We start from the raw sequence: 140,762 nt of genomic DNA on the forward strand, positions 1-140,762 counted from the left end.
CAATGTGGCTGTTAAGGGATAAAGATGTTATAATAAATAAATAAATAAATTACAAGTGTAATCCCCCAAAACATCCCATCAAATGTACAAACAGAGGCATTTTTATAGGTATTTTAAAAAAAATAATAATTTAATCTTTAATTTTCTTAAGTTGATCAGCATGTCCAGGACTGTTATTGACCAAATCCGTCACATTTTATTTCTGCGTGACATAAACACGCTGTGACACACAACCACTCTTAACAAAGGGGAAGAAAGGAGAACAAGAAGTTGTTTGCCTTCACAAGTGAAGTGTGATAATGAAGATTAAAAAAAAAGTCTCCTCACGATCAGAGAACTCACTAAAACCGCAAAGTCTTACTAGCTGCGACAGCAGATTACAAACCAGTCCAAAGTGAGAAGGACGCAAATTCACAGCAATGATGTGCAAGGAGCTAAAATTAGATCAGAATGCAGACGACTGGGACGTAAATATAATAAACGCCTTTCATCAGTGTTAATGGGAGGCAGAAACCATTACACATTCCTTTGTGCATGGCCTTGACAGAAGACACTGTGTTGTCGCGTTACGGTTTCCTCGGGGTTGACGCCCGATTCTCGGTACAAGTCGAAGTTTCCACCAAACCTGTTGGGGTGACTGTGCATGAAAAACACAGTGGAGACATTTGACTTTCTAACAAGTTTAGAGAGGAAACGAGTTAAACCCCACGCAAGCTTTTTCAGCACAAAGTATTGGTTACGTTCCTAATAACGTCAAGAGAAGCTGGACAAAGAAGGGATTCCTGAATGCAGTGGTTGGGAACACGCAGCCGATAGAGGGAGTAACTGCAAAGAGCTGCAAAGGTAGCAGTCAGGACAAGAGGAAGAAAACCCTAAACACTAAACCCTGAAAAAAAGGAATAAATGAAGGTGTCAGATATTGTGAGCGGTCCTAAGAGTGCAACTGCAGAGCCAACACTGTGTCCACTCCCGTCTTTATCTACAGTACAGCGACTCCTGAAGAAGCTCGGGGAGCTCAGGTTCAAACATCACATTCACCATTGGGAACCGAAGCGTCCCTGAGACAATTGAGTTAAATGACAACCCTGCATGAGAATTAAGGCCTTCCTTCCTAAAACAGAACACATTGACCGTTTAGGGACACTGACACAGTGGAATAAAGCTTTTTTTTTTTTTTTCCCCCCCAAACACATGAAGTGCTCAGCACCGCTCAGTGATTTTCTTTGAATAGTTAAAAGCCATTCGTTAAATAGGAGCAAATACAAAATCATCGTTAAGACATGAATGACTTTAGTTTCTGTCAAATCAACAAATACAATGAAGTTTACTTGGTGGCCTGAGTTACTGAAATACTAAACAATATATAGAATTGACAATAACATTGAGTTTAATTGAATATGACTGTAAAATGTGTACCACATACACCTTTATATAACTTCAGTCATATTCAATAAATTAGAATATATATATATATATTTATAGTTCTTCTGGGGTCTTTAGACACATTTCTCACTAGTTTTCTTTCCAGAGTTGTAGAAGTCTTTGGTTTTCTACCTCTGCCAGACTTGTCCTCTGTTCTGTGGCTCTCTTTCATTTTCTTGCTCATATTTCTCACTCCACTTTTTTTTACACTTGGAACAGCCGTTGACGACTTTGTGTATCGTCGTTCTCCCGATTTGTGAGCATCAGCAATTCCTTTTCTTAAGTCTAAACCGAATTGTTTCTTATATCTCTTTGTTGTTTCTTTGGCACGATGCTCTGTCAAGTGACGGCTCAAACCCATGCTGAGGATTTTGGACTGCGTTTAGCTTCTTACACGCTTTTCTTGCTTCCTTTTCCATTGCCTCCTGTTCGTGTCTTGTGTAAAGCCCTTTGTGCTCCACTTGTTTAGAAAAATAACAAGGGATTGATTGATCTGGCACTGCGCATGATACTTTAATCCTTCATCATTTCTAAAAAAAAAAAAAAAGAAAGAAAAATCTGACAAGCATGTCAAACTTCATTTGTAATCTTTGAAAGTCTAAAACTTTTGACTCTTTGTTTGCACACAGAATGAAACTCGGACCTGTCAGAGAATCCCAGGCAGATCCTAACTTGCTGCTTCCTTTGCCTTCCTCTTGTCTCTTGTGCAGTGTGTTCAAGAACCGGACTCAGACGTTCATCTAAACGGTTACATTATGGGCAGGCTTATAGCGAACGCCTGTAGACTGGCATTCGGTTTCGGAACAGAATGTAAATGAAAGCACAAAAAACCCAAAAACGTTTCCATCATGACACACCTGGTTATATCAACGTTTGAGAGAGGCTCTCCTCGCTTTTGATCTGAAATAGTTTTTGGTGCAATAAGAAGAAAAGCAAGATAACAACAAAAACAACATGTTTCCCGTCTGTGTGAAGAAAGGCCGGCTTAAATAATTATTTCAGTCTGGGTGCCACGGCAACTAGACGCAGTTAGTTAGCGCGGCGCCGTACAGTGGAGCTAGTCGCAATAGTGTTCTGGAAAAAAAAAAGAGAAGGAGCTTCTGTTGCTGAAAGTATTCCTGCAGACACTGAGACGGCCAGTCCAGTCTGTTTTCAGTTTGGTGTCATGTCAGACAAATCTCCTAAGTCAGTTAGAAGAATAAGGCCGTGAAATACCAAAATAAACCTGCTCCACCCATTTTATACACAGAGAAGCTCCTTAATGCTACTTTTTGTCTTGTCACATAATGACAAAAAAAATAAAAAAATAAACCTCTGTGTACAACTGCTCCGCTTGGTAGACTACCGCACTCTAATATTTATCTTTTGTAATATTTGCTTTAAAGGGTTTCCTAATGAAACACTTATTCAAATTTGACTTTTGTGTTTATTTAGTAATGTTTTACATAGCGTTTGTTTTTTAAGTATCGTATAAGAATAATTCAATCTGGAGAGACTCAGACGGCGATAGGAAGACAATTAGAAGAGTTTATTGACAAACAGAATTTAAAGTCTTTGGCGCTCGGGCCCCGGCTGGGGATAACGGTTATCGCAGCGTTAGCGATAGGCTTCAGATGAGCATCCCCGATGCTGTTAGGAACGTCATCCCCCAGGGCCCGGCACTGGTGGTGGAGGTTGAAGAAGGGTGCGGGCCTCAGGACCGGGCGAATGGAGGAGAAGGGGTGGTGGTGGGTTGACCTCGGCTGGAGAGCGAAGGACACGATGAATGAAGGTCCTTATCAGCTGGGACTTGGTCGATGATTGGACGTGACGTGGCTTGGTCTGGCGTTGATAGGTCGACGATTGTGGGCAGGTCCCTTCAATTAACGGGTCCCGATGGGGATAAAAGAGTCTTCCAGTTTGAATTTGCGCCTAGGCTTCATTTGTCTACAGCACTGTTGGCTCTGTATGTACTTCCGCCATTTTCTCACAGTCAACCACTATGGACCTTACCACAGGGGCCGCTTTTCATTGGCTGATGCCCATTCTACGTGGTCACGTGCGAGGCCGTCTCACAAACACACTTAGCTTCCCGTTAGCTAAGTGCAGCATAATGGCAGAACTGATACAACTTCTACACCTTGAAGCCTGTCTGCTACACAGTCTTACGTTAGCTGAACAGATCAATATGCAATGTGTCTGTATCTGTCATACACTAAAGATTTTATTTTAGCAGAAAAGGCTTTGGACTAAACTGTTACTCGTGTTAGCCACGTTAGCACCAAGTACAGCTAGTCAATCAACCATCGCTGTGTTCAGGGAAGCGCTGATTAAAAATCTAGAAATAAATATCAAGCCTGGAAACTTGATATCCTAACGGACTGAATGTTTTGTTTTTAACTAATCTTTGCTCGTCTTGCAGGGAGCAGGCAGTTGCCACGGTAACAGGTGTGCTTAAACTACAAAGAGAGAGAGAGAGAGTAAAAAGGTACGAGTGGTTTTGAGTTGATCACCTGTTCAGGTTATTTTACCTTTGTTTACCTTTGCTGTGGCGCATTACAGCCGCTGTAGTTTCTAAATGTTGGACTAATTACCTCGTTCGTTTGTGAGTTTAGGTCATTCACAACAAACATCAAATAGAACAAATATACTTCATACAATTTTAACAAACAAATGGCTTCTACCGTGGTAATTATGTGAAATTAAATGAATTATATCCCAACTTCAGAAGATTTGCCTTTACCTTTCCAGAGCTCTTTGGTTCCTCCTATCAGTCTGTAGCTTCTCATATTGAGGTCAAAGTTCAGATCTACCATAACTGACTGACACCTGCTGGCCTCAGGTTTGCAACCAGCTTGTGACTGAGAAACCAGTAACCTCCTCCCAGTTGATGACATGAACTTGTTAGTTCCTCTGTCCATTTAGTAGCTGATATATTGTGAAAATCCGGTAGAAATGATGCACTAATCTAGTCATGTTTATGTAGAAACAACGCGCCGCAAGGCTTTGCTTGTGAGACTTGCGGTCACGTGGTTCGGTTGTGGGCGGAGCTTGGTAAGGACCATCGGCGTCGTCGCCGAACTTGGCAGGAACCGTCTGTGTGAACACGCCGACCGATCAGACACGAGCCACGGAGTCACGCGGCGTCAGCGCCCGTGATCTCCTTTGTGAAGTTGTGACACCGGCTCCACTCAAAGAAAGAAGATGACTTCGAAATCAATCTTGAGATCATTTAATGTTCCCTCTTAGAAAGAGGGAATAAATGCAACAAAACAAAACAAAAGGAATGAAGCGATTAATCGTCATTGTTTATTGAAGTAATCGCCAGCTGGTTTAGTAATGAGTTAATTGTTTAACTGGAGTAGACGGACTCAAGAAAGGCAATTGTGCCAAAATTGCACAAAAATTACAAACATTTTGCAAAGAAAATTACAAAAAAACTTTTTTGTTTGTAAATATGTTTTATCCAGAATTTCTCATCTGGTCCTTTGCTGTTGAGTTATTAATTATTAATCGGTTAATCAAATAAATAAATAAATAGATCAGTCAAGATATTCTTGCTAGCCTCTTGTAATATTCTAATCTTGAATGTTGTGTTTTACTAAGCTGTAAATCGTCAAGGTAACAGAAAGGATTCAAAAATCCCATTTTGAGTGATTAATACAAATACGGCAAGTTAGTGAAATTTGATTTAGTGTCAAACACGACTTGGCTATAAAAGGCTTGTATCATCATCATAAAAAAAAAAAAAACTTCAATTAAATATAAAACTAAACAAATTGGAATTTTTGAACAAAAGAGATCACGACTCAAGTAGCCTAATAACACCCAGAAATATTCCACGGTGAGACACTGTTCACAATGGTAAGCTTGCACAAACGGAGGCGTTGCACAGAGATATGTACAATATGTACTGGATATAAAGAAAAGGTGTGAGCTGTGCAGCCTGTTTAGTGCGGCGGGAGCAGGCGATGACAGAACCAAACCCAAAAGGTAAATGGAGGAAAATTGACTTAACATGTGATATAATTATTAGATTCATTCTGTCTTTCTATAAATCAGAAAGTTTTATCTAATTTCTTGTGTATAAGAAAAAAACCATTTATCAGCTTTTATTTTTAAAAACTGCTTCTGTGTAGTTTGAGAAAACAATGATGGTCGGATAACTGAGGAAACCTCTCTGTCTCTTGGCTTGTGATCTTTTAAAAAATAATAATAACAATTTAAGTTAATTTTTTATTTATTTTTTATTTACTTTTTTTAATTTAAATATCTGTTAAGCCACGCTCAGGCTTCACTTTACTGTATGTCAACGTTTGGATGCTTCTGAAAAGATACAATCGAACTAGCTACATTTATATATTATTATATTTATTTATTATTTATATATTATATTATATTATATTTCCCCCCAGGTTGAACTGCTTTGTTGTTTCTGTCATTTCTGAAATACCTGGGAAAGCTACTGTGACTGAAAAGAGTTTAAAGAAACTGCAGCAGTATAATCAAAAGAGTGATTTGAAAACACACATGAATCCAAACATAAAGCAGAAATGTGTCAAAGTCTTCTGTGGTTTAGGTCTTATTCTGTTTTTTTTTTTTTGTTTTTTTTGCAGCATTTAATGGTTAAAAATTAAATATATTTGCAGTCTCACGGTGTCAGAACACAATAGACTTTTGTTCTGACGAGACCAAAGGATGAAATCAATTTAGCCTTACAGAAAGAAAGACAAACAATCCTAAAGTACAAACTGTCAAAACTCCCTCTAGTATCACACACAATATCATTCCTCTATTATTGACTTAAGTACCGTCTACATCGGTTCTTTAGTACTTAAGAACACAGGGCCGGTCCCTTTGCTCGTCATCCTGACCTGTGTTTACTGAGTCTTGCATAAATTGATCTATGGTCATTTTCCCACAGTACCAGTCAAAATGTCACCATGCCAAACGTCAGGTCCTGGAATCCAACCCGACTTGTTTAATGAGCCTCTTGCATTAAAGGCGTCGAGTTTGTGATGCATTTTTGTCTAATTTTTTTTTGTCTGAATATTAGAGATGTGCAGATGCCGCGCTGGCACTAAAAATACTTTCTGAACATCACAGGTTGACAGGGCGGAGATCATTTTCACCGGAGAAAAGTTCCCCATTCCCAGCTAACAGAAATGACTCAGCAATGACACCATTTTTGTGTGTGCTTTTTTTTTTGGTTGTTTTCTTTCTTTCTTTCTTTTTAAGGAGAGTCATAATCTTTTTTTTTTTTTTTTTTTTTTAATTATTTAATCATTCATCAACAACAGGTCATTGACCACAGGAGCAAAGCAAACATGGCATTTTTTTTTTGTTTGTTCCTACATCTCCCCATCCATCCATACCTTGCTGCAAACAATAGAAACAACAAAATAAAAAAATATATAAAAGGGTAAAAAAAAAAACACACGATAAAAAGAACAATAATTATACAGCTGAAAAAGAAAAAAAAAAACCCCGACAAAACACAAGTATGAAAATCCAAAAGACCGAGACGGAACTCAAAAACGTGGAGTGGACAGCCTGTAATGAGCACACAAACCAAGACAGGGCCTGGATATTTAACACTACACAGGTTGACAATCACTGTCAATAGCCAGAACCACAAGTAACCGCCGAAGCTGCCGGGCCGGGGGCACACACAAACACACACACACACACACACCCACACAGCAGAGCCAGCTCCTGTACAACTTTCAGGCTTTAGGGAGGGCATCCAGTCTCTCAAAATAAAATAATAGAGGGGCCCAAGTTTTATAACATTTTTGGATCGAACCTCTAACACAAAATTCAATCTTCTCTAACTTAAGGAACAGGGACAGATCTTTCAACCAAAGAGAAGCCTTGGGTGGGTGTTCTGATTTCCACGCTAATAGTATTCTTCTTCGGGCGAGGAGAGTTGAAAAAGCCAGTACATTTTTAAAATCATGTGTTAATGATATACCCTCCCCTGGGATTCCAAATATTGCCAGTTCAGCTCTGGGTTGGAAACCTATTTCAAAAGCTTCAGATAGGATTTGAAACGTTGTAGACCAGAAGTTGCACAGTTTGTTACAGGACCAGAACATGTGAGATAAATTTGCCTTAGCTATATGGCAACGGATACACCGACTGTAGAATAGATCCTTGAGAGTCTGACTCTACTGTAATGAATCCTATGAAGGATCTTGAACTGAATTAGTCCAAGTCGAGCGCATGATGTTGACCCATTTAGTCCACGTAATGCGTGATTCCAGGTCTCATCAGAAATGTGTATTCCAAGTTCTTCTGACCATTCTGCCCTGATCTCATTGAGCTCTGCTGTATTGAGTGATGAGATGCCATTATAAATTTTGGAGATGAGACCTCTACATTGTGTTGGAGTTTGCAAAATTATGTCCATTCCTCCCTTTGGGGGTAAATTGGGAAAGCAAGGACTAATGTTACGAACAAAGTCACGAATCTGGAGATATCGAAATGGTGAGGAACGCTGTTGATGGGTTTATTTTAGGTCCTAACCTGCAAAGAATCAACCAGAGACAAATTACTTTTCTGCAGAAGAGGAGAGCAGAAACCCAGACGCGGAGAGCCGCCGTCAAACACTGTCTGGGATCAACTCTGCCAGCTCTTTGTCTGCACTGCTCTTTATTAGAAAAAAACAAGGAAGGAGGTTGGGCTTTTTCACACAGTCACACAAAGAATTTGACCAATGACCTTTACTACAGGATGTTCTGGAACCTTCTGTGGACATGCCCTTACAAGGGCATGAGGCTGACCGCAACCAATCAGCCCCACAGAAAGCTGTTAACACAGGAATGTGCAAACTTCTCTAGCCCCCAGGCAAACATCCTAAAAATAGTTAATAGTGTATCACAGAAGAAAAGGAGTGTTGCTTGGGAGAGAGGGGAAGCTTTGAGGTAATTAATGCAGGGAAAGATGATGGCTTACATGCATTCAGTTCTAATTGGTACCAGTCAACATCTGGTTGTTGGAGCAAACAGACTACTTTTTGTAGGTTTGCTGCCCAGTAATAATACAGCAGGTTAGGTAGAGCCATGGCCCCTCTTCCTTGTGTCTCTGAAGGAAACGCCTATTGATTCTAGAGTGTTTATTACTCCACATGAACGAGGTCAGCTGTTTATCAATGAGTCTGAAGAATGATTTTGGGAGAAAAACTGCAATACTCTGAAAAAGATACATAAATCTTGGCAAGATGTTCATTTTAATACATGCTACTTTGTCAGTTAGATATAAATTTAGGACACTCCACCTTTGGAGGTCACGTTTAAGATTATTAAGCAGAGGGGAGAAAATTTTTTCAAACAGATCAGAAAAAGAACGCATCACATTGATTCCCGGTAGCTATTCAGAGGTTCACATGAAAATCATAGATTTTAATGTTATCTGAACTTTTTTTTAATGTATGTCAATGTCATATTAATCTCATTCATGCATTACATTAGATCTAAAACTTGAGAATCCAATCTGGGGCTGAAGTTGAAATGAAATGAAAATTAAATAAAATCTTTTTTTTTCTTTTCAATTCACTGAAATGAAACTCGCGACACGATACGTTTATTTCCGCTCTTAATTGAACTGATTGGAACTTCATGCTCCACCGGCACTTTGGGGCAAACAGAATTATTAAGGAAGGGAAATATTATCCCAGAAAAAAACTTCTTTTACTTATTTTGAAGTCACAAAAAAGAGAAAAACAAAACATTTCCTATCAGTACATAAGTGTTTTTTTTTATTTTATTTAGTCTTTTAACGCAGGGCCAGTCATCATGGAAGGCCAGACGTCCAGAAAACGTTTTCCTCTGAGGTACGGTTGGATCTTCCTGTTCTTGGCCTGCCTTGCTTCATGGGTCATGTTTTACAGTGAAAACATCACTGATCACATAACCTGCGGGTTATCGGAGGTGAGTACTTGTCATCTTTAAAATGCTGACTCCAACAGCGTGCGCATCGTATGAGGCTGATAAAAATACAGTAACGTTCTGGCCGTACGACCATCATCCCTCCAGATAGTGCAGTTGTGGATTTAGCCTCATGCATAAAATAGATTGAGAAAGACGGCAAAGATAATATCAGGGTAAGATTATCAGCCTTGCTTAAGGGGCTGAAGCACACATCAAAATATCACCAACCATATTTTCTGTTGTTCAGCAGATAATACTTATTTACCTTACAATCAAAAGTAATCAAACAGGCATACGCTACTGAACCACAATGTGGTGGAAATAAGAAATGCGTTTTCAACCTGAAATAAGTGCACTCTCATCCTTGACAAATATAACATCATGTGAAAGTAAATTTGTACTGTAAATCAGTATTTTGTATGAAACTGTATTTCATACAAAACACATACATAAACTGTATTTTTAATTGATGAATACAACTGTATTTATCAATCATTTACTTTGATTGGTCTCTAAACTTTCCTCTAGCTAAAGATGAGCGTTCTCACCTCTAAGGCTCCAACACCCAACGCCACAACGTCAAAACGTCCCACTGAGCCTCCAGAGCCAGCCAACATCTGCTCCTTCCACTCTGTGTTACCAGAAGACGTTCTGGAGGCAGAACTGTTGAAGGAGTCCATCGCCTGGCCTGAAACTCCTTCTCTCCTGCCTAACTTCTCTCTGAATGACACCAGTGGTTCAGCTCACAGCACCTTCACCATTCTGCCAAGAAACGGCGGAGGAAGTTGGAGAGTTGGGGATCAGCTGGAGGTCCTGATACAAATCGCCGACTTCCACGGCCGCCGCAAGTCGTCAGGAGGAGATGTTCTGCTCGCTCGGCTGCACAACCCGACTCTTTTTGCAGGCGTTGCAGGGCGAGTGTTGGATCATCGCAATGGCTCTTACACTGCTGCATTCTCTTTACTCTGGGAAGGAAGCGCACAGGTTGAGGTGAGACTAAAACATTTCTTGATGAGAGTACCAGTAATGTGTCCTAACTCTCAACAAAATGAACCTTTTTAATGATTTGTGATAAGAGGAAACAGACAATCTCATGTTTGGGTGACTTTATTTCCAAACTATAACATGTTAGGATCAGAGGGAATAACAAACATAGGGAGAGACGACAAAACACAAGAGAAGCACCAGAGGAGGACAAACGTGTCTCTCCATCATATAATGCAGACTATACTTGGGGGGTCATGTGCTATTTTTTATTCTCCAGCAGCCATTGGGCGAGAGCTACCTAAATCAAAAACACCAGATTGTACTTACAAGTATTGCAGATACTTCATTCTATGTCATAGGACTTTTTTCCGGCTCTTTTCAAAAAGGTGACCCTGGTCCATCCCAGCGAGGCGGTCACTGTGCTGGAAAGAATCACCCAGCAGAACCCTGACAGAGTTTCGTTAAAAGGCAACTTCCGCGCTGGCTCAGTCACTGAAGCTACTTCTTGCAACGTATGCCTCAAGGCGCCACCGGAAAAACTGTGCAACTTCACCGACATCCGCACCGGTGAGCCCTGGTTCTGCTACAAGCCAAAGAAACTCAAATGTGAACACTGGCTCATTCACTCATTTGGAGGATTCGGTCTGAAACTAAAGCCAATGGAGGAAAAGCTCTTTCAAAGGTAATGTTAGTTGCAAAATATATTTTTTTTTTTTTACAAATTGACTGGCAGTAATAGTGAATATTATATTATTAAATACATGATGTACATGATGTTGCTAAACACATTTTCTGTTGTGTGCTGTAGGGGTGTCAACATGAAAGTCTTCATTCAATCATCAGGGCCTTCAAACATCACTATTTTACCCAAACTGAAAGGTAAAGGTTTACAACACGGCAATGGATTGCTTGACAAATTACAGGACGGAAAATAAAAATTTATTCCATTTGATACATTATTTTGGCTTTCTCATAGCACCTTATATGATCTGGATGTTATTGTCTCTACTTGGAATCGACTCTATGGCTAACTGTGTTTGATACATTTAGATTTGAGTTTAACCCGTTTACCTTGTTGCCAGATGTTCCTAGATATCGTTAGTCGGGACTCAAAGCTCCCACTGGAGTCTCAACCGAACTTGTTCTGTTTGTAGTTATAGAGACATATTTGTGTTTTTCTTAATTTTCCATAAACATGTATTTATTCTGAGCCATAACAACTGTAGAATAGTTTTAAGCTGAAATAATAATAATAATAATGAAGTCACTAAATTTTCAAAAATAATTTTCTTCCAGTTCTGAATGAAACAGTTTCAACAAACACATCAGGTAAATTTGATCTAATTGTGCAAAAATACTATAACAAAGTGTCTTTAAAAATATTGTTTTTGACCTTGATTTTCTTCTTAAAATGTTTATCTTTTTAATCTTCTTTCTGACTTTAGGACGAGGTGTGATCACTCAACCTGCTGGTTATTATTACCAGGGTATTTGGCGAGCCCTAGATGGCTCCACAGTTCAACAGCTTACTAACAACTCAGCAATTAGCCAGTGTTTGAGTGGCAAGGTGCTCCACCTGTATGGAGACTCCACCATCAGGCAGTGGTTTGAATATTTAATCTCAGCAGCACCAGGTAGACGCCCAACAGAAATGTCTAGTAACAACTGAAATTGGTTCATGCTACTGTCTAATCTGCTCTTTTTCACGGTTTCAGATCTAAAGAAGTTTGACCTGAAAAGTCTAACGCAGACAGGACCTTTCATGGCCTTGAATTACGCAAAGAACACCTTAGTGACGTTCCGCTGCCACGCTCCTCCCATCCGTTTCGGTCACTTGCCGATCAGTCAGATACGATACATTGCCAACGAACTGGATGGTGTGGTTGGAGGTGAAAACACGGTAGTAGTTATCGGAGTTTGGTCGCACTTCAGCACTTTCCCCGTTGAGGTCTACATCCGGCGCCTGCTGACCATACGGAGGGCAGTGGAGCGGCTGTTGACCAGAGCTCCAGGTACGCTGGTCATCATCAGGACCGCGAACCCCAAAGCGCTGTCCCTCTACGAGACTCTGACCAACAGTGACTGGTTTTCAATTCAACGTGACAAAATACTCAGGACAATATTTAAAGGGGTCAATGTCCGATTTGTGGATGCCTGGGAGATGACCTTGGCCCACCACCTGCCGCACAACCTCCACCCACAGCTTCCCATAATTAGAAACATGCTAAATGTTGTTTTATCCCACATATGTTCTCCAGCAGGAAACTTTAAAAAAGCAACAAAGTTGTAGCATAGGACCTTTAATTGGGTAACTTCTGGTGATTGGTGACACTTCATCTATATCACATTAAAGGAATATCAACCAGCAGTTACAAAGACGGAATAAAAATGAGCAACACAGAAGTAGGTGAAGGAAATTTGGTGCTGGGATGAAATGGCCTCCAAGGTTTGAAGAAGTGCAGATTTTCAAGAAGTCTGTCATGAGTTGTAGGTGGTGAGGTAGACGCCTTGGAGCCAGGTTTGTAGAATGAATCATGATTTGCACATCAAGGCAAAAATGTTCAAATTAACAGAGACAACATTCCATCAAACTGAATAAGTTTTACAGAAACCTTTTACAACAGTGTTCACCATCGATTGCTCACACCAAATCCAAAGTCCACATGGCCCAAGTTATAAAGATGTTATTGTCTACCGTAAATTTAACAATGTTCTGGGTTCGGCTTCTGGGCTGAAGGCTCAACTAAATCAGCCACGTGCCGCAGCTGTTTGCAGTGAGTTCACAGCCAATACAATGGGGCGCGATTGCAGAGCAAATTCCTCTTTTGTTCAGTAAACCAACAACGCTTTGCTCTGGTGATCCTGTAAAGCGAGGCAGCGGGCGATGACATCGCTGATAAGCATGTCCACAAATGGTTTACTTTAGTTTCTTAAATACTTTTATTTGTTCAACATAAAGATAAGATAAGATAAGATAAGATAGCATTTATTGTCATTGAACAGGATCCAACGAAATTTCTATTGCAGCTCCCGTGCAAAAAGTCACATATATACAATAAATAAAATAAACAAACACACAATAATAATAATAACAATATATACAACTAAAATCAACTAAAAAGCACTCAACCACATGATGTGTGTGGGAGGGGGCGGCGGCAGGGAGTAATGGCTCTGACGGCTGTGGGGAAGAAACTGTTTCTCAGTCTGTTTGTTGTAGTCCGTATATTCCTGTACCGCTTGCCTGATGGCAGCGGCACAAACAGTCTGTGGCCCGGGTGGCTGGAATCCATGGCTATGGATCCAGCTCTCTTCTTGACCCGGCCTGTGTAAATGGAGTCCAGGTCTGGGAGGGGGCATCCCACAATGCCTTGTGCTGTTCTCACCACCCGTGTCAGTCGTTTCCTCTCCAGTGCTGTGCAGCTGCCATACCACACAGTCATGTTGAGGCAGAGGATGCTCTCGATCGTCGCTCTGTAAAAGTTCACGAGCAGCCGTGAGGAAAGTCCAGCCCGTCTGTTTCCTGAGGAAGAAGAGATCAAAAGAGTAAAGGAAAACACGTCTGTGAGTGGAATACTTGACAAAAAAAAAAAGAATCTGTTGATGACAGGGAGATGTAAAGATGAAAGTAGGAAAAAAAACAACAAGAAAATGAATGCAGTTCTGGGGAAACTTTGGAGGACGGATCAAAAACATTCCTGACAATTTATTTGTCCTGTCATAAAAATTGAGACCGGAGTCCGTCCGGTCTCACAGACTGGGGCTATACCTAGCTGTGGGTCACTTTTTTTTTTTTTGCTTGTTACAGAAGCGCCATCACAATCGGACACAATGTGATGAGAGAGACATGAACAAGTCAGAAATAACGTTCAAATTCACAACTTCAATATTCAAAACAAGAAAATTTGAACAAAGACGGAACAATTCACTCTTGTTTAGTAGGAGCCTGATTTATTTCTTTAAAAAAATAACTGTGATCTGTGACAAAGTGGCTCAGTTTGTGTTCACCAATTGTCCCTTATTCTTATTTCTGATTCCTAATGCTTAAACGTAAACATTGGTTTGCAACTTTGCTTCACTAACTATCCGGTTGTTAGCATTATGCTGCAGTTTCCATCTATTGTACATGCATATGTTTAGGCTAAAGCTACTACATCTGGGCTATTGGTTGAACTTGTTCATTTTGTTTCAAAGTATATTCATGGTATTTCTTTTCCTTTTTACTCACCATTGTTTGCCCCTTGTAGATCTGCAGCAGGGCAGTGGGAGGGGCCGGCCCAGCATTTCCTGCTTAAATGGCCGGATGATGTCACCGATCACCTTGCTGGGTTCTACCAATTAGAGGGTTTTCTTTGGAGTATTGCTTTGTTTGTTTTTCTTTACAGTAACTTTTTGAGTTATCTTGTATTACGTGGTTTATTTTTCAGACTCTTACGTTATGTAGATGAGGTTACAAATTAGATTAATTTATTCTTGTTTCTCTGTTTAGACTTTGTTTTTCGTTTTGTTGTTTTTTTACCTGTTAATTGTGGCTTGGTCCACTCAAGTCCAGGTCTGTTGCCAATTGGCCATAAAAACAGAGAGTTCTTGGAAGCTCGGGGAGAATCTGATAGCCGTCAAGAGCTTTTAGATGAAGTTGGTTATTTGATATATGGTATAAAGCAACAAACGATAAGTGTTCAATTCATGTGGGTTCCAGCACATAAAGGAATTGCAGGTAATGAAAAAGTAGACAAGTTGCCTAAAGAAGCAGTTAAGGCAAGAGAAATTGAATATCATGTCCCACTAAGTAGAGCAGAAATAAAAGTAATTATTAAAGATAAAATAAATAATATATGGCAGGAGAGATGGAATTTAGAAGAAAGAGGAAGGCATTTACATAAAATACAGAAGGAGGTAATCATAAGAAATAATAGCATAATGAATAGGAGAGAGGAAATATGGATAAACAGGTTGAGGATTGGGCATACTAGTTTAAATAGTGGTTTAAAAATAATAGGGAAACATCCATCAGGTGATTGTTGTTATTACAGAAGGAGTAGAACATGTGTTGATTTATTGTAGGAAATATATAAAAGAGAGGAAAGAACTGGAAGAGGTAATAGGAAATTCAGTAATTATTGGTAATTTATTGGGGAAGCATCGATCACATGACATAATTCAAGCACTTATTAAATATTTAAAAGATACAAAATTAGCTGAGAGGATTTAGTATGTATGTGTGTGTGTGAGTGTATAAGCATGAATATAATTTAGTTTTTTTTTATTTTATTTGGAGGTGTATAGTAAATTAATTTCTGAAGTTACATCTCCGTCCAGTTGATGGCGGTAATGCACAAAGTCTGTAAACTGCCATAAAATGCAACAGAAGAAGAAGCTCGGGGTGGGGAGGGGTTGGGGGGGGAGGAGTCAAAAGTCACAAATGAAAGTCATCGGAAGAATCTGGAACTGGTGGCTGATGGTGTTTTTTGTGTTCACCTTGTTGATCCTTGACCTCACAGTTCACACAATGACTTGGGTAGATCATAAATTATGAAAACTATATCAAATGAATGATAAAGCACTTTGCAAAACAGAAAGCCATCTTAATAGATTCCAAACAAAATATTTTTGCTCAAGACAAAAAAAAAAAGAGAAAAACAAAATCAATCCCCTGTCCCGATTTCAGTCATGTGGCGTTGGGCAAAAGCAAAGCGCAAACTCATTTAGAACAAGAAGCGGCCTTTGGGCGAAGCTGAGGCCGAGCTCAGAGAAGCTGCTCCATCTGTGAGACGATTGATGGAGAGAATAAGAAAGAAATGCATTGATTGTCAGATTTTGGCAGAACTGGTTCAACATGTTTGTTTGTCGCGACTCAAGCAGTGAAATAAAGACCATCAGTGTCGAAGGGAGAGGCTGTTCAGCAGCTTAGTTTATTCTATGATATGATATGAGCAAATAGTCAAGTTATGAAACCGCAGAGAATTGATTGATGCAAGTCCAAATGGATTTTCAGTTTTTCTCATTTTTTTAAAATAAATATATATATACATATTCCAAAATATAACATATTTAAATAATAATAATGTAATGAAATTTCAAACAAAGGGATTAAACCACTGTAACTTGATAAACACAACTCATAACATTTGACTTACAATAAGATGAGCAGCATTATTATTCTAAAGGGAATATTTCTGTGGCTACAAGTCAAGAGATTAATCTTGAATGATTGTTTCAAGATGTCTTATATTTTATATAAAAATGAAAAGGAATTGGGCAAGTTCCAGGCAAAAGCTGATGTTGGCTGTTTGAGTTCTTAGTATAAAAAAGTCTTTTTAATTTAGACATGCCAGTGTTAAATGTTCTTAGTCTACTTCTGTTTGGTTAATGAATTAGTCCATCATCTGAACTGTTGGTTGGCATTTCTTCTGTGCTCCAGATCGCACTGGAAATAGACTTTGACTGCATAGTTGTCTTTTTATGAGGTCCTTCCCTGCTTTTCAATTTTTTTTCCCCGACTGTTTGATTTAAAACTCTCAGCAGGGAGGCAACAACATCAATCATATTCTTTATTATGGGAGGCTGTGGGTGGAGGCTGTGTGGCAGGTGGTGGGCCAAGGTCATCTCCCAGGTATCCACCAGTTTCACATTCATCCCTTTAAATATTGTTCTGAGTATTTTGTCATGCTGTAAGGAAAACCAGTCACTGTTGGTCAGAGTCTCGTAGAGGGACAGCGCTTTGGGGTTCCTGGTCCTGATGATGACCAGCGTACCTGGAGCTCTGGTCAACAGCTGCTCCACTGCCCTCTGTATGGTCAGCAGCAGCCGGATGTAGACCTCAACGGGGAAAGTGCTGAAATGCGACCAGATGCCGATAACTACAACAGTGTTCGTTCCGCCAACCAAACCTTTCAGTTCACTGGTAATATAACGCATCTGACTGACTAACAGGTTAGTGAAACGAATGGGAGGGCCGTGGCACTGGACCGTCACTAAGATGTTGTTTTTATAATCCAAGGCCAGGAAAGGTTCCGTTTGCTTTGGACTTTTCAAGTCAAACATCTTGAGATCTGAACGTTTGCACAGAACAGATTAGGCTGCAGCATGAAGCAGTTTCAGTTGTTGCTGGACATTCCTGTTGTGCGTCTACCTGGTGTTGTTGAGATCAAATATTCAAACCACTGCCTGGCGGTGGAGCCTCCATACAGGTGGAGCACCTTCCCTTTCAGACACTGGCTGATTGCCGTGGCCTTGTTAAACTGACGGACTGTGGCGCCATCTAGTGTTCGCCACACACCCTGGTAGTAATAACCAGCAGGACCAGCAGGGCTTCATGTTTTCATTGGTTCCACCTGGAATGTAAATGGGGAGATAAAATATTTAGGAAGGAACAGATAAAAAGAACAACAGAATAAAGAACAGAATAAATAGGTAAACATGGTAGAATGTTGATGCCGGAATGGAGACTTTCATATTGACGCCGCTACAGCAGAGCAAAGCAAATTGAAGGCAGACTGTCATGGAATACTAAATCTTTGTTTTATCCACATTCTGTAGCAAATGTCACTTTTTCTGTCCCCCTGCTTTTCCTGCTCCATGTTGGGGTTTGTTGTGCCCTCAATATCCAGAGACACTGTGATTTCTGAGGCATTAGCACCAGGATGGGTCTCCTATTACAAATACTCAGGGTCAGAGGATCGACTCTTCTTAAAGACATGATGTACTATAAAGGTGCTGGAAAGAGTCTATATCCAGCACCACGTGTCACTTCTACAGCACGGAGAAAGACAGAATTACTCCTTGTTTCTGCTGAGTTTTTTGTTTGTTTGTTTTGTATTTTTAGGTCTTTCAGATGATCAAGAAAAAATTTATGAAAACCTAAGATAAAACATTTCAAACCATGTTTTCATTTATGAAGAGAAGGAATCAATCTGATCCCAGCAATCTGATCCACCCTGTCTGGTTCATGAACCTAACAGGGTGGAACTTTTCTAACTAATCTACCTGCAGCTCTTTATGTGGTCAACATTTAGCTAGCTAACCTTCAACAGAATAACGAACCTTTAATGACTAAATCGAATTTAATGTTTTTTAAATTCTACTGAACAGACATTTTCCACGATCTATCTTAACAGGGTGGAACTTTAAGGTTTACTCATACATGTTTAACATATTTAAGATAAATAAAAAAAGTAAGGAGATGGTATCAGTTGAAGCTTACCTTGCTTTCCATGATTGAGTTCACTTCAAAACCAATTGATGTCACTTCCATTAAATGACTTTTATGGATTTTTAGTCTTTTTGAAGGCAAAAAGGAAAAAAGAATCACCCAATAATGAAGTTAAATAATAATTACATTTTAAAGTAAACAATAGTTTTCAATGAAAAGTGTCATTATTTCAGGGAACTTGGTTGCTGACTAATTTAGAACAAAAGTGGTCAAAATATAAACACTTCAACTCTTAGATGACTGTCGAGTAAAAGGGAGGAAGACTAAAAATAATGTAACTTTTCTGTTTGGTTGTTTGGTTTACCTTTGTATTTTTCTCCATCGTCGTCCTCACTTTGTCCAATCCCCACAGCTGTTTGCAGATTGGTGTGTGTGGGCGTGGAGGGGTGGGCGTGTGTGTGTGTCTCCCTGCCTCTCTCTTCTCACAGGGTGTAACCAAGGAATGACTTGGACTTTGACTAGGCTGGGCTAACAACAAATTGATCACCACCTGGCACAGGTGTTCCACTACTTTAATAAAGACTCTACAACACACCATTCAAATTACGCGACATAAATGTTTACACACTTGGTGTACTGTTAGAGATAGTGGGGTTTTTTTTATGTGACGGTAAGGGGAAGAAAACTGATACGTTTAAATTAATTACAAATATAAATACTTTATGTCTGTTTGCTTCTGGAATTTGTTCCTTGTGAGAGATGCTTGCAGGAAGACATCTAAACGTGTCAAATTGGAAGCTGACACCAGATGGTCTGCAGCAAGAGTGATGACTGACGTGGCAGAATAAACAAACTGTACATGAGACCACGGATGCACCAGACATCTCATTGTTCTATGGGTTCATCAGTTCCTGCATCATACATTACGGCAGCTTGTAGGTGCAACACACCTGTGACTCAAGAGAACAGAAGAAGCAGCTACGCTATGTGATTAACTCAATATAACCAAATAGGCTATGTAATTAGGACCACCCTAAGGAAATAAAAAGAAAGGGTCTGGGAGGAGCTGCTTTAGAGTGGGTAGGAGACTGTAACTAAAGAACGCTCCTGTCCATTCTCCTTGCAAGTAAATCGAAGACTCGCTTGTCTCTCTCTTCTTTTTCACTTTAAGAATGATTAGGTAGATGAACCCGACAAAAACCTTTGAACTGTTACTGTGATATAAAATAATGTAAGGACTCTTCCTCTAAACTCAATCTGAATAAACAAAATGATTGAATGGATAAAAAAAAAAGGTTTTATGTTTTACAACTAAGGCTAGGCAAGTTGCTATGATTTTTTTCCATAAGCCTAATTTTCTTTGGTGTCCTGTGCGCAGTGTGTGATGCATGTGGCCGGTTTCAGATACAACTTGCAGTAATTTGCTTTTTCTTTAACAAACTTAACTGATGCATTTCTTGGTGGGACAAAAAAAAAACACATCACGAGACTAGATGACTTCAGACCCCGACGCCAGCGTGTGGTCATGAAATCCCTTCAATAACCGGTGTTGAACTGTCTAAAGGACACTACAGACACTTCATGTTGCTTTCTGGACAAACGGCGGCAGATGACACCTGAATCTCCTCAGCAGTTTGCCATGCACCCTTGCAGAGGCCTCATGACGAGCCGTTCATTTCACTCAGGTGTGTTGGAGAAACGGTGGATCGAAAAGTAGCAGGATAGAGGACAGGATCTGGGGACTCTACCGCTCTACCGATACATGATCTCACTCTGACTCTGTCGCTCTGCACGGTTTGGCCATGTGAGAGAACACCCCACCACATCAACATTCCGTAATACCATCTGGTGTGCTGAAAGAACCAAATTCACCTGCTCCTCCAGTTTTTATTATTTTAGCTCTGTAATGCCACACAGTTGGGTGTTGTGTTAGCAGCTGACTACTTGCTTGACATATTTTCTTCTTTTGTTTCTTTGTTTTTGGAAACAAGCAGTACGTTAGTGCCAAAGCCACACAGTCTTTGAAAGTATCTCTGCTGTAGTCTTGAGAGCAAAAAGTTACCCGGGTTTTCCAACGACACACTGTCCGTCTGAATACCAAGGTAGTTATAGAGGCACACTTGTTGAAATGCAAACGTTCTCTCTCTTTGATAGAAACCTCTCCCCTTGTACTTAATCTTTGGACTCTAGCAATCAGTTTCCTCGTTCCGCGGGGCTTTCCAGAACTCGTCACAAGACTTCGAATCTCTTCGCTGCTTGTCTGGTTGCCGTCACGGTTACGAACTCTTCCCCTGAGTGGTCACTGCTCACTTGCCGGTTCCCGCCACACTGCAAGATGAACGTGGAGGGAACCAAACTTTTTACACCCAAAGGTTCTGCCAACCTGTGTTTATACACACCTAATCCTAGAGCTACTTCTCATCTGTCACCAGCTCCATTTCAGATTGTCCAATTATCACTCATTATCTGTTTCAGACCAGAACCACTTGCGTCTCCTCCCAGCAGTGAAACAAACAGCCTTTTTTTTTTTTTGCAAAGACAGAAACTGACAACAGAATGAAACGGCAATAACTGTGCCAAGCTAAAAGCCACTTGAAAGCCTTTGTATTGTGCTTTATGTAAAGCAGGGGGGTCAAACTCCAGTCCTCAAGGGCCGGTGTCCTGCAACATTTAGATGTGCCTCTGCTGAACCACACCTGAATAGAATAATTAGGTCATTAAGGCTCTGGAGAACTGATCTACACAAGGAGGAGGTCATTAAGCCATTTCATTCCAGTGTTTTGTACCTGCGCCACATCTAAAAACTGCAGGACAGCGGCCCTTTAGCACTGGAGTTTGACACCTGTGATGTAAAGTGTCAGAGAGTACAGTCTATCACTGATCCTTTCAATGCCATAGGAATTCCATGCTATGGGGTTGATCGCTGCACCATTCAAAAAAAATAGGAGGAACAACAAACTTGAGTGGCCTGATCTGACAAACTAAATAACTCATGATGTTTTTCACCTGTCTGAGGCAGCTTTCTGTTTGTTTCAGTAATGAAAATGATGGGGGGGTTTGTTGTCTACAACAGTAAAATAATTTCAGATTACATTTCTGCTTCTTCAATTTCTGTTTCTTCCGCCTCAACTGCTACTGATCAGCATTCGACTGCTCTTAGCAATGCAAGATGAGCAGAAAGCAGGAGGTGCAGCGGACAGAAGAGGTACAGAGTTCAAGTCACATAAAACCATCATGCCACTCTCTCTTTTTTTCCATCTCTCTTTCAAGCATCTGACCTTTTTGACGCCATGTTCATTCACAGGTCTTTGCGAGTCTCCAGATTGAGGCATAATGCAATGGACCAATGGGAAGTAGGGGAAGGGAAACCAATGTTTTAACACAAAGAGGGGAAGGGGGGGGCGTATATCTGCCAACTAACACTGAATGTAACCAGTACAATTACTTTTAACGGGTTTAGATTATTTTCATTACTACATTTCTGATAGAAAATGAGACAGGAGTGGCTGAAAAGATTAAAGATACACATTTTAAAAAAATAAATGTTTTTATTTACATCTAAATTTCAATATAAATATAGACTTCTTAAACATGAAAGAAGGTTTTCTTCAAAGCCTTCTTGGAGGCCATTTCATCCCAGCATCAAATTTCCTTCACCTACTTCTGTGTTGCTCATTTTTATTCCATCTTTGTAACTGCTGGTTGATATTCCTTTAATGTGATATAGATGAAGTGTCACCAATCACCAGAAGTTACCCAATTAAAGGTGCTATGCTACAACTTTGTTGCTTTTTTAAAGTTTCCTGCTGGAGAACATATGTGGGATAAAACAACATTTAGCATGTTTCTAATTATGGGAAGCTGTGGGTGGAGGTTGTGCGGCAGGTGGTGGGCCAAGGTCATCTCCCAGGCATCCACAAATCGGACATTGACCCCTTTAAATATTGTCCTGAGTATTTTGTCACGTTGAATTGAAAACCAGTCACTGTTGGTCAGAGAATCGTAGAGGGACAGAGCTTTGGGGTTCGCGGTCCTGATGATGACCAGCGTACCTGGAGCTCTGGTCAACAGCCGCTCCACTGCCCTCCGTATGGTCAGCAGGCGCCGGATGTAGACCTCAACGGGGAAAGTGCTGAAGTGCGACCAGATGCCGATAACTACAGCCGTGTTTTCACCTCCATCCACACCATCCAGTTCGTTGGCAATGTATCGTATCTGACTGATCCCCAATTTACCAAAGCGGATGGGAGGAGCGTGGCAGCGGAACGTCACTAAGATGTTCTTTGGGTAATTCAAGGCCATAAAAGGTCCTGCCTGCGTTAGACTTTTCAGGTCAAACTTCTTTAGATCTGAAACCGTGAAAAAGAGCAGATTAGACAGTAGCATGAACCAATTTCAGCTGTTACTAGACATTTCTGTTGGGCATCTACCTGGTGCTGCTGAGATTAAATATTCAAACCACTGCCTGATGGTGGAGTCTCCATACAGGTGGAGCACCTTGCCACTCAAACACTGGCTAATTGCTGAGTTGTTAGTAAGCTGTTGAACTGTGGAGCCATCTAGGGCTCGCCAAATACCCTGGTAATAATAACCAGCAGGTTGAGTGATCACACCTCGTCCTAAAGTCAGAAAGAAGATTAAAAAGATAAACATTTTAAGAAGAAAATCAAGGTCAAAAACAATATTTTTAAAGACACTTTGTTATAGTATTTTTATTTATACTATTACACAATTAGAGCAAATTTACCTGATGTGTTTATTGAAACGGTTTCATTCAGAACTGGAAGAAAATTATTTTTGAAAATTTAGTGATTTCACTATTATTATTATTATTATTATTATTATTATTATTTCAGCTTAAAACTATTTTACAGTTGTTATGGCTCAGAATAAATACATGTTTATGGAAAATTAAGAAAAACACAAATATGTCTCAATAACTACAAACAGAACAAGTCCGGTTGAGACGCAGGTTGAGCCTCCAGCCCCGACTAAAGATATCTAAGAAGATCTTGCAACAAGGTAAACATGTTAAACTCAAATCTAAATTTATCAAACACAGTCAGCCATAGAGTGGATTCCAAGTAGAGACAATAACATCTCTACTTTACATGTTATTCAACATGTGAATGATGAAATAACAGATCATATAAGGTGCTATGAGAAAGCCAGAATAATGTATCAAATGGAAAAAATTCTTATTTCCCATCCTGTAATTTGTCAAGCAATCCATTGCCGTGTTGTAAACCTTTACCTTTCAGTTTGGGTAAAATAGTGATGTTTGAAGGCCCTGATGATTGAATTAAGACTTTCAAGTTGACACCCCTACAGCACACAACAGAAAATGTGTTTAGCAACATCATGTACATCATGTATTTAATAATATAATATTCACTATTACTGCCAGTCAATTTGTAAAATATATATATATATATATATATATATATTTTGCAAATAATTGAGTTGAAACCCGGTACTAACATTACCTTTGAAAGAGTTTTTCCTCCATTGGCTTTAGTTTCAGACTGAATCCTCCAGATGAGTGAATGAGCCAGTGTTCACATTTGAGTTTCTTTGGCTTGTAGCAGAACCAGGGCTCACCGGTGCGGATGTCGGTGAAGTTGCACAGTTTTTCCGGTGGCGCCTTGAGGCACACGTTGCAAGAAGTAGCTTCAGTGACTGAGCCAGCGCGGAAGTTGCCTTTTAAATAAATTCTGCCAGGGTTCTGCTGGGTGATTCTTTCCAGCACAGTGACCGCCTCGCTGGGATGCACCAGGGTCACCTTTTTGAAAAGAGCCAGAAAAAAGTCCTATGACATAGAATGAAGTATCTGCAATACTTGTAAGTACAATCTGGTGTTTCTGGTTTAGGTACGTAGAATTGTCCTTGTGGTCTGCCACAAGGACAGAGACCCCAGCTCTCGCCCAATGGCTGCTGGAGAATAAAAAATAGCACATGACCCCCCAAGTATAGTCTGCTTTATATGATGGAGAGACACGTTTGTCCTCCTCTGGTGCTTCTCTTGTGTTTTGTCGTCTCTCCCTATGTTTGTTATTCCCTCTGATCCTAACATGTTATAGTTTGGAAATAAAGTCACCCAAACATGAGATTGTCTGTTTCCTCTTATCACAAATCATTAAAAAGGTTCATTTTGTTGAGAGTTAGGACACATTACTGGTACGCTCATCAAGAAATGTTTTAGTCTCACCTCAACCTGTGCGCTTCCTTCCCAGAGTAAAGAGAATGCAGCAGTGTAAGAGCCATTGCGATGATCCAACACTCGCCCTGCAACGCCTGCAAAAAGAGTCGGGTTGTGCAGCCGAGCGAGCAGAACATCTCCTCCTGACGACTTGCGGCGGCCGTGGAAGTCGGCGATTTGTATCAGGACCTCCAGCTGATCCCCAACTCGCCAACTTCCTCCGCCGTTTCTTGGCAGAATGGTGAAGGTGCTGTGAGCTGAACCACTGGTGTCATTCAGAGAGAAGTTAGGCAGGAGAGAAGGAGTTTCAGGCCAGGCGATGGACTCCTTCAACAGTTCTGCCTCCAGAACGTCTTCTGGTAACACAGAGTGGAAGGAGCAGATGTTGGCTGGCTCTGGAGGCTCAGTGGGACGTTTTGACGTTGTGGCGTTGGGTGTTGGAGCCTTAGTGGTGAGAACGCTCATCTTTAGCTAGAGGGAAGTTTAGAGACCAAAGGTTTTTCAAGAGTAATGAAGAAATTGCTTGACTTATCTTAGTGTGATTCACTTTTTGAGTAAAACACTGGCAGCTGTGTTTGCCAGAATTTTATTGTAAAAGTACAGTAAAATCCATATTTCTACAGTAAAACTGCTGCCTGTATTTTACTGTAAATTAAAGACTTTTTTAACAACGTTTAATACGAGATGATTGTTTACTTGTTCATACAATCTTTCCATTGTATGAAAAGTTGTATCTTATCAGTCATATATCCGTAAGCAGTTGGAGTCAGCATTTTAAAGATGACAAGTACTCACCTCTGATAACCTGCAGGTTATATGATCAGTGATGTTTTCACTGTAAAACATGACCCATAAAACAAGGCAGGCCAAGAACAGGAAGATCCAACTGTACTTCAGAGGAAAACGTTTTCTGAACGTCTGGCCTTCCATGACAAATGACGACTTGCCCTGTGTTAAAAGACAAAATAAATAAAAAAAAAACACTGAGGTTTCTGATTGTCAGTTCTGAGTTTTTTTAATTAAATGAACGATTTTATCTTTCTTTTATTCATCATTTGAGAATAAATGAAAGAAGCTTTTTGGGGATGACGTTTACCTTTATCCTTTCCAGTTGCCTCAAACTGCTAGTATGAAGTTATATCGGGTTTAATTAAATACCAAAACAACCCGCTCGTCACAAGTTTAATGTCAGCAAAAAATGTACAAATGTTTATTTCATTTACTTTTTGTTGTGTCTATTTTAACCACGAGAGGAATGGCGTTTTCAGTAGATGAAAAGGGGGGTGGAGGAGATTTATATTACATTGCTGTACATCAAAAAGTTCAGATAGAATCAAAAGTGATGTTTTCCATGTGAACTTCTGTGCTACTGATGAGCTAAGTAATAAGCAAGACAAAACTCTTACAAATCTATAACTTACATAATCCTCAGTTAATAGTAATTGTACATCTGAAAGACTAAAAGATTCAATTTTAGGCAGTTTTATATGATAAGTATAGTAACTGACAGTTTAAAGTGGATTACTGTGGGTCTCGTTTACGATAATGCCGGCAGGATTTTTTTAACACCACGGAAAAATTGTTTGGTTTTTTGCAATATCAAATGATGACTTAATTTAATCGAGTCTGACCTGCGCTGCACGAAGTAGTGTACAAATGGAAATGAAATGAAAAAAAGTAGCTGGTCAACTGCTCAACAGTCTTTACTTGACTGAATTTCACAGAATCAGCCCATCTCTGCGAGAAGGGAAGGATATACAGTATATAGTCTCTGCGGTGGTTTTACCGCTGCAGCTTCCGTACCCGTTTTCTGACTTCCCGGACCTCAGCTACGGAAAAGCCGTGACACATTGCGGTCATCGTCCGGTTCGACCTGAAACAGACCCGCCCCTGTTGACTAATGATTTTTAAGACTTCATGTAAATTTTGGGAACTATTTATTTCTGCTAATGGATCTATACAGAAATGGTTTTAATTTGAAATGTAATCAGATAGGCAGTGTCTGTTTCCTTTGGAACAAAGTTTTTATTATTTTTATGAGCTTTATAAATAAAGCGCTTCCATTGTTCACAGTGATAGCAAGAATCTTAATCAAAAGTGGTCTAACATAACATCTTTGGAAATAAATGTAAGATTTTTTTTCCATTATTTTGATGCTCTAATCCTAAATATTTAACCCTTTTGGTTGTTTACTGCATCTTCCTTGCATTTTGCTACCAATAAGGACATTCAAAGTTGACTGTTTTTTATATATATTTAGCTAACAAAAAATTTCTAGAAAAGATAGTTTGACAGAAATCATGAATACTGTAAAAATGGTTAAGTAGTTTTAATCCAATAAAGTGTCATTTCTGCTCTGGGGGACGTTGCGCTTGGCGTGATCTGTTTGCTCCCTAAATCAGTATTTTCTAGAAAATGGAGACACTTTTGTTCAAGGTTTTTGTCCGTCTCATATCAGATGAACGACAAAAGCGAAAGCTGTTGGTTTCATCTGTTTGAGTCATAATGAAAACAAAACATTTAAACCGGAATACATTTAAACATTTTTCCTTAAAAGATATTCTTCTATAAATGTAGTTATCACAGTGAACTTGATTTAACTTCGGTAGAAAGTTATTGACCAGGCGACACATATCTCGAATGTGCCACAAAAGACGACGTCTGCGAGGAGAAAGAGGCGGATCTGGCAGCTGATTCTGACCATTTTCACGGCGCTTCTGATCGATTTCTCGGTAAAAAAAACAAACAAAAAAACAAGTTGTATAATCATGTCAAGGTTGTAAAGTTCAGTTTAATTGGCAGCTGGTGTTTACAAAATTGTAAAAAATAATAATAATAATAATAATAAAAAGTCAATAAATAAACAAGGTCTTCTTACGCTGTTTTGTGTTGTTATTTTAAACGCCAAGAGAATCGGTCTTTTTTCCAACTTTTGTCACTTCAGTGACAAAAGTTCTTCTCTTCTGGAAGGATTACCAACCGTCCCTGCAAGGCCAACAACCCCCGAAAGCTGCACCACATCTCTCTCTTCTCAGGACTTTATCAATCTGTTTAATTTCTGATCTCTGCAACACACACACACACACACACACACACACACACACACACACACGTGGGTGTGTGCGCGCGTGTGTGTGTGTGTGTGTGTGTGTGTGTGTGAGTGTGCGTTTGTTTCTATTACCTTGTGGGGACCATATTCCTGACATACGTTGTGGGGACACTGCTCCTCATGGGGACCGAAGCCTGGTCCCCACAAGGGGAAACGCTGTTTTGGGGTCAGGGGTCAGATTTAGGACTAATGTGTGAATTGAGTTTTAGTTAGGGTTAGGTATGTAATGGATAGGGTTAGGGTAAAGGTAAGGGTAAGGTTTAGGCTGTAGAAATGAATGGAAGTCAATGGAAAGTCCCCGCAAAGATAGCTGCGCAAACACACACTCTCCTACTTCTTCAGAAAACTCCAGAAGTACGGACTGGACTGTACATACTGTTCTTGTATAGATTTTTTTTGCTTGTTTTTTTCTGCCCTGGAGAACATTGCTGGAAAAACAAAAGTTGGAAAAAAGACCGATTCTCTTGGCGTTTAAAATAACAACACAAAACAGCGTAAGAAGACCTCGTTTATTTATTGATTTTTACAATTTTGTAAACAACAGCTGCCGATTAAACTGAACGTTACAACCTTGACATGATTATATGAGTAGTTTTTTTGTTGTTGTTTTTTTTTTAAAATCGATCAGAAGCGCCGTGAAAACGATCAGATCCGCCAGATCTTCCTCTCTGGCTGCAATGTGCGCCTGTCAATCAATTCGGTGGGTTTTTTTTTTTTTTTTGGTCTCAATTCGTCCCGAAGTAAACAGTAAACATCCGTTACCTAGAGGACGTTTTTTAGGGTCTACCATGCGCTGCGGTCTGGCTTAGGTTTGATGATTGTCTGCTATTAAATGCGCTGCGGTCATAAAGATTTGGTGGAAAATAATCTGGAAAAAACCAAAAATGTTAAAAGTTGTCAGTGGGGAACATGTGCAGAAGGCAGCTTTGCACAGAGCAATCAGAGGGCGGAATGGACTTTATTCCATTTTCCAAACTGGAGTCTGGAAAAATGTAAACGGGGATAAATGTCTGCAGCCGATCAGAGAACAGCTGAAGACAGAGAGACGGTATTAAAACACCGAGTTTGTGTGAAGGTTTAATCATCATGACGTCATTGGTGTGAACTCATCAGTAGCGGGTGACCCGTCAGCTCTTCAGTTCGCGCACGCGCACCCCACCCCACACACACACACACAAAGCTCATAAACCTGCGGCCCTCCAGAACCGCGCACACGGTAAAAAAAAAAAAAAAAGCTCTGGCAGGATCCAAGCGACCGCTCTGAGCACTACGGGAGGATTCATTCCTTCATTTTTAGCTTACAGAAAAAGCGCCAAGCCGCCAAATTTACAAAAACTAAACTGACCAATGAGATTTTACGCAACTCCACGGACTCACACAGACTCGCTTACTAGACGTTTTGACACAATACATCTTTTTTTTTTTCTTTCTCCTAAATGTTAATAGTAAAGAGGGTTAGATAATAATAATAGTAAAAAAAAAATAAAAATGATTCTTTTATGTTTTACTTAAAGGAAAAGCTCAAGGTAAACACAGTGCGTACAGCTGCGGGCAGGGCAGGGCTGTAAATTGGGGGTGGGGGACACTGCCCCCCGCCCACCAAACATTAACACCAAACAAAACGTAATCCAAAATGTCATCCAAGATATACACAAGATATGTGTTTTCTACAAAAAGAATATTTATTTAAGCAAGCACGTTCTTATCATTGTCTGTTTTAGGTCATTAAAAAAAAGAAAAAACCTTTAAATGTGACCAGGGCTGTTGCAAGACTTTATGAGGCCTTAAGTAGAATATAATTTAGCTGCCGCTTCCTGTGAGTTCCCCTACAGCAGGGCGCTAGATCTCTCTTTCAATAAATCCAGAAAAATAAAATGCTCTCAGTCAGGTTGCAAACCGTGCCATCAAAACACAGCACTAGAGTTGTAATTTAACTTGTAAAATGTGAATATAGTGACAGTATTTTTTTTTGTTTTTTTTTTAAACGCAGAGTTAGAAATTGGCATAATTAAAACCATGTTGTTGTTCTACTGGTTTCCAGTGGTGTCCAGTAGACATGCTGGGAGTGAAACATCACACGCACAAACACACAGAATTATGGCCGTATAATACGCACAGAAACTCCACGTACGTCTCTAAGAGTCTTGCAGTACACACCCTGCAGTACGACACACACTGCATACATTTCTCATTCGCATATTCACACAGCTACGTTTCAAACGCCCAGATATTTATTCACTAAAATGAACAAATCAGAAGGTTATGCATTCTGTATGCATTTTCACCGACAGTCATGTTTAAAAATATTTCTTCTTGTATTCTCATTGTACCCCACATGTCAATATTTAAATATGTCAATATTTTTAAAATAATGTGTTTTAGAGGGTTTTTATGCTAAAAAAAAAAAAAAAGCAGTCTTTTTGTAGCGCCAGTGCTATAAGCTGGAAAATGTAACTAGGCAGATTTTAAAAACTTCAAATTTGAGATGATTGACGTTGTGGGTCCAAAGAGCAGAAGAAAACGACCAGCTAAGAATAATAACTTTTCTCCTCTTTTTTTTTTTTTCGTTTACCTTTGTATTTTTCTCCATCGTCGTCCTCACTTGGCGAAATCCGCAGAGCTGTGTGGAGATGTGTGTGTGTGTGTGTGAGGGGGAGGGGGGGGGTGTTTTCCTGCCTCTCTCTTCTCACAAGGTGTAACCAGGAATGGACTGCAGCTATAAAAAAAAAAAAAAACTTGGACTTTGACTCAACTGGACCAACAACTAAAAATGTATCAACACATGGCACAGGTGTTCCACTACTTTAATCATGACTCTACCACACACACCATTCAAATTAAGTGGCACATTTCTGTGCTTAAACACTCCTGGTGCTTTTAGGGATATTGTCTTTTTCTGAGGGTGGTACAAAAATAAAAGACGGTTTGTGCTGTAAGATTAAGACGGCGTGATCTAAGGCTCAGGCAATAATTTTTATGTTTCATCTTTATGTTTCATAGGGGGAGTATTATGTAAAATCAAAAGCATACCTGATGTCGTTGCCTTTATTCTTTAAAGCATATTTGAGAAATCCTTTAATCGCCTCCCTGATCCATGTGAAGTTCCATCATGAGGTATTTGTTTGTTCCACCTGCTGCCAAAGTTCAATAGCCTATGGCATAAACTTAATCCGAGTTTGTTAACGTGTTTGATTAAGGCTGGGTCTGGGTAAAGCAAAAAGGAGAGGGAACAAAGAAAAGGTGTAACTTGGCCATTAACAGATTTTGGAAAAGTTCTGCTGTTTTAAACAGCAGACACAGCTGGTTGAAGTTCAGACGTTACGGGGGAACTTGTTATGGATGTCCTTCTGCCTGAAGTAAATCATAACACCTTTTTCTGACATAAGGTTCAGTAGCCTACCTTATTTGCATGCATTCAAAGTAGGCTAAAGTTCATGGCTACCTAGAATAGGCATGAATTTCAGGTGTGTACTTGGTGAATACACCTGAAAACAACAGGTATCCAAGTGTATGTTATGAAGTAAGCGGAGCAGCGCCTTGGTTTATAACAATGCTTCTGAATTTCATGCCTTACATGTTTTAGTTGTTTCCCTTTCTGCCAATCAAACACAACAACAAAGGAGAGTGAATACTGACACCCTTGTTGATTTCTTCACCCAGGATAAAGGGCAAATTCTACATCTTGAGGTGAGTTTAAAAACTAACACTGGCCAGAAAATGATAAATAACTTAAGTGGGTTTTTTTGTTGTTGTTTTTTTTACTCAATATTTCTGCATTACTTTGTATCCATTTACAGGCGGCCATCGCAGGAAATGTTTCGTCTCCTTGGGCAGCGTCAAAGGACGGGGGGTCGACATCTTCGTTAAAGACGATGAGCAGCTGGTGTCCAGACCCCAATCTGTACCTGGAGATCAATGACTTATATCAAGAACAACTGTCAGCTGTCCAGCCAGAATAATACCAACACTCTTGATGGTAACAGAAACAGACTGTCAATTCAGAAGGTGCTTAGTGACATTTGACCAAATATTAGTCTGCATTTATGTATGTATTTGTGTATAATTTTAACAATGAACAAATTCCACCCACCTGTCTAAACTGGTTTATCCCAACAGGGTTGCTGGTGCCTGTTTTTTGCGGCCACCAGGCAATGTCCACCCTGGACAGGTTGTCTAGCGATCACAGGACAACACAAAGACCTAGCATTGTTTTTTATATACTTTTGACTGTGTGAGGAAGTCAGAGTACCTGGAAAGTTCCCTCAATGACTGTGTAGAAAGACCGCAGGCCAGAATTATTAAACCCGAGTCCTTCTTGCTGTGAGGCAACAGGGCTAACAACTCTACTACTTTGCAGCCCAGATTAGAAAATAAATCTACAAATTGTTCAAAATTGTGCCAGCAGTCCTTGTCAAAAATAATAACAGTTGTGTGATAGTTACACTCCCCAAAAAACTTGATTCAAATCATGAAATGTCTATTATATTAATGTGGCATTTGTACTAATAATGAATACCTGTAAATTTATGAACAAAACTGTAGGTGTGAAATTTTCTATAATTTTACATTCCACCCTTTAACTTATTGCCTCAGCGTCAATAACTTAATAAGTGAAATTAAATGTAGAAATTCAAAAGATTTCTGATGGTGATGGACACTTTAATTACCAATACTTCAGTGTAATCTCAATTTAAGCTAATATTGTTTCTAGTGACTTAAGTTAGATTTTATTAGTCGGCTTGGGAAATGTTTTTTCATAGAACTGTATCCGTTCACAGACAATGTTCACCAGAGAAGACAACAGAAAACACATTCAAGAAAGTCCAAACTGCCTTAGTTCTTTATAAATTCTCAGTTTTGGGGCATATGTAAGACAAAACAACAGCTATCATGTTCTTAACTATGGGAGGTTGTGGGTGGAGGCTGTGCGGCAGGTGGTGGGCTATAGACATCTCCCAGGCGTCCACTAGTTTGACTTTTACTCTTTTAAATATTGCCCTGAGGACCTTGTCACGCTGTAGCGAATACCAGTCGCTGTTGGTCAGAGTCTCGTACAGCGTCAGCGCTTTGGGGTTCGCGGTCCTGATGATGACTAGAGTATCTGGAGACCTGCTCAACAGCCGCACCACCGCTTTCCGAATGTTCAGCAGACGTCGGATGTAGACCTCAATGGGGAAAGTGCTGAAGTGAGACCAGATGCCGATAACGACAACCGTATTGGTTCCCCCAACCACGCGGTCCAGTTCGTTGGCAATATAATGGAGATTACTGATAGGGATGATGCGAAAACGGATAGGAGGGCCGTGGCTGCGGAACGTCAATAAAATGTTGTTTGCGTAATCCAAAGCCAGGAACGGTCCGGTTTGACTGGAACTCCGCAGGTCAAACTCCTTGAGATCTGAGGCAAAGAGAACAGAAGAGGCAGCAATGTGAATCAGTTTAAACCCTAATGTCAGACATTTGTAACGGACACATACCTGGTAGCGATTGGTTTAAATATTCAAACCACTGTCTAATGGTGGAGTCTCCATACAGGTGAAGTGCTTTGTTTTTCAGACACTGGCTGATTGCTGTGATGGTGTTAAACTGGTGAACTGTGGTGCCATCTAGTGACCGCCAAGCACCCTGGTAGTAATAACCAGAGGGGCTAGACTGCATAGTTTGTTTTACTCCACCAGAAAAGTCCCAAGGGAAGTTGAAATCTAAATAAATAGAAGGCAAAAAAAAAGAATAATTATAAACATGATTTAAAAATTCCTACATGTCAAATTGTCAGAAGACTGGATGTTTGCAAGCATTCCTTCTTATAACCTTACCTGATCTGTAAAAGTAATCAAATTGACTCCGAACTGGAAGAAGAAGAAAGAATTGGAAGTAGGTAGATTAATTAGTTTTTGATTGCAGATTAATACTCATTATGGACAATCTGCAGACAGACGAGTTCACCTAACTTTTTTTTCCTCATGCCATGCCTGCCATGTATTCAGCAGTACTGACAATTACGAAGGTGGCGGTAAAAATGTTCTACCTTGGATGTGTGCAGGTCCTGAAGCCGGAATGAAGACCTTCAGGTTGACGGCACTAACACAAAGATGAACGACATGTCAACACATTCAGCGAAATAAACAAAAACTATTTGTTTAACTTTAGAAAAGTCAAACAAATGTTTACTAAATGTTTTTTTGTACGAGTCAGACTGAACTAGACGGCAGTTGCCCAAACTGGCAAAATTGTCCTGAACGTTAAGACTATTAGGTTTCATTTATGTTTGAGCTTTGATCACTTCCATGTTATTTATTATTATAATTATGTCTTACTGTGTGTAGATTCATTAATACTATTTTAAAGGTTTTGGGGTATCTGTTTATTCCTTTGAGTTTAGATTTACTTATTTATTCTTTCTTTCTGTTTCTTGTGTTTTTTGAATATAAAGCTTATTTGTCAGGGGTTTTAATTTGGTGCCAAATCCTCTGACTCCCTGTTCGTTCCCTACGGTGTTGATTCATCATCCATCATTTGTCTCTGCCTGTTTTGCCTTCTTCTCACAGCTGCATGTGTCCAATTAAAGCACTTATAAAGTATTTAAAGGACACGAAGTTGGCCGGGAGAATTTTATTCATTTATTTATTTACAATAAACAAGGGTATTTAAAATAGGGTGAGTTAAACTTGTAGTTACACCTCAGTCCAGTTGGTGGCAGTAATACACAAAGCTTGTAAGCTGCCAATAAAGTACTGCAGAAGAAGAAGAAGATTGTTTTTCATTGGATCCTCTAGTTACTACGTCGGTCACCTGCCTAGTTCTCAATCTCAGCTTCTTGTCCTGTTTTCTGCCGGTAAGTTGTTTTATTGTTCTTCATATTTTTTTCGGTGAAGCTTGTCAGCCTACCGAGGTCTTGTTTGCATTTTTGGTCCAGTTTTAAACCCGCATTTTATGGCATAAATTACGCCAGACTAAATGCATTTCCATTCCAACCGGACTCTGAACTTTGCTAATAGTCCGCTAATGTAAAAAAAATAAAATAAAATAAAATAAACAAATCACAATTGCGGCGTAGAAGTGCGCGCGCCACCATCTCCTACCACTTCTTTTTCGTGGTTTGTGCCAAGGACAACATCCGGGTTTTTTTTTATTAAGTGACTCGCGTCACTTTTCGGCTCGTCCAGAAAAAAAAACAAAAACAACATCTAATCGTAGCGGCAACGCTTTTTAAATTTTTTTTAAAAATTTTTTTAATCAAAGAACAAGTTCGAAATAGCCGGGCCTTCATTAAGCAAATTTATTTTCGAAATGTCAAATTGTGCAATTATAATGGAAACGCACCTATTGTCTGTAAAATCATGTATTATCGGATAACGTCAGTTTGTGAAGCTCACTGCATTTCTCTTAATAGACGTATGTTGAGTCAAGAAGAACATGACTGAACATACGTGAAATAACATGAAAATAATAATAAAATAAAAACTACATTTCTACATTTTGTAATTTATATTTGTGTGTGTATAAACGTAACATTTCGCTTACCTTTGAAAGAGCTTTTCCTCCACTGGCCTGAGATATACTCTGAATCCTGCTTTGGCGTGGCTGATCCTGGCATCACAGCTCAAATTCTTTGGCTTGTAGCAGAACCAGGGCTCACCTGTGCTGAGATCCGTGTAGTTGCACAGCCTCTGACTTGAACGGAGGCATATGTTGCAGGTCGTCATTTCGTGCGCTGAACCCAGTCGGAAAAGACTGCGGAAATAGATTCGGTCAGGTTGCTCCTGGGTCAGCTTTTCCAGCACGGCGACTCCCTCACTGGGGTGGACCAAGGTCACCTTGCAGAAATGAGAGGAAACATTAGCAAAAGCGTTTAGGGTTATTTATCAGAAACACAAAACAAATTGATTCAGTTCCAGAAGACTTAAACATTTCCGCACATTAAAGTACAACACAATTGCTTAATCTCATACAGAGAATGCAGCAAGTTTTCAATGTGTTCTTTCAAATTTGACATAAAAACTGAGCTGGTAGAGTGTTTTTAAATCCTGCCCAACACACATACTATCTATGCTAATAGCTGCTTTGGAGGATTAAAAGACTATATGAAAACACATTTCCTAGTTTGTTAAGCTAGTCCTGTTTTAACAGTAGCACAACACAAGATATTTATGTTGAAAAATCTGTTGTGTCAAAAAAAAAAACTAGATTTTAGCCATTTTAAGCTCTATATTATATACTTTGCTATTTAGTTTGTCCTCCAATTATCAGTAGTAATTTAGAAGATAACTCTATACGTCCATATTAAAAAAAACCCAAAACATGTCGTGTGCATCTAAACGTGAGGAAATTAATTAGATTTTTTTGTGACATGAACTCCAGTCAAGTCTTTGAAACTTCTGAGTCTCCCATTGTGAAGAGTCAACTTTTTTGGGGAGGGACGGGGGGGTGAAAGGAGTGCAGTTTACTTAGATGGTTTGGACTTGTTTAGAGAAGAGTCAATGATTATATGGGTCGACGGATGCTGAGGTTGGAGCCACAGGGCAGGAAGACCAAAGGGACATTTATGGATGTAGCAAAAAAGGACATGAAGTTAGTTGGTGTGAGGTAGGACTACATGGAGACAGATGAATCGCATTTCCCTGTAGGGAAACGGTGGAAGAGAAGTCTTCCTACATTATTAAACGACGGTTTACCATACAACTTAGTCTCACCTCAACGTGTGCGCTTCCTTCCCAGAGTAAAGGGAATACAGCAGTGTAGGAGCCATTGCGATGATCGAAAACTCGCCCCGCCACGCCTGCGTTAAGGGTAGGGTTGTGCAGCCGAGCGAGCAGGAAGTCTCCGCCAGACGTTTTGGGCCGACCGTGGAAGTCGGACATTTTTATCAAAACCTCCAGCTGACCCCCTACAAACCAACTTCCCCGTTCGTTTGGGAGAACGGTGAAGGTGCTGTGAGCGGGATCACTGGTGTCACTCAAGGAGAGGTGAGGTGGCAAAGAAAGCGTTTCGGGCCAGGCAATTAAGCGTTTCAGAGAATTTGCCACTTGTGCCTCCTTTGGTGATAGTGAATGGAAGGAGCAGCTGGTTTTAGCAATACTGTTGGTGAGTTTTGCCTGAAAAAAACAAAACAGCAAAACAAATTAGCTGGCATAGTCACACAGAATTAAAATCTACCAGTTATTTGTTTTGCGGTATGAAGATTTCTGTTTCTAGGTTAATTGTTCAGCTGTAGCTTCTCGAAGACTCATTTACAGAAAGGAGTTTCTACACCCAAGCATCTGTATCCATGCCTTAAATCACCATGTGCAATTCAAAGCTTTGTTACACCAAGAAAAACTTTGCACCCACCAACTCCTGGCATTATTTCTGTACACATGCTCAAACACTGACATACTTGAACACAACATACTTGCAAGTACGTTAAAGCCTCTGCACATATGTGCGCAAACACCAAAAGGAGATCTTTGAGGGTTTTTTTTTCATACTTCTGCACAAGGATCAGATTTCAGGATTTACAAACTTGTTGCTACTGTTACAAGTTGAGTTGTGCAACAGGCTTTGTCTCTTTTCTTGGTCAAGAGAATAATTTCGGTATCGGTAAAATGTCCCCCTATACGTCTGGAGACGTGACAAATCTTGCCAAACACATCCAACCTTTAATACACCTTCACATTATGTACAGCTAATCTCTGCAAGTCAAATCCCTCATAAGACTCACAGACTCACCTTGGTTACTTCACATGTTCTTAAATAATTGTCTCCGTACAGCAGCAGAATAATGACATTCAGAGTCAAGAGGAGGTAGATAACTCTGAACTTCAGACAGCAAAAGGCTCTCCAGGCTGGTGGTCTCATCATCAGTGATGTCTTTGTTGGATCCCAGGTTAAAATGCAAAATCTGAAAAAAAAAAAAGCAAATGTGTCATTAGGAATCATTCTCATGTGTTTTTGTTTTCCATTTTATTCTGTTTTGTATATTAGTTGTTTCCTTAAAATCTGTTTTGTTGCTGTTTTATGTTGAAAACAAGTCAAATGTAGATTTCTCCAAAGAATCTTTCTCAGCACATTTCCTTTATCTGCTATTGCTATTAAATTGCTTTTTTTATTATTATTATTTTACATTTTGGGTAAAAATCTTAAATGTTTATTTATAATAGTGCCGACTTCAAGCAGAAACTTTTTTGCTCTGTAGATGTGTTGAGTTTGACCTCTAACCTATTAGTGTCCAGACAATTTAAGTTCTCTATTAAATGAGTTTGAGATCAGAGTCACAAATACGAGTCCTCTATTTTTTTTTTATTGAGACCAGCAGGGGGCACTGTAGATACTTTAAAAAGAATGTCTTTGCATCTGACACTTTCCAAAGTGGAGGGTTGCAAATGGCAAGTGGATGAAAAAAATCTTGCATCACTGCAAGTTAGACCAGCCACACATGACGGCAGATTGACAGCTGTCCTGTGAAGGTAAGTTGTTTCTCTAACATTAACGCATTTATCAGAGCATACGTGGGCATGACTGACAGCGCTAAGACCCGCCTCCTGGTTTTGACTGGTTGTTTTTGACCTTTTTTTTCAGACCACACTGAGATGGAGGAGGCAGAGGAACTTGATTCTCCCCCCGACAGATTATCTTATCTCATACTGTCGCAACATGATGAATGTTTTAACAAATATGTTAATAGAAAAAAAACAAATTTTTTTGGAAAACCATTTAACGCTTAAGGTCCTTGAACCTGTAATTCTGTGAACTTATTCTAACTGAATGACATAACTGAACATCTAGAATCGTCTTTTCTGGCAGTGGTTCATCATTACTGAATCTCTACATTACTGAAGCAAAAAAAAAAAAAAAAACCCCAGGAGAAAATAGTTTGAGATCCTTAAAACATTATATACACGCGCAGCCTGAAATGACTGAACAGCCAAACGCAGCTCAGCCAACACCCTGACATGAGGCTGGACCACGCAGCGCCTCCAAATGTGGAGCATTGTAAAGGATGGCTGCAGCTGCAGATCTGGGTTATTTCCCCTGAGCTGAAGGTTCTTCCTCAAGGTGAAGAGTTTTTTTTCCCCAGCAGTTTTCCGCCAGAGATTTAGACTCTGCTTTCGTGGTGGGTGGGGGGAAATCTGTCTTCGCTTGTTTTAGTTTGACCTTGGAACTGTGAGAAGGGGGTTGGGACGTTGGCGCCTCATCATGACTTTAAAAAAAAAAAAATTCATCACATCACCTTTTTTTTTTAAATTATTGTTTATGCTTCAACACTTTAAAAAAGTATTGTAAATAACTAAAATAATTATGCAACGTTAAGACATCAGTTGGGATTAGACTACTGCTAAAGGGAAATTATGGATTAATCATTCTAAGCATTACTTTATATGAGATTTGTGGTTCATTAGTTTTCAGTTCTTTGTTTTGCAGACTTTCCTCCAAATGCTTCTTTAAAGCTATTTAAGTTCAGCCAATCTGTTTGTAATATGTTGAAATGATCACTTTGTTAGGTTATACAACCCTAAGATTAGCCTCAGAAACCAAAAAATAAACATCTTTTATGGATGTTTTTGTTTGACCTTTCAGTAACTTCAGAGGGGCCCAAAGTGGGACCTGTGGGTGACTAAAAGACTGTGGGATGATTTGTTTGTGTCTGCAACTCAAGAACGGTCCAGTCAGTCTGAAACTTTGAATTATACTGAGAATAATGTGGAAAATTTAGATTTTTGTTGATTTATGAATTTAAAACTCAAAGATAAGAACTCTCAAAGTGAGTGAGCGACTTTGATTTACCAAAAAAAAAAAAAACTGGCTTCCCCTTATAATTTAATCATTATTATAGGAACCAAAATCTTTTGTTGTTGTTGCTGTTTCAGAAAATAGAGAAATGGTGACTTACGAACTTCTGTGTTGCTTAACAGTTTCAAATGTGATTTCCAACAAACTGGACACAAATCCCAGCGTGTTCACATTACCGAAACTGCGTGAAGCAGCCACGCCCGCGGCCACGCGCAAAAGACCAGCATTTATCGTCCAGCGCGTGGAAAAAGCTGAGCGCGAGCTCAGATGGAAGCGAGGGGGAGTTGAGGTGAGCGCGTGAGCTGAGCTGCGTCCCCACGTGCTGTGCGCGTCGCAGTGGGGAGGGGTCCAAAGCGAAAGGCGGTGCGGGGAGCGTCGCCTCGCCCGGCGGAGCCGCGCGTAATGCTGTGCGGGCTCCGCGGAGGAGGATGCTGGATCATGAAGCGGCGGCCGACGTGCGGCTGGTCCAGCAGATCGGCGCGAGCATGAAGATCCAGGGCGGCGGCGGCGGCGAGCACGTCGGTTGCAGCAAGGTCGGAGACGGCCAGGTCGTGTGCTTGCAATGCCAGGATGAGGTGGTGCGGGTCTGCCCGGGCAGCCCGCGCAGTCCCCGCCGCGCCTTCACCACGCGCCTCTCCTCCGGGTCCGCAGGTATTAAAAAAAAAAAAAAAAAAAAGGCATCCTGTGCAGCATCCAGACTTTGATATGATGTTTTACAAGTGTTACCTTCACTGAAGATCTAAAGCAGAGGTTCAAAAGTAGTGGGACACTTTAGTCCAACTCAGGTTTATACTCAGCTACACGTTCAATAATAATAATAATAATAATAATAATTATCTAGAGTTTGGCTGTTCTCACTGAGCATTTTTGCTGTGATGTTGGTCATTCATTATGTGATGAATTATGGATGATAGGGTTTCCCGCTGACTTCCAACAGCTTTGGAAATAAATTACGTCTGCAGGGTCTCTGTAAAAATGGAGTCAATTGTAATTGCTTCAGCTGGAAGAAGAAAAAAAAAAAAAAAAGAGCCAGTCAGTGATAAACAGAACCTCAGTGCCGCTGCGGTTCTGTTTGGATGCAGCTGTTGGTGTAAGATTAGAGAATTAGAACAGGAAGTGATTTTGAGAGGAACTTTTTATTGATCTTTTTAATAAGCAGATGCATCTGTTGATGACTTTGTCCCAAGCAGAAATGTAAGGAAGCATCTGAAATATTCTGCGGTTCGTAAAGAACAAAGTCATTTGATTTATTTTTATGGGTTATTCCAGGAAACGTATATCGACCAATCCGCCTATGGGCAGATGTAACGTCATGATTATTGGATTATTGGTTGAGTGACATTTAGCCTATTTCTAGGCCATCACAAAGCCATTGGCCATTGTAGATAGAATGTGTACATTTCCTCCAAAAACTCAGAAAACCTTGATTGATTTAAGACATTTACTAGAAATTTTCTAAAAAGATTTTGTTTTTAAATGTTTGATTTCTGGGAATTTTCGTAGTGTGAAAAGTTTCAAAACTCAGAAAATTCCAAGTTTTTTTTCTTGAAAATTTCTGAGATACATAAAAAAAAAAAGTTTTTTTTACCAGAAAATTTTCAAATGTTGAAACTCACAAATTTCCACGTTTCTTATACAACATTTCCTAGATTGATCCTAAACATCTCTGGCTTTTTTTCTCACAAATTTTGGGCTTTTGAAACTCTGAAATTTCAACATTTTTTCTTAAAAAATTGTGAGATTGGTCTCAAAATTTCAGATTTTTTTCTTGCCCGTTTTCAGCTTCTTAAACTCAGAAATTTTCTATTGTGTTTTTTGGGGGGTTTTTTGTGAAAATTCCTGAGATTAATCTCAAAATGTACGATGGCCATAACACGCCGTCATAACACAGGGCATGATGGAAAACCTTAATAAAGCAGCATTAAATTCAAAAACACACCTTATGTTGTCATTTTGATTTGATGTTTTGTATTTAACAAAGTTTAGGCAATTACTAATCTCTATAAATTTATTAGTCTTACTTGAGATTCCCACATACTTTCTCCAATTTCCAGAATAAATTCAGCCTTGTTGTCTTTTTAAGGGAGCAGGTTATTGACATGAATGTAGTGAAGACGAATGAGATGGTAGAAATGAAGATGATGAACTTCAAGAACAGTTGTCAGGACAAACTGAGACTGATAAAGATGGACGCACGAATCAGGATGAGAATCAGGGCAGTGAAGGCGAAGGAAAAGATCTCTGCTATGGAATATACAGTAAATAATCTGATTTCTACCTTCCTATTTTTGACCTTATCATTAAGACGTCTGTCCTAGCAGCGTAAACCCAACATCTGGGTTAAGGGAAATAATCCAGCAGGTTTGTGGTTTGGTTTTTCTTGCGCCGAGACAGATTAATGATCACTGCAGTCTCCCCTGAAAGCTGGCGTTCCACATCAGGGCCGTAGTTTTCGGTGTGGAGGTCGTTTTGTTTGTTAACCATAGGATAAATGAATAATGGAATCGTTCTGTTTATTCCTTTAAGTCCACAATAAAAAAAGGAATCATTTAGATGTTATCCATCAAAATGGCTGCCATTGTCATTAGGCGCGTACGGGAATTTAAAACTCCCAAGATGATCCAAGATATTGAGTTCAGAGTGAGACGGGGTGAGATTTTAATTTTACTTTTAAAGAAAACGTCAAAGATTAAATTTATGCAGCAGAAATGCCTTTATGCTGCATTTTTTTAAAATAAATTTGACCAAAGCCTTTACTGGTGTTTTTTCTTATTTCTTAAATTTTTTCAGACCATAGCATAGCGCTTCAGCTATGCCTGGTCTGTTGTACATTTCCCATTTCAGAGTTGCTGTTGATGGCGTGCACTGTGATTCTGACGAAACTCAACATACCCGTAAACGTCCTCAACCCGTAATCCCCTAAATTAACCGATAAATGTCCAGCCATTTTATTAGCAATGCTTTCCGCCTGCTTCATTGTCTGTGCAGTGACGACGTTGCTTTGTTGCCATTTACGGTTCTCACTGGAAACCCAAAGAACTGCAAAGGAAATGATGTAGAGCAGTTGGGGCAACTTTTAGTAGTCTTTCGTCTTTGAGAAAGACGAGAACGGGCGACCCCTAGTGACGGGGCGGTGAGCAGCGCTGCACCCCGCGCTGACTAACTGCATCTTAACACCTAAAATAAAATACTTTTTTGAGTCGAGCTTTCATTGGGCTGATAGAAAAAAAAATGCAACTCAAGTCTATTTTTCCTTTTATTATTCTTTTAAATTACAAATAGTCCAAATATGTTATTAAAGTGCAAAACATTTGTAGTAAAGAACAGCTGCTTTTTATTATTATTTCTGTGTGTTTGACGTCATTGGAAAGCTTTGAATCCACACTTTTCTTTCAGAATCTATAAATGACTCAAAGCAGTGGCAGAGAGATTTTACTGGTGGCTAAAAAAAATAAATAATGTGAAATAAAAGCAAAAAAAGTAATACCTTTCAAAAAGCAATTATACTGCAGAGACAAAAAGAATAGAGAAAAAGCAAGTATATGTGAAATTTAATGAGCGATTAGAAACTGAAGATTAAATAATTAGCCTGATGTCCTGAGCAAAATATGTAAGCATTTTAATTTCTTTTATTTACTGTTTACTCAGCGTTGTCAGCTTTCAGAAGTTTGTTCATAATTAGTTTTAGAAAATAGTGGCAGTAGAACTTGACACCCTCCTTGTGGTGGCTTTGAGATATAACACCCGAATAGGAGCTTCGCCCTTAAATATAACGCACCAGCAACAAATTCTGCGTATAGTGGTGATGCTGCTGAAACGTGTCGCTGAACGCAGCACAAATGTATAGATGATGAAAAAAAAGGCACCAAATCCTTATGTAAATGTTCATGAATCCGCTTGTGCGGCACAGCTTTCTGCCGTAGCAAGTTAGAAAGGCAACATTAGATCAAGAATAATAAAAAAAACATACTTTTTTCACATTGATTTATTATTTCCCTGTGTCTCTCTTTAGTAGTATTGTTGAAGCTATTAAAAACTGTTTTGATAGCCAACATGGTTCTTTGATCTATTGTCAATGTCTTCATAGGACAGTCGCACAAGCGGCTTCTGTTTTCAGATGTCATCCCGATGACTTTGAAAGCCCTAATCTCTATTCCTCCATCGCCTCCAAGGTTAAGAATTGTTACACTCAGTGTGGCCTGACATTGTTCAGGGTGCTAACACTGCAGGATTAGAGTTTCATTCTCGTAACCTTGCAGGTTCAGGAGTTTTCTCCACCTCCCCCCCGCTGGAGCAACACAACACCCAGGGGTTGCTTGACATACTTGAAACTGCGAGACAAAAATATTTCCCCTTACCTTCGGACTACAGAAACTTTTAATTGCAAAAGCATTGATTGTAAAAAAAAACCCAACCGATGCTAGCCTCGCGCTGAGGAAATCAATATCTTTTTTCTTCCCTCCCGCTGCAAGTTACTTTGGATAACACGCCGCCTTATTTATGTGTCCCACAGACCGTGAACCCAGCAGCAGCAGCTACAACGTGTCTTCAGGAACATTTTACAGCTGCGTCAGTCAGATCACCATCGGTAAGTCTCACAGGAACTCAATTATTGGTTAGAGGAGGGGGGAATGCTTTAAATATTTTGCCGTTCATGTGCACAGGATGGTTTTGCTGTGTGGTGGTATTAAGTATTGCGTAGAACACTTTTCAAGCTGCCAAAACCAAAAGGGCTCTACAGCAGTGGTCATTGCCTCACACAAAAGGTCAATTTCAGATAGATTTTCAAGAAGACTGAGGTTGTTTTAGCCTGATGGAACAAGAGCTGTGATTTCCAGACCTGGCACACACACACACACACACACACACACACACACACACACACACACACACACACACACACACACACACACACACACACACACACAATCTACTGTTATATCTAAAAATCCATTTTGACTAGACAAGACTATATTGGACTATCCGGAAAGGTAATTTAAAGGTAATCTGCATTTACATTCTTACTAGTAGGAGTAATAATTCAAGATATCTTCAGTTACATTTTGACGGATCAAAATCCCCCTTCCAGACATCTCAAACGACGTCACCGGATCTGCAGTTTATGACATCTCGCATGTAAACATTACATTTTCAGATATCTGAATTAAGAGTTGCGTGGAAGGCCGACATGTGCTCTCACTGAGCTGTCCAAACAGCTGCCTTCAGAATTTTAGGTTCCCCAGCACAAACTTGTCAGAAAATGTCACAAAGTCGAAAGAGCTCAGCAGTGTGGCCTGTAAGGAAAATGCTAAATTTCATCAGCTTGAAGACTGCTTCAGAAATCTGCAATTTATTTTCCTCCTATTTATTCATTTCCGACAAACACAACTCACTTAAAAACATCTTTGAAACTCTGAACGTTCTACTGTCAACCCATTCCCAAATTCCCTAATTTACTTTATGACTCGACATAATTTAATTGTAGACGTCTGAAATTAAATCCTCCATACAACTCAGTGGTAAAGCTGACATAGTTTATACTCGTCAGTAGTCAGAATGTAATTAGAAATATCTTAATTTACTAATACGTCTACGTCCTCTAGTCATAAACTAATTTAAGCTATCTTAAATTAGTGCGGTGAAACCGATTTTATGTTATGACGGCCTGCCATACACGCCCTGATTACGCCTGGACTCACCCACCTGTTTGTAAAGATGGTCCGGGACACAGCAGCAGCAACTTCCTGTGCTTCCTTGGCGAACTTCTGTTCCTATAGCTACATCTATCGTTGGATCGATAAAAAAAAAAAAAAATCCAATAGAGTAAAAAACGTCCGCTTCCTGTGCTCCAGACGCTCCGTCGTATCAACACGGAAGTTCTGGAAGCAGGTGACGTCATCGCGTCTAAGGTTGCTCCTGAAAGTTTAACCCTCTTATAACCATATGTCGGCGTATTAGGACCGTTATATGAAAGAAAAGAGTACATTTTCGCCAAAAATCTCAGAAATGTTTTGGTTAACCTAAGAAATTTTCTACAAAAACGTGGAAATTCCTGAGTTTGAAAAGCTGAAAAAATGCTGGAAAAAAAGTTCCAGAATAATCAGAGAATTTTTCTAGAAAAGAAAAAAAATAGGGAAACTGATTTCCTGTCCCTATCGGTTTAACGATGGGGCCAAATTTATTGGAATAGGGTTTTTTTTTTCTTTCTCCCTTTAGAAAAATAAATAAAAAAATAGTTTAAAAAAACTACTTTTTGAAATTGCGTTTTAATTTTTTTCTAATTAGTTCGGAAACAACAAAATTTGATAAAAGAACAAAGCAGGAGAAATCTCTATGGAGTATTCTTGTATACAGCACTGTTGGCTCTGTATGTACTTCCGCCATTTTCTCACAGTCAACCACTATGGACCTTACCACAGGGGCCGCTTTTCATTGGCTGATGCCCATTCTACGTGGTCACGTGCGAGGCCGTCTCACAAACACACTTAGCTTCCCGTTAGCTAAGTACAGCATAATGGCAGAACTGATACAACTTCTACACCTTGAAGTCTGTCTGCTACACAGTCTTACGTTAGCTAAACAGATCAATATGCAATGTGTCTGTATCTGTCATACACTAAAGATTTTATTTTAGCAGAAAAGGCTTTGGACTAAACTGTTACTCGTGTTAGCCACGTTAGCACCAAGTACAGCTAGTCAATCAACCGTCGCTGTGTTCAGGGAAGCGCTGATTAATAACATAATCTGTAGCATAAAATAAATGTCGATCAAACTGTTGCTTCAACCAATCAGATTTTGAGTTGGCGACACCAAGGTCCTCTAGCAGGCGTACGGAAACGTCAGCGTATTCACACGCTCTGATTGGATAGTCAAAGAGTGTACTAGCCAGAGCTAGCAAACTGCATCTGTAGCGAGCTGCGCAAGCAAAGATATTGTTGTGTTGATTTAATAGCTGGTTTTTCAACCCACAATGGGTGAAGGAGGAGAAGAAATGGATTTGGTTGGAGATTTACTGTCAAAGCCATTTTCAAGACGGACTTTTCAAGAAAAGCTGGACATTGTTAAGCAAGGTCGGGTAACTCCGAAGCTAGCGAGCCTGTCACAACCGGGAAAAGGATTTGTCCGCCATTTTCAGTGTACTAACTAAAACTTATGCCAGAAATAGGATCGGGCAGGCTGGACTTTCAGCATTAGCTTTGATGGCGATAGAAAAGGACTTCTTCATGGAACTGAAACGCACGGATAATCTGCACAACAGAGTAATTGAAATCTTCTTAAGGAAAGAAAGGAGGATGGATTTTGTGTACAAATAATCAGGATTTTTGGTGAGTAAAATGTTGCTATATTCCTAAATAATATTGGAATTTTATCAGGTTATTTTTGATGCTTTTTTTTATGTGTGTCGCAACTGTAGACGTTTTATAGCCATAAAATAGTTATTGAGGGTTGGATTGATTCAGACTGAGCACTACTGAAGGCCTAGGTGTGAAATGCACGACCCGCCACTGCATTCACAACAAACATCAAATGGAACAAAAATATATTTCATACAATTTTAACAAACAAATGGCTTCTACCGCGATAATTATGTGAAATTAAATGAATTATATCCCAACTTCAGAAGATTTGCCTTTACCTTTCCAGAGCTCTTTGGTTCCTCCTATCAGTCTGTAGCTTCTCATATTGAGGTCAAAGTTCAGATCTACCATAACTGACTGACACCTGCTGGCCTCAGGTTTGCAACCAACTTGTGACTGAGAAACCAGTAACCTCCTCCCAGTTGATGACATGAACTTGTTAGTTCCTCTGTCCATTTAGTAGCTGATATATTGTGAAAATCCGGTAGAAATGATGCACTAATCAGACATGTTTATGTAGAAACAACGCGCCGCGAGGCTTTCTTTGTGAGACTTGAGGTCATGTGGGTCGGTTGTGGGCGGAGCTTGGTAAGGACCATAGCCACTACTACTGGAACCACATGAGAAAATAGACACATTTCAGCACCAAATTAAGAAAACAGCTTCCATCTAGCAGTTTGCATGGTCTCTTCCTCCTCTCTTCTTCTTTAAAGCCTAATGACTGACAGCTTTGGAGCGTTGAGCTACACTCTATTGGGTTTTTCAAAGACAGCCTGCTCTCTGACATCAAAAAGAGCCGGCTGTTATTTAAACGCCGCTGCTTTTGTCTTAAAGAAAAGAACCGGTCAGCATCACTGTAGGTTCTTAAAAGTTCTAATCGATCCTAATCCTGCGGGTTCTTTATTGTCGTTGGGATTTACTGCAGTCCAGCAACTCAGAGTCAGTGTTCCCCTTTGGGCAAAGATTTGGTGAAGGGCGATATATAAAAATGATTTACATTACGCTGCTGACATGTTGGCAGCACTTTACACTCAGACGGACTTCAGTTTAGACTGATCTTTGTCAACTTTACTATGTGGATTTCTGTGCGGATTGCAAGTGGACTTTTGTCTGATGTTTTTCTTTGTTGCAAAAAGGAAAAAGAAAGAAAAAACTTCAACGAATCACATTCTGTCTCTGTAAAGCCAGCGTCACTTTTGCCCCAACTAATTCCAGGGCGGCTACTTCCTTTCACTTTACTGGTGAACATGCTCCAATCATTCCATGTTTAATAAGTTTATAACTCTGCGAAGGCCTCAGAGGTTTGTTAAAAATTAATCATTCACTCCAGGAAGTTGAGATGCCAGCCATTAATGCGAATTCACTCATCACTGCTGTTCCGCAAATCTCACCAATGACTTAAACACATTTTTTTTAGCTCATATTTTATTAGTTTACTTGAGTCAAATTTGTTGCTGTTTGTAATTTTGCTTTGTTTGTGTTATCAAAACAGGCCTCTTATTTTAAACGAGAGAAAACCTGTCTGAATAAAGTTCAAATAAATTTTTTTTAAAAGTCCTTCTCTGACCAATCAGTGCGACTCGGCTGAATTCTGACCAATCCCTTGGTCAGAATTCATGTTTAAGAAGTTCATGTTAGCTTGACGAATCAAGATGGAATTCTTTTGCACTTTGAAAACTCTTTAGGACATGATTTACTGTTATTATTATTATTATTATTATTATTATTATTATTATTATTAAGGGTGATATTTCAAGAATTCACTCGAAAATGTTATTTGTACTTTATCTTTTTTGCAAAGGCTTTATGCAGCAATTTAAACTTTTTTGCATAATCAAAAGCTTGGAAACTTTTGAAAGAGGTGATAACGAGCAGATTTCATAAAAAAAATCATTGTTGAGCAGGTTTTAAAAAAAAGAAATGACAAACTTATATTTGCATTTTTAATTTAAGGAATTTTGTGGTGCCACCAGGAGTTTAAATTAGCCATCTTTGCTGCAAAAAGTTTGGACACCAGTGACCTAAAGCTTAAAACCAAATGCTGACAGATGCTCTTTGTCTAATCCGAGTTAGTTTGTCACTGACAAGATCAGAGTTGGTTTAAGCACAAGGCTAAACTTGTTTCTCCATACTTTTGGCTCTGAATACAAATGCAACACATGAAAAAAGTGATAGAAATGATTATGCAAAGCACTTCACTAAAGAGTAATTTAGTGAAGAGAAATGTTTGTGTTTTTGAGGGGCTTTTGTTATGCGTCAGACCTTATTATCATATTGATCTGCAGACGTTCCCCTCAGCAGTCTCTCCAGCCCAGGTTCTGGGCGCCCCACATACCTGCACCTGTGTTTGGTGTGTTTGCTGCGTTAGGCTCTGAGGATGTGAGGAACGTATCTGGGCCTCGCTGTCCTCTTAGAGCCAGGAGGGCACTTTTTCGTTTTTTTTTTTTTTTTGTTTCCTACTGCAACACAGATATTGCTTAGAACACACCACGTCCACGCTTTGCAAGTTTTGGAGGTCGTTGGGATACGTGCCAGGTGTAGGTTACAGCCGCGCCTCCTTCCTCACTGCTGTTTCCAGTGACTATGGTGCTTTTTTTTTTTCCTTTCGAATCAGCGGCTCACACTGCTCATTAGTGACATTGAAAAATCTGATCTTAACTGAATCAATGGCCGTTTTCCAGTTACGTTGCAGAATGCTCAAGGCATATTGTTGCAACTGTTCTATGGGAGAGAGTGTTTGGTAAAATAGAAAACAGTAATAATTACGTTTCAGACTTTGAAACTTCCCTTTTACAGTGTTGCGGCGAATGCACCACCAGCTGCTTCAAAGCTGGACTGAAACCAAAGGGTTGTCTGTGTCGGAATCACGTGCTTCTCCAGTTTTAGTTTTCCAGAGTTCACAATAATTTTTGGATAGTTTGTAACATTTTAAGACTGCAATATGATTATAGAATGGGAAAAGACATTAATTCACAATGGATGGATGAATTAATGGCTAAACGGATATCTGGTTGGATGGCTTGATGACTAAATGGATGGATGGATGGATAAACAATAGATGGAGGATGGATGGGCTGATTGATAGTTGGATGATGGATGGATGGATGGATGGAAGGATGGATGGATGGATGATGGATGAATGAATGAATGGATGGATGATGGATGGATGGATACTTGTCCAGACCTGTAGACACTCGAATCAGATTGCAGAATGTTCCATAGTTTAACGCTAGCTGGTTCAATCTGAACTCAACTACATTTTCACACATAATGACAACTAACATGTTTTACTAAATGGTAAGTCGTCCATAGAACAGCAGAACCTCAGACTCTGCATCAGTAACTGATCCAGCTGTACATCTGAGGCCAGGGTATCATTTATCCAGCCATCCCTGCTCCTTGCCTCTCCTGTCCACAGAGGGCGGTAATACGAGCTGTGGATGAAAATCGCCCTTTTATCTGTACATTTTGAACTCTAGAACTGCAGAGTAAGCAGAAAACAAAAGGTTTTCTTGTGCTATTTTTAACTCACTGAATTCATTGGCACCTCTGGCATGATGATTTGTAAAAAGGCTTGAAATAAATCCAGCTTTTATTGCATCAACATATGATGCAAAAAATAAGTTCAAATCTATCCTCATTTGATTAGTTGTATTATGTTTGGTGAAAAAAAAAATCTCATACCATGAAATACCTTTTTAAATGAAATCAGCCCTGATGTTAGTACTTCTCATAACCTCTATTTGCCCCGACTGGACGGCACTTAGTCTCCTATTACCTTTCACGAGGTTGGAATATCTAGAAAGACAGATCTTTGATCTTTTTTCTTTGTTCAATAGAGATTAGGACTGTGGGGTTACCTGATACACTACCAGAATGAGAACTTCTACAAGCCAAACAAGCCAAGTCAACAAAACACACACAGATGAAGTGATGTGATTCACTCAAAAGATGCTTCAACAATCCAAGGATGTGCAAACAACTGCATTATTGCACATGGCGTATCACCATAAATTCCATGGTGGCATATTAGTGCTATTGTAGACAGAAAAATAGTAAATCTGACCCACAAAACCTGAAATATTGAAATTAAGCTCAGAAATGTTCTAGAAAATGCTGGAAAATTTCAGGATTTTTTCTAGCATTTCTTTTTTTCTTGTGGTCTTTAGAAATTTCCCTGTGTTTTCTAGAAAATGTCTGAGATTAACTTCAAAATTTCTGAGTTTTTTTTTAGCAAATATCTGAGATTAATCTCAAAATTTCAGAGTTTTTGCGTGGAAATTTACTCCTATTGTATATATCTGCATTGTCCATAATACACCATTGTTAAGAATCCTCCTTCTATCCGCCTGATTGTTTTTCACTTGAATTGTTCAGATTGTACTGTGTGGGTCATTAAAAGTGATTTATCATGTTCAGAGGGGCTGTGTAGACCATTGAGAACCGCTGGGTATGACCCATATGTCTGTCCTTGGAATAAATCCCTGTGGTAAACGTAGAGCCAAGTTGTGATCTGAGAGGCTCAGGGACTACCAGGCATCCCACTCCTCTATTGATTAGGAAGTGTGTAGTTGTTCCAAAATCTGCTGGGATTTCTGTTTTACATAAACACACATATAAACCCTATGTGTGTGTGTGTGAACCAGGTTTTTATATCCTTGTGGGGATCTATTTCTGTCAACAATGTGGGGTTGTGGGGACCACTGCTTCTTGTAGGGACAAATCCTGGTCCCCATGTTGTTTTTGGGCTAGGGGTTAGGTATGTGATGGTTAGGGTTGGTGTAAGGATTACCCTTACCCTAGGATTACCCCATTCATTTAAAAGAATTAGTGGAAGTCAATGTAAAGTCCCCACAATAAACAAAAACACCACGGTGTGTGTGTGGGTACTTGTTTAGCTATTCTTCTAAAGACCATTGCTATCACATTTACCGACCTCCTGAAGACCGATGGGCCTTATGGGGACCAAAGCCTGAACATTATACAGTGGACCCCCTTGTTTAGGGTCAGGGGTCAGCTTTAGAGGTAAAGTGTGAATTAAGTTTTGATTAAGGTTAGAAATATACTAGTAATGCTTAGCATTAAGTGTTACTAGTAGGAGTGGGCGATGTGAACTCTATCACGATATTTTGTGGTACTGTTGCTATAACAATGATACCACAAAATATTATTGTGGTATTAAATGTAGTTCTCATCTGTCATCTTTGTGCAGTGCTAATCCAAAATTCTAAACAATTTTATATTTAATACAGCACTTTTAGAAAATCGTACAGAAACAAAGCAAGACAAAAACCTGAGGACATATTTTCATCTCCAAAACCATCTAAAAGGTTCCACTTTTCTTTATGTCCAAGTTTTCCAGGGATAAAGAAGCAGTTGGAAATTGCTCCCGTTAACTCCGCATTGCGATGTCTAAACTTGAAGGGAAAATTATGGAGTCTGTTAAAAAAAAAAGCATTATACAGCGTCGTTGGATCCGTTGTTTGGTTTGTCCTTTCAGAGCTGCTGTAGAACATCGATGATGCACAATATAGTGCAGATTCAGTGTAATAGAAGGAACTGTGTCCTTAGAGATAAGTTACCAAGACAACAAGATTATTATTCTCATGTTACTCAAAACAACTACATCTGTCATGGGATGGATGAAAAGACACATAACATCTTTTTGTCACAATCAGAAATGAAATCATGATAAACTTAGGCTGTTGTTGGTCTCTTAGGATGACCAGAATGACCCATATTCAGAAAATGGGTTAAAATATGGACACAGTAAGAATATTTTGATTTAAATTAAGAAGTTTGCATACATTTCCTTCATAGAATTGCTTAAGGATAGCAATTGGCTTTGTTATCCTTAAGCCTGTTTGTTACTAACTTGCTGGTATCATTTACATTGTTGGACTGTAAACCAAACTACAACTGGTTCACCAGACCATAGCCTGGCACAAATGATAATACTAGTTAGCATAGCCACTGATGTCGGCCACTGATTTCTGTAACAATATGTTGTTTTTCCACCATTAACACATTGAGCATTGTACAGGAGGATGATTGACAGCGCTAAGACCCTCCTCCTGGCTCTGATTGTTTTTGACAGGTAGTTAGCAGACCTTGATAATAGCTCTGGGAGTAGGTGGAGGAGTTAGATTTTTTTTTCATGGATTAACTGTCTTATCCCATACTGTCATGACATGGTGACAGTTATGAAGAACACATATTTTTGTAAAAGTTATGTACTGCGTCTTTAAGGGGTATAATATGCATTCTTTTTTATATATATGACTCAAAATGGAGCAGTAACTAGCTAATTTATTTCAAAACCAAAATATGGTCGTTCTGAAAATGTTTAGAGGCACAGTAATTGTTTTGTGTGAAAACATTTGAATTTAAATAAAGTAGTCACAAATCATAGTACCATTTAGCAAAGATAAATAATTCTGGAAATAAAACCGGAAGTTTATAGCTAAGAAAGTGTCTTGTCAGCGTTTCTTGTTTAGAGTGAATTTTTGTGCATCTCCTTTCCTCCTGCATAAAACGGGTAAATGCACAGTAAATACAATAGTACGCTGTTGCATTCAGTCTAATGGGCAACTACTCTGGATGTCCACTTTATTGTTCTGTATTGCTAAAATACTTTTAGCAGCAGGTACCTCTCTCTTTCGGCTGTCTGCTTGTGTTTTTGCTGTCATAAAAGGACGAGAGGTTCATGTTGGACCCTCTAAAAGACGGATCTGAAGTGGCTGGCAGCAGAAAGCCCAGCTGCTCCAGGTCACCGCTCTTAGAGACCTTGTAAAAGTGAAGGAAAAGCCTGCAGAGGGGAAATCGAAGGCCGGAGGCGAGCCGAGCTGGATCAGCAGTCTGCCCGTCTTCACAAAGCGGGGAGGGCAGCAGATAAAAAGGCTGGCTGGCAGAGGCTTCCAGCCTTTCACTCTGATGAACCAGCACTTGACCATCTGCTGTTAATGATTAGTCATTCGGAATGCAGTTAAAATAATTATTTCCACATATCTGTACTTAGAAAAAATTGTCTTACTTCTTCATTTTTGCTTTGGAGTGTGTAACTTGACATTGAAGCAGAAAAGACAAGGCTCAGATGGGCACGTTACTTTCTGACACCACTAGATGGCAGTGTTGTTTTACTAAAACTCTCTTCACGGACGTTCTCATTCTGTGTGCTGATTGTTTTTTTGTTTGTTTGTTTGCTATTGTTTTTTGACAGGGTTTGACCTTGGGGGTCAGGTGGCGATTGGCTTTACCCATTGGAAGAGTCCCGTCCAATCGAGCAGCCGGAATCTCCACAGTCCGGATGGCGTTCGCTCCGAGGCTTCGGCGGCCCCACCCATCGGCGAGCATGCGGAGCCGATGTCCTGCCCGGCGTCGCTCTCCGTCAACCCGCTGCCCACCTGCAGCGCCAGTCAGGAGACGCTGTGCGACAGCAGCACAAGTAGGTTAGACTGCGTGGTGGATGAGATGCCTAAAATCCGGTCTAGTTGAGTCCAAAACCGCCGTCTCTACCTTAGCTGACAGGCTGTACACTTGAGAGATCTGGTCTTTATGGAAGACCAGAACTTTGTTCAAAGTTCTAAAAACTCCCATTCAAAGTTTGACACAAACCATGTAGGAAACACAGCAAACATGTAGGAGACGTTGCTATTTTTACATAAAACCAAGACTAAGACTTCTGCCTACATTCAGAATGCTTAATCCAATGAGAAACACAAAAACTGGACAAAAAAATTAATATACCTTCACTATCTTAACATTTGGTGTGGGGATTTTTTTTTCAGTTTGGACAAGAATGGTTTTCAGATTAGAGAAAAATGGAAGGAGCCAAGTTCTGGGCAATTGTTTATCAATCATTTATTGGGGCCTGCCCATAGCAACGCATAAGAAGAGCAGTGACTGACTTACGACGCTAATCAGTACTGCCTCCATGCATTGCATGGCAGGCACCTATTATTCTACACCCAATAGAACGTCTCTTTATTTATTTATGTATTTATTTATTTTTCTTCCATCAACCGGAATGCGGCAGAGCAAAGCAGTTCATTAGCATTAGCCTTTTAGCTTAAATAAGCTACTAGTTATTTTCCTGACTTATTAGCCATGTCTAGTATACTGAATGGAGGAAGTCAATTATAGAGAACATCCTAGTGATGTCCCACATGCCACTGATAGCAATCACACTAACATTAGCATTTTCGCTAATTTTAGCTGATACACTTACTTTATCATACTGAATGGTGCATGTCCATGTTAGTCAACATTCTTGTGGTTCTCCTCATACTATTGCAGCTTTCTTTAGCATTGATTCTAATTTTTAGCATCAGAACGCTGGGTCCAAACCGACGGGCACACTTTGGCAGGCCCCGGTTCAATTTCTTCAGGGATTTTCTAGTATTGTGTCCAATGTTTGCATTTCCGCAGCGTACAGAACAAATGTGTTGGAGATGGTTGTTTACAACCCATCAAATATGGAGCCGCAGCATCATTTCTTTAGGCTCATTCTTTATTTTTTGTATTTATGTAAAATTATTAAACCAAAATTATTTCTTTGTAGCTCTTCTCCAAGCAGGCAAAGGTTCTTGTCACATTTTACAACAACAGCAGCAGCAAATGCCTGTAAGTTACATTTAATTTTACTTGTAAGATATTTTTAAGTCAAGTATGATTCAAACGTTTAAGCCTGATAGAATGATAAAAAAACCTACTTAAATTAATGGTTTTAATATACCATTGTCAATCTAAACTTAATATTTAACTATTAAAATCCGTTTTAATCCCCAGCCTCCTGAAATATAAACTTCCGATGTCCGTCATGATTAATCATTCGCCTCAAATGATTAAGTGACGCAGTTGCAAAGGGTTAATAGTTTGAGTCATGCAGAAATTGATCTGACCGTTTCCATAGCAACGATCAGAAGCAAGACATTCTCCCAGAACTACAGTGAGCTCATTGTAGCTATGACGACCTCTATGACATAGATCTATGTCATAGATCAAAGAACATCTGAGTTTATGAATGCTTGCATCTCAAAGCATCAGGTATTCTACAAGCAACTCTTTGACTCTCAGAACAGTGATTTTCAACGATTTTTAAGATGGAAGGAGTTTTGGCTAGCATGTTTTTCCCCCTGACTTTTGGGGCCGGATATTTGATCACGACAGGAGTGACGAAAGCTTTTAACAAACTGCTTCCGGGAATCACATTTGAAACGAGCAGCTATCGGGACGAATGCACGGAGTATGATGATTTTGATAAGTTTCTTTTCAACCCTTCCCCGGCTGGGGACGTTTGCTCGCTTAGCTCTCAGGACGAGAGCAGTATCGTCTCTGAGTACAATATTTTTGATTCTTCTCCAACTAGAGAGCAGCAAACTTCCCTGCCTGAGGACATCAGCTGTGAGATGATAGCAGATGATAATATCCTTGATGTCCTTGAAGAGGATATTGTCGGAGGGAACGATTCCTCCGTCTCCTCCATTTCCTCTAAGTCCTCCGATTCCTCCAATTCCTCTAACTCCTCTGATTCATCTAACTCCTCCGATTCCTCTGATTCATCTAATTTTCATGATCAGGACTTCTCCTTGTCAGGCTCCAGTGAGAGTTATCATGTATTTCCGCCTGGAAAGATGCCTCCTGCTTTCAGAAAGAATGCTTTACAAGATAATAGCCACGTAGAGACCGCGCTCCTGGGGAAAGATTTCCCAAATCTTTCTAAAAAGCAAACTTCTCCGGCTGGAGAAGACCGGACCAATAAAAAAAGATCCGTCCCAAGAGATGATTTCCCCCATCTTCGCCAATCTCGACAAAGACCAATGTTACCTGGATGCAACATCTGCAAAGAAGATCAAAGACATCTCCCTGAAATTGACAAACGACCACGCAGACGTCAGGCTAGATCTTCTTGCTGTTCCTTATTTTGATTTTTAATATGCCAGAGATCTTTGTCAGCGTCCTATTGTCGTGATCTGTGTTTTGCTGTGTGTTTATTTTGAGTTCCCTGTGTATCTGTGTCTCCGTGTTGTCCTGTTCTCCCCTTGATTAGTTCCCAGGTGTTTCTTGTTCCCTGATTACCCCCAGTGTATTTAGTGCAGTGCTTCTCAATTCCAGTCCTCAGGTCCCCCTGCTCTGCATGTTTTAGATGTACCCCTATCTCAGAACAGCTGATCCAAATGATTGCATTACCTGTTCTGCAGCCATTAAGTACTGCAGAAGCCTGTTAATCAATCATAGATTCAATCCAGGTGTGTGGCAGCAAGGAAACACCTAAAACATGCAGGGCAGGGGGGCCTGAGGACCGGAATTGAGAAGCACTGATTTAGTGTCACTTGTGTGCCTGTTCTTCGTCGGGTCCTCGTCTAATGTGCGTTCAGTACTTCGTGTCGTCCAGTCGTTTTAACGGTTGCTACCGGCGTCGAGCCCTGGCTTCCGCTCGGCCGTGCTGCCCGTTGCTGGACTGTATTTTCATCATTAAAAGATATGGATATGGAAGCCACTTTACCTTAACTCTACAGGGCTTTAGAAGTTGCTTTGGGTTCTTTGAGACCTCCTTGATCAATCCTTGATGCACCCTGAATTACTCTCAAAGTAATGACCTAAATTATTTTTGAGATTCCATTACGTAGAGTCGGGGTTAGGGCAGAATTACCTTCGAAGGCTACAAAGTTACTTTGGTAGGTAACTGTGTTATTGCTTTTTGAGTGTCTAGTCTACTTGATGTCTATGGCAGGTCGTACATTAGGGATTTTGTGATAATCCTGTCCTATTGAGGCATAAGGGAGACCCAGGTGCAGAGGAATTTGTAGAGCAGGAAGTATAATGAAAATAATCAAAACAACTGACAGCAAAAACTAACAGGAGACACAAAAACTGGAGCAACGACTGGAATGCAGGCAGTGTGGTGCATAGTAATGGAAGTGAAGAACAATGTAACTGGAAAGCTTAAATATACTGAGACGGGAGTGGAAATGACAGAGAAGCTAATTACAGGTGAGTGGATGCAGCTGGGGAATGGAGCAGGCAAGCTGATAGTGAGGTGGAAAATAATCAAAGCTAAAAGAATCAGAAGAGGGAAAGAAACCTGAAACTGATAAAACAGTAAACAGAAATACTAATACAAATCCAGAACACAAATAATGGGACTCATTGGACTGACACAAGGAATTAACAAAAATGGCAAAAATATAGGGAAACTATAAAGAAATGATCAAGACAGAAAATAACGGAAGCTAAAAGTCCAAACATTAACGCTTCATAACAACTACAGATCTGGCAATATTTAAAACTCCTTATATATGATGTACATTTATGTAATATGATGGGGGCTGATAGGAAAAAAGAAGAAATCAGCAGTAATACGGCAATAACATTATCTCATCTTTTAATTTTTATTAACATTTTTAACGTTGACCCGGCCCCTAGTTTCCGTGGCGATGTGTGCCCTTGAGGCTCCATGGAAGCTACCTGCTGACACTGTAATCGGTGCCAACTGTCATTGTGCTGTGCTGCCGCAACACTGCCAGCACTCTCTTCCGATTGGCCCGTTGTCAGAGCAAGCCTGACGTCTGATTGGCTGGCGTTGAAGAAGCCGATGAGCGCCACACACACGCTCGCGCACACACCCCCTCGCTCCATCTCCTCCTCTCTCTCCCCGACACTGTAAACATCCTGCTCATGCTTGCGCGTTCCTTCTCCTTTCTTTGAGGATCTTTTGAATGCCAGCCTCTCCAGTCCAGAGCGCGTGCATGCGTCCCTGCGTGTCTGGGATGTTGACTTGGTCGCTACGGTGATGGGGTAAAAAGTGTGTGGGGCCGAGGGGAGATGCTGCTTTCCCTCGTGGGACGCCGTGTTTGTTTGTTTGTGTCCCTCTGCGAGGCCGTTCGTTGGCGCTGGAGGGAAAACGCGGGCTGACCGAGTGTGCGTGCAAGCGTGCGTGTTTGCATGTTTGTATGTGGAGGAGTCCTTCTGGGTGTTTTGACATTTGCTTCAGCTCAGCTGGGAACCCCCCCATTCCGTCCCCAGCCCCGCTGTCCCCTCTCTCCTCCGCTCTGAGGGGTGAAGCTGCCTCTGTCTCTGCCCACCTCCACACGGTGAGTGTTATCAAGTTGTCTTGAAGCGAAGGCAGCTTGTTCTTCCGAGTGCTGCAGTGCTCTCCTTCATGCATTGCCATGTCCTCCTCCTCTCACTCACCTTTACCCCCGGCTCATTCCTCACACTCGGCTCCCCCGTGACCATGCAAGCATATATGACCTTCAGTCGCTGTGGCGGTGAACTCTTTTTTTTTTTTTTTTTTTTTTTCCATACACTTCTCCATCATGCATGATGCATTGCTCTGAACACACTCAGAAAGGTCGTGTCATTGACGCCGGAGAGTGTGAGTGAGCGTCCTGCTGGATGTGCGGCGATGGAAACTCCATCATTCCCTGACGGGAAATAAAAGACACATCCAAGGACAATGATGGGCGCATCCAGATGGAGGGAACGGTTTTCCTGACACTGATCTGCGAACCACACACGCACACCATCGTCTCCTGTTCTCCTCTGTGACATAGAAGATCTAAAAGCGGCCGTAGAACGGATACAACCATTTTCTCCAAAAATATACAGTTCTTTGAATAAAAATGCAACACATATCTTCTTTTTTTGTGTTTTGTTTAATGTTATACATAAAGGGGACATATTACTCAAAGTTCATAATTTGCACTTTCTTGTACTTCCATTTGGGTTTCCGTTGCTTCTAAAAACAGCCAAACTGCTTTAAAAACTCAAAAAGATGTTTTTTTTGGACAATATGTCAATGTTTTTTGGTGTCTGAAAAATGTGTCCTTTCAAAAAACTCAAGAATGTAATGTCACAAATCAACAAATCAAATCAACAGACACAAATCAACAGGCACCGTCCCTCACCTAGCCCATCACCTAGCAACCAAGCGGAGTTCCAGCACGTTTGGTCAGCTGGTCTCTTCATAAAAATCCTTATTCCCATCATGTTTTAGTGTGTCTGTCCATTTGTTTTGTAACTTATGGAATTCTATACTAATATTTGCTAGTACCCTCATGCCATAATGTTCCCTCCTCCAAACACACTGTTGGTATGTTGTGTTTGGGGTGTTGTGCAGTTCAACTATTCCTCTAAACATGCAGCGTGAAATGGAATTGAAACCACTCACTGATGTTTCCAATAGAGTTCAGCTCTTTTCTTGACCTTCTATGCCTACTTTACCTCCTTCTTGTAAAGTTTTTAAAATGCATAGTATATTTCCTCTTTATTACGCTTAATTTTTTATTTATTTGGGTGGATATTTTTGTCTTTATTGAATATTTGGACTGTTCATCCCTATTTTCCTCACTAATATTTAGGCAGGACCACTGTCTTAAAGTGGAACAAGACATGAGGGATCTGTAAATAAAAATAAACCTGTGCAATATCATTTTAAACTGAAACAAAAGATAAATTGTGTTTGATGTAGCATTAATGAGGCGTCTTGAGCTGCCTAACTCCCACACAGGAATGTTTATGAGTATTAATACCTTATATTGCCTGAGAGGGCAGAAACACTGGCACGGCCTCAAAACTGGAAAAGCACCATAAAATATCATACACTTTGACTATTTCTTGATCCTAGTGTCTCGAAAACTAATGTTTTGGTTTGGAGTGGTCAGTGTCTATCAGAAACATCCTAAGGAATTAGCAACAGTGAACTGGTAACATGGTTGAGCAAGAGACTGATCTGATGAAGCAAGTTTTCTTATAAATTCTCTTGTATATTATGGCCTGATGGTGTATGCGTTGTTTGAAGAAGGCAAGCCAATGGAGGCGGTATGAGGCTTCTGGTAAAGTTCTGTTGAGAAACTATAGGTCCTTCCATCTGTTGGGATGCTACTTTGACCCCTCTCCATCTAGCATACCGTGCGTCCACTGTCATGGAAACATTGTTCCCTATAGGTTACAGCATCTTTCAGCCAGATATTGCACCTTGTCACTGAGAACACTGAGTACTTGAGCTTTTGGACGTTGGCTAGCCTTCCAAATTCCTGGATATGGCTACTGAGGTAAAGAAATCTGATCCATGGAGATGCCCCTTTGCAACGTCCTGCTGTTCAGAGTCTGTTGTGTCTGCTGCTAACATACTGGAGACAGATACCACAGCCCACATCGATGTGTCAGGAGGACTCCAAGCCTCTACAGGTTGTCTTGTGGCTTATTGGTGTAGATTTATCTTAGAATTTAGTCTTCAGACAGAATGTATTTGCCATGTCAAATACAAATCTATTCTTCTACTTACAAGGTACAGTATGCCAGTTGGACGTATCCCAAGAGTCACATCTTAGACTCTAAAAGCCTCTGTTAGCTTGAGAAATGCTGAAGTTTATGCCAGAAATGTTAGCAAAAAAAACAAAAATCTGAATGATTGCTCATGTGGAGGCGTTGCCAAGAAAAAGGTTTGCAAAGATGCATCTGGGTGAAACCCAAGGCTCATGGAAAAATGTATTCTGGACAGATGAGACCAAAGTAGAGATTTTAGCTATGATTCACACTGCCACAGTTAGCTAATGCCCAGCACAGGCTGTAGGACTGGCAGATAAAATATCTATGGACTCAGCTCATGTGTTGGGAGGGTGAATTTGAACTTCTGCCATCTGGGAGGCGATTCAGAATGCTTTGTCACAGAAGGAACAGGTACAAGAACTCCTTTGTGCTGTATTCCATCAAACTCCAAAACCAGAGGAAGAATAAATGAATTCACCAGACACAGGTTAGGACCAAACAACCTCTGCATGGCAAGGAAACAACTCCTGCATTCCCAGAAAGTAACCGTTAGGTTCCAGGAATGTACTATCTATTACATGTAGTTCTATAAAACATTCTCATTTTCACTTCTCTTTTATGAGTTTTCAGTTGATGCTGTGATCAAAATGTGTTTGAACTACCTACACCTTTCCCTATTAGGTTTCAACCCTGGGATATGACAATCAATTTGTTTTGAAATTCATTCTGAGAGTATATAAAAAAATAATCCAAGAACCAGCAATTATTTCAGCACAACAGTGTGAAAACATTGCTTCATGGTTGTTATTTTCTGTTTTTTCACCTTGGAAGACACTAATCGTGTGAGAAATGATTGAGTGGAATCAGTGAAAGCAGCCGATGCTCATTCTGTTGCTTTACTGGTGCCTGTCTGTCAATGACTCTCACCAGCAGTCTAAATATTTCAGCCTTGTGTGAATAAATGCATTTTGACCGGTTGGAATGCTTTGGAGATATAAAAGGGTGAAAGCAATAGCCAGATGAAAGGGTATCTGATGAAACGGAGATCTGACGATGAGGTCAGTTTCTCTTTTCTTTTATGTGCGCTCCCATCAGTTCACCATGCGATCTCAGATGTAGCTTGTGTTACACAGGCACCGTTAATGTTTCATAGATGCATTGTTTAACCCGTTACAGTGTGACCCGTCGGAGCAGCAGCACGACGTAAGCCAGGGGTGTCCAAAGTCAGTCCTGGAGGGCCGGCGTCCTGCATCCTTAGTTCTCACCCTGGTTTAACGCACCTGGATCCAATGATGTCTCGTTAGAAGGCCTAAGAAGAGCATTGACATGCTCAGAAGGTTGTTGGTACCACCAGGGAGAGAACTACAACATGCAGAACGCCGGCCCTCGAGGACCCACTTTGGGCACCCCTGACGTAAACTAATCTGTAACATCCTAGTCCCCAGACAGCTAACATTTATAGTAAGCAATTCTAATTTCCACTAATGAGAGCAGGGTTGACGTTCTGTAGCGACCAAGGAAATGGGGTCGCTAATGCATTAAATACTGGAAGTGGAGTCAAAAAGCTAAAACAGTGGAGCACTTCTGATATTTTTATGTAATTGTTACATAATTGCACACAAAATCAACAAATGTGGGTAAAAGATAACAGAAAAGCACCAATTAAGACAACAGTGCCAAATAAAAGGAGTGAACGTTTTCTAAAGCATTAAAGTTTGATGTTTCAGGCCCAACTTGTCTATTCATGATCTATTATGAATTAGTTCTGTGCAGGTTCTCCAAATAAACTAATATGCATCTTTATGAGTTAGGGTTAGGGTTGTAGGTTGAAACTGGATTATCCAGAGAAAACACAGAACAAGGCGATAGGTATTTATTCAGATGAAAATAAAAAACTAGAAATCTTTTTTTCCAGACCTGTTGTCTGGTTGATTGAGCTATTTATTTGATAACTTATCCACACCCTCCATCCCGATATACATGCACTATTCACAGTGGCTTTGACCTCAAAGACCTTCATTTCCTCATACTAAGACAACATAGCATTATGTTTTTCTATCTGTCAACATACAAGAAACGTGAGCTGCATTGTCACTGACGCAAATTGGAATTATGAAAATAAATTTGCCAATTAAAAAAAAACGTCGCTAAAAAGACTTTGCGCTCGGATGAGGTGGATTTTTTCGGTCGATTCGACAGTGTTTCGGTGGAAACACTTTGTTTGCGTCACACGAGTCGCATGACCAACAACCAGATGTTACTGCTGACGAAAAAGACGGAGAAGTCAACAGGAAGTGGTGGAAGATGACAACGTGTTTTCACTGATGACTTATTCATCGATGGAAACGCAGCAGCTGAGAAATTATGTTGTTTTTTTTGTTTGATTTTTTTTTTTTGTTTGATTTTTTTTACGGAATATAGATAATATAATATGCGGAATATAGATGATATTTTGCACACATTTGTAATGGAAATGCAGCTAGTACGACAGTAGCTTTTTATTATCCATTTTATTAACTTAAGCCCACTATAGAGGAACCCTTCAAGGATGACTGGCTGAGCAGTAATTTTGCTTGTTGGGAGTTTGATCTCTTACCGCTCTCTGCATCCAGGGGCTCCGGTGTTCCACAGCATCAGCAGCTGATTAAAAGCTGCTTCCCCCAACTTCTGTCTCTCTCTCTCTTCCTCTCTCTCTCTCTTTCTTACTATCCCTCAGCAGAAAAATTCAGCTGAGTCACATTTGCTGTCACAAACGAAGGCAGTCATTAAGGACTGAAGGTTAAAAAAAAGAGAGAAATAGATAGTTGGATTGAGTATAATTAATCTTTTTGGCTAAACTGAGGAAATTTTATCAATCCGGGATTCAATCCAGTTGAGAAAAATTTCCAGTTATCTTGTGGTTTTATTGACCGGTGTAGATTTTCAGTGTTAAGCCTTATAAATGATCACAAATGACACACTGCCTCCTGTTTCCATTTTTTTATTTTTTTATTTTTTTCAAATTATGGTGACAAACAGGTCAGGACCAGCAGTCCCGCATAATGTTATGGGACACCTCATCCCAACACTAGCTGTGTTTTCATTACTAATGTGTGCAAAACTTTGCCAATATTCCCGTAAAGTAAAAAAAAAAAAAAAAACGAAACATAATTTTGTAATTGTGTTGTTTCCATTAACTAAGAAGTACAATTAAAATCACACACGAATAACATTGTCCATGTGATAGTTCATAAAAAAAATATGTCATACCATCATTCTCCTGACACTTCTTGTTGACTTTGTAATTTTCGTCAGTAGTAACATCTGGCTGTTGATCACGTGACTCGTGATGTGAAAAAAAGTGTTTCTATCGCTGCTTTTGCGAAAGACACAAACTTCGATACAGCTGGGTAACCCCCCTCCTCCAAGAAACTTTAGGGCAGTTTTTTGTAATTGCCGTGTTTCCATTGAGCAATGTTTTTTTTTTTTTTTTGTAATTCCATTTTGCAACCTTTCATGGTCAATGGAAGTGCTGCTAGTGTTTGTGGAATTATATTGCGGAAAATCTTAGGGATTCTGAAACCTGGACTGTTTCAAATCCATTCATGCAAACATTAGCATGAAGTCGAGCAGCTAAAGGATTCCCTCTGAATACATCTCCCAGAATGCCATGCAGTCCTGGCTCAGAGTTCAGTCTTATTATCTATTGATATCGATCACGTGTCAATCGCGATATACAGTATACTGTTATTGATTTATTGACCAATCTTATATTAGATCAGAGAACTATCCTCTTGTATTAGGACAGTACAACCTAAAGCAGAAATAACTCTAAACCTCTTTACATCAACAGAGGAAGCACATAACCCTCCAAAACAAAAGTCCGTTTCAGTTTGGTACTGCATCTCAGAGTGGACATGCTGCTTTTGCATCACCGCGAAGTGTGCAAAGACACAACTCACGAGTGAGTCTCCCTGCGTTTCTGCAGATGTGAGTTTATCTCTACATGGATCTGAGCCCAAGCAGCAGAGCCCGCACCGACACAGAGAGCTGCAGCGGCCCTCGGCCTCTGGCTACCAGCCAGCCGGCAGACCCCTTGCTTTCCGGTACCGAGAGAGGGACGGCGTCATGGAGGAGTCGTCGGCCGAAACCCTGGACTCCAGCACTCAGGGCGACGTGCCTCCACTGGGTGGGACTTTTGAAGGCGTATCTAGTTTTATTTTATTTTATTTTATTTTTTCTCTCTTTCTCTCTCTCCAGATAACTTAGTTTATTTTCTCATTCGTCTTTGCGTTAGCCGTGAAGGACGTCCAGGTGGTGCTGCAGAAAGAAAGGTCAGACGGCATCAGCACCCCGTCCAGAGACGACGACTCCACCCTCCAGAACCCGGGAACTCACAGCAGCATCCTGGATGACACCAGCAAGTCGCAGTCAGCCGTCCCGCAGGTAGACTAAGAAAAAGATAAACCTGGAAAACACAAAAAAGCAGTATTCTAATTGATGATTTCATTTTATAAAAGAAAAATACTATCCAACTTCTCTCTGACTGTTTGTCCACAGAGGAGGAACAAATCGACTGGTCTTTGCTTCGGCGACGGAAAAAGTCTCATAGACTACATCCTGGTTTACAGGAAGTCCAGCTCCCAGTCCGAGAAGAGGGAGATGTTTGAAAGGAACATCCGCGCCGAGGGGCTACACATGGAAAAGGAGGTAAGGAAAGACGAAAAACATATGTGCCACGTGACTAGAGCCTAACAAGTTGTGTCTTTTTTGTAAATATTTAGCTTGCTAATAGGTGTTAAGGATGAGGTTGTGGTCATAGTGGGATATTTATAAAACCCTTGTTCAAAACTGGAAGTGCCCTGGATTCACCTTTACTGATGTAGGCTGTGACAATAATACGGAAGAAGGATGGCCCAAAAACACGTTCTCCCGGATGTGCTATGGCAGGTAAAGTTTAAGCACTTATTTGGCATGGTGGCGAAACATGAAACTGTTGCTGCGCAAGTTACTCAACAGGTTGTTGCTTGGTAACCAAAGAGTGAGTTAGTTACTAGACGCCACCAACCTAGCTTCGCTCGCTATCAGAGATATTAAGAATGTTGTGAATATTGAATATTCTATCAGACATACTGTATACTGTATTGATATTGATCACGTGTCTTACCGCGATATATATTGTTATTGATTTATTATCCAGCCCTAGATCCTATAGTGCAAAAACCTTAATAGACTCACAAGCTCCTATACCAAGACACAGGAGCTTGTTTTAAGTCAAGAAATGTTTTCGAATATTGTAAGTTAAAATGTCTGGTGGCAGAATATTTCACTTATAAGTAGTGCTTTTTCATCAATATTACAGAATTAATGACTTGCATATCATGCTGAAAAGTTACTCATAAGTTAGTTTTGTTTTATTTCAAGATATTTGCTTCAGAAAGTAGATCAAAAATACTTGATAAGATTTTGTGTTTTTAGAGCGTGGTTACTCTTTGCCAGACAAAATGATTTTTATAGTAACTGAGTAGCAGTTTATGAAGGATCTTTGTCTGTTTTATGACATAGAGAGGAACGTTAGCCTGTTCCTCTCTTCAGCTCTTAGTATAGAGGGACAGGGTGCTATCTCCGCCTACACACCCAGAATCTTATTAAGGTCTTATAAAATTGTGTTCTGTCTTAATTTGGTTTCATAACACATTCAGTCTTACCAATGTAAATCTTAAAACGCTCAGTGCTTTAGTGCCAGCTTTGAAATCGTAGGATAAGAACTCTACTCCTACCTCAAAATCAAGAGATTTGATAATGCTGTTGTGAAATCGTCTCTTGGAATTGTGAAATTTCTGGATCATCTCTGATCTTTCAACCCCGTCTTTGATGTAGCAGCGCCCGCGTCCTGATTGGAGCATCTAGAGAACGATCAATGAAACTCTTTCAGCTCTCGGCCGTGGGAGTTTCTTTCACGGAGTCATTCGGTTATTTTTAGATCTCCTACTAGTCGTTTGCAGATCATGGGTGTTTTTAAACGAAACACCCACGCTGCTGGAGCGTACGGAGAGTTAAGGATGCTGATGCCAAGCGGCCTGAGGAAAGTAGTGGTCCGCGGTTACTGAACCTGTTTTGCTTTGTGTGTGTTTGTGTGTTTGCTGTTCTGCGCAGGCCTCTTTAACAAACAGCGATGTGATCTTCCTGAAGCTGCATGCGCCGTGGGATGTTCTCTGCCGCTATGCGGAGCTGATGAACATCCGCATGCCATTCAGGTGAGAGTTTTCAGACTTATGCAGTCATTCGTCTGTGAAAAACGACAGCATTTGGACATGGCTTACATCTTCACTGGGGCATCCATATTAATGTGATAAACTATAACAGTTCTTTGATCCTGATTTTTTATTTCTGTTATTTTTTTCACAATGATTGTAAATCTAAATGTTTGCCCTGAAAATCTTGTTTTGGGGTTTTTAATGGAACTTAGAACTCATCTTGTTCAAGTCGATTTTTCTGGTTACAAAACATACTGAGTCAGGTTTTTAGGCCTCCTTGTTCACATGTTTTCAAATCTGTCCCCAAAGTTTCTATTAGCCTAATATTTGGGCTGATGGTGGCTCCAAAATTTGACTTTGTTCTCCTTAAGCTACTTGGTATCGAATTGGGTGGTCCAGCAAAACACCCAGACAACATAAAACTGCCACTCCTACAGTACTCAATCTGGTTAGCTTCTTCCTTTTCTTGCTAGCTTCTTTCTTTTCTTGCCAGCATCTTATTTTTCTTGCTAGCTTCTTCCTTTTCTTGCTAGCTTCTTTCTTTTCTTGCCAGCATCTTATTTTTCTTGCTAGCTTCTTCCTTTTCTTGCTAGCAACTTATTATTCTTGCTAGCTTTTTATTTTTCTTGCTAGCATCTTATTATTCTTGCTAGCTTCTTATTATTCTTGCTAGCTTCTTCCTTTTTTTGCTAGCATCTTATTTTTCTTGCTAGCTTCTTCCTTTTCTTGCTAGCATCTTATTATTTTTGCTAGCTTCTTATTTTTCTTGCTAGCTTCTTCCTTTTCTTGCTAGCATCTTATTATTCTTGCTAGCTTCTTCCTTTTTTTGCTAGCGTCTTATTTTTCTTGCTAGCTTCTTCCTTTTCTTGCTAGCATCTTATTATTCTTGCTAGCTTCTTATTTTTCTTGCTAGCTTCTTCCTTTTCTTGCTAGCATCTTATTTTTCTTGCTAGCTTCTTCCTCTTCTTGCTCGCATCTTATTTTTCTTGCCAGCTTCTTTCTTTTATTGATAGCATCTTTTTTAGTATTACTAAATCTCAATAAGGAAAAAAAAGAGGTTGTATGCTTTTTTCATACACATCATCAGTCACATACCGTAGCGGTATGCGTCCATAATTACAGAACTTAATACCATTGTTTCCCTGAGCTCAACGTTTTCTAAACCTTTGATCGTCAATCTTTGCCAGGAGGAAGGTCTTTTACATGCACAGACGACACAAGTTTTTGAGCAGGTTAGTGTGGAAGTTTTCAGAATCTGCCCGCAAACTTCCAACTCAATAAGTCTGGTTGTTTTAAACAAAACTTCTCTTCCAGGATGGAGAAGCGCATCAACAAGTTTCGGGGATGGCTCCCCCGCAAGCCTATGAAGTTTGACAACGACACTCTGCCCTACTTGGAGGAGAACGAAAGCTTCACGGCTCCCTTCAGTCGATCGAGGATCCATCAGTGAGATTTTTCATTTCAACTTCATCTCTTCTCTTGTGGTTTTGAAATCTTTTACATGTGCTTCTCACTCCCCCTTTTCCTTCCAGTTTCATCATCCACAACAAAGACACGTTTTTCAACAACGCCACCAGAAGCCGGGTCGTCCACCACATCCTTCAACGGGTCAAATATGAGGAGGGGAAAAACAAGATGGGTGAGTTTTCTCTGGATATTCAAAAGTCAACATTTTTTTTCTACTTTTAAAACTCGGGAAATTTTCCAAAGTCAAAAGTTTTCACTTTTGAAACTTAGAAATTTTTTCTAGAATTTTTTTTAGGTGGGAATTTGTTCTTCATCCTAAGTTTCCGTGGATATGAGGCCTAACTTAACGTCCTTACCAACTGTTTTCTCTCACGTTGCAGGACTGAATCGTCTTCTGACCAACAACTCGTACGAGGCAGCATTCCCTATTCACGAGGTAATCACATCCGCCTTCCTTTGCGGCTCTTGTTGTCGCTCTCTTCCACCGCCTGTTTCCAGGTCTTTGCTGCTCGCTCCGTTCAGCATGTTCAGGATTTTCTTGTGTTTGAACCGCACCAGGGTAGCTACCACAGCAAAAACTCCATCCGGACCCACGGAGCAGAGAACCAGAGGCACCTCCTGTATGAATGCTGGGCCTGGTGGGGGGTCTGGTACAAGTACCAGCCGCTGGACCTCATCAGGTGAGCAGACAGCTACAGTATGTTTCATATTGCGTTTAAAAGAAAGAGATGCAACAATACAGTGCAACCCATATTTGGGCTAATTTTCGATCTTAACCCCAGGTCTGTGCAACAACTGAAATTTGATGAAACCCAAACAATACTTTAGTACGATGGTGTATTTGGGACATTCTATATAAGCCTAATACAGGAGGAATCAATTTGCTGGAAAGAAATGTACATTCGTTTTAGATTCATCTCTGAAATTTTGTAGAAAAAAACTTGGAAATTTTTGAGTTTGAAAAATCCAAAAGATAGTTTTGAAAAACAAAAAACCCATCAGAAATGTGAGATTCTTGGAAGTTTTGTAGAAAAAACTTGAAAATGTCTGAGTTTCAAAAGTCGAACATTTTTGACTTTTGGGAGTTTTCTGGATTACAATAGGATTTTTTTTTTCACTTTTAAAACTCAAAAAGGAAAGAAAAAAAATCCATGTTTTTTCTAAACACATTTCTGAGGTTTTTTTGAAGCAAATTTTCAACTTTTCAAACTCAGAAAATGCCTTGCTGTTTCACAATCCCTGAGATTTTAGACAGAAATTTCCATCTTATTCTTTCTTTTTGATCTGCTGTGGCCCTAATGCACCGTCGTACTTCTTAACGTCCTCTGCTGTTGCTTCAGGAGGTATTTTGGCGAGAAGATCGGTCTTTACTTCGCTTGGCTCGGCTGGTACACGGGGATGCTGTTCCCTGCGGCCGTGGTCGGGCTCTTTGTGTTTCTCTACGGGGTTTTCACACTGGAGCACTGCTCGGTCAGGTAAACACTCAAATGCTGCTCTTTTCTTTCTATGAACAATGCCTTGTAAGTGGTTTACATTTTTGTTGGTAGACCAAGACAAAGTAACTCTTCATGGAAAACCTATTTTTTGACATTTTCGTGCAAATAAAACCTTAAAAGCGTGGCTCACATGGATTCTTCCTGAGTTTAAACTTTATAGAGTCACTTGCAGCTCCAGCTGTATGTCTACTTTTTACGTACATTTTTAGCCCCTCCTATTCCCATGTGTGACATAAAGACTTTGTAAAGGACAAGGTTAATTTGGTGTTTGCTTTTCTCCAGTAAAGAAATCTGCCAGGCCACCGACACCATCATGTGTCCCATATGCGACCAGTACTGCCCCTACCTGAGGCTGTCAGACAGCTGCATCTACGCAAAGGTACGCCCACTGCAGAGCGCTTCCTGCAGCAACCTGCACAACAACCAGGGGAATAAATGTGGTACTTTAACTAGGCCTGTCGCAATAAGCAATAAACCAGTTGATCACATGAGAAATTGAAATGAACTCAATCATTTGCACGATTTATCGTTTTTCCTTTTTTTTTCTCTCCCTATTTCTACCAAATAGTGATTCTTTTTTTTACCACTTTTTGAACTTGTAAAAACAGATTAAGTTAACTTTCGTTTTCATCTAAGTTGTAAGAAAGTTTGAGTTATTGTTGTGTCTATAAGCCGTAATGCTCCACTTCTGAAAAAAAAAATCTGTTACCTTGTAACTCAATCAATTATTCAGGTTTTTCAGCCATCCGATTGGTGCAAAGTGTGATTCTACCCATTCAGCTTTCAAGTGCTTCAGGAAGAACTGATCATTCATGCATTTGTTTGACAGTAAAACAAAGCCCTGTCTGTATTTTTAGGTCACCCATCTCTTTGACAATGGAGCGACTGTTTTCTTTGCCGTATTCATGGCGGTGTGGGGTGAGTCCCTGTTAAACTGCTCCCCAACATTCCCAGTGTCTTGTGTTCTCGTCTTGTCACCCGGGTTTAGCGTCACCATCACGCTAACGACTCAGTTAAAGATGAAATTCAAAACTTCAAGCTGAACTGCAGTGTTAGTGTTAGGGAAATGCGTTGTCCGCCTTCCAGGGTTTTTTTTTTTTTTTTTGTGATGCGGATATGTTTCAGTACATCAGACAAAGAACACCTGCGTAAATACACGGAGCTGTTTTTCTCAATAAGATGGTTTCATTCATTTAGGAAAAGAGGCTATCTGGGCAAAATTTGCCACAGGAGCTTTGTGTTGCAGTCTCGATTGTAACGTTTTCCGTGAAACTGAGATGGAAACAATTTCATCGCCGTCACCCCGAAACGTGACTAGTCGTGGCTGTTCCGTCTTAAATTGACGTGCGATACGGTGTCAGTCCAAATCTATCTTAAGGTGAGGATTATACGCTTAAGCCGCAGCTCAAAAGAGACGCCGTTTACCTCAAGTCGCACGTTAGGTTTCTCATTGGTCGAGAGTCCAGTCTTGTATCTCCTCTGCCCAAACAGACGTTGTTGTTTTTTGTTTGTTTTTAAAAAAATCTTGTTCACTGTTGGAATGTGAAACACAGCAAGGTTTGGGACGAGGATATTGTCTCCACTCACAGAGGAGACAGTTGGACAGAGACTGGGATCAACATGATGTGAGATTAAATCAAAATGCTGGTTTTGAATGGCAGAAAACTAATATTAGGCTACAAGATTGTGAAAAATGATGAAAAAATTAAAATATAAAAATGAATCTTAATAACTGTTCATTTTAGTCTCTATTACCTTTTTGGTTACCTGGAAATAATCCTGTAGATTGCAGGACAGGAAACATGCATTCTGAATCCGTTTTTCATCAATCCATATTTTTTTTTTCTCAGTTATTTCCTACACTGGTCATTAATGACATGTTCTTTGCATCGAAAGCATGCATCACCATAAAATACCTCAGCAAATCCCATCTTTTGGATGTAAAATAAGAACACAGACACATATTTATGAGCAAAATTGCAGCAAAGAAGTAAAAAAGGATAAGATTAAGTCATGTTTAATACTTTGCATAGTATGGGTAAATTATAATAAGCATCTAATACTCACTCTGTGATTAAAAAAATAAATAAAAATCTGACTAAATTCTTGTCTGTACTTTTTTTGTCAAAATCTTAAAAAAAATGTAAGCATTCTTTGAATAATGCTTCTACGACCTTGTAGACTTTATTTCAGTTTGTGAAAGTTGGCAACGCTAGCTGCTAGCTCTGGCTAGCGGTTAGCTAACCGCAGCCTGTTTACAGTGGTTGAAAGTCATTTATATCAATTCCGTCATTGTTTTTGTTGTTGTTGTTGTTGTTGTTGTGTTTTTATTTCTGCAGGGCACAAAATCGATGAAACCAGGTTTTCACAATTAGCCAAAAACATTTTTATTAGCTAATTCTTCCAACATGACAGGCTAAGAGGCTCTTCAAAATAAGAGCCATGATAAATCATGTCGCGATGTAAAGAATCGTAACAATTTCTACCATTAATTTCGCCAGATGAAGTCACATGAAAAATGTTGTAGTGTTTTAATATTTATGGACAATTTAAATCATTTTTAGCTTTAATCATGTTTAACCCTCTTTAAAAGACTTGTTTGTTGTTTGAAATGCCACTTTGTGTCGATTTTTTTAATATATATACAATGCATATTTGCGTCAGTCGCATATCAAAAGAAGACAGAATGATTAAATCACAGCAAATTGAAATGTAAAAAAAAAAGAAGAAGTTATTTCATAACTGCTGTACAAGGTCCCAGGGTATAGATGGTGAGTGTGCAAAATCCTCTGGATCTTTGTAGTTTTCTATTGCGCGGGGTGTGCAATGTGATGTACCATCAGAAGAATCATTGTAGAGCAAATAGGAGTTCTGTTCATAACCCTCAGGGTAATAGTGTGGGAGCCCTAAAGGGACACAAATAAGAAAAGTTAGTTTTATATCCTGAAAAAGTGCAAATGAAAACTGACTGCAGACGAATAAATACAAGATTTTTATATCTGTCCTCTAAGAAGTGCTGAGTAATTTAAGAAAAAAATAGACTAATTATAAGTCAGAAAAACATTCACATATGGTTCATACACAAAGATTTCAATATACTTTAATGGGTTTTTTTGTGGCAGACCTACGGAAAATAGTAGGTTTCAGAATAAGAGTGACTGAATAAAAATAAATGCTAGATTCTATATTGGAAGCAATTATGTATCACAATTAGGTCTGTCACAAAAGAAATCCCAACAAAATGTGGTCGGTTGCTTTCTATCTACTTTCTATCTATCTACTCAGGATGAGCGTCTGGCGTCTGTCTGCAGCCCTTCTGTGTGCATGTTGGATCAAACACGGAACCACTGCAGCAAAATCACTCACCGCTGAGCTTGTGAACAGAGTCTGGTTGTTGGAGAGCCTCCTGAACTCTTCGCTCGAGCCTCCAACATCTCAGCATGAAGAGCAGGACGCAGCACAGCTGCAGGGCAAAGGTCAACGCGCCCAGCGCTATGATGGTGCTGTTGCCTGTTGAGGGGGAGGAGCAGAGAACAGGCAGACGGATTTACACTGCACACCATTTTCAGTATTTTCGGGACATACATGTGATACGTTGCTGTGGCAACTGTGTCCTAATAATTTACGCATGCGGACGTTGTCCTCGTCCCAAAGGAATGCCTGGCTCTCAGTTCTCATTCATCCCAAAGCCGTTCTGTGGAGATAAAATCTGGATTTTCCCACACCAAACTCGTAAATCCATGTCTCTGTTGACCTTGTGCTTTGCTGCGCAGCCTTGTTGGAACATTGGCATCACCAAAGTGAACCCGACTCCTGAAAAACGGCCAAACACCACAGTGACTTACACTTGACACAATAGAGGGGGAGACAAGTGCTGTTCCCCTGGCAACGGCCTGACAAAGACATCGAACACGTCTCTGCTCTTTGCGTCACAGCGTCGGACGCTTTGCATGAGAATCAGAGATTAAAAGGTTTGGAGTCGGCTGCTGGGCCATGGAAACCCATTCCATGAAGCTCTCTATTCGCTGTTCTTGAGCTAATCTGAAGGCAACACCACATTTTTGAGGTCTGCTGAAGGTACCCGACCACCTCTCTGGGATTTTACATAGCCTACAATAGGGGTTCCCATATCTTCCATGCCGCGGCGCCCCAAAGAGCATGAACCAATGGCAATGCTAACCACAGATAATGCTACAATGTAAAGAACCATCAACTTTTAGAATGCTTATTTTTAAATTCACTATTTAATAATAATTGCATTCCTTTAGCATAAATGCTGCCTCATACCTGAATACAGATCCTGTTGAACACGTTTGTGATTTGAACAAAAACAATGAGAAGAAATGACTTGTATCCCGTCTGTATCTTGGTCTTATGAACCCATAAGTTGGATGTGTTACTTTAAACCAAGAGTAAAATTATCCACTTCCAGTAGAGGTGATCAAATGTGATCCAGACTCATTATAAGGTGTAAAATAGCCCTTTAGCACCAACTAGGTCCAACATTAGCATTAGTGGCTAACAAGTTACCAGTCCTGGTGTTCTCACAGAGCTTAGAAATTATTATAATCTTGTCCATTCTTCTTTTTCTGTGGTTACTACAACTGTGACCATCGAAAGAAACAGAACAGCTCAAAAACGACTTCCCTCTGACTTAAAAACAAGAGTCAAATATAGATGGAGGTCACCATCAGATTCTGGGCCCTTAAAAAATAACATGCACTTACAGTCGAGACATTCCATTTTAATCTCACCAGGTTCTAGATGTGACTGCTACGCTAGTCAAACAGTAAAACAAGATATTCAGCTTTTAGGAGATGATTGAAAATGGTCCAGTACCGACTGATGATGCAGCGACTTCCCTGAAAGCGATGTCTGTCTGTACGACGGCTAGCGTCAGGTTCTGGTTCTGAATGAATCCCATCCCGCCACTTCCCGTCTGCTCCAATGGCCGACCTGATGCCAAAAAAAAATCATGTTTACATAGCTAAAAGTTTATTTTATTTGAAATTTAATTTACCAAAATATCTATCAATAGCAAACCTGTGAAGTTCTGCAATACTATGAGCTGCTAGGTCAGAGGTCAGAAAACTATACATTTTTACTCTTATTCATGATAAATCAAATTTGTCTAGAGCTGTAAAAACCTGCATGACCCTTTGTGAACTATAGTCAAGTTAAAGAACTCAAACTTTATTACTGATTTTTGGCTTTAGAACAAAGAAATAAGCTTTTAGAAGAAGACAAAACTACATCCTTGACTGAAACATTTCAAATTTGTAGCAATCTCGCGAGGATGGAAGCAGATCGATGCTGGCTAAGAAGTTCCGAAAAACAATCATTAATCTGAGCGACAGGCAGAGAACGGCTTCTGCAAACAAGTAGGTTTTGGTTCCATTGTGCAGAATACATTTGGATCCAAACAATTGCTGCCATCTTACAGGGAGATGAGTTTAAAGTAAAAAAGAACAATTCCAAACTGCAACTCACAGATACTATGCGCAGACTCAAAACGTCTGATGAATCTGAGATGAGAGAAGTTGTGCAGCAGCTCTTTTAAGGGAAAACTCAGACGGGAAAGCGTGCCGACCTCGCAGCTCTTCTGCTGTCCCGACGGATGTAGTTTGGGTTCACTAGCGACGGAGAATGCGCTCAAATCCCTTCATTATGGCCCTCCGGTATGGGCTCCCTGCCGGCTCCCAGTGGAGAGCTGGGCCCTTCCCAGACAGCTGAGCCTTTCACTTTCAAAACATCCCACTCCTCTGAGGGCTGATCGCGGACCTGGACGTGGCAGAGGGACAGAGCAGACGAGAGGAGGGTAGAGACTGTGAGAATAAAGGGCAGTGATTAGAGCAGAGGAGAAGGTAAACATGTTCAATGAGTAAGCTATCCACAGGACTTTGATCAGAGACACACCACCCAACCTCTGTCTCAGGACTTTCTCTGGGAATGACCTCCACTTTATAGTTTAAATGATTTAATCAGGCTTTTAAAATGCAAACCTAATCATGTTCTTCAGGATTGGTTTAAGGTGAACTGAGTAGACCCAGATCTCGCTAAACTTGCCGTGGGCAGGAAATTCCCAGGTTCGGTTTTGAAAGTTTGCTGCTTTGCTGAAAAAAGGAGCAGCTGAGTGCAGAAATGTTGCCTCGGAGTTTTGCACATGACCTCCGAGTCCGTGAGGTCGGGAAAACCTCCACGCCGGTTCCAAGTCCGGTTTCAAGTCTGGACCTGAGCGGTTAACATGTCCCTCACTCTGAAGAAACATACTGGAAAAAACGGTACATTTGTAGCACAGTTGATGTGAAACAACAATAGAAGATTTTCTGAAATAAAGACTGAATTAATATTTACTGTGTTGACCATTGAGCACGCCAATCACCAGGCAGTTTCATTAGTCGCGCTTGTTTCCATTTCAATTGCCCAAAAATTTACCAGCAATCATAATTAAAGCTGTACATACAAGTAGAACATTTTTAGACATTTGTCACCTATAAAGAAATAAATATGGTTGTAGGATAAAAGAATTGTTATTTGCTTACTTTTTGTTGATGGGTCGGGTTGCTGCAGCAGAATTGAACTGTAGATCGCATGAGGTCCTGGTTTCAAAGCAGATGAGGTGCAACAATAATGAAGAGACAAAAATTAAATAAAAGGGGAAAAAATGCAGAAGAAACAACCAGAACCACAGTAATCTTGACCAATACATTGATTATCACTTTAAAAAGAGAAGGCAATTAAATAAATTTGCCTGCTTTGCTCATTTATTTATTCCTAAAAAAATTACAAAGAAAAACACGCAACGAGAATAATGAACTAAACGATTTTTTTCTCTCCCTCCAGCAACAGTCTTCCTGGAGTTCTGGAAAAGACGAAGAGCTGTCTTGGCGTACGACTGGGACCTCATAGACTGGGAGGAGGAAGAGGTAAAGGATTTTACTCCCGTCTTTGTCCTCTGGGTTGACTTGCTGCGCGTCTAAAGACTCTCGCTATGCGGTTTCTGCGTTCTTGTTGTGCGTGAAGTGGTGCGCGAACTCCCCTGTTTCTGGTCATTCAGGATGAAATCAGACCCCAGTTTGAGGCCAAATACTCCAAGAAGGAGCGGATGAACCCCATATCTGGAAAGCCCGAGCCCTACCAGGCCTTCACCGACAAGTACAGCCGCCTTCTCGTCTCGTCGTCTGGAATATTCTTCATGGTGGGTCTATAAGACGTCGATTAAATGTGAATATAAGTTGAACTCCTTAATTTTCCCACTTGTTTATTCAAATGTTTCAGACACAGGCTCTCCGTCACCTAATTTATATGTATATTTTTAAATCTCTTTTAGTTTTCGTAAAAGTACCTTCTCATTTGTTAAATGTAATCTTTAAAATTGTACTAAATACGTCTTCTTTTTACAAGTAATTTCATATTTTAAGCTAACATTTGGACAGTAAACAACTTTTGCTTCTGAATTCGGAAAGAAAGCTGGAGCAATTAATTATCATAACATCACGACAATGTTGAAAGAGCCAAACAGAAGCAGCTGCTACATCAGTGAACATACATTATTATTCACTGGATATTTTTCCTCCATTTTGAGAGAAATCTGCATCTACATGTCAAAAATGCCTGTAATGCTGAAGCATCGTTGGGCTAAAAGCCGCGTCTCCATGGGAACTGTTTACCATTTCCTCCCAGTTATTACCTTCTATGTGTTACATTTATGTTTGTTATTTATGTTTATGTTATTGTTGTGAACAATAAACAGTGTGTGAAAGTGGGTCAGCACCTGCATGCTTTTCAATATTCTACAATTGTGCAGTAGGCATGCAGTTTCCTTAAATACTGCTCCTTTTCTTCTAAAGGAGAAGCCTTATGTAAAGCTTTAGGTCATGCTCCAATATTATTCCCTCATCAAAACATACCTTCATTCTTTCATGTATGTTTGAAAAAAAAAAATCCTCTCGTCTCCTATGGCAACCATTCAGCTGTGCAAAACGCCTGGGTGGACATAGCCCCGCCCTCCGAGACGAAGCTCCTGCAGTTTAGGAGCTTGCAGCTCATAGAGCAGCCGTCCCCTGTGACTAAATGGAGCTAACAGTCGGTCTCTTTGTATTCAGAGGTTGTATTTTTAGTGTTTAGCTGGAGTTCCAAGTGAGAAAGTTGGAGCTTGCGAAGCAGCCAAAGGTTTAGCATCCAAAATCCGTCTTTTTTTCCTGCTGTAGCTTAGTAAAAAAACTTAGCAGCTTTTCTCTCACACAGCATGTTTTTGTGTCCCGCCGATCTCCCAGATACTGGTGGTGATCGCAGCCGTGTTTGGCATCGTGATCTACCGCGTGATCACGGTCAGCACCTTCGCCGCCTTCGGCTGGGCGCTCATCAGGAACAACTCTCAGGTGGCAACTACAGGCACGGCAGTCTGCATCAACTTCTGCGTCATCATGCTCCTCAACGTGGTGAGTCAGTCGCTCGCCGCTAACTTTCTGCAGACAAGAAGCAAAACGTTTTGTCTGCTTGATGGAACCCTTTCTGATTACAGTGTTCTGCAAAAGCACTCATAGCCAGTAATCTTTTTACATTTTTTGTCACATATGTTAGGTGACAGACAGACTGATGTACTGAGTTCCTATTTTTTTCACAGCTTTATGAAAAAGTTGCCCTTTTCCTCACAAATTTAGGTGAGTGGACTTTAAGACATGTTTAAGTCTTACAATGTCATTAACACAGCACCTTTTCTGTACATTTCAAATGTACAGTTGAGTGACAATAAAATCTGTCTGGGTCTGTAAACTTGTCCATGAGTTGTTGGCGTTCCTGAAATCAGGAACATAAATAAACTGCACTTTATTTGTTTCTCGTGTGGCTACAGAGCAGCCAAGGACGGAGTCAGAGTGGGAGAACAGTTTCACCTTCAAGATGTTCCTCTTTCAGTTCGTCAATCTCAACAGCTCGACTTTCTACATCGCCTTCTTTTTGGGAAGGTGAGGAGGTTTAGCATTACGCTTCTTACATACAACAGGACTGCAGTAAATGTAAAAACAGCCACGTAGTGTGAAACTAATAGTTCTATACGGCAAAAAAAAACTAACTTATGAACGGAGATAGAGTCCGAAAAATAAGGAGAAAATTATTTGTAAATGTTGAAATAAAAAAAAAGTTGAAATAGAAGTGTTATTGATGTTACAAAAGAGCAATGCTACTTTTGTAATAAATCTGGGTAGCTAACTGTATATAATTTCAAATGTACAGCAAAACACCCATTGCCATATGTTTTTGAAATAAACCAATGATAAGGCCACAGCCCTGCTTTGGTGGCTGAGGGAGCCAGCGGCTTTATTTAACAATAACTTTCTGCTGATAACATTAGAAAGTGAGCACACTGCTTTCTTTTAAGCTGAGATGCTAACAGGTCATTAGCAGGAGAACTGTGAAAGAGGAAAACGTAAGCAATCTAAATGATAGCATTAGCTCTACCGCTATGCTAGCTGCTAGAGAAAGTTAAAAAATAGCGCTTTATAACTCCTACTAAACACTTTTAACAACAAAACTGAACAAAACCAAAACCCCATCTGCCCAACTTCAAGAAATATCTATAAAAATAGAACCAAGTCGTAGAAATATGGATGCTGGTCATTTTAGCACATTGCTAGCACTTGTGAATGTGCTACCAACACATTGCTTGTTTTTGTGAAAGACTTGCTTGTGAAATAAGCAAGTTACTTATTTCTCAGTCATTTGATGTTAGCAATTTGCTAATAAGCTAATTTTCTTGAACAGGCTAGCACATATGTGGATACTTGAGTTACATACAGGTATTAATGGTGTTAAAAAAATCCTTTAGTGATGTTCCTCTGACGTGAAATAATAGTTTCTCTGTATCGAACTCACCTTTCCAGCCCTTTGTTGATCACTTACTGAGTCAGTACAAATGTTTGACTGTGATTGTCAGTAATATTGTTTTATTGACAGATTCACTGGTCGGCCAGGCGCATATCTACGCCTCATCAATCGCTGGAAGCTGGAGGAAGTGAGTTTTCCCATGACGGCATAGCCAAGAATTATGAATTCACGAAGACAGAAATTAGAAATTGGGCTATTACTGCAAACCCACTCACCAAGCATTTAACCCTCATCTCTAGTAAGTGCTACTTCTGGGAACATGCGAGGAAAATAAAGCACTGAGGTAGTCCACTGGGACAGAAGACCTGAGCGGACACTTTTTGCTGCTGAGCTAATGTGCTCCCTCTTGTGACTCTGCAGCTGCAGAAATGGAAAACTCCTCTAATGGGACGAGGACAGTTCATGTCAGCCTTTTGTAGCCGTGCAGAAACATGACTGTGCTCAGTGGTTCATTCCGTACATTTCCTGGAAAATCAAAAGATACATTTTGTTCAGCAGATGACATTTTTGCCAAATAAATGTTTGGCAAAACTGTGTGAGGTTCCAGCATACTGGAATTGCTTCATGTTCCCAAGTAATTGTTACTAACAAAACCAAATAGACTAATGATAACTCTCATTAGTGTTCAGGGTTTTTTTTTTGTAATTGCTGATCTAATGTGTTTTGGTTGCTGCTGCAGTGCCATCCCAGTGGCTGCCTGATTGACCTCTGCATGCAGATGGGCATCATTATGGTACTGAAACAGACGTGGAACAACTTCATGGAGCTCGGCTACCCGTAGGTTCAGGTTCTTTTCATTTTTTTTGCTCAGTTTTGTTATTGCTCTGTGGATGGCCCTAAACATTTACTAGCGGATATTTACACTTTTGTAGTAAGACTCCGCTGGTGTTTGATTGCGGTGTGTCTGGCTTCTGGGTGCGATAGAGTAGTTGAAGCAAATGAGAAAACTGAAGCAGGGCTAACCACACTGTCAGGACAAAAAACTTGCTTCTGCTCTCACTAATCACCTTAAATGAACAAACCAGGGCCTACAATATTTAGCTCCCTTACTGATAGAAAACAGCATAGTCTTGGCTCCCTGCGGATGGGGATTCCAGTTGGAGAGAGGTGCGCGCACCTCCAAATTGTGCATACGGCTACTGGTTGAGGGGGAAAAAAATAGTTCAGCACCAGTTCAAGAATAAAATGTGACCGTCCATTCAAAAAAGGTCCTGACATCCTATTTTGAAGATAAGGGAATTGCACAAGCCGTGACTGATTTATAACCATTTTTAACAACGGTAGAATGGACACTAAGCTAAATAAACACAGCAAACTCTACTTTAGGAGTGACATGTCTGTTGGGTCGCCTTGCATTGTGCTTCCAGGCTCATCCAGAACTGGTGGACTCGACAGAGGTTAAAGAGAGAGCACGGCCACATCCCCAAGGCCAGCCTCCCCCAGTGGGAGCGGGACTACAACCTGCAGTCAATGAACGCATACGGACTGTTTGATGAATACCTGAAGATGAGTAAGTCGGCCCTCTATTCTGTTTCTGTTCTATATTCAGCCTCGCAGAAAATATTTCATATCGGGGCTGGGTTTTGAGATGACCTTATATGCGTTACACGGTTTAATCTCTCCCAGTGTCATCAAAATATTCAAGCAAAACATTTTTTCATTATGGAGCTGATCTGCTGTACACGTTATGTAATTGTGACATCCATCTGCTATTCGCTGCTGCTTTCCTTTCTCTTCACAGGACGTGGAAACACTCTTTTTTTTTTTTACGCTTGCGTCAGAGTGGAATAAGTTTTAGTGCGGATTAATTAACAAGCATGGAAATGATAGGATTGGATTTCATAATAAAACTCTGTTGAGAAATGGCGCCATACTGTGGATTATTTTGGTATGTGAAGTGGTATTTAAAACTATTTCAGTTGTTTTCATGCAACAAGGATTTAATGAAATAACTCACAATCAAATAAAAATACTATATTCCTTTTAATAAACAGTTTATATGTTGTGAGACTAACTGTACCAAGAATACTTCCATCTAAATACTACAGAAGCTTTTCAATTAATGGAAAATGGCCATCTGGCTGCTTGGGTAACAAATACATAACATTTATGAAAACTATTTTTATCCCTAAAATATTGTTTGTTGAATTCATTAAAGTTCCCAATAAAGTCAAGTTCTAAGTCAAGATTAAAACTAAAATCTACTGTATTTGTGCTGTGACAGTTTTTTTGTTATTTTATTTCAATGGTAAAATCATGCCATTCGAGTGAGACAGAAGTTTGTTGATCTTTGTGAGTCAGAGGATAAGAAGAGGCTTAATGTACAGACTTGTCCATATCTACAGTCGGGCAATAATTAAAGAAGTGTAAACTGTGTTCCTCAGGGTTCTTCGCCCCATTTTGTACCTTCAATATTACACGACCCTTTGCAATATCTTCTCTAAATTCCATAACAATTTCAAACACTAAGCAGCTGATATCCAGCTCTTCCTTTCCTCTAAACCCACCTAACCTTTCTCAAATATCTCCCTGAGTAACTGTCTGAGACAAAATGTCAGCTCAACACAAACCTCTTCTAATTAAACAATGACAGAACTCTCCAGATTGCAAAAAAGTCAGATCTCTCCAAAGCCTTTTTGTTTTTTTTAAAACAATCATTGCTACCAATTCCCTTGGACTTGAGGTTAAAGGTCTGGCGACTAACTCCACTCAGCTCACACTGATACATTACAGAAATCATCTCTGTCCATCCCTGACTCCCAGCTCCACCAGTATACTCATTTACTTAATGACGGCCTTCTGCATTGATTATTATAACTCTTCTTTTGGGTCTCGGTTTCTCTTAACTCTGCCACCTAAATCTCCAGAACCCGCTCCACCAGTCATATGACTCCTGTTCCTGGCCTCCTATTCCATACTGAACTCACTTCAAAAGTTGTCTATAACCTTGTTTCTCCAAGCCTCTCTGAACTCATCTGCATCGACACGCCCCCTCACATTCCAAGGTCTTCCTCCATATTTAAATATGCCACCATATGTTGCATATTTATGACTACATATGCAGTTATGTAGTCATAGAATGGAACAAGTAAATCAATCAATGAAGACACTGGGTAGAGCCGTGAATGAAGGAAAACCGTAGCATTGTTTGAAGGGGGCGGTTTGGAAAATTTCTTTCTTTTGGTTGACACTGTTACTTAGATTAGTTGTCATGGAGAAGTCGTAAACATGCTATTGTAGATCTGTAAGTAAATTGGATGATAGAAGATCTTGGAGCCTGAACTACACCTACTGCACCGTTCAACCGGTCAACGAAGACGTGCTGTGTTTGTCTCAGTTTTGCAGTTCGGCTTCACCACCATCTTCGTGGCCGCGTTTCCTTTGGCTCCTCTCTTGGCGCTGATCAACAACATCATCGAGATCCGTTTAGACGCCTACAAGTTCGTCACCCAGTGGCGGCGACCTCTTCCATCACAAGCCAAAGACATTGGTAAGGAAAAGGCTATAAATTCTTTAGTAAAATAATTTCTAGCCTTATTTTGGTGTCTTAACTATTGTTTGACTCAGGAATCTGGTATGGCATTCTGGAGGGTATCGGCATCTTGTCTGTCATCACCAACGCCTTTGTCATCGCCGTCACCTCGGACTTCATCCCTCGTCTCGTTTATGCCTACAAGTACGGACCGTGTGCCGGTCAGGGTCGAGCAGGGGAGGGGTAAGAGTTATCTTACCTCATAAGAGTTCATCATTTCTCTTCGTTCCATGCTGCATGGTGTATGATGTCAGTTTCAATACATGTTAAATGCTATTTCTTTTCTTTTCCCCAGGTGTATGATGGGTTATGTAAATGCCAGTCTGTCTGTCTTCCGAGTTTCTGACTTTGAGAAGAGATCCCAGCCAAGAACCAATGGTTCTGAACTGTTTGAAGAAGCTGTGAAGTACTGCAGGTGAAGTTTAAAGGACTATGTTATCTGTGTGGTTGTGCCCAAAACACCCGAAAACAAGGGGAAGCCTCAAAACATGTTTTTACGTATGTTTTATAGATGCAACAATTAGAGTTCTGTGGCGATTTCTGATCTTTGGTATTTTGATTAGCAGCACATTGTCAATTGAAGTTCACATTTTAATTCAATTTATTTCTTAACTAGCAAAACCAACATGGCGAGCATGTTGGTTTTGACGTTTACAATGACTAATTGTGAACGTCAGTCATTCTGTCGCTCTATCAATCCTGTCCAGAACTCTTAAGATATCCAAAATGCTACCAACATTTTAAAATTAATAATTAATGTAAGCGTCCTCTCACCCCACACCGTTGCTGAAAATCACTAATATCAAATCTTCTTCCCTCATTGACAATGTCCACTCTGAAGAGTGTTATGGTTAGCACAAATTGGTTGGTATGGTGTGTTTTAATGATCGGGAAAGGATTGGGTTTTCAACTCTGTATCTAATTTTTTGGTGCATCTCTACTGTTTTGCATTTCCAAATACAAATACAGGATATGTCTTTCCAAATAGTAGGAGAAATCAGACAAATGGAAGTGTTTTTTGTGTGACCTCAGTGATTGTTTCTTTTGTTTTACCTTACTCAATAGGTATCGGGATTACAGGGAGCCTCCGGACTCAACTGAGCCATACACCTACACTCTGCAGTTCTGGCACGTCCTGGCAGCCCGGCTGGCGTTCATTATTGTTTTTGAGGTCTGTTTGTGTGGATCCTGATTGCGTTATTTTGTTCTTGTTGCAGACAAGTGTCTGAAAAATTTCGCCTTTATGTTTATTCCAAACCTCCTCACTCAGTATTAGTTTAACAGTCGAGTTCATTGACACATTTCACTGCAAATGGGGTTTAATTTACATCATGATCTGATTCGGTTTCCACAGCATATGGTCTTCGCCATAAAGACCCTGATTGCATACCTAATCCCGGACCTGCCCAAGGACCTGCGGGACCGGATGCGCCGAGAGAAGTACCTGATCCAGGAGATGATGTATGAGGCCGAGTTGGAGAGATTGCAGAAGGAGAAAGATGAGAAGAAGAAGAAAGACAGGGCCCACCATAAGGAATGGCCTTGAATACAACTGTCTGCTACATTCTTGGATTGGTTGTAAAAGAAAGTAATTATCTTCTTTGTAAGATCATTAGTGTTCTGTTGATTTTTTTAAAATGTTTTTAAAACTAAGTCAATTATATATTCAATATTTTTCCCTCTATTTTTTTCATGTGGGGTCAGATACTTCCTTTTAACTCTTTTAAGGACAAAAATGGCTTACAAAAGTGATTTTTGGCGTTTTTACTGCATTGTTCCAGACTCAGCTCACTTCCATTGTAGATCAGTCGACAAAAGACATAAATACACTCAACCACCACAAACCCCTCAAAAGATTTTTCCATTCCTGATATGATGATTGCTAATTTTTCTATGAAATGATTCAATAAATATCTGAATCTAATGCTAAAACAGAAACAAAAAATTGCAGCTGAATTCAAGAAAAATAGAAGTAAAAAATATGAAGTCGTCTATGTCAGACCAACATTTTTTTTTCTTCCTTTTTACCATATATCTGATGGTCATTATAGAGATTTAAATTAGGGCCATAATGTTTGTTCAAAACAGAAATTGAAACTGAAAAAACAAATCTTGAATCTGATATGTAATTTCGAACATTTCAGTTCCAAATCTCTTTTTCATTTAGATTTTCTTTCTTTTCTTTTCAACAAACTTTATGGCCCCAATTTAGCTCCATAGAAGATGCTTTAAAATCAGCATTTTCTCATTTCCAGGCTTTCAATTGATGTTTTTTCTTTTTTCTTTTTCTTTTTCTTTTACAGTGGAGGAGTTCTGCATGTACTGGATCGTCAAGTCTTCCTCCTGCCATGTTAGACCAGCACCTCCTGTTGGACAATTACAGAACTGCATCTAACACAGAGCGACCATGGAGCCTCTGTGTCAGAACCCCTCAGCACACGGGACTTTTGGCAGCCAATTTTGCAACTTTTTCTCTCTTGTTCAGACTTTTAGCAGTATTTGGCTTCAGCTCCTGAATGTAGATTACAAGCAAGAATAAAACTTTATTCCTTTGTAGGCGACTGGAGCTGCTCTGCGGAGCGTGACGAATGATAAGCCTTGTTTACATTTCTCCTTGTTTTAGGAGTTTACATTTTTTGTTTTTGCTTTATTGTAAATAAAATGTTGAAATGAATGAATGTCAGGCCGTACGCTCTGCTGTAGTGTAGTGCAATAACAATAAAAGTCACATAGATGAGGTTTCTTCTATTGATGCTGCTGTGGTACTTTCTACAGTTTGCTGTAAACAGAGGCTCAGATTAATACCTGCAGTAATAAACATTTATTTTGAGTCCCTTTGTGTTGTTATTCTTTTATTAAATGTTCAAATTGATGCTAATGTTATTAGTGTAATATCTTTCAAGACAATTGCAAAACAAGCCATTCTAAAAAGTAGTCAATTTATAAGTCAAACTATATTATTTAAAATAATTTATCTTTAGCTGATTTAATTTTGATGCCCTCACATGAGTCAGCTTTTTTTTTTTTAATTATTAAAATTATTTTGTAGTCTCAGTAAATGTTTCACGTAGGAAGATCATTAGTGGCGCACGTCCTCCTCCGTTTTTTTGTTTTGTTTGTTTTTTTGTAAAATAAATGGCCAAAATAAATGAGGCGACAATTTAATGTTTATACAATAGCTTTAGCACAAACTGTTTGTGTTTTCTTGTGACTGAGTTCTTCTTAAACATCATAAATCCATTTTGGTCTGAGCACCTCTTGGACTAGCCGGTAGCTAAACGAAGATACCAAAGAGAGTTAGCTACACCAGGTAAGACTTCACTTCTAAACTCCTGAACTACCACTTTTACTTTTCTGCTGGAATATTGTGTTTATGTCTTTCACTGTTATTATTTTTCAGTGTTGTTTGTGATCAGTTTTGTTAATTTTTATGTTTATTTTAGCAACTGCATGAAGGGTCTAGCGATGAGAATTAGCTTAATTTTAGCTAAGTCGGGCACGGCGCCCGGCACGCTCAACAATGTGCGCTGACAAAAAAATAAGATAAAATTGAAATTTGGATTTAAAATTAAAAATAATGAACTATATTAAATGAATGAAATAAAAATAACTAAAAACATAAATGTATATACTTGGAAAAAATTCAGAGCTATAATTTTTGAAAAACCTTGTTTTCTTTCTCACCACTAGATGGGGCTAGAGCCCGTTTCCAGTTTAACTATGGCAGTTGGGAGGATTTAACATGGGATATTTGGGATATATATTTATATATATAAAACAGGGTTACAGTTTAAGATAAATTAAGGGGGATTAATTGTATGTAAAGTTAATGACTTCTATTTAATTAACCTGACTGTACCTAAGCAGGGGATAGCTTATGTTGGTGTTAAAGTGAGAAGAGGGGAATCGTGAGACGTGTTCAGCTTCCTAATCGTTTTTAATCAGCTCATTTCCCCACTCTATATTTCAGGAACATTTTTACTGACTGCTGTTCTCTCACCACTCTCATTGTGGCCGGCAACGTGCTGCGGACATTCCTGTAGGTCCATTTTATTTCCCAAACACGTGTTTATCCAACAGGATATCGTTCTGAACATCAAAGTAATCATAGATTAGAGATCAGAGGCTTGTCTTCCAACATGGATTACTCAGCAGCAGCAGCGCTCCTGCAACAACAACAAAAAATCCTCAATTTTCATTAGTAAAAGCAGGGGACAGAAGAGGCAAACTGTGTTTTGTTCTCTATTGGTGCAACTCCTCTCCCCTATAAGAGGATTATCTCTGACATACGCTAAGGGGTTACATAAGGCTGCCAGAGGATAATATCTGACATTTCCTCATATCCTGTATTTTGGCAGCTCCCACTATGTGGAATTGGTGTAGCGTAATGAGGTATGGTGAAACAGTGGCTGTGTGGCATAAAAGGCAACAGGACCGGTCGGCGAGAGAATTACTCAGAGAAACGCTCATGAGAGCTACCACGGTAGTGGCGGCATCATGCCGTGTGGATGATTTTCATTTTTTGGAAGAGACAAGGAAGCAGGTCGGAGTTGATGGAAAGCTAGACGGAGCTACATGGGAGAAACCCGGTAGGCTCAGCCATGTGTTAGACTGGCCCAGTCAAAGTCCAAATCCACTTTTTTTAAAAACCAGCAATAATTCTAGAAAATATATCTTCACAGGTGCTAAATCCAGTTTAACACTTAAAGAATTTCAGCTGCAACTGCAGTAGAGGTTTTTTGACTTGATCTCGCGTAAAGAAGGCACCTGCAGAGCTGTTGTCGACCAGTTGCCATGGCGACAGGTCAGCGTGCAGCATTCAAGAATACTGTATTGGTCCCGAAGGAAAACTAAATGTTGTTGTAACTCATATAATCAAAGAGTTGTCGAATATGGTGATGGCAAAAGGAACCGACAACACTAGCTGTGTTTCCGTGAACCAAAACAATTCCACAATTTGACATTTGTAAAATAAATCAGCTCAATGAAAACTTGCCAAATTTGAGTTTCCGTTAAGGAAAAGGAAAGTTTTGGTGAGAGGATGAAGTGTTTTTTTTTTTTTGGAAGTATCAAATTTCCATTTGATGCTTTTTACAAAACGTTTCGTAAAACGTTTTTGCTGTTTTGTAAAACGGCAAAGGAAACACTTTTTTTTCTGCATCACACCAGTGACATGATCAACAACAGGAAGTTGTTGATCATGTCAAAAACCACGATGACAAGCAGTAGTTGGAGGATAATGGTGCTACATGTTTTTCATTTATTTATCCTGTGAACAAACTTCTTCATGTGTGATTTTTAACCGTGTTTCTTATTTAACGGAAACTTTGCAATTGCGAAATTGTGTTTTTGTCCACGTTAGTGGAACATCGACAGAGTTTGGGCACATTTGTAATGGAAACGCAGCTACTGTCTCGTCAAAGAAACCCGCTTGAGGAAACCTGGGTGTGTGCTTGTCTCTGATCTGATCTAAAAGCGCCTGCTTGGTTCAAAAAGATCTGCCTTCAATATTAAGGATACAACAGTCATAAAAGATGTGCTTTCATTAGATTACGTCATGTTGCCAAATCCTTCTTGAATGTCTCTATCTGCACTTTCATGAAGAATACAAATGCCTGATGCAGACTGTTTTTATTTCTTTAATTCATTCTGCTTTATTTTACATTGTGTTATGATTTATTCTATACAATATAAAGTAATGTAGAGTTAACAAACTTTAACTGACATATTTTTACCCTGTGGAAACTTATGTATATATGGTAAATGGTAAGTAATCAACGGCGTGGCAAATCACACGTTTCGTCTCATCTATCACCTCCATTATTCTTATTGTCCAGCCTTACGCATCAGGAATGCAGCTTGTTTGCGCACAGTGAGACCCCCAGGTCTCATCCTGGACCTTCACTGCAAACACCTGAGCGGGAAAAAAAAGGGACCGAAGGGAAAAAAGAATCATAAATCTCCTGCTGTGACTTGGGTTTTGGTTGCCGGGGCAACGCAGCTGACAAATCAATCACCATTTCCATTCATGTTTTTCCTCTTTCCTCTCTTCTCTATCTTTCTTTCAGTGTCATTTCCTCCGTCCCTTCTTTACACAGTCACTGTTAGAAGGCGCAGGAAGTAAACAATGGAGACAGATTCTCCATTACTACGTGATATATATTTTTATATTTTGTGTTTTTAAAGTTTGACTGTATTTTCTGTCGTGAGTAAAACTACAGGTTACTAATTTCTTCTTCTTTTTGGTTAATCTATTTTACTCCTGTGACTTCTACACATGTAATTGTGCAGTTTGACTTTTCGACAATAAATTTGCTTAATGGAAATATGCCAGTTTTGATAGAAAGAAAAAAAAAAGGCAAGTTTTCAATAAAAAGTTTATTGAAAACAAGCCAATAAACCAATTTTGGCCATATCAACATTGGTTTATTTAGCAAAACTGCACTGGAAACAGCCAGTGGCAACCAAACGTTGCCACGGGTCAAAACCACAAAAAGAGGACAACAGGAAGTAGGAGGAACATGTTTTAACTACTAAAAGCGTGAGCAAACTTATTCACGTGTGATTTTAATCGCATTTCTTATTTAACGGAAATGGCGCCGTTGCAATATTGTGTGTTTTTTCGACATAAGAGGAATATTGACAAAATTTAGCTTTGTTTCAGATTAGTGGCGCATAAAAAACCAAATGCTGCTTCTCCATGTTCACTTCTGGTTCCGGGGATCCAGAGTACAGCAGAACCAGGAGTGGTCTGGAAGGTTAATACAACAACAAGATACATCTTTCTGGGCAAAATGAGTTGACAACAAAGATAAAACTAAATTACAAAAGGATTTGGACGTATCTATACGAGTTTGACACCCTGCATAACACATTTCTCTCTGTATTCCAACCACATCCTCTGTTGCTCTTTGTTATCCAACGAGGGGAAGGCGCCAGGCAGGGAGCTGTCTCCAAACTTTTTATCTTTCATTATGGATGAGGAGCTGTGTGACGCTATGGAAATCATTACGAGAGGTGATTGCACTGCAGACTTGACCGTCTCTCTCTCTCTCTCTCTCTGTGTCTCACTATTTTCTCTCTTTCACATAACCAATGAAAGTTTTACTTTTGAGGTCCCGTTGGCAGGTTAATGTATATTATGTTGAATGATCATAAGAAAAATCATCCTCAGACTACTGCGCAAAAGAAAAGCTCTTCATAAAGTAGAAAGGGGGAAATTAAAAAGTTGTTTCCAACGTGTAGTCGATAATGGTTCAATAATTTACCTTTAGAGTTAGCATAATAGCGCTAAAAATAAAGTTGTATACAGTTGTGCTACACTAAGCTAGTCGTATTACTAGAAAAATCAGCTACTGTAACATTGTATCTGAAAATTGATGTTCACATTTGATTTCCATTCAGTCCGACTGACCTTGACCTCTTTTGTGAAGAAGAATGAGCAAAAATATCAGACTTTAGATATGCAAAATTGCTGGGAGAAAACCCAGAAAGATCTTCTATAAGGTACTCAGCAAATTACAAGGTGTTCCAATGCATTTAAAGAGACAGAACGATGTTCAGAAAAATGTTTTATACAAAGTAATCTAACAATTATTTTAGCCAAATTAGCGTCAGAATGAGCAGGGTAAAGTAGCAGGTTTTCAATGAAATTCAGTCTGATGTCAATTCCGAAATAAAATCCAAACTAGAAAAGTGGCATTTTGAAAAAAGTAATCTTGAACGTAATTGAAAGCGGCTGTTGTTTTCTGTTGGACTTGATGGGTTTCGTGTTTTCGCCATCCCAGCTTGCTGTAAATGCTTCACATCCTGCAGCGCCGGACTGATATTAAAACCTTCAGAGACATCCTCTGCCATTCCCAGCCTGCGAGCCTGTTTCCGCACTGAAATATTGGATGTGACCAGAAAGGGCAGCGCTGTCATCGCCTGCCTCAGAGACAGAGGAAATTACTTCACAGATAAGGCTCTCTCTCCTTTTCACCCTGTTTCTATGGAATCTGGGTCAGCAGCAGGGAACGCACTGGACACAAGTAGTGTGGAAGTGTCGATAATAACTGCTTTAAAACTCCAGTATGTAACTTTAATAAAAAAATATATATTTTCTTACATTTTTGTTGGAAATGTCACTATGTCATGACAGTATAGTGTGAGACAGATAACCTGTGCCTTCTCTCCGAAACAACCAATCGGAGCCAGAAGGGGGAAAAAAATGTAGTTGGACTTTTATATCAGGCATAAAGAATTTTTATAGTGTTGGTTGGTTCAAACAATGGTTCCCAAGAAAAAGAGCCATATTTGAACATGTTAATCAAATTCCAAGTCATTAATTATGATTATGATTGTTGGTGATAAAACTGTTTCTGAAATAATTTTTGATTCAGAAACCAAATTTTCTATTCAAATTGTTTAGAGATTCTGTTTTAAATTACATGACAAGAGGAATAGAGAGTGTAAACGTATAGAACATTTATTTAAAACAATTTTACAAGATCCAATACTGTATCAAATTCCATTGCCAAATTAGGTTTGTGCACCGAAACTACCAGTATTAGGTTAGCTTAGCTCCCTGGCTTTTTCTGAAATAAAAAAATATAAAAATATTATTCAAAATATATACGGCGGGCAAGCGCCCGTGTAATGCAAATGTGCAAAGACATACAATTTAAATCGATTTTTGAGCACTGAATCCCCAAGACCAGGACTTACGATTTTTTTTTAAAGAACCTATTATTTTCTTGTGCACTTATATTGCACAAATGTTTGAAGTATTTATTTTTTTCACTTAATAAAAAAAGAAACTTGTTCACTGCTTGGTAAAGTACAATTTACAATGTAACCCAAAATGAATCACCTCGCATTGCCTACAGCTGAAAGCCCATGTAAAATTAAAGCTTCATAATGTTTTCAAACCTGTAAAATCCCCTTTTTTTAAAAAAAAAAAAAAAGCTTGTCCTTCACATTTTTTTTCCCCTGCACGTCTTCAATACAAAAGTTAGTTTCACTCCGATCCACAGTCATAATATTTCCATCTCATTGTGGGCTAAACACCCCTTCAACAAATAGCTGCCATCAGTCTCTGAGCTCTGAATCACGTTCCCTCCCGTGTTTGCCTCCTCCGCTCCCTCTGATATGCACCTTAAACCGAGGCTTTTTACCAGATGAAACATCCATTCTCTCCACTAAGCCCTCTCTTGTTTTCGGCTGAAGCACTTCATCGTTCTAAGCTTTCAGGCACGCCGATTTCTACTCGTGGTGAGCTGAAATCTTGTTGCCCGCGCAGCGTCAAGCGTTGCCTTCAATTTTCTGTTCTGATTGTCCCATTATGAGGACAGCCGTGGATCAGGCTGTATGGATCGACCAAGAATTGAAGGACATGACACAATATCACATTTTTAAATTAAAAAATTGCTGCACCTATCCTGGCTATGCCTACTATAAAGGCATTAATTATTTTAGGCCCACATTTCATAAACTACTGGGCAGTTTTATGTATATGTTTTGTTGAGCTTTACATCACGTTATAATGTTATTCCCTCATCAAAAACATACCTTGTCATGATTCTTTTCGTGGATGTTTGAGAAATCCTTTAATCTCCACGGCAACCATTAAGCTGTGCAAAAATGCCTTGTTGGACCTAACCCCGCCTTCCCTGCGCAGCTCCTCCTCTGAGCTGCAGTTTATAAGCTGAGCTTCAAAATCCCAGAGCACTCCTCCCCGGTGGCTCCCCCACTCAGCTCCTTCAAACTAGCCAGCAGTAATTAGCAAACATCTGATGGAAAGGCGCATCGTCTGAGCTCAATATTCAAGATATTTCTCAGAGCAACACTGGTAAAAACGTTAAAACGTTAATAGAGGAGCCATGTTGTAATGACTTCCCGAAGGCGGAGTTTCAAAAAGAGCAGGAGCTACTTAAAGAGACAGAGGCCCAATTTCAAAGCGTTAGATTCCGATGTCAAATTATTTTTAAGCCATGTTTGATGTATATGGAGCATTTTTATAACAAGTGAAGGTAACGTGGTTACTTGATTGTGCTATTGAAATACATAATACTGCCCTTTAAGTATTGCAAGGCAAATACAAGCTAGCTTACAGTATGTAGCGCTATTAAGCACCAAGTAGTAATTAGAGCTGAAAGTAGTTCTTATAATCTATTAAATCTGACTCTATTGGACCAACAGGACATGTAATAATTTGTCTATGCCTTATTCATCATTCACTAATGTTAGGGTATTAGCCTCCTCTGTTTTATTAAACAAGGATAGCTGGCTGGGTGTTAACATTGCAGATTTTTATTTTATTCGTCTTGCGTTCAGATTTGCCGACTATAACGGTGGTGTCTTCAATTATAACGATAACAGCTGGTAGTAAATTAGTTCAAATGGAACCATTAAAAAGAGCCAACGTGCTGCCAGTGCCTTCCCTCTGAGATGAACTCAAACAGCTCAGTGGTGCTGCTCACCTCTCTTCTCAAAGAAATGAGTAGGCAGCTGCTTCCCCTTACTTAATTTTCTCTCCATCTCCTTTTTTTCTCTCTCTTTCTGTGAATTCCGTTTCTTGAGGAAAGACGCTAATTTCTGAGGGAACAAAAATCTCAGAAAGAAAGTCCAAACCTTTGAAATCGGAGAATGTGGCCCTCCGCTGAGCCTTCGTCCAATTCTCAATTAGCATGTCTCCCCATCTGCCCGTCCCTTTGAGCCCTTCCTTCGCTAAACCTTTAAATTCATATCTTTGTTGAGAGGTTCTTGCTAATAAAAATGTATTTACTGATCTGTCAAGCATTCAGGCATGACAGAAAAGCAAATGGAAGACATAATTAAGAGGCAAATGCGTTTTCACAGCCGTATTTTGCCAATGCGACTTCAAAATAAGCATGTGCTGCAAACATTACTGGATCAACGCCACACGATATCAATATCTGCAGATTGTTTGGATCTTGGATGAAATTTGCGTCTTAAAAGTCCTTTGCAGATTAGAAACTAGAGCCTTTTTCAGTACAGGACTGCCTAAAAGTATCCAGATTTCTGATAGAATGGATTAGAGACGATCCATCAACAACACGAGTAAGAACCCGAGGTTAATTAAACAATGGGAACAATTTGCTAAATGGATCCATTGTCTTTTTTTTGTTTTTCATTACTGTTCTTATTTTAGTTCCAGCCCACACTTCCATTCTGTGCAGGTGAATTATGAATAGTCAGGAAATGACTGCATTTACATCAGACTCGTAGAGTAAATGATTCTGTAGTGCTGGGTAATACATCCACATGCAATTACTGCATATTTAATAGGATCTGTGATTAATACAGAACTTTGGACCACAAATTCCAAAGTTCTACTACAACTATGACAATAGTAATTAACTGCACACGAAACACTTTGCCATAAAGACAACAGGAGGCTATTACTGACATTGTTACAAACTACTCTGTTGGACTATTAATACTGATTGTATAGCAATTTGTTGAAATTCAAAAAAGACTAATTTCGCATGTTTACTACAATTTTGCTCGACTCAATTCTCGCTTCAGAGCACAGTCTGGACTTTCTCCCATTCACTTGGATTTTTCCAAAAGAGTTTCTACCCAGCCAATCAGAGAAATGGAGAAGTTTTGAACAATGATGTCAATTTTCTGCGCTGTTTTGGAATTGTAGTCTGCCTGTAGTTTTAGCAATGGCTTTTTACCAGGCTAGGGGGAAAGATTGCCCTTTTTTGTTCTAAAATCAATTGCAAAATTACAACATTTGCTTTACAGAATCTGTAGGAAACAATCAGTCCTGGATTCACTAAACTATACATGTATTTTCTTTTTATGTCCTACAAAATTCTATAGTAGGCCTGAAAAGGCATTGTCAAGATTTCTTTTAAGACTTTCTGACCGTTATTGAATCATCCAGTCTCAGTATTTTCACTTTCCAACAAACTGTTAAGTAGCCCTTCAAAGCAGACACAGACTTCATAGCCATTAGCAGTTAATGGTTAGCCAATCACGGTATCTTCACACTGCCTACTAATCATTTAAATCATTTCTCATGCTGTTGTCATTTTTTCTTTTTTCTACATTTCTTAGATATGCTTCCATATAAACAAGTTAGCCATTTACTGCCTAAACAATGAAAACAAAACTCCTTAGATTTGCTGATTTTCTTCATTCTCGTCCATGAAAAATAAGTCACCTAACTGAGAGCAGCAGATCAGAAACCCTCTCTCTGTAACAACATAGATTTTTATCTGCTGAATAGCAGTGGAAAATGTGTTCCAGGCTTTTGTAGAGGACTGACACCAACAGCACATTGAGAAGGTCACGCTACCGACCTGTGAAAAGCTACATGTCACGACAAAGTAAACAGGAATACCTGAGGCGTCTGTTTGGCACTGCCTTAAAAGTGCTTCCTGTACGAGCTTATGGCATTTGCAAAATTTCTTTTCTGACATTCTAACACTTGTTTTCTTTAATATTTAGTTTCTACAAAACTTAGCTAGCCTCATGCCCAAATGCTCATAATAAATCATTTAATAAAAACTTTTTCCACATATTGTGACATAAATTCCCTACAATTCAAATAAAAACTTTTATCTTTGGGAGAAAATATAAAACGGAAAAGATGGCTTGCATATGGGTGCACCTTCCTAAATTAATACTTGTGGCTGTGACAAAGATAAGGTTTTGCCACAGTGGATGGAGTGATGAATATGTCCACAGAGCCACCAACCTGGACTGAAAACCCTGCAAGATGGTTGAGGACAAAGTGAGATTTTATTTTTCATGCATCCAAATCAACAAAAATGACCGCATGAGGAAATGTATGTCCTATTCCAAGTAAGGAACTAAATCTATGCAATCACCAGGGACAAGAGATGACTTCGCAATCTGATAGATTTGGAAGACTTTTGCCAGATAGTGGACAATGGTTAAAGCTTAAACAAAAGTAAGTAAATTTATGTGAACTGATTATTTTATTTTTTTTAAATGTTGCAATATTGGTGGCAAAAGCCAAAGTGATTTTTAATGGTCTTATGTTTTTCAATCACAAAAAGCGAACAGTTTAACTAGACTCTGAAGAGCCGCTGTGAAAGGATCAGTGTTTTGCGGTAGCCTCGGCAGAAGCCTGTAAGAGGATTTCTGGAAAGGCGATTTGTTAACTAAAAGGTTGTCTGTCATTATTAAATCCTTCTGATGTAACATGACTTTTCTTTTTTTTTTTTTCACCCAAACCTCTTTTGATTTATATCCCACTAATACCAAAAACACGAGGCAAAACGCAGCGGCCAAACATGACAGGACAAACGTGTCGTTCTTGGATATAGCGCAGAACTCACCTCCAGCACCGAGACATTTTATTCCACTTTCATTCATCATGACAAAATGTCACCTTTGCTACTTTCTTCTTGACCATAAAACAGAAAAGAAAACCTGGTTAGGAACAGCGTTAGCTAGCATGGACATCTGTAGCTGGAGAAACATTAGCAGATGTGGTGATATGCTGCAAATGATCCCACACGTTCAGAGATCAGACAAAGGAAAGATGGAGAAATGTGGGTCACGGTGAGCTCTAGGGCATTCAAGCGAACATCTCTTTGATTTGTGTGATAGTGATCTGGGCTGACTGAAGCCTCCGGGCCAAGCCCTGACACTCCTTCTGTCCTAGCAGATACAGATCGATCTTCAGGGAATCTGTCCAGCGATGCAACAAGGTGGTCGGGATGTAGGCAAATACATTTTTCACAATATCCATAAAGATTAAATTGTCAAGTGTTTGCCTTGCTGCTGTAGCCACAAAAAAATATTTGAATGTTTGGACCTGAAGTTCAATGGCCCTTTAAGGAAGAGCAGAATAAACTGTATTCATGTCATGATTTATCCTCGTAAGCTATAAAATTTTATCTTCTTGCTTAGAGGTCTGCCCAAAAAGTCGCAGTGGATAAGTACCTTTGAGCATGGCGTTTACAAATGGAAACTAGAAAAACAAAATTTCTGAAGAAATTTAGCCGGGGCCTGCCAAGGCGCGCCCGTCTGGTTTGTGCCCGGCGTCGTCACGCTACAAATTGGCATCGACGCTAAAGGATGCTGCAATGTAATCAAGTTCAGATTTCTTTAGCCGAAATCTCTTTGCTTCCTTGTCTTTCGTTAGGCGATGAAATACGTTCATGTTTGGTTCGGTTCAGTTCTACTCTAGTGGGCAGACTGTACCGCAGCTGCTGCGCTACAGATATTTCTCCGCTGATTTTCAGTAAAACTCTACAACGGAGAACCTGGAGGTTCTGGTTCGGATGAACAAAATAAACCCAGATATTTTATGTTTTATTATTTGAAATTATTGATAGGCCAAGCATAACGAAAAAAAACTCAGATCATGAAGTTATTTTATGTAATTCAAACAAAAATTATAATTTACATCATACCAAGCTAATATTATGTAGTTCTGCTGTTTTTCACTGTCGGCACAAGACGGCAGCTGAGAGTATCTGTATCCGAAGCAACTGATTCAGTGAAGTAGCTTAATATGCTAGTTCCGGTTATTTGTGGCAATTTCTGCAAGTCACAATAGCTCTAGGTTGAGGTAAAACAAAATTGCCTTATTTCAGCTGATCAGATTGATGTTAACAGAGATTTTGTAGCCTAACAGGTTTCACGAAAGCCAGTTAGCAAAGTGCTAACATGTGAACAAATTGTGGTTCCATCAAGCTAGCAGCTACGCTATCAGAGCCACAACAAAATATCCCACAGCAGTCAAACTTTTAAAATCGATCACATTTCTTAAAGAACACATTACATTTAACAACTGTAAGCAGTTCTAATAATATAGTAATGAAATTAAATAGTATATTTTATGGACAGAACACAAACACTTCTTACCTTAACCAAGCAGTCGGAAGCAGAAAGCTCTTCTTCTTCTTTTTGTTTTTAATGGCGGTTGGCAAGCAACTTAATGGTGTGCATTACCGCCACCTACTGGTATGGAGTGTGGATCAGGGCGCAACTTAAAAAAAAAAAACACTAAATCCTTTCTATCAGTTTAGTTTTCTTAAGAAATTTTATGAAATAACATAAATATTCATGGGGCGTGCTGTGGTGGCGCAGGGGGTTAGCACGCCCCACGTTTCAGTTAACCGCTCCCCAATCTAAAGTCTTACATATAATCCTGTTACCTTCAAACATGTAATAACCGCTTTATTTATTTTGTGTTTAATTAATATCTTATTAAGTTTAAATGTCTCTATATCATATTTCCTAATTTATTGTACTTGCTTTATATTTTCCACAATTAATTATTACATGTTCTACTGTTTCCATATCCATACCACACTCACATCTACCTGTTGGATGTTTACCAATCAAATTTAAAGTTTTGTTTAATCCAGTATATCCAAGGCACAATCTTTTTTTTTTCATACTTGCTCTTTTCGCTTTTCAGACTTACAATACTTCATTTGAGCCAGCTGGGGGAGACAATTCTCTGTTTTAGCCAGTAGGGTATTAGGGTTTTCAATGGATTTTCCCCATTGACTTATAATGGGGTTTTTTTCGTAGTTTTTTGCGAATTATGTCGCCATGTTCATCCCGAATCCCACCAAAAGTAATAGCTGGAATGGCGTGAATTTTCTGCAGGTTTTGATACCTCTTTTGTAGGTGTGCACGCAGCGGTATGAGCCGCATTAACGGTTACGGATGAAAAATAAAGAATTATAATAATAACTAGAAAAACAAAATTTCTGAAGAAATTTAGCTGGGGCCTGCCAAGGCGCGCCCGTGGGGTTTGGGCCCGGCGTCGTCACGCCACAAATTTGCATCGACGCTAAAGAACGCCGCTACGTAATCAGTGGCATGCGGAGAACCGCAAGAACGTTAAGTGAGGTGGACGTGCACCATTCGGTACGATTTAAAATTTTCTCAAGGCTTTTATTTTGGAAGTTTTGTTAAACTTCATTTCAAAGGGCCAAACTAATCCCATGCGTAATAGTCCTTGGGTTAAAATAGTTATATAATGCTCAAAACACAAGTAGCTGATGTAAAAATATTCAAGGCTTTTATTTTGAAATTTTCAGTATGCTTCATTTTAAAGTTCCGAACTAATACCACGTGTAAGAGTGCTTTGGATGAAAAAGTCAAATAAAGCCAAAAAGAGCAATTACGTCATGTAAAAATATTCAAGGCTTTTATTTTGAAATTTTCAGTATGCTTCATTTTAAAGGGCCAAACTAATACCATGTGTAACAGTGCTTTGGATGAAAAAGTCAAATAAAGCCAAAAAGAGCAATTACATGATGTAAAAATATTCAAGGCTTTTATTTTGAAATTTTCAGTATGCTTCATTTTAAAGTTCTGAACTAATACCACGTGTAAGAGTGCTTTGGATGAAAAAGTCAAATAAAGCCAAAAAGAGCAATTACGTCATGTAAAAATATTCAAGGCTTTTATTTTGAAATTTTCAGTATGCTTCATTTTAAAGTTCTGAACTAATACCACGTGTAAGAGTGGTTTGGATGAAAAAGTCAAATAAAGCCAAAAAGAGCAATTACCTGATGTAAAAATATTCAAGGCTTTTATTTTGAAATTTTCAGTATGCTTAATTTTAAAGTTCCAAAATAATCCCATGTGTAACAGTTACTGAGTTAAATCAGTTATATACAGCCCATAGCAGCGGGTAGTTCTAAAGGCCAGTTCTCAGTCCTGATCTGTTTCAACTGAGGATAGATAGAACTACAGCGATGCGAATTTGTAGTCCAAATCAGCAGCCAACAGCCTCTTGAGTTCCGTTGCCATGGTAAATAATGGTCTCAGCAGGTGTGAGCTGTGAGTCATACATGCTCAAACACACAATTGTGTGTTTGAGCCAACACGGTTTACTGAAAAAAAGCATTGGAAACAAATCCTTCTTGTTCGGGAACCGTAATACATATTCGAAAAGCGTTTCGAGCGTATGAGAGGCCTATGTGTCGTCTGCGATAGTCCCGAGATTCATATCTGTACCTCACTCAGAGCATTTACAGTGATGAGAGAAAGAAATGTTGTGCCCAGATCTGAAATTCTATTCAAATACATGGGAGAGAGCCTCAGACAGCCTCAGAAAATCCTGTCGCATGACTTTGCTCTGAAGCACCGTGACAGAAAACCGTACGGTCTAGATAAATTTCGAAAACATTTTACCGGAGCAGACAGGCGTATCAATGTCAGGACCGATTTTGATACTAATCGTGCGATATTTGTGGGCGTGATGGCGATTTCAAAAATGATTTGGGCTGAAAAAGTTGTCTTCATCTCTCACTCTAAGCAGCCAGAGACGCACTCTAACTTTAGGAAAAATGAGAAACTTTGGGTCGCTTAGAGGCAAATTGTGGACAAACCGTAACTGGTATCGACGAGCCGTCTTCACTTTCGAAGAGATCACAGACGTATCTACAAAATGAAATTTGAATGGCATTTCTAGGTGAATTTGTGACGACACAGCAAATCCTCAAAAATAGGGTATTTCTAGGATTTTTCCCATTGAGTTATAATGGGGTTTTTTTCGTAGTTTTTTGCGAATTATGTCGCCACGTTAAGGCCAAATCCCACCAGAAGTAATAGCTGGAATGGCGTGAATTTTCTGCAGGTTTTGATACCTCATTTGTAGGTGTGCACCAAGCGGTATGAGCCGCATTAACGGTTACGGAAGAAAAATAAAGAAGAACTAGAAAATTTCGGAAGAAATTTAGCCGGGGCCTGCCAAGGCGCGCCCGTGGGGTTCGGGCCCGGCGTCGTCGCGCCACAAATCGGCGTCGACGCCAAAGAACGCCGCGACGTCACCAGTGGCACGCGGAGAACCGCAAGAACGTTAAGCGAGGCGGACGTGCACCTTTCGGTACGATTTAAAATGTTGTCAAGGCTTTTATTTTGGAAGTTTCAGTATGCTTCATTTCAAAGGGCCAAACTAATCCCATGCGTAATAGTCCTTGGGTTAAAATAGTTATATAATGCTCAAAACACAAGTAGCTGATGTAAAAGTATTCAAGGCTTTTATTTTGAAATTTTCAGTATGCTTCATTTCAAAGGGCCAAACTAATACCACGTGTAACAGTGCTTTGGATGAAAAAGTCAAATAAAGCCAAAAAGAGCAATTACGTCATGTAAAATTATTCAAGGCTTTTATTTTGAAATTTTCAGAATGCTTCATTTCAAAGGGCCAAACTAATACCACGTGTAACAGTGCTTTGGATGAAAAAGTCAAATAAAGCCAAAAAGAGCAATTACCTGATGTAAAAATATTCAAGGCTTTTATTTTGAAATTATTATTATGCTCCATTTTAAAGTTCCAAACTAATCCCATGTGTAACAGTGCTTTGGATGAAAAAGTCATATAAAGCCAAAAACAGCAATTACCTGATGTAAAAATATTCAAGGCTTTTATTTTGAAATTATTATTATGCTCCATTTTAAAGTTCCAAACTAATCCCATGTGTAACAGTGCTTTGGATGAAAAAGTCATATAAAGCCAAAAACAGCAATTACCTGATGTAAAAATATTCAAGGCTTTTATTTTGAAATTATTATTATTCTCCATTTTAAAGTTCCAAAGTAATCCCATGTGTAACAGTGCTTTGGATGAAAACGTCAAATAAAGCCAAAAACAGCAATTACCTGATGTAAAACTATTCAAGGCTTTTATTTTGAAATTATTATTCTCCATTTTAAAGTTCCAAACTAATCCCATGTGTAACATTGCTTTGGATGAAAAAGTCATATACGGCCAAAAAAAGCAATTACCTGATGTAAAAATATTCAAGGCTTTTATTTTGAAATTATTATTATTCTCCATTTTAAAGTTCCAAAGTAATCCCATGTGTAACAGTGCTTTGGATGAAAACGTCAAATAAAGCCAAAAACAGCAATTACCTGATGTAAAAATATTCAAGGCTTTTATTTTGAAATTATTATTATGCTCCATTTTAAAGTTCCAAACTAATCCCATGTGTAACAGTTACTGAGTTAAATCAGTTATATACAGCCCATAGCAGCAGTAGTTCTAAAGGCCAGTTCTCAGTCCTGATCTGTTTCAACTGAGGATAGATAGAACTACAGTGATGCGTATTCGTAGTCCTAACCAGCAGCCAATAGCCTCTTGAGTTCCGTTGCTATGGCAAATAATGGTCTCAGCAGGTGTGAGCTCTGAGCTGTGAGCTCTCAAACACACAAGTGTGTTTGAGCAAACACACTTTACTGAAAAAAAGCATTGGAAACAAATCCTTCTTGTTCGGGAACCGTAATACATATTCGAAAAGCGTTTTAAGCGTATGACAGTTCAATGTGTCTTCTGCGATAGTCCCGAGATTCATATCTGTACCTCACTCAGAGCATTTACAGTGATGAGAGAAAGAAATGTTGTGCCCATATCTGATCCGAGGTCGGCTGTCACTCTAATATGAGCAAAAATGAGAAACTTTGGGTCGCTTAGAGGCAAATTGTGGACAAACCATAACTGGTATCGACGAGCCGTCTTCACTTTCGAAGAGATCACAGACGTATCTACAAAATGAAATTTGAATGGCATTTCTAGGTGAATTTGTGACGACACAGCAAATCCTCAAAAATAGGGTATTTCTAGGATTTTTCCCATTGAGTTATAATGGGGTTTTTTTCGTAGTTTTTTGCGAATTATGTCGCCACGTTTACCCCAAATCCCACCAGAAGTAATAGCTCCAATGGCGTGAATTTTCTGCACGATTTGATACCTCATTTGTAGGTGTGCACCCAGCGGTACGAGCCGCATTAACGGTTACGGAAGAAAAATAAAGTTCTATAATAATAATAATAATATCATAATATTAAAGAGACGCTTCTCTCCGACAATAGTAATAGGTTCCTGCCATTGCTTTGCATGGCAGGCCCCAACTAGAAAATTTCGGAAGAAATTTAGCCGGGGCCTGCCGAGGCGCGCCCGTCGGGCATGGGCCCGGCGTCGTCGCGCCACAAATCGGCGTCGACGCCAAAGGACGCCGCGACGTGATCAGTGGCACGCGGAGAACCGCAAGAACGTTGAGCGAGGCGGACGTGCACCGTTCGGTACGATTTAAAATGTTGTCGAGGCTTTTATTTTGGAAGTTTTGTTAACCTTCATTTCAAAGGGCCAAACTAATCCCATGCGTAATAGTCCTTGGGTTAAAATAGTTATATAATGCTCAAAACGCAAGTAGCTGATGTAAAAATATTCAAGGCTTTTATTTTGAAATTTTCAGTATGCTTCATTTCAAAGGGCCAAACTAATACCACGTGTAACAGTGCTTTGGATGAAAAAGTCAAATAAAGCCAAAAAGAGCAATTACGTCATGTAAAATTATTCAAGGCTTTTATTTTGAAATTTTCAGAATGCTTCATTTCAAAGGGCCAAACTAATACCACGTGTAACAGTGCTTTGGATGAAAAAGTCAAATAAAGCCAAAAAGAGCAATTACCTGATGTAAAAATATTCAAGGCTTTTATTTTGAAATTATTATTATGCTCCATTTTAAAGTTCCAAACTAATCCCATGTGTAACAGTGCTTTGGATGAAAAAGTCATATAAAGCCAAAAACAGCAATTACCTGATGTAAAAATATTCAAGGCTTTTATTTTGAAATTATTATTATTCTCCATTTTAAAGTTCCAAAGTAATCCCATGTGTAACAGTGCTTTGGATGAAAACGTCAAATAAAGCCAAAAACAGCAATTACCTGATGTAAAAATATTCAAGGCTTTTATTTTGAAATTATTATTATGCTCCATTTTAAAGTTCCAAACTAATCCCATGTGTAACATTGCTTTGGATGAAAAAGTCATATACGGCCAAAAAGAGCAATTACTTCATGTAAAATATTCAAGGCTTTTATTTTGAAATTTTCAGTATGCTTCATTTTAAAGTTCTGAACTAATACCACGTGTAAGAGTGCTTTGGATGAAAAAGTCAAATAAAGCCAAAAAGAGCAATTACGTCATGTAAAAATATTCAAGGCTTTTATTTTGAAACTTTTGTTAAGCTTCATTTCAAAGGGCCAAACTAATACCACGTGTAACAGTGCTTTGGATGAAAAAGTCAAATAAAGCCAAAAAGAGCAATTACATGATGTAAAAATATTCAAGGCTTTTATTTTGAAATTTTTGTTAATATTCATTTCAAAGGGCCAAACTAATACCATGTGTAACAGTGCTTTGGATGAAAAAGTCAAATAAAGCCAAAAAGAGCAATTACGTCATGTAAAAATATTCAAGGCTTTTATTTTGAAATTTGCAGGATGCTTCATTTCAAAGGGCCAAACTAATCCCATGCGTAATAGTCCTTCGGTTAAAATAGTTATATAATGCTCAAAACACAAGTAGCTGATGTAAAAATATTCAAGGCTTTTATTTTGAAATTTTTGTTAAGCTTCATTTTAAAGGGCCAAACTAATACCATGTGTAACAGTGCTTTGGATGAAAAAGTCAAATAAAGCCAAAAAAGAGCAATTACGTCATGTAAAAATATTCAGGGCTTTTATTGTGAAATTTTCAATATGCTTAATTTTAAAGTGTAAAACTAATCCCATGTGTAACAGTTACTGAGTTAAATCAGTTATATACAGCCCAAAGCAGCAAGTAGTTGTAAAGGCCAGTTCTCAGTCCTGATCTGTTTCAACTGAGGATAGATAGAACTACAGTGATGCGTATTCGTAGTCCAAATCAGCAGCCAATAGCCTCTTGAGTTCCGTTGCTATGGCAAATAATGGTCTCAGCAGGTGTGAGCTCTGAGCTGTGAGCTCTCAAACACACAAGTGTGTTTGAGCAAACACACTTTACTGAAAAAAAGCATTGGAAACAAATCCTTCTTGTTCGGGAACCGTAATACATATTCGAAAAGCGTTTTAAGCGTATGACAGTTCAATGTGTCTTCTGCGATAGTCCCGAGATTCATATCTGTACCTCACTCAGAGCATTTACAGTGATGAGAGAAAGAAATGTTGTGCCCAGATATGAACCGAGATCGGCTGTCACTCTAATATGAAGAAAAATGAGAAACTTTGGGTCGCTTAGAGGCAAATTGTGGACAAACCATAACTGGTATCGACGAGCCGTCTTCACTTTCGAAGAGATCACAGACGTATCTACAAAATGAAATTTGAATGGCATTTCTAGGTGAATTTGTGACGACACAGCAAATCCTCAAAAATAGGGTATTTCTAGGATTTTTCCCATTGAGTTATAATGGGGTTTTTTTCGTAGTTTTTTGCGAATTATGTCGCCACGTTAAGCCCAAATCCCACCACAAGTAATAGCTCCAATGGCGTGAATTTTCTGCACGTTTTGATACCTCATTTGTAGGTGTGCACCCAGCGGTACGAGCCGCATTAACGGTTACGGAAGAAAAATAAAGAATTATAAAGAGACACTTTGTTGGGTGTAGAGTAATAGGTTCCTGCCATTGCTTTGCATGGCAGGCCCCAAAAATTTCGGAAGAAATTTAGCCGGGGCCTGCCGAGGCGCGCCCGGGGGGCATGGGCCCGGCGTCGTCACGCCAGAAATCGGCGTCGACGCCAAAGGACGCCGCGACGCGATCAGCGGCACGCGGAGAACCGCAAGAACGTCGAGCGAGGCGGACGCGCACCGTTCGGTACGATTTAAAATGTTGTCGAGGCTTTTATTTTGGAAGTTTTGTTAAACTTCATTTCAAAGGGCCAAACTAATCCCATGCGTAATAGTCCTTGGGTTAAAATAGTTATATAATGCTCAAAACGCAAGTAGCTGATGTAAAAATATTCAAGGCTTTTATTTTGAAATTTTCAGTATGCTTCATTTTAAAGTTCTGAACTAATACCACGTGTAAGAGTGCTTTGGATGAAAAAGTCAAATAAAGCCAAAAAGAGCAATTACGTCATGTAAAAATATTCAAGGCTTTTATTTTGAAATTTTCAGTATGCTTCATTTCAAAGGGACAAACTAATTCCATGTGTAACAGTGCTTTGGATGAAAAAGTCATATACGGCCAAAAAGAGCAATTACTTCATGTAAAATATTCAAGGCTTTTATTTTGAAATTTTCAGTATGCTTCATTTTAAAGTTCTGAACTAATACCACGTGTAAGAGTGCTTTGGATGAAAAAGTCAAATAAAGCCAAAAAGAGCAATTACGTCATGTAAAAATATTCAAGGCTTTTATTTTGAAACTTTTGTTAAGCTTCATTTCAAAGGGCCAAACTAATACCACGTGTAACAGTGCTTTGGATGAAAAAGTCAAATAAAGCCAAAAAGAGCAATTACATGATGTAAAAATATTCAAGGCTTTTATTTTGAAATTTTTGTTAATATTCATTTCAAAGGGCCAAACTAATACCATGTGTAACAGTGCTTTGGATGAAAAAGTCAAATAAAGCCAAAAAGAGCAATTACGTCATGTAAAAATATTCAAGGCTTTTATTTTGAAATTTGCAGGATGCTTCATTTCAAAGGGCCAAACTAATCCCATGCGTAATAGTCCTTCGGTTAAAATAGTTATATAATGCTCAAAACACAAGTAGCTGATGTAAAAATATTCAAGGCTTTTATTTTGAAATTTTTGTTAAGCTTCATTTTAAAGGGCCAAACTAATACCATGTGTAACAGTGCTTTGGATGAAAAAGTCAAATAAAGCCAAAAAAGAGCAATTACGTCATGTAAAAATATTCAGGGCTTTTATTGTGAAATTTTCAATATGCTTAATTTTAAAGTGTAAAACTAATCCCATGTGTAACAGTTACTGAGTTAAATCAGTTATATACAGCCCAAAGCAGCAAGTAGTTGTAAAGGCCAGTTCTCAGTCCTGATCTGTTTCAACTGAGGATAGATAGAACTACAGTGATGCGTATTCGTAGTCCAAATCAGCAGCCAATAGCCTCTTGAGTTCCGTTGCTATGGCAAATAATGGTCTCAGCAGGTGTGAGCTCTGAGCTGTGAGCTCTCAAACACACAAGTGTGTTTGAGCAAACACACTTTACTGAAAAAAAGCATTGGAAACAAATCCTTCTTGTTCGGGAACCGTAATACATATTCGAAAAGCGTTTTAAGCGTATGACAGTTCAATGTGTCTTCTGCGATAGTCCCGAGATTCATATCTGTACCTCACTCAGAGCATTTACAGTGATGAGAGAAAGAAATGTTGTGCCCAGATATGAACCGAGATCGGCTGTCACTCTAATATGAAGAAAAATGAGAAACTTTGGGTCGCTTAGAGGCAAATTGTGGACAAACCATAACTGGTATCGACGAGCCGTCTTCACTTTCGAAGAGATCACAGACGTATCTACAAAATGAAATTTGAATGGCATTTCTAGGTGAATTTGTGACGACACAGCAAATCCTCAAAAATAGGGTATTTCTAGGATTTTTCCCATTGAGTTATAATGGGGTTTTTTTCGTAGTTTTTTGCGAATTATGTCGCCACGTTAAGCCCAAATCCCACCACAAGTAATAGCTCCAATGGCGTGAATTTTCTGCACGTTTTGATACCTCATTTGTAGGTGTGCACCCAGCGGTACGAGCCGCATTAACGGTTACGGAAGAAAAATAAAGAATTATAAAGAGACACTTTGTTGGGTGTAGAGTAATAGGTTCCTGCCATTGCTTTGCATGGCAGGCCCCAACTAGAAAATTTCGGAAGAAATTTAGCCGGGGCCTGCCGAGGCGCGCCCGTGGGGTTTGGGCACGGCGTCGTCGCTACAAATCGGCATCGACGCTAAAGAACGCCGCGACGTAATCAGTGGCACGCGGAGAACCGCAAGAACGTTAAGCGAGGTGGACGTGCACCATTCGGTACGATTTAAAATGTTGTCAAGGCTTTTATTTTGGAAGTTTTGTTAAACTTCATTTCAAAGGGACAAACTAATCCCATGCGTAATAGTCCTTGGGTGAAAATAGTTATATAATGCTCAAAACACAAGTAGCTGATGTAAAAATATTCAAGGCTTTTATTTTGAAATTTTCAGTATGCTTCATTTTAAAGTTCCGAACTAATACCACGTGTAAGAGTGCTTTGGATGAAAAAGTCAAATAAAGCCAAAAAGAGCAATTACGTCATGTAAAAATATTCAGGGCTTTTATTTTGAAATTTTCAATATGCTTAATTTTAAAGTTCCAAACTAATCCCATGTGTAACAGTTACTGAGTTAAATCAGTTATATACAGCCCATAGCAGCAAGTAGTTCTAAAGGCCAGTTCTCAGTCCTGATCTGTTTCAACTGAGGATAGATAGAACTACAGCGATGCGTATTTGTAGTCCTGACCACCAGCCAATAGCCTCTTGAGTTCCGTTGCCATGGTAAATAATGGTCTCAGCAGGTGTGAGCTGTGAGCTCTGAGCTCTCAAACACACAATTGTGTGTTTGAGCCTACACGTTTTACTGAAAAAAAGCATTGGAAACAAATCCTTCGTGTTCGGGAACCGTAATACATATTCGAAAAGCGTTTCGAGCGTATGAGAGGGCTATGTGTCTTCTGCGATAGTCCCGAGATTCATATCTGTACCTCACTCAGAGCATTTACAGCGATGAGAGAAAGAAATGTTGTGCCCAGATCTGAAATTCTATTCAAATACATGGGAGAGAGCCTCAGACAGCCTCAGAAAATCCTGTCGCATGACTTTGCTCTGAAGCACCGTGACAGAAAACCGTACGGTCTAGATAAATTTCGAAAACATTTTACCGGAGCAGACAGGCGTATCAATGTCAGGACCGATTTTGATACTAATCGTGCGATATTTGTGGGCGTGATGGCGATTTCAAAAATGATTTGGGCTGAAAAAGTTGTCTTCATCTCTCACTCTAAGCAGCCAGAGACGCACTCTAACTTTAGGAAAAATGAGAAACTTTGGGTCGCTTAGAGGCAAATTGTGGACAAACCGTAACTGGTATCGACGAGCCGTCTTCACTTTCGAAGAGATCACAGACGTATCTACAAAATGAAATTTGAATGGCATTTCTAGGTGAAATTGTGACGACACAGAAAATCCTCAAAAATAGGGTATTTCTAGGATTTTTCCCATTGACTTATAATGGGGTTTTTTTCGTAGTTTTTTGCGAATTATGTCGCCACGTTAAGCCCAAATCCCACCAAAAGTAATAGCTGGAATGGCGTGAATTTTCTGCACGTTTTGATACCTCATTTGTAGGTGTGCACCCAGCGGTACGAGCCGCATTAACGGTTACGGAAGAAAAATAAAGAAGAAGAAAGAAACACTTTCTCCGACAATAGTAATAGGTTCCTGCCATTGCTTTGCATGGCAGGCCCCAACTAGAAAATTTCGGAAGAAATTTAGCCGGGGCCTGCCAAGGCGCGGCCGTGGGGTTCGGGCCCGGCGTCGTCGCGCCACAAATCGGCGTCGACGCCAAAGAACGCCGCGATGTAAGCAGTGGCACGCGGAGAACCGCAAGAACGTTAAGCGAGGCGGACGTGCACCGTTCGGTACGATTTAAAATGTTGTCCAGGCTTTTATTTTGGAAGTTTTGTTAAACTTCATTTCAAAGGGCCAAACTAATCCCATGCGTAATAGTCCTTGGGTTAAAATAGTTATATAATGCTCAAAACACAAGTAGCTGATGTAAAAATATTCAAGGCTTTTATTTTGAAATTTTTGTTAAGCTTCATTTCAAAGGGCCAAACTAATACCACGTGTAACAGTGCTTTGGATGAAAAAGTCAAATAAAGCCAAAAAGAGCAATTACGTCATGTAAAATTATTCAAGGCTTTTATTTTGAAATTTTCAGTATGCTTCATTTCAGAGGGCCAAACTAATACCACGTGTAACAGTGCTTTGGATGAAAAAGTCAAATAAAGCCAAAAAGAGCAATTACCTGATGTAAAAATATTCAAGGCTTTTATTTTGAAATTATTATTATGCTCCATTTTAAAGTTCCAAACTAATCCCATGTGTAACAGTGCTTTGGATGAAAAAGTCATATAAAGCCAAAAACAGCAATTACCTGATGTAAAAATATTCAAGGCTTTTATTTTGAAATTATTATTATTCTCCATTTTAAAGTTCCAAACTAATCCCATGTGTAACATTGCTTTGGATGAAAAAGTCATATACGGCCAAAAAAGCAATGACCTGATGTAAAAATATTCAAGGCTTTTATTTTGAAATTATTATTATTCTCCATTTTAAAGTTCCAAAGTAATCCCATGTGTAACAGTGATTTGGATGAAAACGTCAAATAAAGCCAAAAACAGCAATTACCTGATGTAAAAATATTCAAGGCTTTTATTTTGAAATTATTATTCTCCATTTTAAAGTTCCAAACTAATCCCATGTGTAACATTGCTTTGGATGAAAAAGTCATATACGGCCAAAAAAAGCAATTACCTGATGTGAAAATATTCAAGGCTTTTATTTTGAAATTATTATTCTCCATTTTAAAGTTCCAAAGTAATCCCATGTGTAACATTGCTTTGGATGAAAACGTCAAATAAAGCCAAAAACAGCAATTACCTGATGTAAAATTATTCAAGGCTTTTATTTTGAAATTATTATTATGCTCCATTTTAAAGTTCCAAACTAATCCCATGTGTAACAGTTACTGAGTTAAATCAGTTATATACAGCCCATAGCAGCAGTAGTTCTAAAGGCCAGTTCTCAGTCCTGATCTGTTTCAACTGAGGATAGATAGAACTACAGTGATGCGTATTCGTAGTCCTAACCAGCAGCCAATAGCCTCTTGAGTTCCGTTGCTATGGCAAATAATGGTCTCAGCAGGTGTGAGCTCTGAGCTGTGAGCTCTCAAACACACAAGTGTGTTTGAGCAAACACACTTTACTGAAAAAAAGCATTGGAAACAAATCCTTCTTGTTCGGGAACCGTAATACATATTCGAAAAGCGTTTCGAGCGTATGACAGTTCAATGTGTCTTCTGCGATAGTCCCGAGATTCATATCTGTACCTCACTCAGAGCATTTACAGCGATGAGAGAAAGAAATGTTGTGCCCAGATATGAACCGAGATGGGCTGTCACTGTAATTTCAGCAAAAATGAGAAAGTTTGGGTCGCTTAGAGGCAAATTGTGGACAAACCGTAACTGGTATCGATGAGCCGTCTTCACTTTCGAAGAGATCACAGACGTATCTACAAAATGAAATTTGAATGGCATTTCTAGGTGAATTTGTGACGACACAGCAAATCCTCAAAAATAGGGTATTTCTAGGATTTTTCCCATTGAGTTATAATGGGGTTTTTTTCGTAGTTTTTTGCGAATTATGTCGCCACGTTAAGCCCAAATCCCACCAGAAGTAATAGCTCCAATGGCGTGAATTTTCTGCACGTTTTGATACCTCATTTGTAGGTGTGCACCCAGCGGTATGAGCCGCATTAACGGTTACGGAAGAAAAATAAAGTTCTATAATAATAATAATAATAATAATACTAGAAAAACAAAATTTCTGAAGAAATTTAGCCGGGGCCTGCCAAGGCGCGCCCGTGGGGTTTGGGCCCGGCGTCGTCACGCCACAAATTTGCATCGACGCTAAAGAACGCCGCTACGTAATCAGTGGCATGCGGAGAACCGCAAGAACGTTAAGTGAGGTGGACGTGCACCATTCGGTACGATTTAAAATTTTCTCAAGGCTTTTATTTTGGAAGTTTTGTTAAACTTCATTTCAAAGGGCCAAACTAATCCCATGCGTAATAGTCCTTGGGTTAAAATAGTTATATAATGCTCAAAACACAAGTAGCTGATGTAAAAATATTCAAGGCTTTTATTTTGAAATTTTCAGTATGCTTCATTTTAAAGTTCCGAACTAATACCACGTGTAAGAGTGCTTTGGATGAAAAAGTCAAATAAAGCCAAAAAGAGCAATTACGTCATGTAAAAATATTCAAGGCTTTTATTTTGAAATTTTCAGTATGCTTCATTTCAAAGGGCCAAACTAATACCATGTGTAACAGTGCTTTGGATGAAAAAGTCAAATAAAGCCAAAAAGAGCAATTACATGATGTAAAAATATTCAAGGCTTTTATTTTGAAATTTTCAGTATGCTTCATTTTAAAGTTCTGAACTAATACCACGTGTAAGAGTGCTTTGGATGAAAAAGTCAAATAAAGCCAAAAAGAGCAATTACGTCATGTAAAAATATTCAAGGCTTTTATTTTGAAATTTTCAGTATGCTTCATTTTAAAGTTCTGAACTAATACCACGTGTAAGAGTGGTTTGGATGAAAAAGTCAAATAAAGCCAAAAAGAGCAATTACCTGATGTAAAAATATTCAAGGCTTTTATTTTGAAATTTTCAGTATGCTTAATTTTAAAGTTCCAAAATAATCCCATGTGTAACAGTTACTGAGTTAAATCAGTTATATACAGCCCATAGCAGCGGGTAGTTCTAAAGGCCAGTTCTCAGTCCTGATCTGTTTCAACTGAGGATAGATAGAACTACAGCGATGCGAATTTGTAGTCCAAATCAGCAGCCAACAGCCTCTTGAGTTCCGTTGCCATGGTAAATAATGGTCTCAGCAGGTGTGAGCTGTGAGTCATACATGCTCAAACACACAATTGTGTGTTTGAGCCAACACGGTTTACTGAAAAAAAGCATTGGAAACAAATCCTTCTTGTTCGGGAACCGTAATACATATTCGAAAAGCGTTTCGAGCGTATGAGAGGCCTATGTGTCGTCTGCGATAGTCCCGAGATTCATATCTGTACCTCACTCAGAGCATTTACAGTGATGAGAGAAAGAAATGTTGTGCCCAGATCTGAAATTCTATTCAAATACATGGGAGAGAGCCTCAGACAGCCTCAGAAAATCCTGTCGCATGACTTTGCTCTGAAGCACCGTGACAGAAAACCGTACGGTCTAGATAAATTTCGAAAACATTTTACCGGAGCAGACAGGCGTATCAATGTCAGGACCGATTTTGATACTAATCGTGCGATATTTGTGGGCGTGATGGCGATTTCAAAAATGATTTGGGCTGAAAAAGTTGTCTTCATCTCTCACTCTAAGCAGCCAGAGACGCACTCTAACTTTAGGAAAAATGAGAAACTTTGGGTCGCTTAGAGGCAAATTGTGGACAAACCGTAACTGGTATCGACGAGCCGTCTTCACTTTCGAAGAGATCACAGACGTATCTACAAAATGAAATTTGAATGGCATTTCTAGGTGAATTTGTGACGACACAGCAAATCCTCAAAAATAGGGTATTTCTAGGATTTTTCCCATTGAGTTATAATGGGGTTTTTTTCGTAGTTTTTTGCGAATTATGTCGCCACGTTAAGGCCAAATCCCACCAGAAGTAATAGCTGGAATGGCGTGAATTTTCTGCAGGTTTTGATACCTCATTTGTAGGTGTGCACCAAGCGGTATGAGCCGCATTAACGGTTACGGAAGAAAAATAAAGAAGAACTAGAAAAACAAAATTTCTGAAGAAATTTAGCCGGGGCCTGCCAAGGCGCGGCCGTGGGGTTTGGGCCCGGCGTCGTCACGCCACAAATCGGCGTCGACGCTAAAGAACGCCGCTACGTAATCAGTGGCACGCGGAGAACCGCAAGAACGTTAAGTGAGGTGGACGTGCACCATTCGGTACGATTTCAAATTTTCTCAAGGCTTTTATTTTGGAAGTTTTGTTAAACTTCATTTCAAAGGGCCAAACTAATCCCATGCGTAATAGTCCTTGGGTTAAAATAGTTATATAATGCTCAAAACACAAGTAGCTGATGTAAAAATATTCAAGGCTTTTATTTTGAAATTTTCAGTATGCTTCATTTTAAAGTTCCGAACTAATACCACGTGTAAGAGTGCTTTGGATGAAAAAGTCAAATAAAGCCAAAAAGAGCAATTACGTCATGTAAAAATATTCAAGGCTTTTATTTTGAAATTTTCAGTATGCTTCATTTCAAAGGGCCAAACTAATACCATGTGTAACAGTGCTTTGGATGAAAAAGTCAAATAAAGCCAAAAAGAGCAATTACATGATGTCAAAATATTCAAGGCTTTTATTTTGAAATTTTCAGTATGCTTCATTTTAAAGTTCTGAACTAATACCACGTGTAAGAGTGGTTTGGATGAAAAAGTCAAATAAAGCCAAAAAGAGCAATTACCTGATGTAAAAATATTCAAGGCTTTTATTTTGAAATTTTCAGTATGCTTAATTTTAAAGTTCCAAAATAATCCCATGTGTAACAGTTACTGAGTTAAATCAGTTATATACAGCCCATAGCAGCGGGTAGTTCTAAAGGCCAGTTCTCAGTCCTGATCTGTTTCAACTGAGGATAGATAGAACTACAGTGATGCGTATTTGTAGTCCAAATCAGCAGCCAACAGCCTCTTGAGTTCCGTTGCCATGGTAAATAATGGTCTCAGCAGGTGTGAGCTGTGAGTCATACATGCTCAAACACACAATTGTGTGTTTGAGCCAACACGGTTTACTGAAAAAAAGCATTGGAAACAAATCCTTCTTGTTCGGGAACCGTAATACATATTCGAAAAGCGTTTCGAGCGTATGAGAGGCCTATGTGTCGTCTGCGATAGTCCCGAGATTCATATCTGTACCTCACTCAGAGCATTTACAGTGATGAGAGAAAGAAATGTTGTGCCCAGATCTGAAATTCTATTCAAATACATGGGAGAGAGCCTCAGACAGCCTCAGAAAATCCTGTCGCATGACTTTGCTCTGAAGCACCGTGACAGAAAACCGTACGGTCTAGATAAATTTCGAAAACATTTTACCGGAGCAGACAGGCGTATCAATGTCAGGACCGATTTTGATACTAATCGTGCGATATTTGTGGGCGTGATGGCGATTTCAAAAATGATTTGGGCTGAAAAAGTTGTCTTCATCTCTCACTCTAAGCAGCCAGAGACGCACTCTAACTTTAGGAAAAATGAGAAACTTTGGGTCGCTTAGAGGCAAATTGTGGACAAACCGTAACTGGTATCGACGAGCCGTCTTCACTTTCGAAGAGATCACAGACGTATCTACAAAATGAAATTTGAATGGCATTTCTAGGTGAATTTGTGACGACACAGCAAATCCTCAAAAATAGGGTATTTCTAGGATTTTTCCCATTGAGTTATAATGGGGTTTTTTTCGTAGTTTTTTGCGAATTATGTCGCCACGTTAAGCCCAAATCCCACCAGAAGTAATAGCTGGAATGGCGTGAATTTTCTGCAGGTTTTGATACCTCATTTGTAGGTGTGCACCAAGCGGTATGAGCCGCATTAACGGTTACGGAAGAAAAATAAAGAAGAACTAGAAAATTTCTGAAGAAATTTAGCCGGGGCCTGCCAAGGCGCGGCCGTGGGGTTTGGGCCCGGCGTCGTCGCGCCACAAATCGGCGTCGACGCTAAAGAACGCCGTGACGTAATCAGTGGCACGCGGAGAACCGCAAGAACGTTAAGTGAGGCGGACGTGCACCGTTCGGTACGATTTAAAATGTTGTCGAGGCTTTTATTTTGGAAGTTTTGTTAAACTTCATTTCAAAGGGCCAAACTAATCCCATGCGTAATAGTCCTTGGGTTAAAATAGTTATATAATGCTCAAAACACAAGTAGCTGATGTAAAAAAATGCAAGGCTTTTATTTTGAAATTTTCAGTATGCTTCATTTTTAAGTTCCGAACTAATACCACGTGTAAGAGTGCTTTGGATGAAAAAGTCAAAAAAAGCCAAAAAGAGCTATTACCTCATGTAAAAATATTCAAGGCTTTTATTTTGAAATTGTCAGTATGCTTAATTTTAAAGTTCTGAACTAATACCACGTGTAACAGTGCTTTGGATGAAAAAGTCAAATAAAGCCAAAAAGAGCAATTACGTCATGTAAAAATATTCAGGGCTTTTATTGTGAAATGTTCAATATGCTTAATTTTAAAGTTCAAAACTAATCCCATGTGTAACAGTGCTTTGGATGAAAAAGTCACACAAAGCCAAAAACAGCAATTGCATGATGTAAAAATATTCAAGGCTTTTATTTTGAAATTATTATTATGCTCCATTTTAAAGTTCCAAACTAATCCCATGTGTAACAGTGCTTTGGATGAAAGAGTCATATACGGCCAAAAAAAGCAATTACATGATGTAAAAATATTCAAGGCTTTTATTTTGAAATTTTCAATATGCTTCATTTCAGAGGGCCAAACTAATACCACGTGTAACAATGCTTTGGATGAAAAAGTCACATAAAGCCAAAAAGAGCAATTACCTGATGTAAAAATATTCAAGGCTTTTATTTTGAAATTTTCAGTATGCTTAATTTTAAAGTTCCGAACTAATGCCATGTGTAACAGTGCTTTGGATGAAAAAGTCATATAAAGCCAAAAACAGCAAATACATGATGTAAAAATATTCAAGGCTTTTATTTTGAAATTGTCAGTATGCTTAATTTTAAAGTTCTGAACTAATACCACGTGTAACAGTGCTTTGGATGAAAAAGTCAAATAAAGCCAAAAAGAGCAATTACGTCATGTAAAAATATTCAGGGCTTTTATTGTGAAATGTTCAATATGCTTAATTTTAAAGTTCAAAACTAATCCCATGTGTAACATTGCTTTGGATGAAAAAGTCATATACGGCCAAAAAAAGCAATTACGTCATGTAAAATATTCAAGGCTTTTATTTTGAAATTTTCAGTATGCTTAATTTTAAAGTTCAAAACTAATCCCATGTGTAACAGTGCTTTGGATGAAAAAGTCATATAAAGGCAAAAACAGCAATTACCTGATGTAAAAATATTCAAGGCTTTTATTTTGAAATTATTATTCTCCATTTTAAAGTTCCAAACTAATCCCATGTGTAACATTGCTTTGGATGAAAAAGTCATATACGGCCAAAAAAAGCAATTACCTGATGTAAAAATATTCAAGGCTTTTATTTTGAAATTATTATTATTCTCCATTTTAAAGTTCCAAAGTAATCCCATGTGTAACAGTGCTTTGGATGAAAACGTCAAATAAAGCCAAAAACAGCAATTACCTGATGTAAAACTATTCAAGGCTTTTATTTTGAAATTATTATTATGCTCCATTTTAAAGTTCCAAACTAATCCCATGTGTAACAGTTACTGAGTTAAATCAGTTATATACAGCCCATAGCAGCAGTAGTTCTAAAGGCCAGTTCTCAGTCCTGATCTGTTTCAACTGAGGATAGATAGAACTACAGCGATGCGTATTCGTAGTCCAAATCAGCAGCCAATAGCCTCTTGAGTTCCGTTGCTATGGCAAATAATGGTCTCAGCAGGTGTGAGCTCTGAGCTGTGAGCTCTCAAACACACAAGTGTGTTTGAGCAAACACACTTTACTGAAAAAAAGCATTGGAAACAAATCCTTCTTGTTCGGGAACCGTAATACATATTCGAAAAGCGTTTCGAGCGTATGACAGTTCAATGTGTCTTCTGCGATAGTCCCGAGATTCATATCTGTACCTCACTCAGAGCATTTACAGTGATGAGAGAAAGAAATGTTGTGCCCAGATATGAACCGAGATGGGCTGTCACTCTAATTTGAAGAAAAATGAGAAACTTTGGGTCGCTTAGAGGCAAATTGTGGACAAACCGTAACTGGTATCGACGAGCCGTCTTCACTTTCGAAGAGATCACAGACGTATCTACAAAATGAAATTTGAATGGCATTTCTAGGTGAATTTGTGACGACACAGCAAATCCTCAAAAATAGGGTATTTCTAGGATTTTTCCCATTGAGTTATAATGGGGTTTTTTTCGCAGTTTTTTGCGAATTATGTCGCCACGTTAAGCCCAAATCCCACCAAAAATAATAGCTCCAATGGCGTGAATTTTCTGCACGTTTTGATACCTCATTTGTAGGTGTGCACCCAGCGGTATGAGCCGCATTAACGGTTACGGAAGAAAAATAAAGAATTATAACTAGAAAATTTCGGAAGAAATTTAGCCGGGGCCTGCCAAGGCGCGGCCGTGGGGTTCGGGCCCGGCGTCGTCGCGCCACAAATCGGCGTCGACGCCAAAGAACGCCGCGACGTAAGCAGTGGCACGCGGAGAACCGCAAGAACGTTAAGCGAGGCGGACGTGCACCGTTCGGTACGATTTAAAATGTTGTCAAGGCTTTTATTTTGGAAGTTTTGTTAAACTTCATTTCAAAGGGCCAAACTAATCCCATGCGTAATAGTCCTTGGGTTGAAATAGTTATATAATGCTCAAAACACAAGTAGCTGATGTAAAAATATTCAAGGCTTTTATTTTGAAATTTTCAGAATGCTTCATTTCAAAGGGCCAAACTAATACCACGTGTAACAGTGCTTTGGATGAAAAAGTCAAATAAAGCCAAAAAGAGCAATTACGTCATGTAAAATTATTCAAGGCTTTTATTTTGAAATTTTCAGAATGCTTCATTTCAAAGGGCCAAACTAATACCACGTGTAACAGTGCTTTGGATGAAAAAGTGAAATAAAGCCAAAAAGAGCAATTACCTGATGTAAAAATATTCAAGGCTTTTATTTTGAAATTATTATTATGCTCCATTTTAAAGTTCCAAAGTAATCCCATGTGTAACAGTGCTTTGGATGAAAAAGTCATATAAAGCCAAAAACAGCAATTACCTGATGTAAAAATATTCAAGGCTTTTATTTTGAAATTATTATTATTCTCCATTTTAAAGTTCCAAAGTAATCCCATGTGTAACAGTGCTTTGGATGAAAACGTCAAATAAAGCCAAAAACAGCAATTACCTGATGTAAAACTATTCAAGGCTTTTATTTTGAAATTATTATTATGCTCCATTTTAAAGTTCCAAACTAATCCCATGTGTAACAGATACTGAGTTAAATCAGTTATATACAGCCCATAGCAGCAGTAGTTCTAAAGGCCAGTTCTCAGTCCTGATCTGTTTCAACTGAGGATAGATAGAACTACAATGATGCGTATTCGTAGTCCAAATCAGCAGCCAATAGCCTCTTGAGTTCCGTTGCTATGGCAAATAATGGTCTCAGCAGGTGTGAGCTCTGAGCTGTGAGCTCTCAAACACACAAGTGTGTTTGAGCAAACACACTTTACTGAAAAAAAGCATTGGAAACAAATCCTTCTTGTTCGGGAACCGTAATACATATTCGAAAAGCGTTTCGAGCGTATGACAGTTCAATGTGTCTTCTGCGATAGTCCCGAGATTCATATCTGTACCTCACTCAGAGCATTTACAGTGATGAGAGAAAGAAATGTTGTGCCCAGATCTGAACCGAGATCGGCTGTCACTGTAATTTCAGCAAAAATGAGAAAGTTTGGGTCGCTTAGAGGCAAATTGTGGACAAACCGTAACTGGTATCGACGAGCCGTCTTCACTTTTGAAGAGATCACAGACGTATCTACAAAATGAAATTTGAATGGCATTTCTAGGTGAATTTGTGACGACACAGAAAATCCTCAAAAATAGGGTATTTCCAGGATTTTTCCCATTGACTTATAATGGGGTTTTTTTCGTAGTTTTTTGCGAATTATGTCGCCACGTTAACCCCAAATCCCACCAGAAATAATAGCTCCAATGGCGTGAATTTTCTGCACGTTTTGATACCTCATTTGTAGGTGTGCACCCAGCGGTATGAGCCGCATTAACGGTTACGGAAGAAAAATAAAGAATTATAATAATATTAAAGAGACACTTTGTTGGGTGTAGAGTAATAGGTTCCTGCCATTGCTTTGCATGGCAGGCCCCAATAAAGAGACGCTTCTCTCCGACAATAGTAATAGGTTCCTGCCATTGCTTTGCATGGCAGGCCCCAACTAGAAAATTTCGGAAGAAATTTAGCCGGGGCCTGCCAAGGCGCGGCCGTGGGGTTCGGGCCCGGCGTCGTCGCGCCACAAATCGGCGTCGACGCCAAAGAACGCCGCGACGTAAGCAGTGGCACGCGGAGAACCGCAAGAACGTTAAGCGAGGCGGACGTGCACCGTTCGGTACGATTTAAAATGTTGTCAAGGCTTTTATTTTGGAAGTTTTGTTAAACTTCATTTCAAAGGGCCAAACTAATCCCATGCGTAATAGTCCTTGGGTTAAAATAGTTATATAATGCTCAAAACACAAGTAGCTGATGTAAAAATATTCAAGGCTTTTATTTTGAAATTTTCAGTATGCTTCATTTCAAAGGGCCAAACTAATACCACGTGTAACAGTGCTTTGGATGAAAAAGTCAAATAAAGTCAAAAAGAGCAATGACCTGATGTAAAAATATTCAAGGCTTTTATTTTGAAATTATTATTATGCTCCATTTTAAAGTTCCAAACTAATCCCATGTGTAACAGTGCTTTGGATGAAAAAGTCATATAAAGCCAAAAACAGCAATTACCTGATGTAAAAATATTCAAGGCTTTTATTTTGAAATTATTATTATGCTCCATTTTAAAGTTCCAAACTAATCCCATGTGTAACAGTGCTTTGGATGAAAACGTCAAATAAAGCCAAAAACAGCAATTACCTGATGTAAAAATATTCAAGGCTTTTATTTTGAAATTATTATTCTCCATTTTAAAGTTCCAAACTAATCCCATGTGTAACATTGCTTTGGATGAAAAAGTCATATACGGCCAAAAAAAGCAATTACCTGATGTAAAAATATTCAAGGCTTTTATTTTGAAATTATTATTATTCTCCATTTTAAAGTTCCAAAGTAATCCCATGTGTAACAGTGCTTTGGATGAAAACGTCAAATAAAGCCAAAAACAGCAATTACCTGATGTAAAACTATTCAAGGCTTTTATTTTGAAATTATTATTATGCTCCATTTTAAAGTTCCAAACTAATCCCATGTGTAACAGTGCTTTGGATGAAAACGTCAAATAAAGCCAAAAACAGCAATTACCTGATGTAAAAATATTCAAGGCTTTTATTTTGAAATTATTATTCTCCATTTTAAAGTTCCAAACTAATCCCATGTGTAACATTGCTTCGGATGAAAAAGTCATATACGGCCAAAAAGAGCAATTACGTCATGTAAAATATTCAAGGCTTTTATTTTGAAATTATTATTATGCTCCATTTTAAAGTTCCAAACTAATTTCATGTGTAACAGTTACTGAGTTAAATCAGTTATATACAGCCCAAAGCAGCAGGTAGTTCTAAAGGCCAGTTCTCAGTCCTGATCTGTTTCAACTGAGGATAGATAGAACTACAGTGATGCGTATTCGTAGTCCAAATCAGCAGCCAATAGCCTCTTGAGTTCCGTTGCTATGGCAAATAATGGTCTCAGCAGGTGTGAACTGTGAGCTCTGAGCTCTCAAACACACAAGTGTGTTTGAGCAAACACATTTTACTGACAAAAAAGCATTGGAAACAAATCCTTCTTGTTCGGGAACCGTAATACATATTCGAAAAGCGTTTGCAGCGTATGACAGTTCAATGTGTCTTCTGCGATAGTCCCGAGATTCATATCTGTACCTCACTCAGAACATTTACAGCGATGAGAGAAAGAAATGTTGTGCCCAGATCGGAAATTCTATTCAAATACATGGGAGAGAGCCTCAGACAGCCTCAGAAAATCCTGTCGCATGACTTTGCTCTGAAGCACCGTGACAGAAAACCGTACGGTCTAGATAAATTTCGAAAACATTTTACCGGAGCAGACAGGCGTATCAATGTCAGGACCGATTTTGATACTAATCGTGCGATATTTGTGGGCGTGATGGCGATTTCAAAAATGATTTGGGTTGAAAAAGTTGTCTTCATCTCTCACTCTAAGCAGCCAGAAACGCACTCTAACTTGAGCAAAAATGAGAAACTTTGGGTCGCTTAGAGGCAAATTGTGGACAAACCGTAACTGGTATCGACGAGCCGTCTTCACTTTCGAAGAGATCACAGACGTATCTACAAAATGAAATTTGAATGGCATTTCTAGGTGAATTTGTGACGACACAGCAAATCCTCAAAAATAGGGTATTTCTAGGATTTTTCCCATTGAGTTATAATGGGGTTTTTTTCGCAGTTTTTTGCGAATTATGTCGCCACGTTAAGCCCAAATCCCACCAAAAATAATAGCTCCAATGGCGTGAATTTTCTGCACGTTTTGATACCTCATTTGTAGGTGTGCACCCAGCGGTATGAGCCGCATTAACGGTTACGGAAGAAAAATAAAGAATAATAATACTTAAAGAGACGCTTCTCTCCGACAATAGTAATAGGTTCCTGCCATTGCTTTGCATGGCAGGCCCCAATAAAGAAACACTTTCTCCGACAATAGCAATAGGTTCCTGCCATTGCTTTGCATGGCAGGCCCCAACTAGAAAAACAAAATTTCTGAAGAAATTTAGCCGGGGCCTGCCAAGGCGTGCCCGTCGGGCTTGGGCCCGGCGTCGTCACGCCACAAATTGGCGTCGACGCTAAAGAACGCCGCGACGTAATCAGTGGCACGTGGAGAACCGCAAGAACGTTAAGCGAGGCGGACGTGCACCATTCGGTACGATTTAAAATGTTGTCAAGGCTTTTATTTTGGAAGTTTTGTTAAACTTCATTTCAAAGGGCCAAACTAATCCCATGCGTAATAGTCCTTGGGTTAAAATAGTTATATAATGCTCAAAACACAAGTAGCTGATGTAAAAATATTCAAGGCTTTTATTTTGAAATTTTCAGTATGCTCCATTTTAAATTTCCGAACTAATCCCATGTGTAACAGTGCTTTGGATGAAAAAGTCATATACGGCCAAAAAAAGCAATTACGTCATGTAAAATATTCAAGGCTTTTATTTTGAAATTTTTAGTATGCTTAATTTTAAAGTTCCAAACTAATCCCATGTGTAACATTGCTTTGGATGAAAAAGTCATATACGGCCAATAAGAGCAATTACGTCATGTAAAATATTCAAGGCTTTTATTTTGAAATTATTATTATGCTCCATTTTAAAGTTCCGAACTAATCCCATGTGTAACATTGCTTTGGATGAAAAAGTCATATACGGCCAATAAGAGCAATTACGTCATGTAAAATATTCAAGGCTTTTATTTTGAAATTATTATTATGCTCCATTTTAAAGTTCCAAACTAATCCCATGTGTAACATTGCTTTGGATGAAAAAGTCATATACGGCCAAAAAGAGCAATTACGTCATGTAAAATATTCAAGGCTTTTATTTTGAAATTTTCAGTATGCTTAATTTTAAAGTTCCAAACTAATCCCATGTGTAACAGTTACTGAGTTAAATCAGTTATATACAGCCCATAGCAGCAGGTAGTTCTAAAGGCCAGTTCTCAGTCCTGATCTGTTTCAACTGAGGATAGATAGAACTACAGCGATGCGTATCTGTAGTCCAAATCAGCAGCCAATAGCCTCTTGAGTTCCGTTGCTATGGTAAATAATGGTCTCAGCAGGGTGTGAGCTCTGAGCGCTGAGCTCTCAAACACACAATTGTGTGTTTGAGCAAACACATTTTACTGACAAAAAAGCATTGGAAACAAATCCTTCTTGTTCGGGAACCGTAATACATATTCGAAAAGCGTTTGCAGCGTATGACAGTTCAATGTGTCTTCTGCGATAGTCCCGAGATTCATATCTGTACCTCACTCAGAACATTTACAGCGATGAGAGAAAGAAATGTTGTGCCCAGATCTGAAATTCTATTCAAATACATGGGAGAGAGCCTCAGACAGCCTCAGAAAATCCTGTCGCATGACTTTGCTCTGAAGCACCGTGACAGAAAACCGTACGGTCTAGATAAATTTCGAAAACATTTTACCGGAGCAGACAGGCGTATCAATGTCAGGACCGATTTTGATACTAATCGTGCGATATTTGTGGGCGTGATGGCGATTTCAAAAATGATTTGGGTTGAAAAAGTTGTCTTCATCTCTCACTCTAAGCAGCCAGAAACGCACTCTAACTTGAGCAAAAATGAGAAACTTTGGGTCGCTTAGAGGCAAATTGTGGACAAACCGTAACTGGTATCGACGAGCCGTCTTCACTTTCGAAGAGATCACAGACGTATCTACAAAATGAAATTTGAATGGCATTTCTAGGTGAATTTGTGACGACACAGCAAATCCTCAAAAATAGGGTATTTCTAGGATTTTTCCCATTGAGTTATAATGGGGTTTTTTTCGCAGTTTTTTGCGAATTATGTCGCCACGTTAAGCCCAAATCCCACCAAAAATAATAGCTCCAATGGCGTGAATTTTCTGCACGTTTTGATACCTCATTTGTAGGTGTGCACCCAGCGGTATGAGCCGCATTAACGGTGACGGAAGAAAAATAAAGAATTATAATAAAGAGACACTTTGTTGGGTGTAGAGTAATAGGTTCCTGCCATTGCTTTGCATGGCAGGCCCCAATTAAAGAGACGCTTCTCTCCGACAATAGTAATAGGTTCCTGCCATTGCTTTGCATGGCAGGCCCCAACTAGAAAATTTCGGAAGAAATTTAGCCGGGGCCTGCCAAGGCGCGGCCGTGGGGTTCGGGCCCGGCGTCGTCGCGCCACAAATCGGCGTCGACGCCAAAGAACGCCGCGACGTAAGCAGTGGCACGCGGAGAACCGCAAGAACGTTAAGCGAGGCGGACGTGCACCGTTCGGTACGATTTAAAATGTTGTTGAGGCTTTTATTTTGGAAGTTTTGTTAAACTTCATTTCAAAGGGCCAAACTAATCCCATGCGTAATAGTCCTTGGGTTAAAATAGTTATATAATGCTCAAAACACAAGTAGCTGATGTGAAAATATTCAAGGCTTTTATTTTGAAATTATTATTCTCCATTTTAAAGTTCCAAAGTAATCCCATGTGTAACAGTGCTTTGGATGAAAACGTCAAATAAAGCCAAAAACAGCAATTACCTGATGTAAAAATATTCAAGGCTTTTATTTTGAAATTATTATTATGCTCCATTTTAAAGTTCCAAACTAATCCCATGTGTAACAGTTACTGAGTTAAATCAGTTATATACAGCCCATAGCAGCAGTAGTTCTAAAGGCCAGTTCTCAGTCCTGATCTGTTTCAACTGAGGATAGATAGAACTACAGTGATGCGTATTCGTAGTCCTAACCAGCAGCCAATAGCCTCTTGAGTTCCGTTGCTATGGCAAATAATGGTCTCAGCAGGTGTGAGCTCTGAGCTGTGAGCTCTCAAACACACAAGTGTGTTTGAGCAAACACATTTTACTGAAAAAAAGCATTGGAAACAAATCCTTCTTGTTCGGGAACCGTAATACATATTCGAAAAGCGTTTCGAGCGTATGACAGTTCAATGTGTCTTCTGCGATAGTCCCGAGATTCATATCTGTACCTCACTCAGAGCATTTACAGCGATGAGAGAAAGAAATGTTGTGCCCAGATATGAACCGAGATGGGCTGTCACTGTAATTTCAGCAAAAATGAGAAAGTTTGGGTCGCTTAGAGGCAAATTGTGGACAAACCGTAACTGGTATCGACGAGCCGTCTTCACTTTCGAAGAGATCACAGACGTATCTACAAAATGAAATTTGAATGGCATTTCTAGGTGAATTTGTGACGACACAGCAAATCCTCAAAAATAGGGTATTTCTAGGATTTTTCCCATTGAGTTATAATGGGGTTTTTTTCGCAGTTTTTTGCGAATTATGTCGCCACGTTAAGCCCAAATCCCACCAAAAATAATAGCTCCAATGGCGTGAATTTTCTGCACGTTTTGATACCTCATTTGTAGGTGTGCACCCAGCGGTATGAGCCGCATTAACGGTTACGGAAGAATAAAGAATATTAAAGAGACGCTTCTCTCCGACAATAGTAATAGGTTCCTGCCATTGCTTTGCATGGCAGGCCCCAATAAAGAAACACTTTCTCCGACAATAACAATAGGTTCCTGCCATTGCTTTGCATGGCAGGCCCCAATAATAAAGAAACTTTTCTTGGGAGAATAGCAATAGGTTCCTGCCATTGCTTTGCATGGCAGGCCCCAAATATTCAACCTTGCATTGCAATTGCATCTGAAGATTTGCATAATGAAGGATGCATGTTGCGTGACTCTAAACATAAGGAAATACAGGAAATTTCTTGGAATATTATCTCCCGCTAGGTTTGAATAGTACATGTAAACTGGGATCATTGGTGTGTAGTTAACAGTGTTCAACTGGGCAGCTATTTACTTTAGCTGTGATGTTACTTACTTGTGCTTTTTTTCCATATGCAAAGGGGCAGTATTATGTGTTTTCCAGCCACATAGTGCAATTTTGTAGCATAATCACGTAAGTGTTATTATAAAATTCAGTTGTTATAAATTGTTATAAATATCAAATATGACTTTAAAAAAATTTACTTTGTCATTTAACACATTGGCATTGGGAGTCGCAAAGGAGGGGCTCTGAACCTAGGAAACTGCAGCTCTGAGGAGGAGAAACATCTCAAAAGTGGAGTTAGGACCACTGAGGCTGAGTGGTTGCCACGAGAGATTGAAGGATTTCTCAGATAGTATGGCACTCTGAGTAACATCTTTGAATCATCAGGAAACAACGATCCAAGCCATGGCCAGTGACTCATGCATCCTAATTGTCCCATCAGTGCCCTTAATGGTCCGATTAGAGTAATTTTTCTGACTAGAACTTATGAGCCTCTTACTTACAAACATGTTCAGAACTGAAGAAGCCTTCTGATTCAGAGGCAGAACCTCAGCAGGAAGCAATAGCTCTCCTTACTTGAAAAATAGACTTCATGGGTCAATAATTTACCTGGTCTTGAGATGGTGGCAAAGTGTACATTGAATACACTCTTTCTTTAAACACACTTAACTCGGCTTATATTCTTCTGTTTGAGATCCTTATAAGTCATGTTTTTAGATAAACCAGTATGGCTAGTAACTGGTGTAAAAGCAATTTGCATAATATTGGAAAACCTGAAATGGTTTAGTGCCATTTACTCTGATTCCTTGTCAAAACCTTCTGTGTATCCTAGTTGCAACACTCATTATTACTAGATTATTGCCCTACTGGAAGAACCTGAAGCTTGGAGCCAATAGCTGAGTTTCCTTAACAAATGTGCGCAAAAACTCGCAATTTTGCAATTACGGTGTTTCAATTAAATATGAAACACAATTGAAATCACACGCGAATAAGTTTGTTCATGTAATAAGTCATTAAAAAACATGTGCCATTGTCCTCCTACCACTTGTGGGTTGCACCAGTGGCAACATCCGCTTGTTGATCATGTGACTTGTGTGTATGTGTGATACATAAAAAGTGTTTCCACTGCAGTTTTGCTAAATAAACCACTTTAGATATGGCCAAAAAAAAAAAAAAAAACACACACACCTCATTCATCTGTAGTTTAAACGCGGCTGCATCAACTTTTTTTCAGGACAAGTTCCCACTACAATATACTGCATTGAAACTAATTCTGAGTTTCTCATAAAAGGCACTCTGCATGATCATGTTCACACCAAAGAGAAAAATATTACTCTCGCATTGTGTCTGTTTCTCTGCAAAGCGAGCATCGCAGTCCCACATTACCTTGAAAATTTGCAAGCAACAATTTTCACTGAACTTGTCATTTGAGAGTCTGACACCAAAACATTATCAAAAACAAGAAATTGCTTTGTTTCCATTAAGTAAATTTATTTTTGAAATGTCATCCTGCACAATTATATGGTCAATGAAAGCACAACTAATGGCAAGCACGTATATCTTGTGCACATAGGACAGTGGAAACAGAAAACCCTGGGACAATTGTTATACCTCTTAACAAGATTGAGTGTAAAATTCTGATTGAAACATGTCCTGTTAGTATTCAATCTAATGGTACTGATGAACCGTGGTAATGTCAAAGGTGTCATTTCTAGCATGTGAAGTGTTCAACATTTAATGTACAAACAGGACACAGTCAGTTAGTTGTTAAGGACTAATCAATGACATTTACAACTGTTGACATTCTACACTTATAAAAACAGCCTGTAAACTCTAATGCATTGACACAAAACACAGATTTAGATTTTCATCACTAATCTTAAACGCCTACCTTCTAAAATTACATTGGGTTCATTTGATGGCTTCAAAAAGAAAAATTGAACTTCACTTCTTTTTCTCCATGCGCTATTTCAATGGTGATGTTAAAACTGGAACTATACTGCCCAATGACAATGTAGGAAAATAAATTAAATGTTAAAAGCAAAAAACCCCAATCAACAAACTAAATGTTGGTAGGATGTGTTGCAACGACTCGTCCAATGACTCCAGCTCAATTGCTAAAAATCGCCAAAGCCTTGGACTTTGCTATGAGGATTCCCGTAACAGCTTCATGAGGTCACAACATGCTAGTGTCTACAAAAAGTGAAATGAGGGAAGACACAAGATAAAGACACAAAAAACAAAAGGCCATAAGTCTGGGACTCAACACCAAAAATAACTAAACACCAATTTAGCGCAACGTCCACAGATGTCTTTCTCAATTACAAAACTAAATTACTTGTTGATACATTGAGTAACAAGCAGATTCAGCATCCCAAATTATTACGCACCAACTGGTGTTCAGAGATTTTTAAAAAAGTCCAACCAAGAGCTGTGATGATAGTTTCCACAGTTCAAGGATGTGAATACATTGTTTTAAAAGTCATAAGGTGGTGAACATTTATATTTCCACCTTTGAAGACATGGATTATCTCAGGTTATGCTAATGTGTTGTGCACATGCTAATGTGTTGTTTTATGTTGTGCAGTTAGCTAATGTTAGCATTTTTACTCTGCTATGACTATTTCTTTATTTAGCTCAGATTTTAATCAACATCCAGTTGACTGTGTGCCAACAAAACCCACAGAAAAAGCTGTTCTTGCAGCACAAACATTTCTTTGAACATCATCAAATTTAGTGATGTGTGTTTTAACTGCTCTCTCCATGTCCCCTTAAATATGTAATAGCTAACTATGTTATGTTGTCTAATGAATCTGCAAGGCAAACACTGTCTGGTGACTTTTACTTACTGTTGTCACTGACTGTTTGATGTCCTGGCTACTGCCTCCTCAAACTCCTCACAAATAGTCATTTTCTCTACTGTACGGGCAAAAGTGCATTTCTGCTGTTTTTCTTGCCAGTGAGTTCAAAATGTGATCTATTGATTTGGCTGTAGAGATGATATCTGATATCCGTCTTGCTCCGCACATGAACACAGGCTTGTAGCATTTTGTAAAACTCTTAGCAAAGGAGTGATCAACAGTCTGGGCTAGCGGAAAGCTCTGTAATCGAACGATGAAAACGTTGAGTGGTGGAAATACAGATTTGTCTGTGAGGAAGCCGTTCATCTGTAGTTTAAACGCGGCTGCATCAACTTTTTTTCAGGACAAGTTCCCACTACAATATACTGCATTGAAACTAATTCTGAGTTTCTCATAAAAGGCACTCTGCATGATCATGTTCACACCAAAGAGAAAAATATTACTCTCGCATTGTGTCTCTGTTTCTCTGCAAAGCGAGCATCGCAGTCCCACATTACCTTGAAAATTTGCATGCAACAATTTTCACTGAACTTGTCATTTGAGAGTCACTTTTATGTGAAAATAATACACATATTTTGCATGTAATTCTGAGCCAACGCTGAATTCTAGTTCAGTTAAATGGACAGAGCTAATAAAAATCATAACAGATGAGGTTTCCAGTTAAAATGACTGTATGTAAAAACGGCGCTGAGGAAAAATATTCGCCCATTTCAGTCTTTGCTTTTTTGGCCGCCCAAAAGTGTTTCAGATCATCAAGCTAATTCTAATCTCAAAGATAATCTTGTTGCCTGCAAAGCCAGTTTCCCACTGATGAGTTAATTTATTAAAAGAGGAAAGTTATTTAAAACAAACTGGCCCTGTGTGAAAAAGTAATTGCATGCTTTGTAAAATAATAAACTTTCTGTTTAACACGTTGTCTTATTTACAACGTTGAGCTCAAATTTACTGGGTACCCCCAGTGCTAATCACCACTCAAGACTTTTGGGAAAACATTTTCTGGTTGGACAGAGCAATGATCCAAAATACCAGTGAGTCCTCCTCTGAATGCCTCTTAAACGTTTGCATGCAAGATTGTGGAGTGGCCTAGTCTAAGTCTGGACTTAAATCTGATTGAGATTCTGCCACACAACCTTAGGTGGTTCAAGCTTAAGAACCTTTCAATATGGCTGGATTAAACATTTCTGTGTATGTGTAAAAGACTCATTTCAGGTTCATGCAAATGCTTGATTGCAGTTGTTGTCACACAACAGTTATTAGGTTAAGGAGGCATTTACTTTTTCACCTTTAAGGTTGTGGCCTGGCTGGTTTGGCTAGATTCTTTACTTAAATAATTGAAATGGTCATTTCAAAACTGCAGTATGTGTTAATTTATGGGTAACTGTGGGATGTTTTCGATATTAAAATTTGATTGATGATTTGAAACATTTATACATTTATAGCTGAACCAAAAGGAACATTTTTAAATTGATAAGTTCAAAAACAAAGTTAACAAAAAAGGACAAACTATAATTTTATCCAGAACACATGCTAGACACTGTAGACAGATAAAGTCCTCCAACTCCACTCATCCGTCAGGTGTGAAAATATCCCTACCGGCCCAATTTAAAGAGCCCTCCCACGTTTCTATGATCTCTGTGATCCATGCATGAACGATTCTCAGAGATAACTGGGACATTTCCATATGAACTCTGAATATAAAACAGACACCACACAGAGAATAGACATAATTTAAATTCTACTCTGTTAAAGGACTGCATTTGAGACAAATTCCCCAACCCAGAATGGACAGCTACTTCACATAACTCACATTTTACATAAAATGTTTTTTTTCTTGCACTTCGAATACACAAAATAAGACTTTCAAGAGTACAATGTTGTTAAGAAGGTGCTTTTCCCTCACTATACCTCATGAGCCAGGTCTGTGAGGGTGTGTCCCACTGTCCTACTTCCATTTTTGAGAATTCCCTCAGTGGAAATATGGTCCAATGTCATCACCGGTGTTTTTAGGACACTAATATCTGAGTCCTCTGCCTGAGGCTCTAAGAACGCTACCCTCTTTCCGTTGGCACGCCTTTGTCCTGACTCTACCTCTCTGGGGTCTGAACAGAGGATGATGGCCCGTGCACCACAGCTCCTGGAGCCACCACCCCGACTTTCCCGACACTGGCAGGGAGTGAGGTAGAGGTAGAGCAGGACCAGTACGATGCTGATCACACAGGAAGCAAGGGTGGTGAACGCCGTGTTGAAATGTTCACCGCTGCTGCGACGAGCCAAACCCGTGGTGGAGGTGACACTTGAGTTACCGACCCTGACCCTGGCTTCTGGAGATTCGCCTGAATCGTAGTACCGTCCCCGAGCAACCACGCACTCGTAAATACCAGAGTCTTCCATTAGCGCACCTTGGATTTCAAGCGTGCCGTTGGGAAAAACCGACAGATGAGACCTCAGATCACTTGCTGAGGAATTCAGTGCTGTTCTTGGGGTAACCCAGAAGACGATCAACCCTTGCTGGACAGGAAGACCTAATCCAGGACAGGGTACTCTTAGCCAGTCGCCAGGCTCTACTCGATAGCTTTGTGCCTCCAGGGGTATGTCTGACAGATCCTGATGTGTACAATTAACCTCTCGAACTGCAGTGCCTCTACATTGGTATCCAACTTGGAAATCCACCAGTGGGCGATACTGTTTCCAAAGCCAGTATTCAAGCAAAGCAATCAATGCACAGTCGCACAGCAAAGGATTTTCCTGCAAATATATTCCGGCATGGCGGCTGAGAGACAGCAGGCTCTGGACGGGTAACTTGGACAGCCTGTTGTATGACAGATCCAGGAAGGTCAGGTTACGCGGTCCAGTAGGGTCCTCAAAAAGTCCCAGGGGGAAGGATGTTAGTCTGTTTGCGGAGAGGTAGAGTCTTTGCAGACTGTTGACATCACTAAAGGCCCCTGGCATTATTTGGGCAATCTGGTTTCCAATCAGTAGCAGCTCTTTAAGTTCTGTCAGCCCGCTGAAGACGGATGAGTTCAGAACTCTCAACTGGTTAGATGAAAGGTCCAAATGGAGGAGACGTGGTGTCGCAGTGAAGGCGGCCATCTCGATTTGACTTATGGAGTTCCAGCTGAGAACCAGTGTGGTGAGCCGCTGAAACGGTTGGGAAACCCAGGCCACCTGCATGGTTCTCAGGGCGTTGTGGCTCAGGTCCAGCCTCGTGGCATAACTTGGAAGACCAAAGGGTAACGTGGACAGATTGCTCCCACTGCAGGAAATGATATCACTGGCACAAAGGCAGTGTGGTGGGCAAGGGGCCACTGTGGGAACGAAGCCAAGACACAGCAGGAGCAGCATGGCTACAACAGCAGGGTGGCAACAGCTGCCTCTAACATCGGTTTTGCCTAAAAACTGGGATGCAACAGTGTGCATACTGGACACCCCTGTGACAGCACTCAGGTTACCGTCTCACTCGGTGAACACATGTCAGGTTTACAAGTCTCCGATGACACACTGCACACCTGAGAAACGGAAATGAACAAGGAAAAAAAAAAAGACAAGAATCAGAGGGATTGTCTTCTCCCTGTTACGTAATTCTGTTTAATCTAATGAGTACTGTCTTTAAATGTTTCAATGCAGGACGTAGTGATTAAAAAAAAGACATAACAATAACAAAAACACAATAGGACTGTGTAAGCCAAAAGACACATGATTCTAAAAATACACAAAAGCCTAATCCGCAACTCTGATGGTGGCTGGCATCACCAACACTTGACAACTGGTGGTGCCTGCTGGAACAAGTGTAATCTGATCCATGTTTATAATCCACATCACCAGTTTTTCACCTATGCATTCTTCATGACCTTACTTCGTGGTGTCATAAAATAATAATAATAATAATAATAATGCAGTTTTGTTTTCACTTTGTTTGTCTTTGCTGTAATATTGTCAATATTACAGCATTACAGTAGCCATAAACTAAACAGGCAGCGATTAAGTTGTGCTGCCAATAGGGACAATCTTGTGCCATTTGCTTTACACATTTAAACGCACCAAGAAAAGCAAGTCTAGCAAATAGTGTGTGAGTTTAAGAACAAAAAATACATATGCAATTTCAAATTCCAACCAATTTTTTTAAGTAAATTTGTTCAATTCTAAATAATTTCCAAAAATGATTTTGCTAGTTTTCTCAGTCGATGTTAAATAGTATCCTCAAAAAAAGGTTTTTAAATCTATTCTGACAAAGTGGCATGTAAGCCTTTTCCCTAATCTCCACTGCTAATAACAACAGAATTTATTGGCAAAAGCTGCTTCTGGCTTTACAAAGATTAGCTTGCTAGCAAGTCTGCCTTTAGCATTAATGCTATCACTGAACTAGCTAAAGGTGGATGCAAACTTAATAATTTCTTCCTATATGACAAAAACTTACTGTCTTATGAGCGGTATTAGAATTTGTTAGGTTTACTCATTTATTTGCAATGTAACATATAAACACGTGCGCTTTTCTGTTTGCTGCTGGACTGAAAAAGTTAAAGTAGCTAATATTAAACTGCACCAATATTTAGCAGGTCAATTTTAATGGAAATCTTCAGATAGATCTGTTACCAAAATAGAGTAGCTGATGTAATTAAACTGGTATAGGCTAATTGAATACTATCTTTCTGAGTAGTAATTATATAAGTTTAATAACAAAGTAATGCAGTTCCAACCTAATTTTTTTTTTTAAAAAAGCTACTTGGAACGGTATAAGTTAAAGCTCGGTTTGTTAGAATGTTTGGCGAAATGCCTAAATTAACCAAATTGAAGTCTATATTTTATTAAGTTGATACATTTATTTATAATACAACTCGTAGTCTATAAACACCATTTGTAATTAGACATGCCAAACAAATGAAAGAAGCCAATAGGCAACAGGTTTAACCTTATTGAAAATATTTAGGCAGAACCAAAACGGTAAACATTGGTAGAAAATGGCCGCAGCTGAATTACAATAACAAACTAAGTAGCTGGATTCGATTTTAATGACTAATATTTAATATCCCCCCAAAATCCTTTTTTACAGTGTAATGGGCCGCATAATTAACACCAGTGAACCTTGTGTTGTTCTAAACTTTACATTTTGCACTGGGTTGAACAGAAAGTCAGGGAGCTCTGATGAAAATATTCATGATTAAAAGTATATAAAATAAAACATTTTACTTATGTAATGTTTTATACTTATTATGACATTTTTTTGTCCTCCACATAGTAAAGAAATTATTAGGCGCCTACGATCTTGTCCCATGTTATTATTAGCTGTAATAAAAGTCTACAGTTTATTAATGCAAAAAAACCCCAAAAGACAAGTAATTGATTCGGATCGTTTGTTTTTATCCAACTTATGTTCGGATTAATTAACGCTCTACCTTCTTGTTTTCACTATTCCTCTGGGGGGGGGGGGGGAGAAAAACACGAAAGAGCGAATCCCCTCCCCAGAGTTCCCAGCTGCCTAAACCAAAAAGCGTTACGTAAAAATAAAATAAAATAAAATAAAATAAAAAACCAATTCACCTTCCCGTCCACACTGTTGCCTTTTCCAGCCCGCCCTCCTGCTCCGACGCTCGGCCGTTCCCGAATCCTAAAATCCTGCAGGGAACTTGGCTCTGTGCGGAGCGAAGCGCGCCGCTTCCAGCCGCTCGGATGATCCGCGGCGACTCTGAGAGGGAAGCGGCTCACCTGCATGTCGGTGCGGGGAGCAGGGGAGAGGCGGGGAGGGGGGAGGGGTGGTCCTGTCCTGGGAGTAAACACACAGCGACTGGCTCGCGGGAGAGGAGGATGCCGTGTTGAAGAGGAGGAGAGGAAGAAGGTGTAGAGACGGAGCAACATCAGCATCACGAGCTGAGGACGTGGAGGGAGTGTTTGATTTATGTACCGTTAGTTTGAAAATAAGTCATCACGTCCATATTAAGTATCCAAATAATTCAGGTGTGTCAGTAATTTAATTAAAGCTGCAGTATGTAACTCTTACAAAAATATATATAATTTTTCTATATTATTAAAACAGTAACCATGTCGTGACATGTGACAGTTTTTAATAATAAAACGGCACATAAATCAAACAAAACGTTGGCAATAAACCTCATGTACTCTGATCGTTGTTTCTTTTGGGGGAGGTATTTGCAGTGAGTGGTGGCTATGCTAACTAGCCTTAGCATTTGTATGAGGCTACGGTGTGGTGAAGCAGCTGCAGTTTAGCAGAGAATAACCATGAGGGAGTGAGCACAGGAGTGATTGGCAGCACTAAGACCCTCCTCCTGGCTCTGATTGGTTGTTTCTGACTGAGTGGTGTATTTCTGTTTATTTGTACTGGGAGCAGACCGAGGAGCGCAATTATTTTTGAGGTCCTCTGAGAAGAGGACTTTTTTTTTTTTTTTTTAATTGACTGTGATTGGCTCATATTAGAAAATGTTAACAAAAATTAAAATGTTACTAGTCGTGCTCATCTTTCTGATTGGCTGCCTGTCAAGTTCATCATGCATTAGCAGTGGACACATTTTTGACGGGAAAAAGGCTGAAGGAATCGTCCTCTTACTAAGCGAATAATCATTAAATAGTGAAGAAAAGTGAGACAAAAACAATCAAAAAGTCAGTGGTTTCTTTCATATTTTGTTTGTGGGTTTGCTATCTGGGGCCTGGAACAGAAGCTAACGCGGTTTGTGGGGCTATAGCATAAAAAGGTTTGGGGAGAGTTGAACAAATTCGTCACTGGGGTTGGCGTTGTTCCCGGGCCGACAGGGGCATGTGGGTGGTTCTGTGTTTTGTGGGGGTCGCCTGGGGTAGGACTGGGCAGCGGATTGCTAGCCCCTCTTGCTTAGCCTGCCGTGTCTCGTGGCTCACTGTTAACCCAAAAACCCTTCATCATTATAACCCATGAAATGGCCTCTGAGTGCCACACTCTGCCACAAGCAGCCTGATCCTCTGCGTTGGAAGCATTCGGATGTAATTGGAAACCAGAGTATCATAAAGTCTGCAGGGATTTCTGAGCGTGTCCTAACATAATAGCCCCGTCGCCTCTAATGGAGCCCTTCGCGAGGACGATTCGGTTCATTAACGATAACATCCCTGTAATCAAGCCAACCCTGTGACTTTGAGGGCATCTTTGTCACTTCCCGACCGCAGGGTGCGGTGCGAATCGCTGTTTGGCTTCACCCTACCGTGAAGAAGCCTATAAAACGCGCTAGGCGCGGCGAGTTGTGGAAGGAAGTAAACAACCAGCTGCAGCTACACCCTTTTTTTTGTGTGGCGCTAACTGAGGAGCAGCATTTTAGGATTTTCTCATTGGGGCAGAATATTTGAGATGGCACTAAGCTGTGGGTGCAGTTTATGTACTCCTGGTGTTTCCTGAAATAATGTTGATCTGAGGAGCGCTGTAAAGGATAAACCATGTTGTTGTGGGCAGCAGCTTCACTTATCTGAGTATTTGAGCTTTTTGTGTTTTTTGCACCAAATGATCGAAAGTACCAGCTACAGTTTTGTAAGAAAAAAAAAAAACAGTATTCCTTACTGATTTCCTCTCTTTTTGTTTATTCATAATACTTCACTGTTTGCAAGTAGTGTCAAGAAAATCCGAGCTCATCCCACTTCCCCATGCTGGAGATTTTAGTTTAACAGTAATAATAAATAAAGTTATCTTTAAAATGAATCACTCAAGTGACATCAAGGCCCAACAGTAGACTTTAGTGTCAATAAAGTTAGTTTAACAGTAATAATAAATAAAGTTATCTTTAAAATGAATCACTCAAGTGATATCTAGGCCCAACAGTAGACTTAAGTGTCAATAAAATAAATCTGGTTGTGTGTGTTGTTTTTGTCTCATGCAAACTTTGCTTTAATTCTACTTTTTTCTATCTAATCATAAGAAATCATAGTCAGTCAGAAAGAGTCATTAAACAGGAAAAGCAGGTTTCCTGGAAAAAGAGGAAGTAAGTTCCAGCCTGCAGATTTATAAAAATAGCTGAGACTATTCCTTATTTTAAATCATGAAAGTTTAAAGAATGAAATCTAAACATTTTGGTAATTTGATAAGATTCAAAGTAAAATACTTATATTAATATTGGTTTACTTGTAATAATATTTACACGAACATTTGTGGGAACAGTTACAAGAAAAACAAGTAACTGTAACTTTGGCATCAAATAATTAGAATCATGTATTATTCTTGGTTTCTTTTCAGAAAAACATCTGTAATAACTCACATTAGGATTATAATAAGTATAGTTAATAAGTTATGGTTATAAAATCATAAATGAATGATAAATCAGAGAAGCTGAAGAAAATAAATGTGATATAAGTTATGGTTATAAAATTATAAATGAATGCTAAATCAGAGAAGCTAAAGAAAATAAATGTGATATAAATGTGATTTTGACATTGAACTTGAAATGGTGTAAAAGGTGTAACTGCAATTAAACATCACTGATATGTTGGAGGTAGAGAGTAGGTGAAAGGTGAAAGGCAAGGAACTAACAGGAGAGCAGAGATGATCAACGCCTTATTTAGAGAGTAGGTGAAAGGTTGTGCAGGCAATGGACATAGGAGGTTGAGCAACTCTGAGACATTAGCACAGACATCAGGACATAATGTCTGAAGGACAGTGATGGATGTGAGGTCATCTGTCTAAGCAGACAGCCAATGAAAACGCACCAAAAGGGTGGATAAACCCTATATAAGGTGGGTGCAAAAGAGGAACCTTTTGTTGGATCCTCCGGGCAGCTTCGAGCCAAGATCGAGATGGACAAAGAACTCTGCAGCTGAAGAAGAGCCGGGGCCACGGAGCCGAAGACTGTCCGGCCATGGGGACCAACCCGTCAGCCCCACAACCTGTGGCTTCAAATCGCACTTCTCTCATCGGCTGGGTTCAGACCCCAAAGACAAAGATGAAGACAAAGGCAAAGACAAAGAAGAAGAACTGGTGCCTTTTTTCCTGCCAGCACCAAGTCCTGTGTGACCTCAGCATCCATGCGGAGAAGAGGCTCATCAGACCTACAGAGATTCCTGCCTTCGCTGATCAACGTCTTCCTCCTGCTGCAACACCTTCTTCATCATCAGACCTGCGGAGATCCTGGCCTTCATCGATCGGCGTCTTCCTCCTGCTGCAGCACCTTCTTCGTCGTCGTGCCAGGTCTGGGGTTCGAGGCGCCAGGCTCCGTCCGTCTCTCTCAAAGGTTCCTTTTTTAGTTTTCAGTGTCAGCAGTAGGGAAAGATAGACTAGATGATTGATTTTACTTATTTGATTATTTCTGCTACTGAATTAAGCTGTACTGACCCTTGCAAAAATGCCTTACTAATAAAATATTTAGCATAAAGAAAATCTAAAAGATGTTGTGGACATTCAGTTAATGAGTCACCTTAAAGTTCTTTGATGGTTGTAAAATAGCTGTGATGTTTGATTCTGGAGAGGAAGAAGTGGAAAATGTTTTATAGGTTGCTGGTAGCCCATATTTAAAACGTCATCCTTGGGACTCGCCCGAGTCACTAAAACCTACCTGGTTCAATAACAAATGCAAGTTGTAAAATAAGAGAACGAGCGACCGTTAACAGGTGTGCTCTGTGAAACTAGTTGGCTGTAGGCTGCTCAGTCTGGCTAATTCACAGAGGGAAGAAGGGTGAGACACCTGGATGTAGGCCGTTAAAAATCAGGTGAATCGTTTCTCGAAACCAGCTTAAACAGAGTTTACTTCAGTTCTGGACAGGGTAAATCCCGGCAGATTTAGGAAACTCAATTAACCCGTTAGATGGAGAGCTGGTAGCACATCTCCCCTCTCAGAAGAGGAAGTACGAGAGTGAGAGAGTAGAGACAGAAAGGAGGGGGGGGGGGTGTTGCGCAACAACAGTAGATATATTAAGTTTTCACGATAAACTTAATTTGATTACATGTAACAAATTAACTGAATTTTTTAAAGTCTCCTTTCTCTCTTTTTTGAGTGTAACAAAGAAGAAAACCCAGAGGAAATCTGAAAAGAGGGGAGAATCATTTCTCCTCTCCTCTGTATGAACTCTAACAGGCATCAACTTGTTTTTGTTTTGGTTTGATTTCTTATTTAATCTCCCAGACCCGAGCACAAACACTCGCTGACAAAATGAAAAGAGGACAAAATCAATCAAATTCTCACTTTCGAAGACGAGTCAATTCCGTTATCTGAAAAGCGAAACGAGAACAACGGCTTAAACACCCTCCCCCCTCAACCCCACCCCGACTCCAGGCCAGTCACGAGGCTGCGGTAATGACGAGCCGTCCACAGGGGGACATGGCGACAGACTGAACGTTTCCATAGTGCCGACCATCAAAGGGAAAGGCCTGCGTGGATCCTCCACAGTGTCAGTCTCCTCCGCAGGTTCGCTCAGTGAGGTTGGCTTTAATGCATGGGGTGGGGGGGCTAACGCTTTGTGCTATTTGTTTTAATCACCCATGTGCCGAACAGCAGTAACACAACCCAACACAGAACACACTGCATCCAGTTCTTCACCCAGATGCAAATCAGCATCCACTTATACCTGCAGCAGCTCTGTCTCACCTGGTGGTTAAATGCATAAACTGCGTCTATTTTTGTTTTGCCAAAGATGCTTCGACTTTGATTGTTTGACTAGAATAGTCCTCTCCGGTTTATACAGTATTAAAGGGACAGTATTACGTATTTTCCAGGCATATAGTGCCATTTTATGGTACAATCAGGTAACAGTGTTAATGCCAGTTGTTATAAAAATTAGACATATACAGTACAGACCAAAAGTTTGGATACACCTTATAATTCAATGAGTTTCCTTTATTTTCATGACTATTGACATTGTAGATTCACACTGAAGGCATCAAAACTATGAATAACATGTGGAAATATGCACTAAACAAAAAAGTATAAAACAACAGAAAATAGCCCTTATATTCTAGTTTCTTCAAAGTATCAACCTTTTGCTGTGATTACTGCTTTGCACACACTCTGCATTTTCTTGATGAGCTTCAAGAGGTCGTCACCTGAAATGGTTTTCACTTCATAGGTCAACCTGCCCTGTCAGGTTAATAAGTGGGATTTCTTGCCTTATAAATAGTCATGAAAATAAAAAAACCCATTGAATTAGAAGGTGTGTCCAAACTTTTGGTCTGTACTGTACATGTGCAGAACCACACAGCA

At 39.5% G+C, this 140,762-nt stretch overlaps 6 protein-coding genes across 9 annotated transcripts; 2 read left to right on the forward strand and 4 right to left on the reverse strand.

Moving 5' to 3' along the window:
- Window positions 1-9,197: 9,197 nt before the first annotated feature.
- Window positions 9,198-12,690, forward strand: LOC111611847 (NXPE family member 3-like). Its single transcript, XM_023350434.1, has 7 exons — window positions 9,198-9,332; window positions 9,861-10,322; window positions 10,706-11,001; window positions 11,128-11,198; window positions 11,616-11,648; window positions 11,765-11,953; window positions 12,035-12,690. The coding sequence occupies exons 1-7, from the start codon at window positions 9,198-9,200 to the stop codon at window positions 12,607-12,609; spliced, it is 1,761 nt and encodes a 586-aa protein (XP_023206202.1). The 3' UTR covers window positions 12,610-12,690.
- Window positions 12,691-16,432: 3,742 nt separating this feature from the next.
- On the reverse strand, window positions 16,433-17,438 carry LOC111611788 (NXPE family member 3-like). The gene has a single exon (XM_023349845.1). The coding sequence runs from the start codon at window positions 17,361-17,363 to the stop codon at window positions 16,686-16,688; it is 678 nt and encodes a 225-aa protein (XP_023205613.1). The 5' UTR covers window positions 17,364-17,438; the 3' UTR covers window positions 16,433-16,685.
- A 4,561-nt stretch (window positions 17,439-21,999) lies between these two features.
- Window positions 22,000-30,898, reverse strand: LOC102219643 (NXPE family member 3-like). 2 transcript variants are annotated; one of them, XM_023349843.1, is made up of 9 exons: window positions 30,810-30,898; window positions 30,352-30,495; window positions 25,466-25,618; window positions 24,680-25,141; window positions 23,958-24,253; window positions 23,726-23,796; window positions 23,219-23,251; window positions 22,902-23,090; window positions 22,000-22,820 (listed from the first exon to the last, which is right to left on the reverse strand). In XM_023349843.1, exons 2-9 carry the CDS (start codon window positions 30,367-30,369, stop codon window positions 22,246-22,248), a joined length of 1,797 nt encoding a protein of 598 aa, XP_023205611.1. In that variant the 5' UTR covers window positions 30,370-30,495; window positions 30,810-30,898; the 3' UTR covers window positions 22,000-22,245. The 2 variants fall into 2 exon arrangements, with proteins under 2 accessions (XP_023205611.1, XP_023205612.1); XM_023349844.1 differs by lacking the exon at window positions 23,219-23,251.
- A 1,543-nt stretch (window positions 30,899-32,441) lies between these two features.
- Window positions 32,442-45,432, reverse strand: LOC102219392 (NXPE family member 3-like). Its single transcript, XM_023350103.1, has 8 exons — window positions 45,252-45,432; window positions 37,488-37,659; window positions 36,473-36,874; window positions 35,304-35,596; window positions 33,808-33,860; window positions 33,596-33,628; window positions 33,257-33,481; window positions 32,442-33,177 (listed from the first exon to the last, which is right to left on the reverse strand). Exons 2-8 carry the CDS (start codon window positions 37,617-37,619, stop codon window positions 32,621-32,623), a joined length of 1,695 nt encoding a protein of 564 aa, XP_023205871.1. The 5' UTR covers window positions 37,620-37,659; window positions 45,252-45,432; the 3' UTR covers window positions 32,442-32,620.
- On the forward strand, window positions 39,832-86,623 carry ano4 (anoctamin 4). 3 transcript variants are annotated; one of them, XM_023350101.1, is made up of 29 exons: window positions 39,832-40,199; window positions 44,062-44,136; window positions 54,126-54,350; window positions 65,145-65,345; window positions 65,454-65,602; window positions 65,717-65,866; window positions 67,313-67,413; window positions 68,601-68,645; window positions 68,728-68,859; window positions 68,946-69,052; window positions 69,261-69,316; window positions 69,439-69,560; window positions 70,221-70,355; window positions 70,659-70,755; window positions 71,234-71,294; window positions 77,220-77,302; window positions 77,434-77,574; window positions 78,653-78,817; window positions 79,003-79,039; window positions 79,231-79,342; window positions 80,331-80,388; window positions 80,941-81,038; window positions 81,629-81,771; window positions 83,599-83,751; window positions 83,829-83,976; window positions 84,089-84,208; window positions 84,859-84,964; window positions 85,148-85,381; window positions 86,097-86,623. In XM_023350101.1, the coding sequence occupies exons 1-28, from the start codon at window positions 39,977-39,979 to the stop codon at window positions 85,337-85,339; spliced, it is 3,435 nt and encodes a 1,144-aa protein (XP_023205869.1). In that variant the 5' UTR covers window positions 39,832-39,976; the 3' UTR covers window positions 85,340-85,381; window positions 86,097-86,623. The 3 variants fall into 3 exon arrangements, with proteins under 3 accessions (XP_023205869.1, XP_023205870.1, XP_005801215.1); XM_023350102.1 differs by lacking the exon at window positions 68,601-68,645; XM_005801158.3 differs by lacking the exons at window positions 39,832-40,199; window positions 44,062-44,136; window positions 54,126-54,350 and adding an exon at window positions 58,345-58,998.
- Window positions 86,624-128,249: 41,626 nt separating this feature from the next.
- Window positions 128,250-135,430, reverse strand: LOC102223779 (amphoterin-induced protein 2-like). Its single transcript, XM_023349835.1, has 2 exons — window positions 135,148-135,430; window positions 128,250-133,118 (listed from the first exon to the last, which is right to left on the reverse strand). Exon 2 carries the CDS (start codon window positions 133,027-133,029, stop codon window positions 131,512-131,514), a length of 1,518 nt encoding a protein of 505 aa, XP_023205603.1. The 5' UTR covers window positions 133,030-133,118; window positions 135,148-135,430; the 3' UTR covers window positions 128,250-131,511.
- Between the last annotated feature and the right edge of the window lie 5,332 nt (window positions 135,431-140,762).

The sequence above is a fragment of the Xiphophorus maculatus genome, chromosome 17, assembly GCF_002775205.1.
Source record: "Xiphophorus maculatus strain JP 163 A chromosome 17, X_maculatus-5.0-male, whole genome shotgun sequence".
Taxonomy (NCBI): Eukaryota; Metazoa; Chordata; class Actinopteri; order Cyprinodontiformes; family Poeciliidae; genus Xiphophorus; species Xiphophorus maculatus.

Bases quoted from the DNA above. Each gene is read 5' to 3' on its own strand.
- LOC111611847 (XM_023350434.1), top strand. From the start codon at position 9,198: ATGGAAGGCCAGACGTCCAGAAAACGTTTTCCTCTGAGGTACGGTTGG. The intron at 11,002-11,127 runs GTAATGTTAGTT...TGTGTGCTGTAG, and splicing joins GAGGAAAAGCTCTTTCAAAG to GGGTGTCAACATGAAAGTCT. The intron at 11,649-11,764 runs GTAAATTTGATC...TTCTGACTTTAG, and splicing joins AGTTTCAACAAACACATCAG to GACGAGGTGTGATCACTCAA.
- LOC111611788 (XM_023349845.1), bottom strand. From the start codon at position 17,363: ATGTTTGACTTGAAAAGTCCAAAGCAAACGGAACCTTTCCTGGCCTTG.
- LOC102219643 (XM_023349843.1), bottom strand. The intron at 23,797-23,957 runs GTAATGTTAGTA...TGTGTGCTGTAG, and splicing joins GAGGAAAAACTCTTTCAAAG to GGGTGTCAACTTGAAAGTCT. The intron at 23,252-23,725 runs GTAAAGGTTTAC...ATTTTCTTCCAG, and splicing joins TATTTTACCCAAACTGAAAG to TTCTGAATGAAACCGTTTCA.
- LOC102219392 (XM_023350103.1), bottom strand. From the start codon at position 37,619: ATGATGAGACCACCAGCCTGGAGAGCCTTTTGCTGTCTGAAGTTCAGA. The intron at 33,861-35,303 runs GTAAGCGAAATG...TCTTTGTGTTAG, and splicing joins GAGGAAAAGCTCTTTCAAAG to TGCCGTCAACCTGAAGGTCT. The intron at 33,629-33,807 runs GTAGAACATTTT...TTCTTCTTCCAG, and splicing joins AGGACCTGCACACATCCAAG to TTCGGAGTCAATTTGATTAC.
- ano4 (XM_023350101.1), top strand. From the start codon at position 39,977: ATGCTGGATCATGAAGCGGCGGCCGACGTGCGGCTGGTCCAGCAGATC. The intron at 65,603-65,716 runs GTAGACTAAGAA...GTTTGTCCACAG, and splicing joins CGCAGTCAGCCGTCCCGCAG to AGGAGGAACAAATCGACTGG. The intron at 69,561-70,220 runs GTGAGCAGACAG...CTGTTGCTTCAG, and splicing joins CAGCCGCTGGACCTCATCAG to GAGGTATTTTGGCGAGAAGA.
- LOC102223779 (XM_023349835.1), bottom strand. From the start codon at position 133,029: ATGCACACTGTTGCATCCCAGTTTTTAGGCAAAACCGATGTTAGAGGC.